This window comes from Mus musculus, chromosome 13, assembly GCF_000001635.26.
Source record: "Mus musculus strain C57BL/6J chromosome 13, GRCm38.p6 C57BL/6J".
Classification (NCBI taxonomy): Eukaryota; Metazoa; Chordata; class Mammalia; order Rodentia; family Muridae; genus Mus; species Mus musculus.
The window spans coordinates 67688455-67795967 of record NC_000079.6 but is presented as its reverse complement, the minus strand read 5'-3'; the positions used below and the strand labels follow the sequence as shown (position 1 = coordinate 67795967).

The following is a 107513-nucleotide window of genomic DNA, read 5'->3' as shown; positions in this document are numbered from 1 at the left end:
GTGCCCAGATAACAGCTTTGAGACTAGAAAAAAAATCACTCCATTAAGAAGACAACACACATTTCTGATGGCAAATTCCTTGCTTAAGTTTTTTTTTCCCAATTTTTTATTAGATATTTTCTTCATTTCCATTTCAAATGCTATCCCCTTTCCTAGTTTCTTCTCCAAAAATACCCTATACCCTCCCACCTTCCCCTGCTCCCCAACCTACCCACTCCCACTTCCTGGTTCTGGCATTCCCCTATACTGGGGCCTAGAGTTTTATCATGTCTAAATTACACACCAGACACCCAGTGGTATCCCTGGTAGACTTTTTTCTCTGACATTGATCTGGAAGGAACAAAATGAATGATTCTCACCTTAGTGGTAAGATATATAATGTCCCATTCCATTAGTGTGGATTGGGGTGGCTGAGAAAAAACTACAAATATTTATACATCATTAATCAGAGAAATAGTAAAGGGGGTTATACATTTAATAGAATGAAAGAGTTTTCTTTTTTCTGAGTTGTTCCAAGTTTTTTAATGATAAGGATCTTTTGAAGTTTCCTTCTGACACTATCTTTCCATGTCTGTGGTGTCGATGGTGATCTTAAGCCTCTATACTAGTCCAAACCTGTCAGCCCAGCTCCAAAGAAACACTTCTAACACAAAATCAGACCTACCCCAGCAACTGGAACCTCACTCAATGTCTGTTCTGGAAACAAACAAACAAAAACAAAACAAAACAAAAACAAAAACAAAAACAAACCCCTGCCCAGGCGTGGAAACCCTGAATTCATCCCTTAAGATAAAATGTTCAATCTGGCCCATCTCACCTGTCAGTCACATCTCCTGCCTTTCCACTGACAACCACAGCAGATTGAAATGTTTCACTCTCTAGAAAACCTGCTAGTGCCTTTTTGTATCTGTTCATAGTATCTGGATCTGCCAGGATGGTCCTTGGTCACACTTTCCATCAGATAGCGTCTCTCCATAAATAAGATCCTGTGCTCACAACTTGCTCCAGGGCTGTTTCTGACCTTCCACAATCTGTGCACTCACACAATGCGATTGTTTAATCAATTAAGATAGTTTCTTGGTATAGCCCATAGAATAAACATTTATATCTTTTTGAATGTTATCAGGCTATCCATTGGATGACGTTCTGAGCCTTATTCACATCCATTATGTATTCATTTTTCTCAGGAAATGTAGCAAATCATAATTTGTTGAATAAATCCATGAGGTTTTCACAATTTCCAGAGTATGCCTCAAAGTCAGACTTTAAGTTTTTTTTTTTTTTTTTTTTTTTTTTTACAAAATGAGAAATAAAAAGTGAATTATATGAAAAAGAGTTCAAGGTCTGAGTGAGTACTCAGGATGGCCTTGAAGTCACAGAGATCCACTTGCCTCTGCCTCCCAAGTGTTAGGATTAAAAGTGTGTGCCACCACCACCCCAGTTGAGTTTTTAGCAACTTTTAATGGAACATTTGTTTTGCTTCTGCAACGATCCAGCCAATTTCTAAAGGCTTCCCATTTCTCTACTTGAATACTCTCCACAAAATCATTAAATATTACAATGTACCTTACCAAATTGTGAGGAGAAATATGGACAAAAATGGGAAAGACAGTTATTCTGTTGAGAAGAAAATGATGAGATGTAACATGGAATGAATATGTACCTTAATGTGTTCACTTTGACATATTTTAAAAAGCAATTTCGGAAAAACACTAAATAATATTAGCCAGTGAAATAAGCCCTACTTTAAAAATGATGTAAAGCACATAATATATTAAATGATACATAACAGTTATATGAGACAGAATTAGCATCAATAGACTGAAGAAAAAACACCAGTTACTGGATAAATAACCTCAGCAAATAGATGTACGTCTTCACGAGTGTGTGTGTGTGTGTGTGTGTGTGTTTGCATGGGTATGTGTATGCATATACATGCTAGCCCAGAGAGGTGCTGTTTTTAAAAATTATGGCAAATTTCCACATAAAGTAATTCAAGACTCAAACAGTTAGGGTACAACTTTAGTTCTATAAAACTCATGACTGCAAAGTATCACAAGACAATGCATAAATATGTGAAAGAAAATATAACAAACTACAAATTACTTGGAGAATATTTTATAACATTTTTATTGGATTTTTAAAATTTACATTTCAAATGTTATCTCCTTTCCTGGTTTCCAATCTGAAACCCCCCTGTTCCATTCCCCTTCCTCACTCCAATCCACCCATCAATCCACCCACTCCTGCTTCCCTGCTTTGGCATTCCCCTACACTGGGGCATTATCACAGGACCAAGGGCCTCTCCTCCCATTGATGACCGACTAGGCCGTCCTCTGCTACATACGCAGCTGGAGCCATGGATCCCACCATGTGTACTCGTTGGTTGGTGGTTTAATCCCTGGGATACTGGTTGGTTCATATAGTTGTTATTACTTGGAGGATATTAACAATAGGAACAGACTAACTTCATTTCACCTACAAGGGTGTATAGTTAAAATATGTTACCTACAACACTTATGTTCTAGTGTGTCTCTTTGCTTCTTTGATAAACACCATGACCAAAAGCAACTTGGGGTGGAAAGGGTTTATTCTGTCTTACACATTACAGTACAACATTCAAGGAAGCCAGGGTAGGAATTTAGGACAGGAACCTGGGTCAAAGAGTACTGAAGAGTGCCACTTACTGCCTTGCTCTCAAGCTCTTGTTTAGCTACCTTTTCAAACACCCTATTCTCACCTGTTCTGGGGTGGTATCACCCAGAGTGGACTGGAACCTCCTACATCAAGGAGTAATTAAGAAAGAGCCCCACAGACATCCAGTTCAATGGACGCAATTCTTCCACTGAGGTACCCTCTCTCGCTGGAGTGTCAAAACTAGCAACCAAATCTTACTAACATATAGTATTTCAATGTCTGTGACAGAATGTTATTCCAAACACAATACTGACAATGCATTAAGAACTACTTACTTTTATTTATAAAAATCAGTAAATTTCAAACAATTATATTCCAAGAATGTACTATACGGTCTTCACTGGGAGGGGGGTACCTCTAAAAATCTTGGGACTCAGGCTTGTTCTGATAAAAATCATCCTGAATTTGTGATCTTTCAGTATTCAAAGTTGAGCCAATAAAATAATTTAGGTTTATACCAGACTTGAGATGTCTGCATGATTCCAATGTCTGTAATTAGTTTTTCAGTCATATCAAATAAATTACAAGCAATATTTCCATGCTTTGCTTATATCCCAGTTTATCTTGCTGCTGGGTTAATACATGGACCAAGAACAATTTAGGAAGATAAGGGTTTATTCAGCGAACAGGTGTTGGGAGCCATCCCGAGGCTCACATGGGGGGTGGGGGTGGGGCTACTCCTGGGAGGCAAACTGGGGCTGAAAAGACAGAAACTAGGCGGTCGAGAGAAAAATGGAAGCCAAGACAAGGTTCCTGATCAAGGCTCAAATGTTTAATAAAAATCTGCACTTATAAAGGGGGGAAACCCATGCCCTGCCACGCAGAGTTTCTTGATGTTGTGATGCCAAGTTGTCAACACAGCCTTTTAACAGTAAGTCGCCAAATGCACAGGTTGCAGTTAACTCAGGAAAATTTTGGAGGACCTGTTCAGCCTCTCAGCAGGTGGTAGGCAGTGTCACGTGGTAGGCAGTGTCACGTGGTAGGCAGTGTCACGTGGTAGGCAGTGTCACGTGGTAGGCAGTGTCACGTGGTAGGCAGTGTCACATGAAAGGAAACCAACTTAGTCACAAGAGCTGCACCGCAGGTGGCCCCGCCTCAGTGGCAAAGGTCTGAACCAGCCTGCTTTAGGCTGGAGGAGGTTACAAACAGGTTACAGCCCATCATCAAGAGAAGCCAAAGTAGGAGATCAAGGCAGCAACCTGGGGGTGTGAAATGGAGACACGGAGGAATGTTGCTTACTGCTTTTACCATGGCTTCCTCAGCTTGCTCTCTTATACAGTCCTGGATCACCTGCCCAGGGTTGGTCCAAACCACAGTGGGCTTGGCCTTCCCAAACCAATCATTAATCAAGAAAATGCTCCAAAGACATGCTCGTAGGCCATTTTGATAGAAACAATTCCTCAGTTGAAATTGTCTCTTCTCAGGTGGCTCTAATTTTTGTCCACATGACAAAAACTAACCAGCATCATTGATTCTTTGTCAACTTGTTCATAGTAATGACAAATACATTGCCATTAAACTACTGAAGAATAAAAATTTTTACTGAACTCTTCTTCACCCCAGAGCCCGACCCCTCCCATCTAGAAATTGTTCCCGGAACACTCCTAAACTTTTCACCCCAAAACTCCTCACCCTAAAGTTCGAACCCTCCCAACTAAAAACTGTTCCAAGAACATTTTTGAGATAAAGGCCTCCTGGAACAACCTCAAAATGAACCGGGTACATTGCCAAATGATAGGACATGACTCCTTAGTTACGTAGATTCCTTTGGCAGAACTCCCTAGTGATGTAAACTTGTACTTTCCCTGCCCAGTTCTCCCCCTTTGAGTTTTACTATATAAGCCTGTGAAAAATTTTGGCTGACCGTCGATTCTCCTCTACACCACTAGGTGCCACTAGGTGTATGAGTTTCGACCCCAGAGCTCTGGTCTGTGTGCTTTCATGTTGCTGCTTTATTTCGACCCCAGAGCTCTGGTCTGTGTGCTTTCATGTTGCTACTTTATTAAATCTTACCTTCTACATTTTATGTATGGTCTCAGTGTCTTCTTGGGTACGCGGCTGTCCTGGGACTTGAGTGTCTGAGTGAGGGTCTCCCTTCGGGGGTCTTTCACTACAACCTTTCTTTTCTGGTTTATCCCCAAGATCTCATGTTAACATCACAATATACTATGCCTTAGCATAGTATACATTTAAAATCCTTATAGTCTTTAAACAAATTCAAACATTGTAAGTTCAAGGTCACTTTAAAAATCTGAAGTTTCTCAACTGTGGCTTCTATAGACTCTAAATAAATTATATACTTTGTTGTTCCAAGAGAGAACAACAATTACAATTAAACCAAAGCAAAACCAAAAGCCAACAGTGTAAATAGTTCAGTGTCCAGTGTCAAACTCATGAGCTTCATGGGTTTGAAAGGCTATAGATAGCACTATCTGTCCTGCTATGCCATCCGGAAACACAATTTGTCCTGTAGGCTCAGGCCTAATCCACTCTATATATGCTAGTGTCCTTGATGGTCATCCCATGTGTGGACATCTCTAATTCTGGATTCTCCCAAGTACCTAAGCCAGAACCTTCAGCAATGGACTTTCCTGACCTATTTAGGGACTACAACCATGCTACATGTTGCTAGGCCTCAGTTTTTCTCTATGACACCTTTAATAATGGGGGTTTCACTATAACTACAATAGATGCTACATCTTCACTAATAGCCTCTCCTGACTTCACATAATGCCAAGACTCAGCTGCTCTCCATGACCCCTTCAGTCCTGCAGCTTTCTTGCCACCAAAATCAGTACCGTATGAGAGACTTTTACACATTACCAAGTTTGGATGACAGCCTGAGATGCAGCATTGACCCCTTCTGGCCTACAGCTCCAGAAGCTGTATTGGAGGTTAACTTTGAGGATGTAACTGCAGAAAATTTGAAAGGGATGATGTCTGTCTGTTACTAATCACAGCTGGGTTTTCGGCCCCAGCCAAAGAGCATCAATTGTCTTAGTGACCCAAGATTTTACTTCAGTGGTGCTGGTCCCAAAGTTGATTCTTTAGCCCAGCTGAACAGAAATCACAGGTTCGGCCGGGCGTGGTGGCGCACATCTTTAATCCCAGCACTTGGGAGGCAGAGGCAGGCGAATTTTTGAGTTCAAAGCCATCCTGGTCTACAGAGTGAGTTCCAGGATAGCCAGGACTACACAGAGAAACCCTGTCTTGAAAAAAACAAAAACAAAAAATCACAGGTTCATAAATAAAATATATCACCAAGACGGCCCTGATAAACATTAGAAAAACATAGACCTAACCATGTTTAATTTGAAGACCTAATTGGAGTCCATTCATTCTCTTCGTTTTCCTCTGAAATTTTACAAGCTAGATTTCCACTGTCTACATTTATCTCAACATTCCTATCTTCCAAGCTCCTTTAACATCTCAGTTAGCTCTGAGCATTCAGTGGCCTTCCCAGCTCAAAGCTCAAAATGCTTCCATAATTCTCCCCCACACATGGCCAGGTATATTGAGACAAGCTGACTCATGACAGCAGTCCAGGCGGTACAGTTAGAAAAACCCCAGGCTTGTGAAGGCTTGATGCCCCAGTGTAGAGGAATTTAGGGTAGTGAGGTTGGAGGGGGAGCACCCTCATAGAAGCCGGGGGGGGGGGTGTAGGATAGGGTTTTTTAGAGGGAAAACCAGGAAGGGGGATAATATTTGAAATGTAAATAGATAAAATAACCAATAAGAAATTAAAACAAACAAACAAACAAAAAAAAGGTATCAGTTGTCTAGTCAGAAACTAAATAGTACCCAGCCACCTTGCCTGAAGCAAGGACAGTGGATAGGCAAGTTTCCAGACCTCCCTGGTAACAGGTTCTAGCCCCCATGCCCCGGTAATGGAATGCCCTCAGAGATTGAGTAAGATAGAGTTCACCTACTCCAGAATCCCTAACGTGCTTTAAATCCAGCCTTGCGAGCTCATTTGGCTGTCTCTCCATTTTGGAAGGAGGAATCTCCTCATGCTGTTCTTCTGCAGAATAAAACGCTCCTTGCTTTTGCATGCTATTTGAGTCTTGGATACCATTCTTTGACGAACAATGGACCCTTATAATATCACAGGAGCATCCTACGATCCTGGTACCAATTTCTGTCCCAGTTTGCTTTTTGTTGCTGCAAGAAAACACTGACCAAAATCAATTTTGGGGAAAAGGGGTTTATTTCAGCTCACAAGTTACATCATCAAGGGAAGTCAAGACAAAAACTCAAGTAGGAATCTGGAGTTAGGACCTAAAGCCTGGACCATGAAATAATGCTGCTTGATGGCTTTTCCATAGCTTACTATCAGCTCTCTCCCTCCCCACCAGTCTCTTACTTACTTCCTTTATCATTCTTTGTTTCTTTCTAAATAATTTTTTCAGATTTACTTATTTTATGTATATGAGTGTTTTGCCTGTATGTATTTTGTGTACCATGTGCACTCCTGGTGCCTGTAGTGCTCACAAGAGGATGTTGGATGCCCTAGAAGTGGAGTTATGAATGGTTGGGTGCCACCATGGGGATGCTGGGAAAAGACCTTGGGTCCTCTGCAAGAGCAACCAGTGATGTTAATCAGAGTCATTTCTCTAGTCCCTTAACTTGCTTTCTTATACAATCCAGGACCACCTTCTCAGGGGTAGCACGACCAACAGTGGGACAGGCCTCCCCTCATCAATCATTAATCAAGAAAATATCCCAAGGACATGTTCACAGACCAGTAGGCAATTCTTCAATTGAGGTTCTTTCTTCCTAGGTGTCTTTAGTTTGTTTCAAGTTAACACAAACTAACCAGCACAGCAAATACAATTCATAGGGTTTGTCTCCAATAATATTTTTATATTCCAGTCTTTAACTTGTGGGTTTGACTTGTTTGGGGGTCAAATAACCCTCTCACAGGGGTTGCCTAAGACCATCAGAAAGCACAGATATTCTGATTCATAACTAGCAAGTTTACAGTCACAAAGAAACAATTAAAATAATTTTCTGGTTAGGGGTCACCACCACAGGAGGAACTGTTTTAAGGGTTCATCATTAGGAGGGTTGAGAACCACTACTTTAGATGTAAGTGATTGGTTAAGGATTAAGACACTATTTACACAATGATTTCTACTAGAACAAATTTTCTCTCTTCAGGCTTATGTATTTGAAAATGTTCTTCCTGAGTCATTCGTTACATATGTACAGTTTCTGTATGAATTGACTCATAGTTGATGAAGATCCAGTTTCACTTAAAGGCCTTACCTTTACTGAAGGGGTGTCTCACAATATTTCTGTTGTTTATATTCTGAAGAATAAAGGATTTTCTGTGTTATTTGAAATGATAGGGTTTCTACCATATGTAAAACTTTGATTATGTGTATAAAATAATTATTCAATACTTAAGACCCTCTCTTGGCTTTTACAAGATCTCTCCAGTATGAAACTGGTAGTATTGAAGAAGTGTTGAACTGTTAGTAAATTCCTTGAGATTCTGAGGGTTCTCTTCCTTATCGTATTGAATTATAGTACTGAATTATGGGATAACATTATGGAAGGATTTGCAACAGAGGCTGTACTAATCTGGATTTTCTCTACTATGGATTCTGTTGTGTCAAATAACATCTGAACAATTTTTAAAGGCTTTGCCACATTGCTCACATTTGTATAACTTCTCTCCGATATGGAATCAGCAATGATGTTTAAGATTTGAAGAAGAATTAATGTGGCCTTGCCACATTCTTCACATTTGTAAGGTTTCTCTCCAGCGTGAATTCTTTCATGTTGAGTGAGGCCTGTGGTACAAGTGAAGGCTTTGCCACAGTCTTTGCAATTGTAGGGCTTCTCACCTGTATGGATTCTATGGTGTCGAGGTAGAGTATGACAGTTATTAAAGGCTTTCTCACATTTGTTGCACTTACAGAGTTTTTCTCCCCTATGAATGCACTGGTGCTTCATAAAGGATGAATAAATGCTAAAGGCCTTCCCACACTTATCACACTTATACGGTTTTTCTCCAGTATGAACTCTCCAGTGGTAAATAAGTTTGGTAAAACAGTAAAAGGCCTTGCCACATTCCTTGCATTTGTAGAGTTTCTCACCAATATGGATTCGCAGATGCTTATGCAGGTATGAAGCAAAAGTAAAGGCCTGGCCACATTCATCACATTTGTAGAGTTTCTCTCAAATATGTATTCGTTGGTGTTGGTTACGGCTGGAGGAACAGTTAAAAGCTTTGCCACATTCCTTGCATTTGTAGGGTTTCATGCCAGTATGGATTCGACGATGCTTATACAGATATGATGAACAGCTAAAGGCCTGCCCACAGTCATCACACTTAAAGAGTTTCTCTCCCCTATGAATTTGTTGGTGTTGGTGAAGGCTAGAAGAACAGTTAAAAGCTTTGCCACATTCTTTACATTTGTAGGGTTTTTCCCCAGTATGGGTTCCCCGGTGCTTAGAAAGAATGCAGCGACCAATAAAGGCCATGCCACATTCTTCACATTTGTAAGGTTTCTCTCCAGTGTGAAGTCTCTGGTGTTTAGAAAATGTTGAGTGTACACTAAAAGTCTTTCCACATTCATCACATTTGTAAGGCTTCTCTCCAGTATGAATTCTATGATGTTTAGAGAGCGTTGTGCGAGCACTAAAGGCCTTACCACATTCTTCACATTTGTATGGTTTCACTCCAGTATGAACTTTTCGGTGAACAGTAAGTCCTGAATAGTTAGTAAAAGCTCTGCCACATTCTTCACATCTGTAGGGTTTCTCTCCAGTATGGATTCTTTGATGCTTACCCAGATATGAAGAACAGTTAAAAGCTTTGCCACACACTTCACATTTGTAAGGTTTCTCTCCAGTATGAATTCTTTGGTGCTGTTTAAAACTGAAGGAATATTTAAAAGCTTTGTCACACACTTCACATTTGTAAGGTTTCTCTCCAGTATGAATTCTTTGGTGCTGTTTAAGGGTGGAGGAATAGTTAAAAGCTTTGCCACATTCTTTACATATGTAGGGTTTCTCTCCTGTGTGAATTCTCTGGTGCTGAACAAGCAGTGATTTCCAACCAAAAGCCTTCCCACATTGTTTACACTGATAGGGTTTTGATCCTGTTGAGCAGAGGTTGAGGAATCACTAAAAGCATATCGGCATACTTTAATTCATCAATGATTACCTTTAATATGCACAGTTTTCACTCATGGTTACAAATTTAAATATAATTAAGAATCGCATAAATGGGTACTAGAGAGATGCCTCGTCAGCCAAAGAGCACTGGCTATTCTTCCAAACTGCCTGGGTTCAATTCCCAGCGCCCACATGACAGCTCAAAACTGACTATAACTCCAGTTCCAGGAGATCTGACACCTTCACACAGATATACATTCAGCCAAAACACTAATACACATGGTATAAAAATAAGTAATTTTTTTTTAAGAAAATGAACCACATAGATGGAAAACTACAGACATTCATACATCAGTAATCCTTCAGCATGATTCAAAAGTGTAGTAAATTAAAACTACGTAAACTACCACTGAGGTGTGAATATGAACACATTGTAGAACAAATAATGGAATACTATTAACCTAAATAGCGAAGCCAGTCATACCATCTACATGAGGGCATTATGCTAAATGAAAAGTCCACACTATGAAGTCAATTATGTATTATTGGTCTTACATAGAAACTCAAAGTAGCAAAACTTGTGAGACTGGCAATCAAGTGGTGACTTCAACACACTGGACAGATGAACACACAGGGTGGGTGAGAACACGGAGTGAGTGTACACACCAGGGAGGTGTATACACTAGACAGGTAAACACACTGGGAGGGTGTGCACAGGGGTTAGAGGTGAACACACTAGGTGGGTTAACGAACAGGTGGGGAGTGGACACACTGGGGAGGCCAGTGAGCACACAGGGGTGTGTGTGAACACACTGAGCAGGTGAACACACCAGAAGGATGAACACACTAGGTGGGTGAACACATTGACAGAAACAGAACATTTTTATACATATAGTGTTTCACTTCTCAAAGCTATAAAATTTTATATACAGATAAACTACCTAGAATGTACCTAACAAGATGAAACAACATACTTGAAATTCATCAGTGTTATGCTTTAAATACAATAAAATAAACACCTAAAGGAGATACCAAATCAGGAAAATTCTCTAATTTGCTTTTAAAGGACAGAAGCAGCCGGGCAGTGGTGGCACACGCCTTTAATCCCAGCACTTGGAGGTAGAGGCAGGTGGATTTCTGAGTTCGAGGCCAGCCTGGTCTGCAAAGTGAGTTCCAGGACAGCCAGGGCCATACAGAAACCCAGTCTCGGGGGGGGGGGGGGTGTAGGACAGAAGCTCTGCTAAAGGCAGCATATCTATCAATGAATAGCTAATAAAGTTAGCACCTAGCATTTTGAGAAATACTCACTTAGCAGGATACAACAGACAAAAAAGTCAATTGATAATGAAAGAAGCAGCCCACCTAGATTAGACAATAATTTTCCCAATTATTCTATTCTTATATAATAGTATAGCTCCCTGTGGCTATTTAAAGCCACATGGAATCTGAATCTCCCTGCTCATCCTCCATCTTCCTCCTCTCTTTTCCTGTGTTGCTCCCTGACTCAGCAACTCTTACCTCTGCCTCCCTTTTCCCTGTCCAATCGCAGGCTTCTTGTACTAATTTTTAAATTAATTGGACAGATAAAATTCTACTACAGGAAAACCATGCTTTATCTTGTATTTTTGCACTGATTCAGCCATCCCTACATACCTGGGTATGTGCCTACACTTGCCTGTGTCTTCACATTCCAAGGCTCTGGTCGTCGTTCCAGAAATGTGATCAGGTGTGGCTTGGAGAAAGCAAGACCTGTTTGGAAAGGGGAATAAGATGCTTGGCTCTTTTCTCCTGGAAATTAACATTTGGACTTAGTTCTATGCATATATGGGAAGAGATTATGAACAACTGCAGAAAATTCTATGATTAACACACTTCCTGAAAGATGATATTCTTAGGAGTCATTTACAACCTGCGATTCCTTGAGCCTCATTACAAGGAAAAGTATTAACGCAGAAGGATGAGGCATTTTCTCTAACATGTGTTCCAGCCTCCTGCTACCGAGCTACTAACAAGGCCACTACAATGGAGGGTGCATACCTCCACAAACAGGCTAAGCATACTCTAAAATATTTCTTAGCCCCATCACATTCCATCTTTTTCTCTTTAAAGGCAGGCACATGAGCTACATTGTTGGAAGGCACAAACTCTCCAACATGAGTTACCCTACAAATGGAGGCAGTTCCTTTTGACAGTGAAATAAGAGTTCACAATGGAAGTGATCCTTACCCAGGAACACAAGGTGGCTGTAATTCTCCAACATCACTTCCTTATACAAATTCCACTGAGCAGAGTCCAGACATTCACGCTCCTCTGCAGAGAAATCAATGGCCACATCTCTGAATGACAGCAGTTTCTGAAATTAAATGAAATCAATAGCAAAAATTAATAACATAAATACCGAATAGTCAACATACTTGCAGTCACAATTCTAAATTTTGAAGAAGATGAAATTATAGATAGAAATGGTTCTGACATAGGTGCCTGATATTAAATACCTTGAAATGAAATGATATCTCATGAATTCATCCTCTTTAAAGAAAGAGAATGACATAAGTTCCAAAACTTAAATAAAGGTAATTTTATGAAAATAAATTGTAAAATTTAGGAATTCACAAAAATATGTATTTAGTGTGGAATGCTTGCATAGTACACCACACATTGCATGCATTCTCACAGGAAGAAGCTATGGTGAGGAGTACCACAGTAGAATACTGTAGCCACAGTGGAGTCGGGGCCATACACTGGAGCCCTGATTTCAGTAATGCACAGAGACCCAGAGACAGTACTAGCTAGTTCCAACCACCCCACCTCATTTACTGATCCTCAGTCCTGCAAATGCCTCAATTTCAACTTCTTTTTAAGTATCTTCTCTCTCTAGTTTCACCACAAACAGGACTTGTCCTCTGAAAGTGAGCCAAGATGCCATAGAGTTTGCAAGTGTACCATTGCTTTCCAGTTGTGTAGCTGATGGCTTTGGGCATAGGTTCATGTCCTGACCACACAGGCTTTAGAGATGGAAGGCTAACTCTGATTATCAGTTCTTTTAGGAATATGGGGGTATATGGTGGATTAATAAGTTAAAACTTCATAGGGTCTTCTTGTCTGATTGTTTCTCTTAGCCTGTTTATGAAGCTGTCATTCCACTGACTTAGAGATAAACTCCTGTCATGGTTCATACAAGTCCTTAACTACGGAACTAAAACTACACATTCTTGGCTTGGTCAGGATTGGCAATGGCACCCTGGCAGGAGGTGCACCTAACACTGATAATGCCAGAGATATGATTTGTGGTAAACAGGCAAGGTCGCCATTTGTTACATTCTGTTTGCTTTTTAAAATCTTCATCTAATTGGTCTTTTATGTGCAGTTAACATTACTTTGAATGTACAAATGAAATTACACACTTGGTCTATAAAGTTGTTAAAAATTAATGAGCATTTGACTCATCTTGTTATACATATTAAGAGTATACCATCTATAAATATAATAGATTAATATAGTCTAAAATACTTACCTGCTATTTGAGTGTTGGAATTAAAATGAGGCTGTTTGTTGGGTCAATATGCTTTCTTTATTGATCGTTAATTTTGATCCAACCAGGGGTGTTTGTCAACACACTATATAAGGTTATATTCTGTTCTAAAGAACTGCCTCTTTGGGAATTATCACTTCAATAAAATTTATATAGATATAATTTAGGAATTTTATTGATCCATGTATCAATAGATAGGATGATAATTCAACTAAATGTCTGATCTGCAGAGGCACTTCCATCACAGGCCTTTACGTCTACCTACACCTCACTATCTTGTTACATAGATGAGCTCACTCTAAAGGTTGGGGGTCATTCACCTAGTTTCAGATATTTAGCTTAATCTTTTATATTAAATTTATCTAATTAAATCTATCCAATCAATTTATGGTGTAAGAGACACAGTCTTGTCCTTTGTTCTTTATTTAGTGTCAATTACCATTCTTTTGTGGTGGCAGTTCCACAGCATCATGAGAGCTATGTATAGATCATCTACATCACAAGAACTATTTATAGATCATCTACTTTAAAAGAGGATTGTTGGAAGGTTGATGGACTAACATCACTGTGAAATCCTGAGGGTACAGTTATGCTGGTTGCAATAAGAAAAGCCCACCTATACGTTTGCACATACACCTTCTTGGTTTAATAACTTTTCTATTGTAATAAAACATTACAACCAAGACAACTTTTTTAACGGGGTAGGGTGGGGGTGTTGTTTTGAGACAGGGTTTCTCTGTACAGTCCTGGATATCCTGAACTTGCTCTGTAGATCAAGCTGGACCGGAACTCAAAGATCCATCTGCCTCTGCCTCCTGAGTCCTGGGATTAAAAATGTAAGCCACCACTGCCCAGCACCCAAGGCAACTTATAAAAGATTTTTACTGGGCTTATGGTTTCAGAAGATTACAGTCCAGAATAGTGAAATGCTAGCAGGAATTGCTGAGAGCTCACATCTTGATCCACAAGCAAGAGGCAGAGCTCTGAGAGAGGGTAGGAGTCTTTCTGACATCTCAAAGCCTGTCCCAAGTGACATATTTCCAACAAGGCCACGCCTACGACTCCTTCTCAAGCAGTTCCACCAAATGGAGACAAAGCATTCAAAGAAGAGCCCAGGGGCACCATTCAAACCACACCTTCAGACTGGGCTTTGGGAGTGGAGGTGTCCTGTATCCTGGAGTCTGCTGCATAGTATGGTTGTCTTCTACTGACTACATGTAAATGAAGTAGAATAGAAAGACAGGAGAAGTTAAGATCTGGGAAGAGAGATCCCCTCACTTGAGTTTGAAGCTTTTCAGCAGCTGAAAGTCAAACATTTTGACAGCTAACACTCAATGTGAAGGTTTCCAGCAGAGGCAATATTTGTCTTCCTTAGTAATACTTTCAAATAAAAATGTTACAATAGCCATGAATAGGGCTGGAGAGATACCTGAATGGGTAAATACGGACTGCCAGAAACTCTGTCAGTTAATAACAGAGTTCAATACCCAGAACTCACATGGTGGAAAGGGAGAATGACTCCCAGAAGATATCCTCTGACCTTGTAGGTCCTGCCATGTCAATGTGGCACAAACCAATAATCCTAGTCCTTGGGAGGTAGAGGCAGGAGGATTAGGAGTTCAAGGCTGGCTTCATTAAGGTGCTTACAAGGTGCCAGTCACAGGGCCCTGAGTGATCAGAGCTCCTCAATTCCATCTTTTTGTCTCTCTGACACACTGTAAGTACTTGGGTGAGTTTGTCTAGAACTGTTTGGGGAGGGTTAGGGAACCTAGATGCCACATTCTTCGATAAGAGTTGGTTTAGGTGAGTTTAGACACTGCAGATGATATGCAAAGACAGAACAGCTGGCCATTAAAGAGCGATGAAGACCGACCTCTTAGGATGCAGTATTATTTCCTCCCCCAGAGACATTTCAGCCCCCTCTCACCTGTAACCAACAGCCCTGTACCCACGCCTATTCTCACACCAATTTGTTTCTCCATTTTGAAAAGGAGTCCAAACGCAGTCTCCGAAGGTACTGGCTGATCTATTATTTTCTAGTACTTTTCACTCTACACTACAGAGTGAACTACTTGGTTGACACAAAACTCAAATCTTTCCCTTTAAGGGACTATTCTGCCCTCATTCATATAGGAGTGTTAGTCTTGGGGTTGACGTCACAACAGTGATCGCGAAGGACTTCTATTCAAAATAGTTCATAAATCTAACAGTTCATTACCAAGAAAATGGAACCAACATTCCAAACACCAACCGCCCTCCCAAAACTCCCTTCACTTGCAAATAAACAAGGTTATGAACTTTTGTCAACTCCAAGAGTCCTGGGCCAGCTATAAAGTAAAGAAAGCACCACACACCCAGTTGGTTCTAGATTTCCTGAGAAATCTGACTACAACCATGTGAGCCTGAGTCAGCTAGAGAGCAGAGTTTCCCCAGCCAAGCAGGAGAGTGCGCTCCCAGTCATAGCCTCAGGCTGTCATCAGACACCAGTCAGGGTGAAACCTGCCAGGACTTCCAGCAGTTCTCACTCCTGGGTCCTGAGCCAGCTCTCCTGCGCAGGGTGGACTCCAGCAGTAGCCTCGTGCAAGCAAAACGGTCACTCTCAGAGCCGACCCCATTGCCCTTTCCGCAGCTCTGACCTGGATCCAACGTGGGGTTGGTCCAGCCTAGGTCAGCACAGCACCCCCAAGTCCGCTTCTTCCCACCTCCCATCCACAAACCCTCGCCATCCATTCCGGACCCATCACCACGCGGACCCTCACGCCTGCAGGGCAGCGTTGCACCCTGGACGAACCTCCATGTGAGAGATGCAAACCGAGTACTGAGCAAGACCTTTTTCTTGCTCAACTTTGGGAAAGATGCAACTATGCAGACCGAGAGTAGAAACGTGGTTTCCTGACTGGCTCCTTGTGACGTCATATGGGCAAGACTACATTTCCCACAACTCTATGCGAAAGAAATCCCTTAGAGTGTAAGGGGTTGGGAGGAAGCAGTCAGTTTGTGTCCTGGTACAACCACAGGGAGCCAGTTGGCTTTTAAAATGCTAAATTTAAACCGGGCAGTGGTGGCGGCGCTAGCTTTTAATCCCAGCACTTGGGAGGCAGAGACAGGCTCTGAGTTCGAGGCTAGCCTGGTCTATGGAGTGAGTTCCAGGACAGCCAGGGCTACACAGAGAGGGGGGGGAAATGCTGAATTCAGTACAGGACACGTTTAAATGTAAATTGAGCCTTTGGCAGTAACCTTTAATAGGTTTGCAACTTATTTCTGTTCAATATGTTGCGATTTAAACTCAAAAGTGTACTTATTATGGAATCTTCTACATGTAAAGTTCACACTGATTCAATATTACTATAAAATAACTATATGTGACCTTCCTTGTAGTCGAACTGCTCAGGAACTTAAGACAGGAGGATCCCAAATCCAAGGCTAACCTGGGCCAAATAAAGAGACCTTGTTTCAAAATACAATGTACAAGTAGGGTTAGGGAGCAAGGGGTAAAGCCCTTGACTACAGTGGAGGCTTGGCTTAATACCAAGCATTACATATGCATAACTACTCCTTGTTCACCTGTGTGAGCCATACATGGATAAGACTCCACAACTGGATAACGTTTTCATGTGAACACTGGAAACTTCCATACAGTGAAGGGCATGGATCAGGGACACAGCTGTTTTAAATCATTGGACAAAGTTAAACATCCAGCTCTCTGATGTTAACTTACGAAGAAATCCTGAATTTATCTCAGGATCTTTTTTTGGTCTGTCTGTAAGTAGAGTGCACACATGTTCATCCACTAATTTGTGCTATACAAGAGCTTCATCCTCTTCTACCTGGTTTTTCATGAATGCAGGCAAGTATTGTTGGGGACAAGAAAAGAAACGTATTCTAAGTACTATGACGATTTCACTTTCAGATTTCATTAAATTCTAGAGAGAAACTAAATTCATAGTTCCAGGCCCTAGGGGAGCTGGGGACTTCCGTATAGCTGAATAGCTTCTGTTTTAAACAGTTGTCTGAGTCCAGCCATCTCAAGGGCAACTTCTCCATCTTGCTGGCAGGGTCATACAAGTTCATGTTCCCAGGCCCGTAAAGAACAGCTATCACTCACTTTTCCAAATGTTTTCTTAATTTGTTAACAGCTGTGTGTGTGTGTGTGTGTGTGTGTGTAGAGAGAGAGAGATTGCTATTATTTAAACCATGGTTTTACACACACACATATATACTACATACAGCTGACCCAGTCCTTTGTCTCCTTAGCACTCTAAGCTCCTAACCACTCCAGACCTAATGTCTAGGAGAACGAATTAAGGACCTTGAAGCCAAGTGCCCTGGATACCGCCCAGTCTCCAATGGTACTCCTTTGTTTAACCCATAATGTCAAAATACAATTGGTTAAAAGTGCAGCTCCCCTCCCCTGGTCCCCCCTGTTTTGTGTTCCCATCCTTTAAAAATGTTGTTCAAACTCCCTTTGGGAGGCAGTTCAGATTCCAAAGTGACTGCCTCCTCGAGGCTCTGAAAATAAAGCTTCATTTTTTAAGTTTTCATATCTGAAGTGAGTTTTCTCAGCTTCCACCCCAAACCCAACAGTATTCACTAGCAGGTGTGCTAGGAGCTCATGCTTACTTCCCCTGCTCCTCTCCCAAGTGGAGGGACACAGTTCCAGGGATCATACTGTGTGTGCAATGACTCCTGTTCCATCATCGATTGGAATTCCCCATGCAGAGGCTTGCTTGATCTGCCATCATCAGTTTCCTTTCTTTTCGGATCCTGAAATTATTCCTATATGACAATGGTTAGAAAGTCAAGAGCATATGCCTCAAACTTCCCTCAGTTCCTCCAAATCAGGACAGAGGAACGATTCTTCCCTGGATGCAAGGCTATCAGAAATAGCTTCCTAGGACTATCAAGTGAGTTCATTGGAAAAAGCCAGATTGGCATTACAGAGTATTGAGTCCTCCTAACTCCTAGCAGGAATATTTATTCCTGGGAGCATCATGTCAGAAACCAAAGCACAAAGCACTATCAGAAGGAAGAGTCCGTGCAGCAGAAGACCACATCATTTTGGATATGCCTGTACCATAGGATGACCATCAAGTGGCCTAGTCGGCCATCACTGGAAAGAGAGGCCCATTGGACACGCAAACTTTATATGCCCCAGTACAGGGGAACGCCAGGGCCAAAAAGGGGGAGTGGGTGGGTAGGGGAGTGGGGGTGCGTGGGTATGGGGGACTTTTGGTATAGCATTGGAAATGTAAATGAGCTAAATACCTAATAAAAAATTAAAAAAAAAAAAAGGATGACCATCAAGAACAGCAGTAGGTGTGGAGTAGAGCTAGCTAGCCCAAGTGTGGAAGACAAGCTCTGTGTGCTGCAGAGAATGGAGCCAGAGAAGTGACCCATGCCCCTTGGAGGATCCCAGAAGATAAGTGAATCCCAGATAATTAGATGTTGACATATTTAAAATTTTTGAAGCTTTGTTTTGCTTTAAGATTTTTTTTACCTGTGTCCCAGTTATTCCTCCTTGAAGTAAGAATGTATTTATCTTATTTTTATTTTTTATTTTAAATAGACAGACCCAGAGGAAGGTTACAGTGGGCAACTTAGCTGAACTAGGCATCCCCAGGGATTTAAAAATTCTCTGACCTTGTATGAAGAGCCACTAAGTGGTGACTTCCTGCCCTTGTGTTATAGGTTTCCAAGGACCACACTCTTCCAATTTGCAAATGACCTTCTATAGCCTCTAAAACTAAACTAAATTATAAAAAGAGCCACTGAGGGATTGCTACAAGAGTTACAGACCTTGGGCTACAGAATGTTGGCTTAGCCCAATGTTACATATCAGAGGTTACCCATTTGGCTATCAGCTGACAGGAGGCAAAAGGAGCCTTTTCTAGAGCAGGATTGCTGTAATCCTTCAGATCCCAGCTCCAAAGAATGAGAGACAGGTTCCAGAGTTCCTAGGTGTAGCCATGCATTACTGCCTCTAGATACCAGAGGTTGTGGAAAGAGCAAGGCCACTATACACCAGCACAAAATGGGGCACTGTGTCCCTAACCTAGCCTAAGACTAAAACAAACAACATCCATGGCTTTAAAAACAAATCTTACTTCAGCTGCACGTCTAGAATTTCCAGACATCTCAAACCTTTTCATCTGTTTGTCCACAAAACAAAAAAACATTACAAAAGAGGTTCTATGTGAGAGACCAAACCGTGGGAAACTAGGTCCCGCAATTACTCTCACCCTAAAGATCCGGCTGACCCTTTGAAGGGAATTATGTCACCCCCTCTTTCATTGCCTCCACCTGGCACCTGAGCCTGCCAGCTTCACTCCCTCCTTCACTTGGCGCCTAGAACTGCTTAGATTAAGGCAGCTTCACCTCCTCCACCATGTCTCCGTTTGGTGCCTGGGACTGTTTATGGCACTCCAAGATAGCTACAAGAAGTTTGATGGCTTCCTGGGACTGTGAGGTCAGGGCTGGCACTCCAAGATAAATTGCAGAATGTTTGAAGGCCGCCCAGGACAGTTTTAGGGCCGACATTCCAAGTTAAGTTGCAAGAGTCCTGTAATCAGCATCCGCCCCAGATGTCCATCCCGTTCTCTGTGTTTTATTATACCCCCTCGACCCCTCCCCAATTTTTTCTCATTGTGTGCTTATAACCTGGCTCTTTGCCTTCATTAAACAGACCTTGACAATTTTCTGCTTGGTCTCGCTTCCCTTTCTCCGCTCATTTCTCTTGCAGGCCCCGGGCCTCCTCGACCTACGGAATAACTAAGTTCTGCTGGACGGGACAGTTCTAACCCAAACTTTCAGGTCATGTGAATGCTCTATTACAAACCTGTCCAAATGATTAGACCCTGTAGGACAGTCTCTCTGTTTAAGAGCTGTGGTGGCTATTGCTGGGAAATGTAGTCTCCCTGACTCTGATGACCCAAGGATCTACTCTGGAAACAGCCATTCAGTTTTTGGTAAGCACATGTGAGTCCTTCAGCAGTTCCGACAGGAGTTCCCCCCCCCCCCCCCCCCCCGTGCTCGCTGTCGCATGCAGCTCTGAAACAGAGGTTGGTCAAGGGGGCAGTGTAACCTTAGCAGGCTGAAGAAAGTGTGCAGGGCGTGGTGTAATCCGGGCATGAAGGGAGCAGAGGAGGGGGTTAATGTAAACCTTTTGGAGGTGTTGTGCTGAGCTAGCCTGGGCCCCATCTGCATGCAGGTCAGAGATGGGGGAAAGGCTATGAGGTTAATGCTAGGAACCTCATAAAAGGCATCTTGCTGCCTTAATCCTCCTTGTGCTTTTGGGAGATCAGGCTTGGTGCTTCAGGAATGGAGAAGCTTGGAAGATAAAGGGTTGCCTGGGTGGGTTTCTGATTTATCATTGGCCAGAGGTAGTGTTGGAGCTCAAGTGTCAGCTTTGCTCTGGAAGCCTGTTTTTAGCTGCGGAGCTGTTATTTCTCAATACATTTAGGCAAGGGGAGATCTGGTCCCTTCTGTACTTATGGATGGACAGTATTCTTGTTTTAGTTGACTTCAGTTCAAGTTCCAGGGACAGAGGGAGACCTGTGGGGAAGACTGGTGTATGTGATGTTTATCCCATGTTCTGCACATGTGTAATAGTTGTGTAGCTTGGTCTTCATATGGGACTCCTAAAGTGGGAACAGGGTCTGTCTCTTATTCTTTTCCCTTTGGGACCCTTTCCCTCTCCTGGGCTGCCCGTCTAGCCTCAATAGGAGATGAGCCTAGTCTTACTGCAAGTTGATATGCCAAACCTTGTTGATTTCCATGGGAGGCCTCCCTTTTGCTGATGAGAAAGTGAGGAGGAATGGGTGGAAAGGGGGAGATGGGTGGGAAGGACTGGGAGGAGAGGCAAGAGGGTAAAGCGGTTCAAGTAAACAAATAAATAGTTTAATTAACACATGTGAATTCTTAACATTTTTCATGCTTTAATAAACAGGACAAATAATATTACTCTCATACGTTATTTTGTTACTTTGCTCAATAATGTATGGGAAACAGAAATTGTGAATTACAGAAAACTTTGAAATAAGAAAATCATAGTATTAGCAGTTACAATTCTTAGCTACAGCACTCTGAGGCATAGGTGTCAAATAGTCGTTAGCAATATTGCAAGCACATCAGTATCTGTTTGAGGAAAAAAGTAGAAGATGTAAATGAAAATAAGAGCAGAGTGATACCTAGTGTATTTTAAATATTAAAAAATATTGCTATTGCTATACTTGCTGATTATTAAATTCTTCAGATATATGTTTTCTCTATGAATTCTCTCCTTGTCCTACCCTTCTGCTGCTCCATATCATGTACTTTGTTACACTATCATTTGCATCAATCTGAATGCTGTACAAGTCTAGATCCCCAGAAGAGAGCCACAGGCATTGCATCAAATCTGTTTCCTTCACATTTCACATTCGTGACTGTGTGTATCATGTGTTGATGAGTGCCCTCACCATGATTTTTGTGGTGTATCATACAAGTATATGACACTAAATGTGTGGTCTTAACGTGGATACACTCATGTGTTACCTGTCTTGAAAGGAAAGTTTCCACGTGGGCTTAGAGGATCTTCTGTCTTTGCTTTCCATGAAGATGGGGGCCAGTGTGAGATCATGTGACCACTTCAGGAAGGGCTGAGGATTATTACCAGTGTAAGAAGCATTTCTACACAGAATCTAGATTTGTGTCCATGGGCACATGATGTCTGTGTTAGGGTTTCTATTGCTGTAATAAAGACCATGAGGAAAGGCCACTTGGAGAAGAAAGGGTTCCTTTCAGCTTACAACTTCAGGTAACAGTCTATCACTGAGGGAAATCAGGAGAGGAACCTGGAGGCTGGAACTGGAGCAGAGGCCAGAGAGGAATGCTGTTTACTGGCTTGTGTACCATGACTTGCTCAGCCTGCTTTCCAGTACCATATAGAGCCACTTGCCCAGGGGGTGCACCATCCACAATAGGCTGGGTTGTTTCATATTCACATTAAGAAAATAATATCATATAGAGGTAATTTCTCAATTATGCTTTGTCCTACTCAAATGACCCTAATTTGTTCCAATTGATCATGAGACCTACTTATCAAAATGCCTATTGGTATTCATATTATTATTAATTTTAATTTATTAAACTGTGATATCATTCATTGCTCTTTATTTCAGGAAATGCCATCCTTATGGGATATGGCCATTGATTTCTCTGCAGAGGTGTGGGAATGCCTGGAGCCTGCTCAGTGGGATCTGTACAGGGACGTGATGCTGGAGAATTACAGCCACCTTGTGTTCCTAGGTACACATTGTATCTATAGAGAATTCCTATCTCAGCATCAACGTGCAACTTCCTCACTCTGTACAAGGTCTCATGGGAGTATTTGTTTTTCAACAGTGAGTTTCATATTCTTTACAGAAAAAAAAATTTAGGCAGGTTGCTGTATAGCTTAGAACCACTTCATTGTTCTTTGTGTGTTTAGTCTGTCTGTGTTGGAAGCATACATCCTTCACTTTAGTGGGATTGTTATAAATTCAATGGCATGAGGCACGGAGGACTCATGTTAATGAAAATGTTTCACAGTGCAGTTTTAACTGAGCTTTAAATGAAGCCCAGTATCTGCAGATTATAAATTCTTCCTCAATATTCTAATATTTCTGTCAGAAAACATTTAAGGAATTACGTGTTTTCAATTATTTACTATATCATTTTCTTCCATATAAGCAGTGTCCTGGAAGAGACATGTCAATTCCCAGTAGACGAACATGCAAACAATCGTGCACTCTTTTTCTTCAAACAGGTCTTGCTCTCTCCAAGCCACAGCTGATGACATTGTTGGAGCAAAACCAAGAGCCTTGGAATGTGAAGAAACAAGCATTAGCAACAGCCATGCACCCAGGTGTGTAGGAATGAGGAGATCAGTGGACAGATGAAGGTTCCCAAGATACAAAGTTTAGCCTTTACCATGGACGTTGAGACATTACGTTGTGGTGGAAATTATTTCTAAAGCATAGCCTTTAACGTCTTCTGTCATAGAAGTCATCTCTCAGACATGTACGAAGGTTCAAGAGGCTAAGCTTTGTTCTTCCCCTCCAATGAACTCACTTATATATAAGGAGCTTGCAAAAGAAACTTCCTCATTTGGTTGTGTTCTCCATTGTCATGTGAGACACTCAATGCTGGTCAGACTAAGTCATTGACATGTTGACTGAAGAGCAGGAAAGAGCTCTCTAAGCTTAAATGAAGCATGGCTGGGTTTGTAAAGCCATACACAATTACACTATACCAGAGGCTGGGAGGGGTCAGAAGTTTTCGATGTATCTGGCAATCACAGCAATTTGTTTTATGATATAAAACAGTGGATATCCCAAAGCTCCATTTGCGGCTGTATGCGAACGTTTTTGCACATCAGTATAAGGTTACCAGGGCAGGAAGTGGGTGGCGATCCAGTAGCTGTTCCTATGGCTTTCTTGGAAGTTAATAGATTTAAGTCTTTTAAGGATTCATAAAACTCTATTTATTTTTAGGAAAATACTTAAATTTTCTTAAATATTAATTATAAGAAATCTGAGGGTTTTCTTTATGAATGCAATATTTTAGATACTTCGGAACTACTAAAGTGATTTGTTTCAAGCCCAGTGGTGGTGGTACATGTCTTTAATCCCAGCACTTGGAAGGCAAAGGCAGGTGGATCTACATGAATTTGATGTCTCCCTGGTAGAGAGAGCAAGTTCTAAGATAGCCTGAGCTAGCTACACTGAGAAACAACAACAAAAACAAAAGGGTTTTGTTTCAGAGTCTAGTTATGGTTAGCCATAGGAGTTAGCCCTTTGGGAAAATTGTGGTTAATATTACCATATTCAAAAGGTCTCCTTTTGAGTTCTGCAAACTTCCTCCATGTGAGCATAGGCATGATCATTGGCTCTCAGGTTTATAATGGGAGCAGGGCTGAGGAGCCGGTCCAGGCGTCTCTGGAAGGTGACTCAGAACAACTGTTCTGGGTGAGCTTTCACATTCTACAGCTCCTCCTCCTCAGGCCACGTTGCTTTCTCTCCTTGGCTGTGGTGGGCTCACATGTGTCGCATAAACTTTAGTTGAAGTGAGTACCCACAGTTTAGTCTGCTGTGCTGACTGACACTGTGGCAGAACCTCTGTCGTATATTGTCTCACAGTCTGCTGAGGACTACTTACAGACTCAGACATTGACCTCTCAGTGCAGAAATTAGCTTTGTTATAAGGAGGAGAAATCAAAGCGAGGGACAGGGCACGGCCATTTGAACTTGCATGTAGTTCCCATACCATTTGGGTGGCAGTGTTGGTAGGAGGTTCCTCTGTACACAGTATCCTCAGTTTTCATATAAAGAGACACTGTGTGCAGGGTAATTGCATTGAGTGCTTGCATTTGAGACATCTAGACTGTGGTGCTGAGTCCAAGATCCTCCTCAGCATGAGAGGATCCATGCCCTGCCTTGTGAGACAGGAGGAGTAATCCATCTTCCCTGCAGATTAGGAGTAGGAGTTCCTAGTCTGGCTTACAGGTCAGAGGGAGACAGGAGCAGCAGATGCTGGCAAGTCCTGTTCCCCATGCTTCCTTATCCTGTAATTTCCCCATGCTTCCTTATCCTGTGATGAGGCTAGCGTGCCACTTACTCTGATAGGTCTGTGTCCCATCAGAGGATAAGTGTGCTATTTGAACCTGGCAGTGTCTTGCCGTGCAAATGTAGTGTAGATTTAACCCTTTTTATTCCATCAATTCAATTTCAAAAAATCAATGTTTTAAGTACATCTGATATTGAATATTATTCCATATTAAACAAACTTTAAGTTGACGTTACATTTGTTTGAGAGATCTGCTTTAAGCTTAACTTTGGTTACATGTAGAGAGCACAGTATGACAGAAGGTATAAATCTGTCTCTCCCTCCAACAGTGTCTATGTAAATGAATACATTTATATTTTATTTACATTATTAATATATTGTGATATGTTAATATATAGTTAACATATTATTAATATATTTATAATATATTATAAATGAATACATTTAATAAGACTACAAACACAATTTTGGGTTCACTGAGCATATTTAATCACTACTAAGCTGGCTTATCGTTTTCTGTTATGTATTAATTACCTTTCTTGTAATGGCTTACAATAAATTAGTAATTCTCCTAAGATTGTGATTTTATAAATGAAAGCATATTATCCTTGTTAAAATTTTGAGCCTTAAAAAAATCATAATTTTTATACTGAAGCTCTTTTATACCAAATCAACTTTAAACCAAAATGCTATCTAAGGAGAGACTGGGGATTTTATTTTCCTGACCCCTTTATTGTGTCCCTTTACAAAAACCTAAATCAATCCTACAGACACTCTACATTACTAGCTTGTTTGATCACAGAGAATACATTTCTCTCTGTTTCTAGCACTCAGGAGGCAGAGGTGGGCAGATCAGTGAGTCTGAGCCCAGACTGATCCACAGAGTGAGTCCCAGGATACTCAGAAAGATAAACAGAGAAACCCTGTCCCCAAACAACACAACACAACACAAACAAAAATCCTCCCCCCCCTCCAGAAGAATATATTCAGAGAAGAGAATAGTAAAGGCCTTTATGAGCAGACACATATATGAATGAAAAGGTATACAACTAAATATCACCACAGTTCTTGTCATGGCTCAGTTTTTCCAAATTATTAAAGGTTAAAAAGGTTAGCAAAGACATAAGTGGCTAAACATCTTTAAATCATCTTCTGTTAGCATTGATAGACCCTAGAACATTTACAGTGTTTGACCATTAACTGTATTATCCTTAAGACTCACCTTTTAAATGTCTTGTATCATATTTAGATGTCTTGGGACTTCTTCAAGCCTTTATGGTTTTGACCTCTCCTTTATTTATATAATTTGTTGTATCTAAAACAATATAATCCCCCCTTTTTTTAGAAGCATAACTTTAATTTATGCCTTTTGAAGCATTTAAAAAATGTTTTCTCCGGGTGGTGGTGGCGCATGCCTTTAATCCCAGCACTTGGACAGCCAAGGCAGGCAGACTTCTGAGTTCGTAGCCAGCCTGGTCTACAAAGTGAGTTCCAGGACAGCCAGGGCTACACAGAGAAACCCTGTCTCGAAAAACCAAAAGAAAAAAGAATTGGTTTCACTGATCTCAAGAGAGAAAATTTAGGACGTGAACAACCCTGGATGAGAGAACCGTTTTTGGTAAACAAGAATCCAGAGGCAGAAAGTGTAGAACAGTTCAATTGGTAACTGATTGCAAAGAACCCATTGAGATCACCAGCCATGTGAACCTTACAAGTACCCCTGCCCCTTAATTAGGAATTTCAAATGAGACGTAATGACATTAACAGCTAAATTTACCACTTTTTAAAGAAAATTTCCGAAAGGGGATGTTAGACAATATCTATTCACAAGGGAAGCCTTACCCTGTACATATAAAAGCTTTTCCATGATTGCAGAGGTAGACCCCCCCAATCCAGTTCTAGTTTTTCTTGCCTGTATACCCTAGTATCTCCCCCAAACCTTGAAACCTTATGCAGTTGAATCTCAGTTCCATGCAACTATCTGGGAAGAGTGACCGGATACTCAGGAGAGGATTTGGTGATCATGCTTATATCCTTTTTTTGAAGGATTGTTTTGTTTTGCTTTGTTTTGTTTTGTTTTGTTTTGTTTTGTTTTGTTTTGTTTTGTTTTGTTTTGTGTTTTGAGACAGTGCTTCTCTATATGGCCCTGGCTGTCCTGGAACTCTATCTGTAGACAGGGCTGGTCTCAAACTCAGTGGAGTGGTCTCTCCCTCCCGAGTGTTGGGATTAAAAGTGTGGTCCTCTAAGCCAGGCTGGAATGTGTCTTTTCCTGTGTTCCTCTTCTGCCTGTCACAGGGTCAGGGAGCCAGCTGACGCAGGACCAGGGCTGTGGAAGAAAGTCTGAGACAGTTATGATTGGGTTTGAAATGAGTGGGTTATATACTATCTCTGAAACCAGGTTTTCAGTGAGCTAAAACAGCATATGATAATTTCAAAAACTAGTATCTATATAAGGCATTTGTTTGTCTATAAAAAGCCAGTGATTTACATACTCATAACTGGCATGTGTGTCTCTAGGTATGGTCAGACAACCTGAATAGTTTCATATGTATTTTCCTTTCTATGCAAATTTAAATGTTTAGGATAATATAACAATTCTATGAGACAGGGACATACTGGCTCTTTGTGGGTCAAAACTGTAAGTTTTAAATACATTGGTACCTGTAGCCTAGAGAAATTATAAGCAAAAAACTGTGAAAACTTGACATCTAAGCAACTTCAAAAGTTCTAGAAATGAAAGCAAAGAAATTCAGTGGAGCAGGAATGAAGCCTAACGTTAGTCATAGGGCAAAGGAACCCTAGAAACAGAAAGCATATATCTCCAAAGAAGGAGGTCTGCAGCTCCAGTATGAAATACCCAACATGGCTTTTATCTTCAGTCTTCTATAGAAACAATGGAGCTAAAGGACTCTCCCCACAGAAAACCCTTTGTCTGCAGTGAGGTAGAGTCTTGGACCCACAGCCTGTCTAATTTCTGGGATGCTTGGAGGGCTCTGCTCTTCCCACACTGCCGTCACTGGTCTAGTGACTTCCATAGCCACTTTGTGTTGTATAAAAAGGGTGGGGCCTCTACTGCAACCTTAAAGTTAGTGGACCGGTAGATCTCTCCCAGGCAGAGGAGTTCTTCCTGAGTATGGGACTTGGAGCTGACTAGGTTTGGACTCCTGGGAAGACCACAGGGGAGAGCTCAGAGCAATGGATGAGCATGTTGAAGAGGAACAGACATGGAGTTTCCCAGACCCACTGATACAATCTCAGGAAGGAACACAGGCAGGAGGACAGAAGAACCCCACTACTCCCAGTCCCTTTAATGCAAAGTGAGCTCTGAACAGTGGCCTGACTCTCTGCTCCATAAGGAGGTTCGGGGAAAGGGACAAAATGTAAGTACAAAGCAATAGTTGGGACAGAGAACATTATGTGCATTATTCTAGTACTTACTCAGCATCCGTAGAAATGAAACAAAATGTGATTTAATGGAAACATTTTATTCATTACTTCTTTAATCGACACCTTTCCTCTTAGAAGGAGATCCAGGGAAGGACCAAGATTTATTCCTATTATCAGAATCTGGTCCAGAGAAAAATACCCACACCTACCTCCTTGGAGGACTACAAGGACTAGGTTGGTTTTGGTGTTAGGAAATACAGTGGTCATTCTGAGACTCCCTGGCCCCGGTGAGAGACTTATGGGGTCCAGGAAGATCTCAGGGTGCACTACCACTGTAACAATCAAGCAAGCTGAGAGACCCATGGTGTTCTGAACCTCTTGATTGTCAGAAATTTTGCTGGCACCTCCAAGTGTTGGATCTACAAGAGTCACAGGGCAATGCTACTCAGTAAAGTTTAGATCAAGAGCCTTTCTTGTTTTTGCAGAGTATGCTCATGCCAAGACCATGTAGCTACCCAGCATGAAACGTGTGTGAGTCATAATGCCAAACCCATAATTACATCACACCAGAGGCAGCTATGCCCTGAAATTCCAACATTTCTCTTCCATTTATTCAAAGAATTTGTTTTATGTTGTAAAACAGTAGCTCTTCCAAAGCTGCAGGTAAGGCTGCATGAGAGCATTATTCTCAGCAGGAGTGGTTAGCTGGGAAAGTCTTTGGGTAAAGCTCATGCAAAATGGAGTCACTTTGGGCAGTTCAGTTACCAACAGTTCAGTACTGTTTTCTACACATCTGAAAATTTGCACACGTTTCTGAAGACCTAGGAGGGAAATCATTGTAAGACAGTAACTTCACACATGAGGTTTTGTTCACATCCCTTACTCTCATGTTAATGAAAGGCACGAGCTCTTTGTGAATGAAGAAAATGTCCTCTCATAATGTTTTTTTGTCACATTAAGGATTTACTATCCATGGTCTTTGTAGATATATATTCAAAGATTAAAACTGTCCACATCTAGGACACACACACACACACACACACACACACAGAGAGAGAGAGAGAGAGAGAGAGAGAGAGAGCATCTTTCCACTTAGAAGGAGACCCAGGAAAGGATGAAGATTTATTCCTACTACATCCAGAGGAAAATGCCTACACCTATCTCCTTGAAGAAATAGGTTGGTTTTGATATGTGTATGTGTATGTGTGTATACATGTATGTATGTATGTATATATGTATGTGTGTATGTATGTATGTATATACACACATTGCTAAAACACATCAGGGCAGTACAAGATAAAAAATGTCTATAAATACTGGTTCTTTGAATTTTCACTTCATAAGTAAACAAAAATATCTTGTTTTCATTACTTATTCGTTTTTTCCTCACAGTTCATTGTTCAGTGGTTTTTTAAATCTTATTAATGAATAATTCTTAGAAATAGATAATTTTATCATTGGGCTTGGTGATGCATGCCTTTAATCACAGCATTTGAAGGCAGAGGTTTGAAGACCTCTGAGTTTGAGCCATCTTAGTCATTGGGGCCAGTTGCAAGGCAGCCAGAGCTATGCAGAAAACCCTGTCACTAAAACAAACAAAACAATATTGGTAAATTTATCATCTATTCACTGACAAATATATTGCTTTCATCAACATTTATGTTATTCATAAATGTGCCTGCAAGTTTTTCATAACTTCATATCTTATAGCTACATATTCATTTTGTTGTCATCAAAGTAAAACATAAAATACTATCCTAAATCCTCAAGATATGTTATTTTAATACTGTTATGGACAGCCTAATTGTTATGGAGAATATCAAAAAAAATTTTTTACTTGAGTGAAAATTTTGTATTTTTGTGTGGACCCAATCCTACACAATTACAATTTACTTTCTCTTAGCTACTTTATAAATTACATGGATGTAGGACCATATAGTATCTAATTGTTTAATGGACTTATTTTTGTTAGTAAAATGCCCTTACAACTTACTTAGTTGTTTAGCTTTGAAAAATATGCCGTTATTTCTGTTCTATTTGGCTGTACTCTTATTCCAGTAGAAGTGTAGATTCTTTTTACTACTATATTTTGTGAATTATGCTCACTAATCATCGGTGTTAAAAAACACTGCAATTTCTAATTTATGGTTAAGTAACTCTGAGAAGATCTCTCCATTTTAAAAATGAGTGTTATACGTATAAAGAATATTGCTTAGCTTTTGATCATATCTCAACTTTTCCTCAACAGAAAAAAGACCCAATAACTGTATCAGTTACAGCAAGGCCTTTGATTGTAACTCACTCACTAAACACCAGAGAATTCATACAGGAGAGAAACCCTACAAGTGTGAAGAATGTGGTAAGGCCCTTATTTAGTTCTCCTAAAGCACTCTCTATACATCAGAGACTTCATACTGAAGACAAACCCTACAAATGTAAAGAGTGTCATAAGGCCTATAGTACCAGCCCATCACTTTTTATACACCAGAAAAATCATACTGATAAAAATTCCTACAAGTGTGAAGACTCTGGCAGAACATTTTACTATCCTTCAATGCTGAAGCCACATCAAAGAATTCATTCTGGAGAGAAACCCTACAAGTGTGAAAAATGTGGAAAAGCTTTCTGTGAGTGTTCATTCCTTAAGCAACATCAAAGAATTTCAGATGGAAAGGAATGCTATTAGTATAAAGAATGTTGCAAAGCTTTATCCCTTAACCTACATAAAGAAATACATTCTAGAGAGAAAAGATACAAGTGTGAAGAATGTGGCACATCCTTTTGCTATCCTTCATTGCTTAAGCAACATCACAGAATTCATTCTGGAGAGAAACCCTACAAGGATGGGTATGGTGGGAAAAGGTTTTATAGTTCTCCACACTTTCAAGGACATCAAAACACTCATACTGGAGAGAAGCCATATCACTGTGAAGAATGTCACAAAACTTTTCGTAATCACTCAGCCCTTAGGAGACACACTGCAGTTCATACTGAAGAGAAACCCTACAAGTGTAACCTTTATGGAAAAGGATTTACTAAGCTCTATGTCCTTAATGAACACAAAATAGCTCATACTGGAGAAAAAAACATGCAAGTGTGAAGTGTGTGGCAAATGTTTTTCCTATACTGCAGCCCTTAAAAGACACCAATTCGGGCTGGAGAGATGGCTCAGTGGTTAAGAGCACCGACTGCTCTTCCAAGGGTTGTGAGTTCAAATCCCAGCAACCACATGATGGCTCACAACCATCCAATAATGAGAGACAGCTACAGTGTACTTTACATATAATAAATACATGTTTTTTAAAAAAGACACCAATTCATTCATTCCGAAGACAATCTCTACAAGTGTCGGGAACATGGCAGAGCCTTTTCTACACTTTATTTTTTTTTTTTAAGATTTATTTATTTATTATATGTAAGTACACTGTAGCTGTCTTCAGACACTCCAGAAGAGGGAGTCAGATCTTGTTACGGATGGTTGTGAGCCACCATGTGGTTGCTGGGATTTGAACTCTGGACCTTCGGAAGAGCAGTTGGGTGCTCTAACCCACTGAGCCATCTCACCAGCCCTTCTACACTTTATAACCTCAATTGGCACAAGTTTGTCCATTCTGGAGAGAAACGCCACAAGTGTGAAGAGTTCAGGAAAGCCGGTTTGTTTTTTGTTTTTTGTTTTCATTTTTCCTTGATATTATGCAGCAAAAGTTAAGTCATACAGGAGTGAAATCTTATCAGTGTGAAGAATATGGGAAATTGTTTTATTCTACTTCAAAATTGAAGAAACATAGAAGGCTTAATTGTCAAGAGAAACTGTACAAGTGTGAAATCTGTGGAAAAGCCTTTCCTACTAATTCTTCCTTGATTCAGCACAGAATAGTTCATATTGCAAAGAAACACCACAAATGTGAAGAGTGTGGCAAAATATTTGCCTGTGCACCCAAACTGAAGAGACATAAAAGAATTCACTGTCAAGAGAAACCCTTCAAATGTCAAGAATGTGGCAAGCAAGGGCTTTCATACTCACCCAGAACTTTCTGTACACAAAAGATCTCATACCAATGAGAAAACACACAAATGTGAAGAACGTGGAAAAGACTTCTCTACTCTCTCATACCTAACTCTGCACAGATTACATCATACTGGGGAAAACCTTTTAAATGTGACAAATTTGGCAAAATGTTTTACTCTACTGTAGACCTTTAAAAACACCAAAAAGCCATACAAATGTGAAGAATGTCACAAAGTCTTTAGTACACCTACAACCCTTAAGAGACACAAGACAGTTCACAGTGGAGAGAAACCCTTACAAGTGTGAACTGTGTGGAAAGGAATTTACTAAGCCCTCTCTCTTTAATGAACACAAGACAGCTCATACTGGAGAGAAACTGTACAAGTGTGAAGAGTGTGGCAAAGGCTTTTCTTGTTCTTCATATGTTGAAGTACATGAAGCAATTCATTCTGAAGATAACGCCTTCAAGTGTGGGGACTGTGGAAAAGCCTTTGCCAATCATGATTCCCTTTCTCAACACAGTACAGTTCACCTTAGACAGAAATCCTGTAAAGGTCTGAACAAGTTTATACTTATTCAGCCCTTAAAAGACATCAAATAGCTGGTGAGATGGCTCAGTGGGTAAGAGCACCCGACTGCTTGCTCTTCCGAAGGTCAGGAGTTCAAATCCCAGCAACCACATGGTGGCTCACAACCATCTGTAACAAGATCTGACACCCTCTTCTGGAGTGTCTGAAGACAGCTACAGTGTACTTACATATAATAAATAAATAAATCTTTAAAAAAAATGTTTAAAAAAAGACATCAAATAATCCATTCTGAACAGAAGTACAAGTGTGTGGAATGTGGTAAAGCTTAAGCTGATCACTCAGAACCTACACATCATATGCATGCCCTGAGTAGAGGAGCCATTCATAAGTGAAGAATGGCAAGTGCTTTACCACTCAGTCAACAATCATTACCATCAGAAAAGTTCATTCTGGAGAGTAATTATCCAAGGGAATGAGAGGTTTTAGTTTTTCTTTGTATCTTAAACATCAGAGCTGTAATGTGAAGGCCGTGGTGAGGGTTTCAGTTATCATTCAGTCCTGGTTCAATCTGTTGTAGAAAATATTTAATCTCAATCAGGGGCTTCTACCCTGCCTTTGATTATTCAGTTCCCATATACAAGACACATAACCTGTTTATTTATATTAAGCCTCAATCAGCACTAGAGCTGTACAGATACCTAGCCTCTAAGCTATTAGAATCTATTCTCCTATACCTAACCCCATGTTATAATTTGCTATGTTCCATCTGAGCAGCACTTAATTGGCTAGCCCTCATGGCTTTGTTTTCATAATTCACCTACTTTGTCACTAGTTGTTAATAAACTAAATCGGAGAGAAAACAAAGTAAAAGAGGTTAGATTCAGGGATCTCTTTTTCTCTTTCTTGTTCTTCTATCCTCTTTCTCCAGTATCTAGCATTAGTAGGGGAAGGGGAAGAGAAGTGGTGAAAAGAAAAAAGGGAAGGTATAGGAATGACAGGATAAAAGGTTAGATTATTAAATGTACTTTAGAACCTATGAGTATCAACAAGTCAAATATTTTTACATTTGTATGGAATTTTGTATATTGGATATGAATTTAAGTTTTTTTTAAAAAATACATATATTTTTTCCATGTTTCAACTTTGGTTTAAGGTATTGTAACTATACAACTCATTTAAATAAGAAATGTGAAGTTCTAGTCTTTGAAAGCTGCTATTGCAAACTGTTCATGATAATTAAGAAATGCAAGTTACTAGTCAATAAGACATTGTGGTCATGCTAGGTTATAGTTCAGTTACAGAAATAAGCTTTATTTAGCTTCCTGTAGAAAATTTCAAAGTTAAACAGAGAGTAGATTGCTAGAAGCAAGCAACATTTGCCTATTCAGATGTACTATAGACAGATAGATGGTCTTCAAAAACCTCAGAGGTCTACAGGATATGATATTTAAAGTTTGTTTTTCAATAAAAGGTTTTACATGGTAGGGAAGAATCTGCTCCTGGCAGCAGCCCTAAAATACTTCAAGGAAGATGATGAGCATCAGAGAACTTCCTTATGGAGTTGGCTTCAAATGTTGTAAATCTGCCACTGCACAGCAAACTGCCCTTGCCTGGGATGCTGACAATATCCTGTCCAAACTTGACAGACCAGATGGAAGGAAGTCAACTGCTGAGCTTTGCTGCTAAAACAAAGTAGGCAAGGCCTACAATATTACTGCTTCACAATAAAGCCTGTCAGATATTCTGGGCCAGAAGGCCAAAGATGACGATCTAACAATACTGAGAAACCTTGGAAAACTCTGTAGGTAGTCAGCAGTCTCTTTCATTTCTATAGTTTTGGAAGTGGCTTCCTCTACACTTCCTGCATACTCAGGTAATATTGATCCTTCTCAGGTCTCTGATGGGGTTGAAGATTAGATAGTTATAGTTTCACACTTAAACTTAAATTGTTTAGGATTCCCCATCCAGACTCGGAGGAAGACTATGTATGAAGCTAAAGAGAGGTAATTAGCAATGTGACAACCATATGAGTTTATACATTTTTTTTTTTTTTGGTTTTTCAAGACAGGGTTTCTCTGTATAGTTCTGGCTGTCCTGGAACACACTTTGTAGACCAGGCTGGCCTCAAACTCAGAAATCTGACTGCCTCTGCCTCCCAAGTGTTGGGATTAAAGGTGTGTGCCACCACCGCCTGGCGAGTTTATACATTTTATTAAAGATTTAATTTTATGTGTAAGGTCATGTTGCTTGCATGTATGTCTGTATATTATGTATGTGCATTGTGTGCAGAAGCCACACATGGGCTTTATATCCCCAGGAACTAGATTCACAGATGGTTGTTAGATACCATGTTAATGCTGAGAACAGAAACTCTGTATTCTGGAAGAGCAGTCAGTACTCTTAACCACTGATCCATCTTTAATTTCCTAAATGTGTAGACGAGGCTGTCCTTGACTCCTGATTTTTGTTCTCCCATCTCATTAGCATAATCTAACAGTGAGCACTATTTCAAATGTATATATTTTCTTTGCTCCTCTTAAATATGAACATTTTTTATGCTTTGAGATTATAATGACATTGTTTTTCACTTTGTGTTTCTCCCTGCAAAGCTTCTAGTTACCTGTAAGTTTAATATTCATTTTTCTTTTCATCTGAATAACATTCCATTATGTATATATACCATATTTTCATTAACCATTTATCTACTGAAGGACATTTAGGATGTTAACATTTACTAACTATTATAAATAGAGCTGCAATAGTTGTGGCTGAGCAAGTGTCTGTGAAGCACACTGGAGGTTCTTCTGGACATTTGCTAAGAACTGGTACAGCTGAGTCATATGGTAAGTGCCCTAGTTAGGGTTACTATTGCTGTGATGAAATACCATGACCATAAATCAAGTTGTGGAGGAAAGGGTTTATTTTTCTTAGAGTTGCACATGGTAGTCTGTGGGCTTGTGTACTGTAGTCTTTCCACAGAGGTCACCCTGCCAGGTGGGAGGGTTCAAGCAAAAGGGAGAGAGTGGGAGCAGGAAGGGGGAGTCAGCTCCTCTGTCTCTGCTGCTGCAGCTGGATCCACCTCTGTCTTCACCATTTCAGTCTCACTTGCTCCATGTTGCCCTGTGCTAAGTCGGCCGACTAACCAGTGATGAGTGTGGGGGAGCTTCAGGTGGTGTTTTGGGAGAGCAGACCTCTTCCCAAGCAGTTGTGTTACAGCTCTTATGATAGAAGATCTCAGATAACAGAGTAGTTCTCACATACCTTTATTCCTTCTGGATAAGATTCTTATATACAGTTTTGGGGTGGGTCAGGGTCTGACAGCAGGTACCTCTCATTGGTTTGGTCTGAGAGCTTGGGGAAAGTTTATTTGCATGTGGGAGGGCTTGGTGTTGCTCCTTAGTGGCTGATGGGCACAGACCCCTCTATGGGGGTTTGTGGGAGGCTGTAGCTACATGACAGGGGCCTGCAGGGCATGGCCAAACTCCTGCAGTTCCTTGCAGGCAACTGTCACCTGCTGAGTCACTGGGGTTTTAAGCCTGAGCTTGACCAGGGATCAGTCTGCCTATCACAGCTCACCACCTCCACAGTAGTTCATCATTCAAAGAAACCAGGACAATAATTCAAACAGGGCAAGAAACCTGGAGTCAGACGCTGATGCAGAGCACCTGAGGGAAGGTGGTGCTACTCATTGATCTACTCATAATTGCTTGCTTAGAGTACTTTCTCATAGTACCTAGGACCACTATCCCAGGGGTAGACCTGGGCTTGTGTCAAGTTGGCATAAGACTGGTCAGGACAGCCAGGTGTTGGTGGCGCACACCTTTAATCCCAGCACTTGGGAGGCAGAGGCAGGCAGATATCTGAGTTCGAGGCCAGCCTGGTCCACAGAGTGAGTTCCAGGACAGCCAGGGCTACTCAGAGAAACCCTGTCTCAAAAAAAAAAAAGACTGGTCAGGACAACTGTCCTGTTTCCTTTTTCATTCATTCCCAAGATCACACAGTAACATCAACATTACAATATAAAACATTTCATAAACTTAAAAGTCCTATAGTTGGGGACGAAGAGATGGCTCAATGATTAAGAGCAGTGGCTGCTCTTCCTGAAGGCATGGGATCAATTCACAGTACCCACATTACAACTCACAATGGTAATTCCAGTTCCAGGGGATGAAACATTCTCACGCAGAAATAACAGAACACTGATGCACATAAAAATAATAATTAAAAGTGTCCAGAGTCTTTACAAAGTCAGACACTTTAACATTCAGAGTCTTTAAAACCCTAAAATCTTTAAATATTTATTCTCTCAACTATGAGCTCCTATAAAATAAAAAAGTAAGTTAAATATGTTTCTTCCTTCAAGAGGGAAGAACCAGGGGCACAGTCACAGTCCTAACAAAGCAAAACCAAACTCCAAAAGTGTAAATAAGTTAATGTCTGATTATCTGGTATTCATTTACAATCTGCAAAAGCTTTATGACACTTCTCAGGCTCCTCCTTTTGCAGCACACACAATTTGTTTCCTAGGCTCAGACAGCTCCACTCCACACCTGCAGCCGTCCTTGGCAGTCGTCCCATAGTATTGGCACTTTGAAACTTCTGGTGCTGTCTGCTGCAACTGAGCTGCACTTTCACCAATAGTATCTCCTTGCCTGTCTTCATGATGTCAAGCCTCAACTTCTCTTCATGACCCCTTCAATCTGAGACTTCAACAGCTACTAAGACTGCACGTTCTCCAATGGCTCTCCTGGCTTCTCACAGTGCCAAGCCTCAGCTGTTCTGCATGGCCTCTTCATGGCTGTAAGACCAGTACCACTTGGGTGACTCTTAAATTACCAAGTGAGGCTGCCAAGCTGTGGTCACAATTTCTGTGTGCTGACTTTCTGGAAGCACTAGATTTCACCTCCATGATGCTGGTCTCTTCTTAATCACTGCTAATTTCTCAGCTCCAGCTAACCAACATTAATTGTCTCAGAAAAACAAAGGTTTTATTTTATCGGTTCTGGTCTCTTGTTAATCACAGGTGATTCTTCAGCTCCAATGGACCTGACGCCACAGGTTCTTAGTGGCCTGGTAGAGTCTTTGTTTCCCTCTGGAATTTCACAAGCCATTATTCTGTAAACTATACTGCTTCCAACATTCTTATCTTCAAATCTCAGAACAGCTCACTGAGCTCTGAATACTCAAGGGCTCTTCTAGGACAAGGTTTCAAAGTCCTTACACACTCCCCCCAACCCCCAGCAATATGGCCGTATCTGTCACAGCAGTACTCTACAGTCCTGGTAGCAACTTCTGTCCTAGGGTTAAAGTTTCTGCGGTGAAGCACTATGTCCAAAAGCAAGTTGGGGAAGAAAGGGTTTATTTGGCTAAAAATTCCATATCACTGTTCATGATCAAAGGAGTCAGGATAGGAACCTCAAGGTTGGAGTAGATGCAGAAGCCATGGAGGAGTGCTCCTGACTGGCTTGCTCAGCATGGCTTACTCAGCCTGTTTTCATATAGAACATGGGACCACTAGCCCAGGGATGACAGCATCTATAAGGATACACCCTCAGAGTTAATCACTAAAACAATGCTCTGCAGCTGGATCTTATGGAGACATTTTCTCAAGGTCCCTTCCTTTTGAGTTAACGTAAGACTAGCCAGCACAGGAGACACCAGACTGTTTGGACTGCTGGGTCTCCCTCCTCCTTAGCTGAAATTCTGTGTTTTTAAGCAAGGCTCCTCTGTTTAGTTATCCAGTCAATGACTCAGAGGCTGAATAAAATCCTAAGAAAGATTCCTAGACTCTCTCTGTTCTGGGCCCTGTGGGGGAGGAGTAGATTCCCCTGTCTTATAGTCCCCACATTGAACCATTCCAGGACCATCAGTGTCTGAAGGGATCCAGCATCTACAGTCCCAAGAATCACTTGGACCTACCTCATCTTCACATAGGAGCGGGATGGATTCTGTCCTGCTTTAACCGAGTCCCACCCCAGTCATCTCCCCTCTTGTGAAAGGATTGTTCGACCCTGAAGGGGGACATAACCCACAGGTTAAAACTCATTGTTTTATAGGATTTGAGAAGACGGTGTGGTCCAGATGAAAGGTGTATCTTCCCAGCTCAAGGTTGGGATCAAAGTCATGTGCCTCCCTATCTCAAAAGACTGGACTAGAAGCGAAACCACTGACTTCAAACCAAGCAGAAAAATCCCTCACAGGGTATCCTCCATTTCCGGAATCCAGTTAATTCCAGAAAGTAGTCAAGTGTCAAGAATAGCAATCACGGGGACAAGAGGGTTTATTTGGTTTACATATCCTGGACTACTGTCCATTGGAGAAAGCCAAGACAGAACCTCAAACAGGGCAGGAATCTGGAAGCAGGAGCAGATGCAAGGCCATGGAGAGGTGTTGCTTACTCAGCCTGATTCTTAGAGAACCCAGGACCCCAGCCCAAGGTTGGCACCACCCACAACATCCTAGGCCCTCCTACATCTATTACTTATTGTGAAGATGAAATGCCCTACAGGCTTGCCCACAGCCCAACCATATAGAGGCTTTTTCTCACTGAGGCTTCCTCCTCTGATGACTTTAGCTTGTGTCAAATTGATATAAAACCCAGCACAATTTCTTTCTGGTGATGAAACAAAAAAAGAACAATCTGATCTTCCCACTCTCTCATCCAAGAAGTAATCTCATTGTGAATCAGTGACCATGGCACGAAAACAAACTCTTTCCTCTCGTGGGGTTTATCGTTGGGTCTCAGATGTTACCAGTACAGGAATACATACACACGAGATAGGGAGTCCCATCACTCCGTGGTGTCAGTCCAGCCCCTTTCTTGCAATGAGTTCATTCTGTATGATCAGGAACATATTTCTGATACCTTTGTATTAAAGGAAGATTCATTCCTGTGTTATGAGATGAGGGAATAGAGTGAACTTCAAGCAAAAAACAAAACAAAACAAAAGAACCTTTAAGTACTTCCACATGAATGGGAGTAATGTAAGGAGTCCAGAAAGAGACTGGAAGTTGAATAGGGCAGATCCGAAGTAATACAGAGAGAAATCTTATGATGAGTGTTGGATAGTGGGTCAGGAGTCAGTTCACACACCATACTGATTCCAAGACCAGTTTTCCTCTAACTGGGAGAGGAGCCAGGAAGAACATTTGGTGGTGAATAGTTGTATGAGATTGTGAAAGAGAATCTGGTGAAGCTCTCTCAAATGTTAAATTGTTTACACGGATATCGGAGGAACGTGTGGACAAGGGGACTAAGGACAGATGAAAATCTCAAAGGGTTTCTGGGACTTATAGGTAAGAGACATCTGTGTTCCCTAGTCCACGCCCCAAACCGTGGATTTCAGTGTACACATCAAATCTGTTCGGTTATTTTTTTTTCCTCTTTGATTTAGTGTCATAATGGGTATTAAACCAAGGCCTCCTTCACTCCAGGCAAGTGCTTCACCAGTGAGTAGCCCCCATCTCTTTTGGTACTGTGTAATTTGGGACATAGACTTGTGATTCTTCTGTCTCAAACCCCAGAGTAGCTGAGATTTCAGAATATTTCCAGGAAACTTGGTTTCAAAAACTATCCTAAAGAGTTTGTGGTGTGCCCTAAAGTAGCTTCTTGCTCCGTTATTTTAAAGTAAAATTGACTCAATGTGATTTTTTTTCTGCCCCCCATAAGATTCTAGGAACCCCTGAGCTTTTTAAGTCACAGCATTGATCAGAGTAAGAAGTAAATCTAATACATATTACCGTTAAAGGCTGGACTCATATTCTCAAAATGCCCTTTGTAAATTTGGGATTTTTAAAAGCAGCCTAATTCCAGTTACATACAATCCATGCGCTTTAAATTCTTTGCCTTCTTTGGTTCCGGGTAGTCCTTCGCGTAGACTTCTGGGAAATGTAGTCTCTCTCTCTCTTTCTGTATGACCCCGCTAGACAGGACTCTGCTCTCTGTGCTTCCGGGTTCTTTTTACGTTTGTGATTCTCCAAACTCTGCGGTGTTCTCAAAGTTGGGACAGTGTGGCTTGTTCTTCGCGCTTAACATGAAGGTTGGTCCCGGGTGCAGCCTAGACTTGCAAATCCAGGAACTCTGCGGGTAGGCGGGTCCGGCGTGCAGGGAGCGGGGGAGGGCTGGGCAGGAGGCGGAGAGAAGCCCATTTGGATGTGCAGTGCAGATCTAGGCTTAGGGGTGGCTTGGCTGACCATGCCAGAGACAGGCTGTGATGAAAGCTCACACAGCACCTTGGCTGGGGAAGCTTGCTGTTACTAGCTTTCACATTGCTGTTGTCAGATCCCTCAGGAAATCTAGAGCAAGTGGGTTTTTCTGAGCCCTCCCATATTCTATGACAGGCCCAGGACTCTTGTTTTGAGTTCGTGTGGCTCATAGTTTCCAGGACAGTGAGTTCTGGCGGGGGAGTTTGGTGTATGGGATGTTCGTCCCGTTTTCTTTGTGATAAATTGTTTTCAGGGCGGCTCACTTTGGATAGGAATCACTCCTTTACCCACTGTGACAGAACCCTCACATTCACACACCTGTATGAGGCAAAAAAAAAAAAAAAAAAAAATTCTCATCGAGGGGGCACTCTGAGCTTTGTACCTTCCCAGCTATCACTGATCCTACAACACTGCAGAGTGGAAAATACTAGAGAATATTACCACATACAATTGCACCAGAGACTGCGATGTCAGAAATTTGGACTCCTTTTGTGAAAGGAGAGATAAGTTGCCCAGGTATTTGTATTGTGTGGAAAGATTGAGAGATGGGGTTGAAGAAATGTGGCTCACTAAAGGTCTTGTGATTGTATACAACAGTCTGCTCCCCATGGCATTTGTATACAGCCAGCTGCTCACCCCGTGCTTTGTATACAGCCTTTGCTCACTCTGTCCTTTGTGCTGTTTTTGCCACACTTCAGTCAAATTGATTTGTGTGCTGGAGACTGACTTACAGCATTCAAATCTATACCTAAGAAGCATGGGCTTTAAACTACATTATCATAATACCAGTATTTTCTATGTATTATCTAACTATAATTACAATAATATGGACACTTTCTAGTCAATGCCATTAATGTTCAGGAAACTAAGAACATGTCATTTTACATTTTATGGTGTGAAAAGTACATTTTCTTGTACCTTAGATCCCGTTTCTTAGAAGGTAGAGGTGATACAGCAAAATGCTTATATCACAGGTCACACATGCATGCATTTAATATATACATATACACATTTATATTTAATATATTTATCAAACAGACCTATTTAAAAGAAAATGTCAAATTTAAGGTTACGTGTGCTACCTAAGATTATCAAAAATAATTTATTTTTTAAATAGAGGCACTTGTTTCTCTAGCAAAGGAACATTGTTCAGCCCCCACCAGGCACACAGTGGTTCATAATTGTCTATAACTGCAGTTCCAGGGAACCAATAACATCTTCTGGTCTCCAGGGTAACCATGTGGTGCACCATCATACAAGATGGCAACAACATATGCACAAAAATAAAAATAAATGACTTAAAAAGTTAAACATCACGAGGCCTAGAGAGTTAGCTCTGGGGTTGAGAGCTCTTGTGGTTTTTGTCTAAGTTTGCATATAATATATAGTGTATAAGTTTCAGTAAGTATAAAATAATATGATTTCATGAGGTTTGGTATTCGTTTTCCTTATCTCGCCCTTCCTCTCCATCTGTATGGACCTCCTTTCTTCTTGCCAATTGAAACCCCCTCCAGGTTTATTCTACCCTTTCTCCATCTGTGTTGACCTCCCACCATTTTCCCAGTTGACCCCCCTTCCCCGTAGGTTTTCCCTTTCCCACTTCAGATCACCTGTGTCCTGCTACGCATTTCTCATGCCCCTCCCCACATGCTCCCTTTATACTTCCCTGATTTCCATGGTTACTTCATGCTATATTACTCACATCTGAAAATTTGGAGCTAGAAAGAACTGCTGCAGACTGCTCAGGGAACACCCGTGACTTTGCATTGTGCCGTCATCATCAGGAAATCTTTTGACAGGCTGCAGAAGGTCTTGCAAAGCAAGGAAAGTAGAGGCGCTACATTGGTTCACATGTATATGCACTTATGTGCAGCGTAGTCCAGTTGAGCCTCAGAACAGGGGGGATTGTCTGTGACAATATGAATGGGATTATTACTTCAGACCTGGAAAGGCAAGTAAAAGATGATCTTAGCCATAGAGAGACTCCAAAGAAATAAATCTCACAGAATTTGGAAATAACACAGGTGTCTCCAATGGGCCAGTGATCTGAGGGAGAGAGGCACAGGAAGTATTGGCCAGCGTGTGCACAATGGAGTCAGGTAGGAGTATGACACTTAGGGTACTATTGCACAGAATCGTGACTGTGTGTGACAGTCCTGTAGTGTGTATTTCAGAAGCCTGGAAGACAGGCTTTTAAGCAATTTAAATGTAAAATTATTTGTTTCAATAAGAATGTAACCAACATTACATACCAATTTAGAACCATTTCTAGCTCTCCCCTCACCTTGCACAAAAGGTGACTTTATGCTTGCTGACTTTGGTATTAACATCATTAATTGTTCTATTTGTGTAATTTATACTATTCATTTATTTCTATTTCAGGACCTTCTGTCATTCACAGATGTGGCCATTGATTTCTCTGCAGATGAGTGTGAATGTCTGGACTCTGCTCAGTGGAATTTGTATAAGGAAGTGATGTTGGAGAATTACAGCAACCTTGTGTTCCTGGGTGAGGATCACTTCCATTGTGAACTCTTTTTCACTGTCAGCATGGGACTGCTTGCCTGTCTTTGAAGAATAGTTCATGGGAGCTTGTGCTTTTAACTAGCTCCTCCCTCCCTCCCTCCCTCCCTCCCTTCCTTCCTTCCTTCTTTCTCCCTACTACTTTTGGTTTTTCAAGTCAGGGTATCTCTGTGTGCTACTGGCTTTCCTGGACTTGCTCTGTAGACCAGGCTGGCCTCAAACTCAGAAAGCTGCCTGTCCTCTGCTTCCTAAATGCTGGGATTAAAGGCACGCACCACCATTGCCTAGCTTGTTGATTGTTCCGTGTGGCCATTTTGAAAGCAAACTCTTGTTCACATAGCCAAGAAACTCATTTCTTTTTGTGTTTTTAACAGATTTATGTGCAAAGTATTCACCCGCAGAGGCAATGTTAGAAGCTGCCATGAAGCACAGGACACACGTATTAAAGAAAATGTCTGACCTGTTAGCTTTAATACTTTTTCTTATCATGAGGGTCAGGATCTGTAGGTTGTAAGTTACTCCTATGCATCCTGACTTTCCAGAAATAATTACACATAAAATTTCCCACAGTCCTTTATCATCTCTACATTTTTCTTCTATGCAGAGAACTTGATTCAAATGTTAATTTCCTGGAAAAGAGACAAGCCTCTTGTTCCTTTTCCAAACAGGTCTTGCTTTCTCTAAGCCATACCTGGTCACATTTCTGGAGCAGAGTTCAGATCCGTGGAGCATGAAGAGGAAAGAATCAGCGGCCATCCATCTAGGTGTGTAGGAATGAGTGAGCAGAGCTCACAAGTGACAAGTCAATTTGTAAAACATGTATTGAGAAGTTGTGTTTTGGTGGAAATCTCTTACTATCAAGGGGCTTTTCCTTCATGATGTTAACCCCGACAATCCTCTTCCTTCCCTCTGAGAAGCTTTGTATGTGTTTACAGTGGCTGACAAAGTCCGTTATTTACTTAACTTGTTTTCTTGTATCTGTGTGTGTGTCTTCTCATCTGTATACACATTTGCATGTGTGTGTGTGTTTGCCAGTGTGTGTACATACACATTCACATGTACACATGTGCCTGAGGAGGACCACAGTCGATGTCGAGACTCTTCTTTGACAGCACTTGTATGTTGTTCAGTGAGACAGGGTCTCTCAGTCAAACTTAGAGTTAGTCCTCGTCACGCCTGGAATGACAAGCTGACCACCATACCCACCCTACATTTACAAAGGTTCTGGTGTACAAACTCCAGTCTTCATGCTTGTGAGGCAGGCATGTTGACTGTGGAACCATCTCCATGGTCCCTGTCCTTTTATTTTTCCTGGGAGGGTCTAGATTATAACAGACCTTACTTTCTCTGACTCAGAAAATGTGTACACCATTCTAACAGCCTTAGTAACACATTAACACCTCAGATGAGCATCTCTAACTCCATTTACATGCTCCTTAGCCAAATGAGCATCATCAGAGATTTCCTGTGTGTGCAGGTGTGCATGTGTGTGCACATGGCACTGCTCTTTGTGACATCAGATGATAAAATACAAGGGTTGACTTCATCCTTCCAGCCTGTGGGTTGTAGGGATGGAGGAGAGATGTTCAGACTTGCAGTCAGTGCTCCTGACCTTCTGGACCATCTTGCTTAGGGTTTGATATTTCTATGAGCACTGGGCTTACTTTTATTTATTGCCGCTTAGTCAATGATAGTATTTTAAATGCTGTGCTTTTATAAGTGTGTAGTCACAGCTGAAAACTACACAGCTAGATAAATTTTGATTTTCACAGCTTTGATAGTCTTTCAAAAATTTCTGGCTCCCGAATTTATTCTCTTTTTCTGATTTTGACACTCTCTTTTCTATGTTTCAGATTTTAAGTCGAGACTCCTTCACATTATATGATAATATGATTAGCTCTATCCAATATATTTTTCCTACATGACAGTATTAATTATTGTATTCTTTTTGAACAATGTAACACATTAAGGTACCTATATTATAGATCTATTGCCAATATTGTTATCATTTGCTTATAAAAATATTATTCCTGATTTCAAGCCATATATATTTTCTCTCTTCATTGGTTAATAGTTGTTATAACCTTCTAAATGAGCACTCCTAGAAATTGCATAACATTTGTATTTACTGACAGACATGTTCTGTTAGCAAAGCCTTATGCTGCTTCTGGATTAACTAAAAGTTTTTCATTATTTGATTTTTAAGGTGATTATATTATATTTGTAAAACATAACACTGTGGGGCTGGTGAGATGGCTCAGCGGGTAAGAGCACTGAGTGCTCTTCCAAAGGTCCTGAGTTCAAATCCCAGCAACCACATGGTGGCTCACAACCATCCATAATAAGATATGACACCCTTAGCCAGGCGGTGGTGGCACACGCCTTTAATCCCAGCACTTGGGAGGCAGAGACATGCGGATTTCTGAGTTCAAGGCCAGCCTGGTTTACAAAGTGAGTTCCAGGACAGCCAGGGCTATACAGAGAAACCCTGTCTCAAAAAAACAAAAACAAAAATAAAAAAAAAAAAACCAAAAACCATAACACTGTATTCCTATTAAGAATGAGCAGTATAAATATAAAGTATATTTTAATGTATAGTATAAAGTATATAATGGTATGCTTTTATTAATACTTCAATACTTTTTTAACAGGATCAAAACCCCATAAATGTAAAGAGTGTGGGAAGGCCTTTGATAGGAACTCAGTCCTTATTCAGCATCAAAGAATACATACTGGAGAGAGATCCTATAAATGTGAAGAATGTGGCAAATCATTTAATTATTCTTCCAGCTTTAAACAGCACCAAAGAATTCATACTGGCGAGAAACCCTACAAATGTGAAGTGTGTGGCAAAGCTTTTAACTGTTCTTCATATCTGGGTAAGCATCAAAGAATCCACACTGGAGAGAAACGCTACAAATGTGAAGAATGTGGTAAACCTTTTACTAATTGTTCAGGACTTATTGTTCACCGAAGAGTACATACTGGAGAGAAACCCTACAAATGTGAAGAATGTGGCAAGGCCTTTAGTGTTGGCACAACACTCTCTAACCATCAGAGAATTCACACTGGAGAGAAACCTTACAAATGTGAAGAATGTGGTATGGCCTTTAATGTTCGCTTTCTTCTTTCTAAGCACCAGCAAACTCATACTGGGGAGAAACCCTACAAATGTAAAGAATGTGGCAAAGCTTTTAACTGTTCTTCCAGCCTTCACCAACACCAACAGATTCATAGGGGAGAGAAACTCTATAAGTGTGATGACTGTGGGCAGGCCTTTAGCTGTTCATCATATCTGTATAAGCATCGTCGAATCCATACTGGCATGAAACCCAGCAAATGCAAGGAATGTGGCAAGACTTTTTACTGTTCTGTAAATCTTATTTACCACCAGAGAATTCATACTGGAGAGAAACCATATAAATGTAATGAGTGTGGAAAAGCTTTTAGCATTTACTCAAGATTTATGAAACACCAGCGAATACATAGTGGAGAAAAACCCTATAAATGCAAAGAATGTGAGAAGGCCTTTAATAATTGTTATAATCTAATTCAACACCAAAGAATTCATACTGGAGAGAAACCCTACAAATGTAAAGACTGTGGCAAAGCCTTTCATTATACTTCAAGCCTTGCTCAACATGAAAGAATTCACACTGGAGAGAAACCCTACAAATGTGAAGAATGTGGCAAGGCCTTTAACTCTTCTTCGAATCTTAAAAATCATTGGAGACTCCATACTGGTGAGAAGCCTTACAAATGTGAACAATGTGGGAAAGCCTTTAAAGACTGTTCTAGCTTTACTCGACACTATAGAATTCATACTAGAGAAAACCCAGACTAGCTCAACCATGTCGCAAAGTCTTCCATAATCATTTACTGATAATTCTACACTAAAAAAATTCATATGAGAAGGAAAGGAACAAGGGAAGACCGTTAATAATAGCTCAGCCCTTATTTACCCTCTTCCATTAAATGCAGGAAAGATCTTATAATGTGAAGAAGATGGCCGTGATGAGCAATCTATACTTATGCAGCATCAAAATTTTCATTTTACAGAAACTCTGCAAATGCAAGTATTGTGGGAAATGCACACTCAGTACCAGTGAATTATAATAACTGTATACATGCATAATGACTCAGGAAGGAACACTGTCAAGTACATAAAACTGAGACAACCGAACTCTTACAGTGAGAAGCACTGTGTACACTGTGTTGCAAGAGCACATGGATCTTAAGAGATATAAGAGACAAATTCCAGGAGTTGTAGAGAATTTAGCCAAGGAATAAATACTGCTTATAATCGGCAGGAAAATGTTTGGTGTAATATAAAAACTCATTACACACTTTAGATCATGCAGATAAGTCTGTGAGGACATCAGTATGTTATAAATCCAAATTATAACCTCAGTTTTGTCAAGTGAAAAGAACACAAGGACTAGTGATTTTATCAGAAGAACAAGACTGAGTCCTGAGGTTTCCGAGTCCTTTTTTTTCCCCAAAGACCATATATACATTATTGGAATATGAAGTTTAGTAACTTTTGTAAATAAAAAGAAGCTGTTTTTAATGTATTGTCAGTATTGTGATTAATATTGCATTGTCTTTTTACTGCTTTTTTTCTTACTAAGTTTTACATAGTTTTTTTTTTTTTACTAAGACAGAAAAACTACCTTAATGAGGTGTGAAGGCTAATATTGGCTGTCCACCTGAGACCTAGGAAGAAGGAACCTCAGCTGAAGAATCGTCTCTATCAGTGTGTCCTGTGAGTGTGACTGTTACAGCCTCTTGAGTGCAATTGATGTAGAAGGGTCCAGTCCACTGTGGGCGATACCGTCCCTAGGCTGTGGACCTGGGCTCTATAAGAAAGGTACCTGAAAATGAGACTAGGAATGAGCCAGCAAATAGCATTCCTCCATGATCTTTGCTCAGGATTCTGCCTTAAGTACCTGCCTTGGATTCCTTCAAGGATGGACTGAAATGTGTAAGATGAAATATACCTTTCTTCCCCAAGCAGTTTTTGGGTCATGGGGTTTATCAAAGCAAAGAAACAAATGAGAACATAAAGGACCTAAGTAACATTTTAATTACTTATTACTGGGGAATTTTGGGATATTTAGTTGGCTCCTATTGTTGATGTTCTTCATGTAATTTGTAGCATATTATCCTTTGTGTTATATCATTATTTATCCACTTATCATAATTACTTTTATATCATATGTTTTATAGAAATAAGGTTAGGCCCTTTTTGACCCTGGTATTTTATGTCAAATTCTCACAGGAATTTACTATAGAACCTCTTCAGCCTTACAGTGCACACATTTTTGGTAGTCATTCACATTAGCTGAAATATACAATTATAACGTGATGAACTTTAGCTCTGAGAGAACTCTTGAACATGTTTTCAGAAGGAACTTGAGAACTGCTAAAGCAGAAATTAACTTTGAAATAATTGACTTCTCATTATTAAATGGTTAACTATACATTCTGAAACACGCACATCTGATCTTCATAGAGCTTTGATAAATGATTGCTTTTCATTTTGATGCTAATTCTAATATTACTGTTTTCATGCATCACATAATATATTCTTTATGAAAGTACATTAAGTTATATTTTACCATTTATGTGCTCTGGTACTGTTTAATATTATTTAATAGTTTTCTGAAATAGTAAACTTTGTAAGACACATTCGTTTATTATTTCATCCCATTAAAAAATTATTCCTCCTTTTCATTTGGTAACATACATCATAGTATGGGATGTTTACAAGATACTATGTAGAGGTGAACACTTGAAAAGCTTCATATATATTATTGTTGTTAGAAACAACAGAAACAAGATAATCATGCATAGCAAGTAGAAAAACTCAGAATGAGATTCTTGCTTACTTGAAAATGTATGTGATGAAAAACTGGTGTAAGCGCTGCGTATGGTGTGAAGATGACTGTGCTGCCATTCCAAAGAAAACACCAAGCTTAGGAAGAGACCTTTCATTTCCTACTCAGCTTCATATTTTTATTACTCTCTAGCTACATGTGTGACACAGCCATTGTCCTTTAGAACCAGTGTAATGGCTCTCATTTCCTCTCCCCACTCAACTTCATCTTATCAAAAATTGGAATTCCTGACATGTACTTTCAATTTCCTTAATACTTGGGTAGTTTTATTTAGGCATTCACGGGATTCTTCATTTTAAGTGCTTATTCCTAATTGACCCAGAGTAACTAGTTGTATATTTGTAGTGGTGAGTTTTCATTATACCGCTTTGGGTTTCAGGGGGGACCACACGCGTCCACCTGCCCAGGAGCTATTTTTCGATTCTAGAATGAAACACACACACACATTATTTTTAAAATGCCTTGGCTACCTCAAAGGCTGGGCACTCCTAAACCTTCCCCTGCTATCCCAGGCCCAATCTCCAACATATATGCTGTAGGATATGGTTTCAGTACACTTGTCAATTATATAATAAGTGTAGCAAATCTAGCTCCTCAAACAATTATGACTTTCATGCTAAGAACATTTAGAATTCATTAGGCTACTGTGTTATATATTCCAAATTATTATTAGGTGTCAGTATCCTGTAGTGATAGTAAGTGCTCTGTGTGTGTGTGTGTGTGTGTCTGTGTGTGTGTGTGTGTGTGTGTGTGTGTGTCTGTGTGTGTGTGTGTGTGTGTGTGTGTGTGTGTTGTGGAGGCTTCTGGGCATCCCACATGGGGTTCAATATCCATCCATATAGTGTAAGGCTGATGCATGGGGCAGTCCCTCATTTATATGACTCTACCTGGCCTCCTTGCCCTGCTCCATTCTGCTTCCAACCCTCTGCCCCAATTAGCAGCAGAATGGCCCTGTCCATAACTTAATGTTACTTTCTGGATAGATTAAAGTCAATGAGAACTCCATGACCTCCCTGGGGCAACTTGTTCATTAACATGATAATCTCAGAGAATACTCCTTTTGGGCAGGAAGTGACAAATATTTACATGTACAAGGCAGGTTTTGTGGGTGATAGTAATAACAGTACCATATATCCTGCCAGTGCTGGATGCTGCCAGTGCAATATGAACAATTGAGAATGCAAGGGCATAGCTTCATTCATAGCCAGTAGATATGATATCTGTGGGGGATAGGTCGCCTCCCAAATCCAGGCATGTTGGGGCAGAAACAAAGGCAGACCACAGGCATAAGGCAAAGGAATCTCAGAGACAGAGGGAGTGCTATCTCAGAGGAAGCAGGCTTTGAGTTCTAGCAGAGACAACAGGCATTAGGAACCAGTAAAGCTTCTGTTCACTTGAGAACCAAACAGGTAAGGCACCCTCTGGCACAGAAATCATGCCCCCACACCCCCTGGACCTAGTGAGGTTGAGTCCTGGCCTCCATGGCTGGTTAGCTTTCCTGATGGCTGAGGTCTCAGAAAGACAAAGAAGTGCAGACCGGAAGCCCCACTCCTGCCAAGGCTGCAGCTTTGCTCAGGAGGCTCCTGCAGTCACCACAGGTGGACAAGTCCTGCCTCCCTTACCTCAGGATGTGAGCACAAGAAAGCAGCAACAGTAGTCCAGTCTGCTCACCTTGCACGGGGTTCCTTTAAGGTAACTGCACACTTAGCAAACACCCAAGGATCTCATGAGTGCGAGTGAGTGAGGAGAGAAAATACTGGCAATATTTTCAACCATAGGAGCTGTGGTCGGGATATGACCGTGAAGAATAATAAGATTCAAAACAGCGTAAAGTGTGCCTGAGTTGAAAGGCTAGTAGATATGGGGCTGGGCAAATGTTTTGTAAGATAGTGAGAATTTTGGTGCCATCACAAACAGGAGATTCTCAGTGAGCATGAGAACCAAAGAGGCATCAAGAGCCGCTGGGAGTTAAAAGAAATCAATAAATCTTTAAGATGATTTTCTTTTCCATATCAGTGTGTTGCTTCCTTATTTAAAAACACAACAGAGTCAGAGTGGTTTTTTTTTTTTTTAAAGAGATTAAAACTACAACATATGGCCCAGAAATGACTTGTACTCTTAAGATTTCTGTCACAGATTCAACTCACATTCACGATATCTCCTGTTGTGGATCCGGGGGGCGTGAGGGGGGGCGACTAGCCCGACTCCCCAAGAATGTACTGTAGACTCTGCTTCTTTCCTTCTACTCTCTACCTTGGGTTGCCAGGGACAAATTCAGTACCCAGAGACAGTGTTCTACCTGGGTTCCAGGAATTCCTTTGCATGGACTTCGGGGAAATGTCGTCTGGGTACTGTGACGTCACAGGGAGCTAACGAGTAAACCTCTACCAGGCTTTTGCTTAACACAGGGATCTTCCCCCAGGGTTTTGCGAGAGTCCTGTGCAGCTGTGACATTCCTGTTGTCTGTGATGTGGACATTGGTCCAGGAAACAGCACAGCCTGGGGCTCTGTCTCAGAGGGAGCGAACCTGGGCTGGGTGGGAGGGCAGAAGAAGCTGCTTGGACCTGCCATTCTGAACTGACTGGGACCCTTGAGTTTGCAACTCAGGGCCAATGGGATTGTGCCCTAGGTGATGGTTTCCTTTTGGACACTGCGTGCTTTCTGAGTTCACCCTGTACTTCTGGTACACTGAAGCAGCCTGCTAGGAGTAGATTAATAGTGCAAGGGCCAGGACTTCAAGCTAATGATGGTCAGCCGTCTCTGGGGTTGTTCAGGAGTTCATGGGACAACTTTGCCAGGAAACATGCTTTACTAGCTGCTCCATTCTCATGTGGATGCAGTCAGATTCTGTTGCAGGGAAACATTTAAAAAAAAAAAAAAAAAAAAAAAAAAAGACCCTGCACTTGTGCCTCTGCCCCGGCAGCCTGGCCGGCCATGCAACTAGCAGGCAATGGCTGACCTGTTTGTATCTCATGGAGACTCTGACTCAGAACTAAAAAATCTCTCCACCCAGCTCACTAAATTACCACTGGCGGTTCATTTCCAAAACAGCCCTATGCTTCAAACCCCCCATGACGTTTGTGGTGCACCTCGGGCAAAACCATGCTTTCCCTCTGAACCTTTCTCTCTTAAACACAGACCAGCTGCTTCTTGAAGGAAAACACAACACAAACGTAGTTCAGAAACAACGGTAACTCAATCTAAAATCCTAACTTGTAAATACTATTAACTCTGATTCCTCCAGTGGCAAATCCTGCAGATCCGGAGACACTTGTAATAACATCTTGTCCTCTGAACCAGGAAGTCCTGCCCACTCACCCAGTGATTGGCTTCTTTATTCATTAGGGGATTGGTTCACAAAAAGTCACCTGAGCATGACTCACTCCTTGTCCACAACCTCTCCCAGGAGAGCAGAATGAGCATCAAACAGCACCAGGCATATCCACAACAAGATTCCTCAGTATCTTTAGAGAAAATGGGGTCTTGTCACTCCTGTACTCTGTAGTTGGCTTCTTCTAACAGTCTTCAGGTCTGATTGTGTTCATTTTCTGCGTCATTGAAAGAACTAAGAAAGGGAAAATCCGAGGTGCAATAGGTAACAGGTGGGAAATTCTTGAATATAGGAGACTAATGAGCCAGAATGAGGTGCTATAGAAAAGTTTTGGGCAGGGATGAGAGCATCACACATGCAGCAGAGAAGTCCTCTTGTGGACTGGGGTTTCTTAAACCTTAAAAAGGGCCTCCATACCTAATTTAGGGTTGAGTAATTGTAAAAAAGAATGTGTGCTTGGCCCACAATGGTTATGTCAGCCTGTCGTTTTGTTTTGCTTTTTGTTTGTTTGTTTTTCTTTTGTTTCCAAGATAGAATTTCTCTTGGCTGTCATGGAACTTACTTTGTAGACCAGGCTGAACTAGAACTCACAGGGATCTCCCTGCCTCTGACTCCCTAGTCTTGGGATTGAAGCTATTCACCATGACACTCAGAGTGTCAGCATGTTCTCATCTCACACTGAAATTATTGAGCTATTTTTAAACTAAAGATACAGAATTTTAACTTATAGAAGAAGGAGGTCAAACAATTTTTTACCATGGAGTACTGATGTCAGAAAGCCAAGGCTCTGGGCCTTCTTGAGCAATGGACACTCTGGAACAGTGAGAGAGAGAGAAGCTTGCAGTCTTGTTGCCCTGAATGCTGGATGTGTGTAAGGATTATGTGGGGTACATCTTAGAATCCGAGAAGACACTGTTTGAGATGAGCACAACAATACTTAGAAAAAGGATCAAAGCTTATCTATACAACTATTTTAAAGGACCCCATTAATACATAAACTGCTGATATTTTCATGTATTAATAAAAAGAAAAAAATAATATATGACTATTCTCGTCGGTCATTCTGGGTCATTACTCAACAAGACATGAAAAATATATATCCTGAAATTAGAAAATTTTGAAATAATAAAACAGCATAGCAAACATGTTGCTCAACTACAGCACACTGATTCATGGTGTCATGTGTGTAAAACACACTTTAGGAATGCCACAAACATCAACCAATACCCATCAGAGAAAAGACAGAAAGGGAAAATGACTAAAGAACAGCAGATTCTGTTCTATGTTAAATTTTCAGTGTGCTTTTAGTTCTTTGCATGCTGATTTCCCCATATGTTCAGAACCTTGAATGATATTAGTCTGTGAGTTCTTCCTTTACTGTTCTACTCCTTGCCTCCTCCATCTCCTGTCCCTTGTCACTGTGCTTTGCGTCGCTGCTGAACTCTGGACAAATCCAGAAACCCAGATGACAGCCAGAGCCACCTCATCAGAGCAGTATCCTCATTTCATTTCACATTCATGGCTGTGCATGCTTAATATTGACAAGAACATTCTCCTTCACCAGAACTTTCAGTTGTCAACATGTGTATGTGTAAGCTCTTTTATACAAAAAATTTTTTTAATCGTAAGTATAGTCCCTGGAGTGTGGTGATTCTGAAAGAAAGATGAAATTTCAAGACCTGTAAGTCATATAAAGTACTCAGAAATTTCTGGTTGTCTGTGAGCCTAGAGGCTGTCTGTGGCTGAGAATGAAGAAAAACAAACCCGGGCATGCCCTGTAAAAACATTCCTGGGAACAGCTTGACCATAAAGATAAAGAGGAATGTGAGGACATAACAGGGCTATCTGAACTGAGTCAAATTGACCAGATACTCTGCTAGCATTGGTAAACATCCAACTCACAGAACTATGACACCCTGATCTGCACGTACATGTAATTTTTCTGCTGATGTTTGAATAAGCCAATAGTGTGTTGCTATGCTGAATTCCCCACCCCTAGGCCCTTTATCCCATAAAAACCCCTAGCTTTTGAGCCTTGGAGTCGAATCCACTGTCTCCTGCATGAGATATGTTTCGACCTGGAGCTCCACCATTAAACTGCCTCATGTGTTTGCAACAAGAAGGATTCTCGTGTTCCTTTGGGTGCACTCTCTCTCTCCCGAGACTAGAGTGGGGGTCCCCGAAAGGGGGTCTTACAATTCCCCTCAGGCTTCATAGCAGACAGGGAACAACAATCCACAAAGAGACAAGAATGCAGCAGAGCTCAGCCTGATTTCACGATAACCAGCTCTGGATAGGGACCCAGATCTCTATCCCCTGGCCCCCCTCCATACATACACACCCTGTCTACCCCTCACACAATCTCCTCCTTTCTTCTCCCTCCCTTCTCCCTTCCCTTCTCCTCTGCGAGTGTGGATGCTCACCCTGAGTGTTCCCCTTCCCTGGAATATCAAGTCTCTGCAGGTCTGGTGCATCCTGTTTCACTGAGGCCAGACAAGGCAGCCTAGTTAAGGGAATGGGATCCATAGATAGGCAACAGCTTTAGAGACAGCCCCCCTCCAGTTGTTGGAGGACACACATGAACACAGAGTTGCACATCTGCTCTATATGTGCCAGGGGATTTGGTCCAGCCCTTACTCTTTGAGTAGTTCAGTCTCTGAAAGCCCCCAAGGGTCTGGGCTCACTTATTCTGTTGGTCTTCCTGTGAAATTCCAACCCCCTCCAGAGCCATCAGTCCTTACCCCAACTCTTCCATAAGACTCCCTGACTTCCACCCAATGTTTGACTGTGGACCTCTGTATCTGTATCTTCTTGCTGGAGCCTCTCAGATCACAGTTATGCTAGGCTCCTGTCTGCAAGCATAACCAGAGTATCACTAAGTGTCAGGGATTGGTTCTTGCCCATGGGTTGTGTCACAAGTTAACCCAGTCATTGATTAGCCATTCCCTCAGTCTCTCCTCCTGAATTTCTTGTAGACAGGACAAATTTTGGGTCAAAAGTTTTGTGGGTGGGTTAGTTTTCTTATCACTCCACTGGGGGTACTGCCTGGTCACTTCAGGTTCCATTATCTATATCTCTTTAGCTGAGACTCCTAGCAGTATGGATATGTGTTGCAGGAAATATTAAAAAATGTCCCGCCAACTCTCCAGCTACGCTGGACCATAGGGCTCCTGCCAGGCCATAACTCAGCAGGGGCCTCCCGAGTTCTTCTCACTACCATGCATATCCCACGCACCCCCAGTCAGCCATCACATCACAATACCCAATACCTGGGTAGAATCAAGACTCTTAAAGATTAATTAACCAATCAAATTTATGTATCAATAATATCACAATTTATATAAGATGCCAATACAATAATTTCAGATCCCATTGATAATGATAAAATCTTTATCCCAATATTCTAACCTTCATGATATCATACCAACCTGTGGCCAATCATAGCTATGCTGATATACATCTGCTGCCATCTTCCTCTCTCCTCTGAGAGGCTCTTTGTCTTTGACACTCTTAGCCCTGCCTCGCTTTTCCCTGTCTAATCACAGGCCTCCTCTGCACTAATGTAATTGGACAGGGAAAATCCTAGGACAGCTACAGACCCTGAAGTGACTCCATTTCTTTAATTGCCCAAAGTTTAACAAAATTACCAAAGATATAAGTGACTAGATAGACATCTTTAAGTTCATTTTGTTAACATGAATATACCCTTCAGAACTTTAGGGACTTTAATGAATATTGATCCTTAAGTATACTATCTTTAAGTCTCATCCTCCATAAGGCCTGTGCAACACAGTTGGAACTCTTATCACTTGGCTTCAAGCTGTTAAGGTTTTGTGTGCCTCTTTAATAATAGAATTTACCTAACTTAAATAAATTGATAGTTTTACTAGAGGGCTGGAGAGATGACTCAGCAGTTAAGAGCACTGACTGCTCTTCCAAAAGTCCTGAGTTCAAATCTCAGCAACCACATGATGGTTCACGACCATCTGTACAGCTACAGTGTAATCATATACATAAAATAAATAAATAAATCTTTTTAAAAAATAATTTTACTAGAGTTATAGCTTCAAATCATTTCTGTGTAACCTTTTAAAATGGTTTTTTTGATTCTGTGTTAGAAAATTTACATGTCAGTCAGAGGTTTAGGAATGTTAGTAGTACTGGGTAACAGAGCAACTTTTGTAAACAACCAAGAGGAGGAAGTATAGAACAGGAGTTCAGTCTGTATCTGACAGAAGAATCAATTGAGATTCCTCATTTGCTTTGGACCAGGCATCTGACCCTTTACCTATATCTCCCTTCCTTAAGCAATTTCAAATGGAGAGATGCTAATGTAACAAGTAAATTTACCATTTATTCTAAGAAAACTTCATGAAGAGATGTGTGTTACAAAAAAATATCTATTTTTTTCTGGGGCCCCCTTACTTATAACAAGTTTTCTCATGACTGCAGAGGTTGATCCCACAACCCAGTTTTAGTTTTTCTGGCTGTGGCCTGTATAACCTCTTGCCTCCAGAAAGCATTGAAAGTCCATCCAGTTAATGCTTCACTCCATACAACCAGTTGAGAGGAGTGACTGGATACCCAGTTGAGACTTCAGTGACCTTACCTATATCCCCCTTTTAAAAAGGACAGTTAACATCTTACATGCCCAGGCATGATCATTTTTAGCAAGCACAGCTAGAGTTATGAAGATGGTAATTGTTCGGCTTAGAAGATACTGGGTAATATCAATTAAATTAGAAGAAGGATAAATTCGAACTACATACATAGGGTAATGTGATTGTCTTAGTCAGGGTTTCTATTCCTGCACAAACATCATGACCAAGAAGCAAGTTGTGGAGGAAAGGGTTTATTCAGCTTACACTTTCATACTGCTGTTCATCACCAAAGGAAGTCAGGACTGGAACTCAAGCAGCTCAGAAAGCAGGAGCTGATGTAGAAGCCATGGAGGGATGTTCTTTACTGGCTTGCTTCCCCTGGCTTGCTCAGCCTGCTCTCTTATAGAACCAAGACTACCAGCCCAGAGATGGCACCACCCACAAGGGGATCTCCCCACTTTATCACTAATTGAGAAAGTGCCTTAGAGTTGGATCTTGTGGAGGCATTTCCCCAACTGAAGCTCTTTTCTCTGTGATAACTCCAGCCTGTGTCAAGTTGACACAAAACTAGTCAGTACAGTGATGAATTAATATTACCTGTGCACATACTATTAAATCATTATGCTTTGAATAATAGGAATTTTCCCCCTTACCTCAGTCTGGACCAAACAAACTATCCCTACCTACCTCCTTGGAGGACCAGAAGTACTAGGTTGGGTTTTGCTGTCAGGAAATACGTTGGCAATTTTAGGACTCTCTGGCCTTGATATGTTTGGGGAATTCCTTTCATGGGTCTCCTTTAAGAGTAAATATGTTGACTGAAGAAGTAATGGATAAAACTTCTCAGTTAAATTGCCTTATGTTATTTCTGTGGATGAGTGATCAGTGTGGGGAAATGATGAGTAGCCTTTGTTAATCTTTATAGCTTTACTCAACACAAAACAGTCCATACTGGAGTCAGGTCTTAAGGAGTTCTTAAAAAGTATGTATTTCTTCAGACCTTAAAAGACATCAATTGATTCATTCCGAATACAAATTGCGTAAGTGTGTGGAATGTGGTAAGAACTTGACCAATCCTTCAGATATATCCAAAGCAAATCGCTCTATAGTACAGACAATTAAGTTAATTATTTTGGAATGTCAACACAAACATCTAATGTCTAGCATCACCAATTCGAAAAATGTCACCAGAGAACAGTAGAGACTTCTCTTTGCTGTAACCTCCCCACCAATGTCCTTAATCTTGAATCTTGCATGGATGGATGAGTTTCTTTCTTAACTATTAATAGGAAATGAAGCTGTTGCCATATTGTAACTTGGCCTTTTAGGTGCCCAGATTATGAGATCTGGGCTGTGATATGATGACCGTCATTACTTCCTAGTCACCCAATCTCTTGTCATAACATTTCTCCTAGCTGTGAAGGAAGCTCTGTAAACTCATATCTCACACCAAGTTGGTAGTTGGTGAAATGTTCTATATTGGTTCTAACCTGGGCTGAATTGGCATTAGTGTTTTTCTCCCCAAGAAAGGCTAACAGAACATATTGAAGTTATGTTTGGTTCCAGAATAAAGCATCTCTTATTTCCTTTAGTTTCAGAATGGTATTTCTCATATGAATCTTTCATATTATACCAACTTGGCAGCATATTGAAATAAGGAACCAAGCCTCATGCACTCAGACAACAGAAGGGATGTGTTTGTTTAGTGGATATGTGATTGTCAACCCTGAAATATTTTAACTGCAGTGCTGACTTTTACTATTGATACAGATTCTAAAACACCATTTAAAACTAAAACACCATTTAAAACTTGTGTTTTCTAATTTAATGTAAATTGTTAAAAGAATAGCAATTAAAATCTAAAAGTTAAGAGTCATTAATTTTAAATAGTTAAAAATATCTTGTGTGTGTCCAAAATTGTGTTGTTAGTCATGCTATGTTCAAATGAAATTTATTTACAGAAACAAGATGGTGAAAAGACCAATTATATCTCTCACTGTTTAGTCTTCTGGTACATCCTAAAACAACCTACCTCAAAGAACTTTAAAATAAACCTTTTTTAAAAAGACGTATTTATTTCATTCATATGAGTACACTGTAGCTGTTTTCAGACACACCAGAAGAGGGCATCAGATCCCATTATAGATGGTTGTGAGGCACCATGTGATTGCTGGGAATTGAACTCAGGACCTCTTGAAGAGCAAGTAACCTGTGCTCTTAAATGCTGAGCCATCTCTTCAGCCCTAAAGTAAACTTTTTAAAATATAACATAGAATTAAAAGTCAAGTGTAATTATGTTGTTTTTAAGCCAAATCCCAAACATTTGGTTTACCAAATGAATATGCTGTGGTGAAAGTTTGTTAGCTCAGAGAGGCAGAGAAAGCATAAATCTGACGTTCCTACCTTCCACCAACATCCCTGAAGGGAAACCCTCTTCCACGATTTCTTAAATGCCTTCAACTCAAAGACCCTCCTTTCTCTTTCCTGGGTTTTATGTTTAGTTCCTGCCAACGGTTGGTTGATTGCTCTGCTCTTGACTTGGTGTTGGCTTTACTTAGCTCTCATTTACAGAAGGCTCCTGTGATAAAGGTGTGCGCTAGTGCCGAGCCACATCACAACTACTTGTTTACAGTAAACTGAAAGCTCTTGGAGTGAAGCTCTGTGCTAGGGCTAAATCAACACACACAAACCACACACACACACACACACACACACACACACACACACACCAGGCTTTTCCAGTTCAAAATCTCAGATTCATAATGTGATCAAATATTCTGCAACTTAATTATATATTTTTTTTAAAAACTGGTTTGGGAAATAGAGTGCTAATGCTAAATGTCTTATATGTATTTCCTTACATGGCAGGACATCCCTAGGCTCAAGTAGCACCATTTTCCTTGGTGTGTCACAGACCCTATCAGAGTAAATTGTATATTAGCCACATTACAGGATAAAGATGCAAGGGAAAATAAGACATGCTGGACATCTGTTGTTCCTCTTTCATTCAGGTTCTAGGCCTTATCAGGAAAAACTCCTCCATATATACATATATATATATATATATATATATATATATATATATATATATATATATGCATATGCACACACATACATACATATGAAGAAATGATAGAGTCTCTGTTGAGATATGAAAGATATATATATACATATATATATATATATATGTATATATATATACACATATATATGGAAGATGAATTATCCTTTGTGTCTCCCACAACCATGAGATGGATTCACTTCTCCAGTGGAGGAGTCTGTACCAACATCCTAAATTTCTCAAGCCCCAGAAAGGCAAATACCAATTATGCTTATTTCAGGATCTCCCTTAGTGAGATATTTGCATCAAATGTTCATTCCTTTTGGATAGCAGGTTGTGTTACATTCTGCTATGACCTGATGATGCTTTCTTCTGATCTTCACTGAATTTTTTCAATTTGATCCTTTCATATCTCAGTAGAGACTCCATCATTTCTTCATCTCCTTTCTGCAGTTCTTGACTGATGCAGGGTTCTGAGGTTTACACTCCTGTATCTTTTCTGAAGCTGCATCTGGCATGTGTAACCTCCCCCACACATCCCAAAATCAGGCTGATCAGGTTTGACTGTTATCACCAGGAGATCATGGGGGTGGAGCCTGCCACCCTATCGGTCTGCCACTCCCACTGCTGCTACCTGCCGCCTAGCCAGAGTATACACGTGGTCACCTGCAGCTGGACTCCGAAGATGATTTGGCGGGAATGTGCCCCTCCCCCTTCTTTATAAGCCAGTGTTTCTGAATATTAAAATTGAGCTTTGATCAGAATCTTGTCTTAGCTCCATCCTTTCTCTCGCCGCCTAGATTCCCTCTTTTCTCCAGATTCCAAGATGCCTTCCAGGCTCGAACCCGGACATGTGAGCTGCTGGCAGGCCTCAACAAATTGGCGCCCAAAGTGGGGCCTGGGAAATGACAGAGGACATGGGAAGGAACACTGCTGGTTTGGAGCTCCATGGAAGAAGAAAATAATTAAAGAAAATTTGTACCAGAGAAGGTTGGTACGGGATAAGCTGGAGCAACGCTAAACCCATGCGCTGGATTCACTTAGGTTCAGCAGTGAGATAATCAGGATCTAGGAATGTAACAGGCAGTTAGCCGCAACTTCCAGACACTGCTTTCTTAGGCGTGAGAAAAGAAAGGGTTTAATATAAGGGATTTAATAATTAGGCAGATTGGCTACAGTCAGAAACTGTATTAGGCAGGCGGAAAATGTCCCAGAAGCAGAGAGAAATTTTAGGGATGCCCTGCTTTGTTCTCTCTGGGCCCTACAGCAGAAGTTCTCTGATGACATTTCTTTCTCCCCAGTCTGTATGATATGTCAGTGACCATGAGAAGAAATTAGAAAGAATTGAACAGGAGTCAAACACATAAGCAAGGAACCCAGATTCTCATTACATTGTCATTTTATGTTACACAGTTATCTGTCATAGTGTCCTCCATAGTCATTATCTTACATAGAAATGTTGATGTGAAAGGTGTCTGGTCCCATGCCAATTCTAAGTCTGTTTTCCCTTGTTCTCCTCTTTCCAGAATCTATGTAAAAATAAGCCAGATGGATCAGGGTGCAGGTCCTCACGCTTTACTGAGTACACTCCATGTACTGGTGCTGAAAGATCCTGACAGAATGTAAAAGGTCATAGAAGCCCTGAAATTGGCAAAACAGATTTTATTGTTAGTAGATGTAGCTTCACTGATCTAGAAAAATAGAGGTGCACAATGCTCTGGTGGCTCCTTGAACCCATGTGTATGCCAATGTTCTGGCCATTCCTTGAACTCAGGTGTGTGCCCTCTGCTGCACCTCACTGCCAGGTGTTTGTGATATTGGTTGCTGGGATAGAGTCGGAAAATCTCCCCAGCAACCACAGCTGAGGCCAATCCGGAGTTACTACACCTGCATTAGACTCTTTCCTTGTTTCCCTCCCATTCCCATTTCTTGAGAAACATTGTTTAGATCTGGAAATCCCCTACTTCCCCCTTTTTCTTCCCCCCCTGAGGGCCTATAAAAACTGGGACCCCTTTCCCCTTAGGATCGACTCCTCTACCCCTGTGTGGAATACGAGTCATCCCCAGAGCTCTGGCTTTCCCTGAATAAAGCCTCCTGTGGTTTGCATCAAGCTTGGTCTCTCGTGAGTTCTTGGGGGTCCGCTATTATACCAAGACTTGAGTGAGGGTCTCCCTTCGGAGGTCTTTCAGTGCTTTAAGACACAGAAAGATGTATGGACTCTTTAAAATGAACAGATTCGTGTAATCATCAAATGTACAGAGCAAAGCATGTGACGTTTATGTTCAAACTAAAATTATAATTACATCATGTTTCCAAAGTCATTCTATATGTGTTCTAACATGTTTTTTCATGCTGTATTCCACTTTCTCAGTCGTAATGTTACGGAACTTTTGGGAAGAGTTAATTATTCAGAGACTGTGGCCCATCAACTTTTAAAGCTTTATAAAAGCAAAGTAACATTTAAAGTAACTCATGAAGTGACTTTCAAAGAAATTTAGGGGAAATTAATTGGATTTTTCCTTTTCTTAAATTAACCACTGAGGAGCTTAAGTCTTATTTGACATACTTAAAGGTGACTCTAACCCCCAACCTTCTCACTTCTGAACTGAGGAAGCAAAAATGCATTAATAATTATGGAACAGGCTATTAATAAATGTAGCCGCCTATGGCCATGTGAACTGGGCTCCCCGGAAAGGCGGGCTGGGGCTGAAAGAGATCAGACAGCGAAAAGAGCAAGGCCAAGACAAACCTTTCTGTTCAAAGCCTCTGAAGTTTACTGAGAGTCCGTGCTTATAAATAGTGTAGGCCCATCCCCCGCCAGCCCATTCTTGGTGCCTGGAGCCAGCCCTTAGGAGATCTCCGGAATATCTCAAGGACCTTTCAGCAGGAAGCAGAGCCTTGTAAAAAAGCAAATAGAGCCATCAAGGTCAGAAGGCTCTACCCTAGGTAATCTCCTTCTTAGTGGCAACAAGGTCAAAGTATGGATCAGCCTGCTTCAAGGCTGAGGGAGGCTACAAATAAACAACAACTACAGAGGATAAAACTTGATGATGTGAGCCGGGCGTGGTGCTGCACGCCTTTAATCCCAGCACTCAGGAGGCAGAGGAAGGCAGATGTCTGAGTTCGAGGCCAGCCTGGTCTACAGAGTGAGTTCCAGGACAGCCAAGGCTACACAGAGAAACCCTGTCTCAAAAAACCAAAAACCCAACCAACCAACCAAACAAACAAACAATCCCAAAACTTGATGATGCATGGGGCTTTATAGTACTGACTACTGTTCATACCCCTACAGGAGGGTTATGGCAAGATGGTCCTTTGGAGTCTATCCATCAACCTGTCACTCCTAGATTACTCTGGTGACTCACATGATTTCCAAAGGGTTCAGGTGCAGTAAGGAAGTAATGGGTATAACAATGAACAACTGACTGAAGTTCTTTTACATTCAGAAGATTGGCAGATTGTGTGAATTAGCTTTACAGGCCAGAGTTTACACCATTTGTCCAGTCATCCTTTGTTATGATTTTTGAAAACTCTATGGATTACCTTTCCATTTTAGTATTCTGTTGATCACTTGCCCAGTGCAGCTTTAGCTTTTACTGACGGATCTGCAAAAGGCAAGCCTGTAGCTATCACTGAAAGAACCTAGTGGGGAAACCCACACTCTGTTCATGATTCGGCGTGGAACCAAAAATCACGAAAATGACCGTCTTGATGTAAACACACGAAGTAGTTTAATGACGGAGCTCAGGACTGACATGCATCTCACACAGGAGGTAACAGATATTGGCCACTAGGCTCGAAAGCTAGAGGTTTTTGTAGAAAAAGGGTCTGGAACTGGGGGAGGAATCGGCGCAGTTACACACAAATGGGCAATTTAAACATCAGAGACCAGTATGTGATAGTAACTCTAAAGGGAAGGTGTTTATCTTGGTCGGCAGGACATCTGGCTAAAACCCAAACCATATCAGCAGGTGGTCCATTACTATCTTTAGCTTGTCCAGAGATTGTCCTTTCGTGCCTTTCTTATCTCAATGGATAGTTGGTTCCTGGGATGACTTTACAGCCTTTGTTCTTTGCTCTAAGCCCAAAAAAGCCCTCCTAACTAGCAAGCCACATGAGACATGGACCTTGAATAAACTTTCTGGCTAGGGCTTTAAACTCTTGAATTTAGTTTTCTTTCTTTCATCATTAGTGGAACCCCCTGAAACTCCTGCACTAATCGCTGTGATTTTTGCCTTTACTAAGTTGCAAAGCTGTCCTTTTAATCTCTACTTTGATTCACAATATGTAGTTAATCTTTTCCCAGCTATTGAAACCGCTACTCTGGTTCTAAACAAAGCTACCATATCTTCACTTTTATTTAAGTTACAACTTTTATTTCAAAACAGAACCTCCCTGTGTTTTTTATAAGTCATTTATGGACACGCATTTATCTGGGCCCTTGACAGAAGGCAATTGGCTAGCTGATCTTGCTATACAACCTTATATTTGTACAGCTTAGAGCAAGCAGAAGCATTATGCTATCAAGTAGTTTAACAAGACAGGCTGTCAGGCAAGAGCCATTTGTCCAGAAACCCATCATTCTTTGCCTACGGGAGTTAATCTCAGAGGACTCAGACCTAAGGATCTCTGGCAAATGGACATTATGAATGTTCCTTCTTTTAGCATACGTTCTTTTGTCCACGTTTGTGCAGGAACCTTCTCTCATGCCATAGTCACCTGGGCAAGGACAGTATTATTAGAAAACAAACTCATGCTCTGTAAGAATATTACCTACTCTCAACTACATAACAATCTCCTTCGCTTACTGTAAGTGAACATAGATTTTAGAGGAATTTGGTCAAATCTCACAGCTAATCCAGAATGTTTGTATGGGTGAAACTAAAATAATCAAGTTTTTATAAAATGATAGTATGTCTGATAAAGTTGAAACTGCCAACATGGTCTAAGGAAACATATAAGGCCTGAGAATCAGACTGTGGTAAACTCTCCCTAAGTATGCCTGGGCCCCTAATATCATGCTAAATGGGGCTTCCTGTATGTTCAGTTAGGTTCTGCATGTTCGTTTTGTTCCTATACCATATTAGTTCCTCCTCTTCCTCTTGAATTAACCAATCCCACTAGGAGGAAATGGAAACTGCAGAACAGTTGAGGGTGAATGCTGCATCCTCACAGATCAGCACCTCCCAGAGGAGTCAGTGCCCTCTCAGGTAGGTTTACATGTAACAGACACAAACATACATGCACACACACGCACATGCACATGTACACTGGAATCCTAGACATGTCCAGAAATGCTAAGGCCTTATGGTTGATGACAGTGCCCTTCACTGCAGCATTCAGGAGGAGTACAGACTAGTCATGACCTCATTCTAAACAGACATGCCAATCAAGTGTTCAGGTGAATGTACTGCTTGACTCTAGTTTCTCTAAGTGGAGCTGTATCCCTGGGTTAACACACTGCCTGGAATACAAGAATTGATAGGAACTTCACATAGTCTCTGTTCTGAATCAGTTTCCCTGTGAATCAGAATGCATCACAGAAACATGAAATCTTCCTTGTGATGGATGGGGTTCATACCTTTGTCTCAAGCATGAACTGCACAGGAATAAACTTTCCTAAAGAAGTGAGGGAAGTTCAAGACAGATACCAAATATTAAATAGTCTGAAACATGAATGATGGCATGATCAGGAGAGAGAGGAAATTCTATAAGGAACATCAAAGGGAACAAGGGAAATCCTATAGTGCACAGTGTACCAAAAGTCAGTAGACTCACCAGTGTGATCCCAGGAGCTCTGCGCCTCCTGCTGGGAGATGGGGAGGAGGAAAGCCTGTGCTCAGAGAACACCCGGTGGTGACTAGTTTTGATTTCCTGTTCTTCTGTCTTAAGCACCTGAGATGCTGCATGTCAGGCGGGATCACCAAGCGTGGTTTCATTAAAGAAATGCTCAGTCCTACATTACCTTCCTGCTTCCTTATTTTTAAGTAAAGCAGACCATGAAAGCATGATTTCCCATGTGTTAGTATGATTTCATAAGTAGATTTGAGCTTTAAAATCACGTTTTAGCAGAAATAACTAGCATGTATAATTAACATTACTGAGAAAGGCTCGACTCACAGGCTAACATCCCTTGCTGAGACCACAGCACTTCAAAAGAGCCCGAATGCCCTGTGGCTGCCCATGTGCCTGTTTCTTTCCAATTTCACTTGCTCACACTTAGGCAGGTACCCAGGCAGTGCACCGAACTCCTTTGGTGTGTTCCTGGAAGTCCTTTACACTGATTTGTGGGAGATGTAGTCCCAACAATTATGACGACTCCAGAAGGGGCCGTTGGTACCAAACTTCCGGATTCGTTCTTAAACCTTGCTTCTCCCCAAAGTTAATCGAGTGTCTTGGGTTTGGATCCCTGACATGGAGGTTGGTGCAGGGAGCAGTGCGGTCGTACAGATCTGAGGGACTGTGCAGGATGGCGGGTCAGGCGCGGAGGGAGCTGGCTCAGGCTGGTTGGGAGACGGGGGGGGGGGGGGGGCGGGGGGCGAGGGGGCCGCCGACCTGGAGGTACTGTGTTGACCTAGGATGGGCCACTGCCCCTAGGAGCAGGATTGGCCGGGAAGAATGTTAGAGACAAGGGGATGGCAAGGGCAGGCTGGGTCTGCTGACTGCCTGTGCGGAGATGCTGAAGGGAGCATTCTACTTTGCTCTGCCTAGCTGACCCTTACTCATGTGATTGTAGTCTGAGTCCCAGCACTTACAGAACTTCCGGAAGTTCCAGGGACAGAGAGTCTTGTGAGGGCGACTGTTGTGTGGGATGTTAGTTTCTTTTCTTTTGGAATGAATTGTTAGATTTATGGATGCCTCGGGTTGAGTAGGAATTCCTAATGTACACCTCTGTGACCTGAGTCGTCACAATACAAGGCTATGTAGCTACAGAATAATCTTGGAATTGTTTTGAACTTATGTTGGCACAATCCAAATAATTATGGATTTTACACTTAAGCTTAAAATCACTAGACAGCAGTGCCCCAATAATACTATCTGAGTATATTTATTTTTTCAAAATTTGGACTGCATTTCTGATAGGATAGTACACTTGTGTGATGAGAGAAAGATCGCAGGGAGGGGCTGGAATGCCTGAAAGGGAAGGGAGAAAATATCTCTGCTAATAGGCCAGGCTCTGAACATTGTTCTCTTACCACATGATTTACTTCTGTCTGTTCACATTATCAGCAGTGACTAATCTCTTCTAAAAGTACTCTGTCCCTCAATGTGGCTTTCTGGTTTACTGATGCTTCCTGGATAGTTCTAGAAAGGATTCCCCAAGTTTTTGTACTGTCTTTGAGAGACTGTAAGATAAATTTCAAAAGCTGTAGCACACTTGGGGGTCTTAAGGTTTACACATAGTAGGTTCCTGTTCATGCAAAATGCACAGTTCTCCTCTTGAAGGGTTAAGAGAATAGTTTAGCCCAGAGCCATTTAATTGGCCATGATCTGAGAAGACAGATTTAGTTTAGTGAAAATTCCATACTCCAACTTGGAAGCAGTTTCATGGTTTTACAGAACAAATAATGTCATTAGCCAAGTAAATTTTAAAATACATTGATGTGAGTCTGATAGAGGTATGTACTGTGAGACATGGGAGATGTTCTATTCACCAAAGATACCATTTGATGAGATTTTAGCTTTTGGACTGATAGAAGCTCATGTTCTGCCTAGTCAGTGGATTCTGGGAGTTTCTTTTAAACTATTGTCACAAGCTGTGTGGTCCACTACAGAGTAAGGTAATGACTGCCCTTGAAGAGAAAACCAGCCCAAGGTAAGGCAGCCAACCCTGAACCTGCAGAATTCCAGGCTCTGCCCCTCCGTGAACTTCCACATGGGCCACCAGTCTCTGCACACACAGACCCCTTACAAGAGTTTTGCATTCACAGTCAGACACTCATTTTTTTTTTTTGTTTTTGTGTTTGCTTTTTCAGGGTTTCTCCTCCACAGCCCCTCCCCCTATCTCAGGTGATCTTGCTTATATTGTCACTCTTCAGTCAAATCAAGAATTAGTGAGCCTGGCTCATGGCATTGAAGCTGACTCTAAGGAAGTATGGGCTTCAGACAACTCCGTCCTATCTACTGGGATTTTCAATGAGTTTGCAACCCTATCTAGATTAATAGACATTTCCTAGTTAATGTTGCTAATCTTTAGGAAAAATATAGGAGTATGTGAAGTCAGAATCCTGCCTTGTACATCAAAACACATTCCTTACAATGTATTGATGGTACAGCAACATGGGCCTTTATATATATATATATATATATATATATATATATATATATATATAATTATCAAATTGAGAATTGTTCTTTAAAGATCTGTAAAGAATTACGTGGGAATTTTGGTGAGAAGTGCATTGAATTTGTAGGTTGATTTTGCTAAGACGGCCATTTTCATTGTTAAGCGTACTTACCCTTGTGCATAGGGAACCTTTCTATCTTATGATATCTTGTAGTATACTAAGGGCAAATGCCAGCATGATCTTTTATATTGTTGTTGTTGTTGTTTTTTTTTTTAATGAAATCTAGTCATATGGTTTTTAGGAAAAAAATACAGGCATGACCACCAGTCAGCCACATGCTGCAAAAGTGATTGTTGTTTTATTAGTTTTGTGTGTCTGACTTAAAACAGCTTCCTTTATTTTTTTCCATTATGAAACAGCTCTATATTCCTTAACCCAAATACATTATTTTTCTTTATATTCTTCTTTTTGGTAATTTTGAGGTCATCTTAATGTGGTTACAAGTGCATGTCTTTAGTTTGAATGAGTTTTTAGTGACATCATAAAAGTAAAAGACTTAGGGAATTGCGGTACAGTTTCTCTCTGTTTTGCTCCTCAATTCACTGCTTAATTTGTGATATTATTCAGTGATGTTACAGCACGCAATATGGTCATTAGTGAAAACATGGATGATGTTAGATTTGTGAGCACAGAACAAAGAGAGGAAAGGCAGGAAAGAGGCTGATAACAACAGATGAGGATGCTTGTTAGTACACACAGAGACGGGCAGCGACTCTCCTGGGAACATAGTGGAGAAACCTGGCTTGAACCTTTTAGAGACACAGGTGAGAGGCTTGGGAATGAGGAAGTGGGTGCTACTCTAGGAGTCCATGCAGAGATGAATCACACACGGATGGTAATGAGAGCACAGGGTACCTCAGAAACAGCTGCCTTAGGGCAGATATCCCCAGTTGCAGGAGAAGTGTTGGATCCCCCTATAACTGCAACATTGACTCCTTCATGGCACTGTATCCTGTGTCAGATTTGCCTGGCGAAGTCCACTCCTGGCTGAAGACAGAAAACTAAAGTTCCCATTGTCCTTTTGTGGAGCCTCTGAGACAGTCTTGGGTCTGTGTAGATTCCCACAGTGACTCCACTTATTGCTAAATTTCCTATTCATACCTTGTTAATATACTGTGATTATATTGTCTACGAGCTCTTCATATATCTACCCATTGGCTGCTCAAACTCAGACCCTTGGTACGCTGTCATTTGCATCTCTATGTACATGCTCAGGATGCTGACCTCAGCCCAGAGGTTCTCATCAGATCTGCATTTTCAATGGATTTGTCATTGTGATAGTGCATATTGGTTTGAGAAGTACCTTCTCCGTCACAATGGCTCTCTACTGTGAGAAATATGCATAATGTGTGCTGTAGTATAATACTAGCAGGGGACACTAAAGTATATATTTTTTCAGAAGATTACAATTTATTTTTTATTGTTCTGGCTAGATTATTGTACACTTGAAACAAACTTTACTTATGAGAGTATGGAAATATCAATTTAGGAAATACCTCTCTAAGATCAGACTGTGTATTAGCCTATATAACATTTTCCTAGTGACTGATGGAACATGGCACAGCCTGACATGCGAGGTGCTATATCTGGGCTGGTGGCCAAAATCGCCAGATGCTTGATTTAGGAATGAATCCCTACAGAGTGAAGAATGTGCCAAGTCCTCACATATTCCATCATTAAGTTCTGAAGAGAACAGAATTCATACAGGAGAAAAACCTTACAAATGTGAAGTTTGTGGCAAGGCCTTCTGCATTCCATTATTACTTTCTAAACACAAGATAATTCATAAAGGAGAGAATCTCTACAAGTGTGATATATGTGGCAAGGCCTTCCAACATCCATCAAGACTTTCCAGACATAAAAAGATTCATTGAGAAGAGAAACCATACAAGTGTGAAGTATGTGGAAAGGCCTTCCACTTTCCATCAATACTTTTGGAACACAAGCGAATTCATACAGGAGAGAAACCATACAAGTGTGAAGAATGTGGTAAGGCCTTCCACATTTCATCAGTTATTTTAAAAATTGATGGTATGTTGCCTGGTGTATTCCAGGAGGAACTATCTCAGTGTTCTGTTTAGGAGAAGTGAGGGAAGTGCAAGGCAGCTACCAGTAATGTTCAAGTATTATCAAATGTGAATGATGACAGGATCAGTGGAGACAGGAAAATCAATAAGGAACATCAAACCAAACACAGAGGGAAATCGAAGAGCCAGTACACACACCATTGTGATCCTAGGAGCTGTGCCCCTCCTCTTGCGAGAGATTCACAGGAGGAAAGCAAGTGCTCAGAAAACACTTGGTGGTGACTCACTTTGATTTCTAATTCAGTCTTATACACCTGGGATGGTTTCGATGGCATCTTAAAGAGATAATGCCCACTCTTACATTATTACATTATCTTCCTTTTTCATATTTTAAGAAAACCATGAAATCATGAATTTTCCACTCCTTAGTAAGATTCTAATAAGTAGAGATGTGCTTTTAAAAAACCAAATACAAACAAACAAAGAAACAAAAAAGATCCGAGGTTTAAACTCACAATGTTTTAGCAGAGATAACAAGGAAATGTGATAAACATTACTGTGAAAAGCTCAGCTCACAGGCTAACATCGCGTGCTGTGACCAAAGACTTTTTTAAAAGCCCAATTTCCCTGTGGCTGCCCACATGCTGCAGCCTGGTTCTTTCCAACTTCAGCTGCCCAGAGCTGGGCTGCATGGCCAGCTGCACAAGACCTCTTCTGTGGGTCCCTGTAAGTCCTTCCAACTGACTTGTGGGAAGTGTAGTCCCGTCCCCAGTGACGTCATCAGAAAGGGCCCTCGGACTCGTGCTTCCTTATTCTTTCTTCAAACTTCACTCCTCAAATGTATGCAGTTGTCCTACTCAAAGCTGCATCTAGATTTCTGAGATGGAGGTTAGTGCAGGGAGCAGCGCCACTTTTCAGGTATAAGGGGCTGTGCAGGGTGGCAGGTAGGGCACGGAGGGAGCTGGCTCATGCTTTTTGTGAGGCAAGAAGCTGCTGACCTGGAGGTGCTATGCTGACCGAGGCGGACCGCTGTGTCTGGGCACGGGTTTGAAGGGGATACGGTTGAAAACAACAGGATGGCAAGGGCAGGCTGGGTCTGCTGACTGCCTCTGCCTGAGATGCTAACGGGAGCGCGCTCATCATTACCTAGCTGGCCCGTTCTCACGTGACCGTAGTCAGATTCTCAGGGCATACAGAGCACTTGGACATCCAGCACCCTCTGTAGGTTATGTCCTGGAGACTACTCCTAGTTTGAGCTCAAAAAGCTTCCTAAAGTTCCTAGTGTCCAAGGAGCAAGAATCCTGTGAGGGAGGGCAAACTGTTGTGTGGGATGTTAGTTCCTGTTCCTTTGGAATGAATTGTTCGACTCGTGGATGCCCTGATTCAAATAAGATTTTCTAATAGACACCTTTGTGACCTGAATGCGACAATACCTGACTATAAAAGCACAAAATAATCTTGTAGTTGGTATAAACCAGTGTTTGCACAATCCAAATAAATAGGATTTTACACTAAAGATTAAAAATCACTAGACAATAATACCTCAACAGTTCTGAGTATGTGTTGTGTCCAAAATTTGGACTCCTTTTCAGATGTGAGAGATGACTTGGTGTGATGAGAAATGGCAGGGTGGGGCTGGAAAGTCTGAAAGGGAAGGGGGAAATGGCTCTGTTCATCTGTAATCTGCCAGGCTCTGTACATTGCTCTCTACTCTGTCACGATCTGTACATTGCTCTCTAATCTGCCAGACTCTGTACATTGTTGTCTCTTCACGTGCTTTTCTTCTTTGTGTTCACGTTATCAGCATTGTCTGAACTCTCTTAAATTTTCCTTTGTCCCTCAATATGACATTCAGGTTTACTGACACACCGTTAATAGTTTTAGAAAGAATTCTCCAAGTTTTTCAACTGTATTTGAAAAGCTGTAAGATTGGACTGGAGAGATGGCTCAGTGGTTAAGAGCACTGGCTGTTCTTCCAGAGGTCATGAGTTTAATTCCCAGCAACCACTTCGTGGCTCCTGACCATCTCTAATTGAATCTGATGTTCTCTTCTGGTATGTCAGCAAAAGAATGCTTATATACATAAATACATAAGTAAATAAATAAATAAATACTTGGGGTCTTATGATTTACACATAGTAGGTTTATGTTCATGCAAAAATGCACAGTTCTCCTCTTGAAGGGTTAAGAGAATAGATTAGTCCAGAGCTATTTGAGTAGCCATGATCTGAGAACATAGATTTAATTTAAACCAAATTTCATATTCCAACATTGAATCAGTTTCATGATTGTACAGAACAAATAATGTCATTGACCAAGGAAAGTTTAAAATACATTGGTTTGAGTCTGAAATAGGCATGCACTCTGAGACATTGGAGATATTTTCAATGTCTAAGATACCATCTGATGAGATTTTAGCTTTTGGATTGATAGAAGCTCATGTTCTGCCTAGTCAGTGGATTCTGGGAGGTTTTTATCTATTGTCACAAGCTGTGTGGCCCACTACAGAGTGAGGCAAGGACTGACTATCCATGAAGGTAAAACCAGCCCAAGGTAAGACAGCTAACCCTGAACCTGCAGAATTCCAGGCTCTGCCCCTCGGTGAACTTCCACGTGGGCCATCAGACTCTGCACACACAGACTCCTTACAAGAGTTTTGCATTCACAGAATACACATAGGTATTTGTGTGTGTGTGGGGGGGGGAGGTTCAGGATTTCTCCTCCACAGCCCCTCCCCCTATCTCAGGGGATCTTGCTTATATTATCACTCTTCAGTCAAACCAAGTGTTTGTGAGCCAGAGCTGGAGCCTGACTTACAGCATTCAAGTCTACAGTCAGGAAGCATAGGCTTCAGACCACCTTGACCTAGCTACTGGAATTTTCAATGAGTTTGCAACCATATCTAGAATAAATAAACATTTCCTAGTTAATATGCTAATCGGTAGGAAAAATATAACAGTATATGAAGTCAGGAATCACATGCTACCTTGTACACCAAAACACATTCCTTACAACATAGAGAGGGTACAGCAGGGTGCTCATATATAACCTTACAGGCTCCAAATAGTCGTATATTTTGTATTAATCAGCCCCATGATAGAAAAGTGAGCTAAAGCCTATTGTGTGATTCATCTCTGTGTTTTGGGGAGGAGTCAGGAATCCTAGAGTTCAAAGTCATCCTCTCCTTCATAGCCAATTCAAGTTAGCCTAAGCTACATGAGACAACTTGTTTTTAAAAGACTTTTAAAACATACTGTATTGGGTGTAGTAATTACTTCTATTGCTCTCAGTTCTGAGCACCAGTGACCTGACAGGAATCCATCCACTCGATATCTTCCTAATCCCAAAACCTTACCAATCTAATAGTTCACTAGCATCTTTTTGTTAATGACTTGTGTTGAAGATCAGGATCTTGCTTACATTTACTGTGCAAGCGGTTAGGGTGGGGCATTCTCTCTGCCTTGCTTGACTAGCAGAGAATGTTAGCTTTCTTTGTGTTCTGACTGTTCTCTGTTATTTTCTGTCCTGACCCCATGGGGCTGTCTGACTTTACCTGAAAGTTTTCAGAACATCTGACTCTGCCAATGGAAAATGACAACTGCATCTACTACTGTCTGTCACATGTGGTATCTCCGCCATCCAGGCAGTAATCTGTCAAGGTGGGTTTCCTTCCTCTTCCTCAGGGAGGAGTCCAGTCTCCTATGCTTGCAGTCCTGCCCTTTTCCTCCAGGCTCTTTTCATTTCATCCTAATGTTACTGTGAGTGATGGTATAAATGATCGACTCACTGATTTTAACAGACTCAGGCAGGAACCCTGTCATGTTAGACAGGTCATTCTGGGAAACTCTGAAGGGTCCTGTGTTGGGTGATGTCATTCAGTTCCTGGTCTCGGCTGTGTGCATGTCAAGAGGCCATGAAAAAAAAAATGCAGAAACCTCATTTGTACTGATTTTGATGGTCATCAAAAGAAGAAAGGAATACACCCGAGAAGCACAGGCTTTTTTGTCATTTTCTACCTTTAAAATATATATGTCAGTGAGTACAAGGACACTTTTCTTTCTGCTTTCCTTTTTTTTTTTAATATTTTTTCTTAGGTATTTTCCTCATTTACATTTCCAATGCTATCCCAAAAGTCCCCCATACCCTCCCACCCACTCCCATACCCACCCACTCCCAATTTTTGGCCCTGGCATTCTCCTGTACTGGGGCATATAAAGTGCGCAAGTCCAATGGTCCTCTCTTTCCAGTGATAGCCGACTAGGCCATCTTTTGATATGTATGCAGCTAGAGTCAAGAGCTCCAGGGTACTGGTTAGTTCATAATGTTGTTCCACCTATAGGGTTGCAGAGCCCTTTACCTCCTTGGGTACTTTCTCTAGTTCCTCCATTGGGGGCCCTGTGATCCATCCAATAGCTGACTGTGAGCATCCACTTCTGTGTTTGCTAGGCCCTGGCATAGTCTCACAAGAGACAGCTATATCTGTGTCCTTTCATCAAAATCTTGCTAGTGTATGCAATGGTGTCAGCGTTTGGAAGCTGATTATGGGATGAATCCCTGGATATGGCAGTCTCTAGATGGTCCATCCTTTCGTCACAGCTTCAAACTTTGCCTCTGTAACTCCTTCGATGGGTGTTTTGTTCCCAATTCTAAGAAGGGGCACAGTGTCCACACTTTGGTCTTTGTTCTTGAGTTTCATGCGTTTAGCAAATTGTATCTTATATCTTGGGTATCCTAAGTTTCTGGGATAATATCCACTTATCAGTGAGTACATATTGTGTGAGTTCCTTTGTGATTGTGTTACCTCACTCAGGATGATGCCCTCCAGGTCCATCCATTTGCCTAGGAATTTTTTAAATTCATTCTTTTTAATAGCTATCCCAAAATTGTGTAAATGTACCACATTTTTTTTTTTATCCATTCCTCTGTTGAGGGGCATCTGTGTTCTTTCAGTCTTCTGGCTATTATAAATAAGGCTGCTATGAACATAGTGGAGTATGTGTCCTTCTTACCAGTTAGAACATCTTCTGTATATATGCCCAGAAGAGGTATTGCTGTATCCTCAGGTAGTACTATGTCCATTTTTCTGAGGAACCGCCAGACTGATTTCCAGAGTGGTTGTACAAGCTTGCAATCCCACCAACAATGGAGGAGTGTTCCTCTTTCTCCACATCCTTGCCAGCATCTGCTGTCACCTGAAGTTTTGATCTTAGCCATTCTGACTGGTGTGAGATGGAATCTCAGGGTTGTTTTGATTTGCATTTCCCTGATGATTAAGGATGTTGAACATTTTTTCAGGTGCTTCTCTGCCATTCAGTATTCCTCAGGTGAGAATTCTTTGTGCAGTTCTGAGCCCCATTTTTTAATGGGGTTATTTGATTTTCTGAAGTCCACCTTCTTGAGTTATTTATATATATTGGATATTAGTCCCCTATCTGATTTAGGATAGGTAAAGATCCTTTCCCAATCTGTTGGTGGTCTTTTTGTCTTACTGACAGTGTCTTTTGCTTTGCAGAAGCTTTGCAACTTTATGAGGTCCCATCTGTCAATTCTCGATCTTACAGCACAAGCCATTGCTGTTCTATTCAGGAATTTTTCCCCTGTACCCATATCTTCGAGGTTTTTCCCTACTTTCTCCTCTATAAGTTTTAGTGTCTCTGGTTATATGTGGAGTTCCTTGATCCACTTAGATTTGACCTTAGTATGAGGAGATAAGAATGGATCAATTCGCATTCTTCTACATGATAACCTCCAGTTATGCAGCACCATTTGTTGAAAATGCTGTCTTTTTTCTACTGGATGGTTTTAGCTCCCTTGTCAAAGATAAAAGTGGCCATAGGTTTGTGGGTTCATCTCAGGGTCTTCAATTCTGTTCCATTGGTCTACTTGTCTGTCGCTATACCAGTATCATGCAGTTTTTATCACAATTGCTCTGTAGTACAGCTTTAGGTCAGGAATGGTGATTCCACCAGAGGTTCTTTTATCCTTGAGAAGAGTTTTTGCTATCCTAGGTTTTTTTTATTCCAGATGAATTTGCAGATTGCCCTTTCTAATTCGTTGAAGAATTGAGTTGGAATTTTGATGGGGATTGCATTGAATCTGTAGATTGCTTTTGGCAAGATAGCCATTTTGACTATATTGATCCTGCCAATCCATGAGCATGGGAGATCTTTCCATCTTCTGAGATCTTCTTTAATTTCTTTCTTCAGAGACTTGAAGTTCTTATCATACAGATCTTTCACTTCCTTAGTTAGAGTCACGCCAAGATATTTTATATTATTTGTGACTATTGAGAAGGGTGTTGTTTCCCTAATTTCTTTTTTTCTTTTTTTTTCTTTGAAGGTCTTATAGAACTCTGCACTAAACCCGTCTCGTCCTGGGCTTTTTTTGGCTGGGAGACTATTAATAACTGCTTCTATTTCTTTAGGGAATATGGGACTGTTTAGATCGTTAACTTGATCCTGATTTAACTTTGGTACCTGGGTATCTGTCTAGAAATTTGTCCATTTCATCCAGGTTTTCCAGTTTTGTTGAGTATAGCCTTTTGTAGAAGGATCTGATGGTGTTTTGGATTTCTTCAGGATCTGTTGTTATGTCTCCCTTTTCATTTCTGATTTTGTTAATTAGAATGCTTTCCCTGTGCACTCTAGTGAGTCTGGCTAAGGGTTTATCTATCTTGTTGATTTTCTCAAAGAACCAACTCCTCAATTGGTTGATTCTTTGAATAGTTCTTCTTGTTTCCACTTGGTTGATTTCGCCCCTGAGTTTGATTATTTCCTGCTGTCTACTCCTCTTGGGTGAATTTTCTTCCTTTTTTTCTAGAGCTTTTAGATGTGTTGTCAATCTGCTAGTGTGTGCTCTCTCCAGTTTCTTTTTAGAGGCACTCAGAGCTATGAGTTTCCCTCTTAGAAATGCTTTCATTGTGTCCCATAAGTTTGGGTATGTTGTGGCTTCATTTTCATTAAACTCCAAAAAGTCCTTAATTTCTTTCTTTATTCCTTCCTTAACCAAGGTATCATTGAGAAGAGTGTTGTTCAGTTTCCACGTGAATGTTGGCTTTCTATTATTTATTTTGTTATTGAAGATCAGCCTTAGTCCATGGTGATCTGATAGGATGCATGGGACAATTTCAATATTTTTGTATATGTTGAGGCTTGTTTTGTGACCAATTATGTGGTCAATTTTGGAGAAGGTATCATGAGGTGCTGAGAAGAAGGTATATTTTGTTTTAGGATAAAATGTTCCGTAGATATCTGTCAGATCCATTTGTTTCATAACTTCTGTTAGTTTCACTGTGTCCTGTTTAGTTTCTGTTTCCATGATCTGTCCATTGGTGAAAGTGGTGTGTTGAAGTCTCCCACTATTATTGTGTGAGGTGCAATGTGCGCTTTGAGCGTTACTAAAGTTTCTTTAATGAGTGTGGCTGCACTTGTATTTGGAGCATAGATATTCAGAATTGATAGTTCCTCTTGGAGGATTTTACCTTTGATAAGTATGAAGTGCCCTTCTTTGTCTTTTTTGATGACTTTGGGTTGGAAGTCAATTTTATTAGATATTAGAATGGCTACTCCTGCTTGCTACCATTTGCTTGGAAAATTGTTTTCCAGCCTTTCATTCTGAGGTAGTGTCTATCTTTTTCTCTGAGATGAGTTTCCTGTAAGCAGCAAAATGTTGGGTTCTGTTTGTGTAGCCAGTCTGGTAGTCTATGTCTTTTTGTTAGGGAGTTGAGTCCATTGATATTAAGAGATATTAAGGAAAAGTAATTGTTGCTTCCTATTATTTTTGTTGTTAAAGTTGGCATTCTGTTCTTGAGGCTGTCTTCTTTTCGGTTTGTTGAGGGATTACCTTCTTGCTTTTTCTACGACATGGTTTCCGTCCTTGTATTGATTTTTTTTTTTTGTTATTATCCTTTGAAGAGCTGGATTTGTGGAAAGTGGAAAGATAATGTGTGAATTTGGTTTTGTTGTGGAATACTTTGGTTTCTCCATCTATGGTAATTGAGAGTTTGGCTGGGTATAGTAGCCTGGGCTGGAATTTGTGTTCTCTTAGTGTCTGTATAACATCTGTCCAGGCCCTTCTGGCTTTCATAGTCTCTGGTGAAAAATCTGGTGTAATTCTCATAGGCTTGCCTTTATATGTTACTTGACCTTTTTCACTTACTGCTTTTAGTATTCTATCTTTATTTAGTGCATTTGTTGTTCTGATTATTATGTGTCGGGAGGAATTTCTTTTCTGGTACAGTCTATTTGGAGTTCTGTAGGCTTCTTGTATGTTCATGGGAATCTCTTTCTTCAGGTTTGGGAAGTTTTCTTCTATAATATTGTTGAAGATATTTGCCAGTCCTTTGAGTTGAAAATCTTCATTCTCATCTACTCCTATTATCCATAGGTTTGTTCTTCTCATTGTGTCTTGGATTTCCTGGATGTTTTGAGTTAGGATCTTTTTGGATTTTGTATTTTCTTTGATTGTTGTGCCAATGTTCTTTATGGAATCTTCTGCACCTGAGATTCTTTCTTCCATTTCTTGTATTCTGTTGCTGATGCTCGCATCTATGGTTCCAGATTTCTTTCCTAGGGTTTCTATCTCCAGCGTTGCCTCACTTTGGGTTTTCTTTATTGTGTCTACTTCCCTTTTTAGGTCTTTGATGGTTTTATTCAATTCCATCACCTGTTTGGTTGTGTTTTCCTGCAATTCTTTAAGGGATTTTTGTGCTTCCTCTTTAAAGTCTTCTACCTGTTTAGCAGTATTCGCCTGTATTTCTTTAAGTGAGTTATTAAAGTCCTTCTTGATGTCCTCTACCATCATCATGAGATATGCTTTTAAATCCAGGTCTAGTTTTTCGGGTGTGTTGGGGTGCCCTGGACTGGGCGAAGTAGGATTGCTGGGTTCTGATGATGGTGAGTGGTCTTGGTTTCTGTTAGTAAGATTCTTACGTTTACCTTTTGCTATCTGGTAATCTCTGGAGTTAGTTTTTATAGTTGTCTCTGTTTAGAGATTGTTCCTCTGGTGATTCTGTTACCGTGTATCAACAGACCTGGGTGATTAGATCTCTCCTCTGAGTTTCAGTGGTCAGAGCACTCTCTGTAGGCTAGCTCTCCTCTTACAGGGAATGTGCACAGATATCTGGCCTTTGGACCTCCTCCTGGCTGAAAATGAAGGCCCAAAACAGGACCTTTCCCAGAAGCTGTGTTGCTTTGGCCTGTCACAGAAGCTGTCAGCTTCTGTGGTGCACACTCTCACCTGTGCAGACTACGTTAGGCGGAGTCCTGGAACCAAGATGGCTCCTGCCGATCGTGAGGCAAAAGCCTCGCAGGCCGGGCTGACACCTGTCCTCTCACCGAGAAGGTGGCCAGATGTCTGGAGCCCGAAAAGGGCGCTGCCTCAGAAGCTCTGTGGCTCCTGCCTGTCCCAGAAGCTGTCAGCTTCTGTGGTGCACACTCTCACCTGTGCAGACTACTTTGGGCGGAGTCCCAGAACCCTCTTTCTGCTTTCTTGTGCATTCATTTCTGTATTTAGCTACTTTTCATCCCAATCACAGCCCGCCCCCCATCTTCTCCCAGGACCCTCTCACATTTCCCCTCTCCCCATTCACCACTTCCTTCCTCCCCGACCAACCCCCACATGAAGTCACTGGAGGAGTAGACACATACCTTTCCAATGAAGCTAGATGAGGCAGCCCAGATGGCGATCCATATGAAGGCCAAGGGGCCTTTGTGCTACATATGTGTGGAGGTGAGCTGGTGGGTCTAGCCCATGTGTGCTATGTGATTGGTGGTTGTCTCTCTGGAAACCCACAAGGGTCCAGGTTAGTAGTTGACTCCGTTGGTCTTTTGTGGAGTCCCTACCCTCTCCCAATCCTACAATCCTTTCCCCAACTCTTCTACAATATTCCCTCAGCTCTTGCTAATGATGTTTGACTGTAGGTCTCTGCAGAGAGTCGCTGGATGGGTCCTCTCAGACGACAGTTAAACCAGGCTTGTCTGCAAGCCTAACAGAGTATCAGTGAAACTTCTTATCCGTGGAAAGGGTCTCACATTGGGCCCATCATTAGTTGGCTATTTCTTCAGTCTCTGTTCTATCTTTGTCCATGCACTTTTTGTAGGCAGGACACATTTTGAGTTGAAGTTTTTATAGTTTGATTGGCATCCTCATCTCTCCACTGGGAGTCCTGCCTGGCTACAAGAGGTAACCATTTTAGGTTCCATCTTCCCTAATGTTAGGAATCTCAACTAGTGTCACCCCTATATGTTCCCAGGAACCTCTCCCATCCCAGATCTCCAGCATATCACATAAATGATCCCCTTCCTCAACCTGGCCCACCACCAAATTTTATTCACTCTTTTGGCCCTCTCTCCCAGGCTTTCCCTACACCTGACCCTTCATCCCCATATCCTTCCCAATTCCCTTCCCCTCCCACCTTCACCCCTCCATCCACTTCTGATGACTAATTCCATTCTGAGTGAGAATCAAGCCTCCTCCATTGGGCCCTCCTTTTCATTTAGTGTCTCTAATTCTGTGGATTGTCTCATGGGTATCTTTGTAGATAATATCCTCTTATAAGTGAGTATATATCATGCTTATCCTTTTGGTTCTGGGCTAAGTCACTCAGGAAGATGAAGTGCAAGTTTCTAGTTTCTTTAAATTCAGTTGTGTCACGTAATGTTTTGCTGGAAGCTGTCTCGTCAGAGGGCATGTGATGTTTTGCTGAGAGCAGATGCTTGAGAACGTGGGTGATATTTAGAAAGAAGATAAATAGAACCCCACACACAGTGAGAGGATGCTTCTGCATTGATAGGACCTGCAAAGCTCTGCTGGTCTTCACTACATAGAGAGAAATGCACCAAAGAACTTCTGTTGGATTTTGGCTGCTTCTACTGATTCATATGAATTCAATGGTTTCTTGTGCTTTCTGTTGGATCTTGCCACCTGTCCTGATTCATGCTTGATGTTTTGTAATTGGACTAGACTGCTGGTATCCTGAGAACAAAGAGTGGAACTACCCCAAGGAACTATGTCTAAATAGGGCCATAACCCCTATTTTCTATTAATCTTTTTTGTCCCCTACCACTTGTATGTGGGCTAGAAGGAAGGTTGAAACATTTGAGAACTCTACTTAAGGTAAGTTTTGAAAAATCTAAGTTTTTTAGTTCTGTCAATTTGTCTGTAAACTTCATATCCTTGTTTTTAATGGCTGAATAATATTCTCCTGTGTAAATGAACAACAATTTCTTTATCCATGTGTCCCTTAGGGATATCTGTGTTGTTTCCAGTTTCTGGCTGTTATGAATGAAGCTGCTACAAATGTAGTTGAGCAAGTGTCCTTGTGGTATGGTAGAACATCTTTTGGGTATATGCCCAAGAGTGATCTCTCTGAGACTTGAGGTAGAATTATCCCCATTATTCTGAGAAACCACCACATTGATTTCCATAGTGATTATATAACTTAGCATTCCCACCAGCAACCAAGGAGTGTTTCCATTGCCCTACCTATATCCTTGCCTGCATGTGCTGTGGCTGTAAGGTAGAATCTCAGAGTCACTTTGATTTGCATTTCCCTGATGACCAAAGAAACTTGTTAAAGTGTTTCCCTCTGTTGAGAATTCTCTGCTTAGCTCTGTACCCATTTTTTAACTGGGTTATTGGGTTTGCTGCTGTCCAACTTCTTGAGTTTTTTTATATAATTGGATGTCAGCCCACTGTGGGATTTTACAGTTGCTGAAAATATTTTCCCATTCTGGAGGCTGTCAATATGACAGTGTCCTTTGCTTTACAGAAGGATTCCAGTTACATGAGATCCCATTCATTAATTGTTTATTTTAGTGCCTTAGTTATTGGTGTTCTGTTCAGAAAGTTGTTTCTAGACCAATGCATTCAAGGCTACTCCCCACTTCCTCTTCTATTAGATTTAGAGTATCTGTTTGTCTGTTTTTTTAAAGATTTATTTTTTATTTATATGAGTGCACTGCAGCTCTCTTCAGACACACACTAGAAAAATGCATCAGATCCCATTACAGATCGTTGTGAGCCACTATGTGGTTGCTGGGAATTGAACTCAGGACGTCTGGAAGACCAGTCAGTGCACTTAACTGCTGAGCCATCTCTCCAGGCTGTGTATTTGGTTTTATGTTGAGGTTTTTTGATCCACTAGGACTTGAGTTTTGTGCAGAGTGATGAATATGAATCTATTTGTGTTCTTCTACATGCAGACATCCAGTTAGATTTGTACCATTTTTTTATGAAGATCCTTTCTCTTTTCCATTGTATGGTTTTGGCTTCTTTGTCAAAATGTAAGTGTCCAGAGGTGTGTAGGTTATTTCAGGGTCTTCTGTTCGATTTCCTCAGTCAACCTATGTATTTCTGTACCAATACCATACAGTTTCTTTAATTACTCTTTCTCTGTAGTTCAGCTTTAAAGTGGGGATTATGATACTTCTGGGAGTTCTTTTGTTGTACAGAACTGTTTTATCTATCCAGGGTGGTTTTTTGTTTTTTGTTCTTTTTAAATATGAAGTTGAGAATTGTTTTTTCAAAGTCTGTAAAGAATTGTATGGGAATTTTGATGAGAAGTGCATTGAATCTGTAGATTGCTTTTGATGAGATGGCCATTATTCACTGTATTAATCCTACTCACCCATGTACATGAGAAATCTTTCTATCTTATGATATCAACTTCACATTCGTTCTTCAGAGACTTGAAGGTCTTGTCATAGAAGTCTTTCACTTGACTTATTAGAGTTACACCAATATATTTTATATTATTTGCAGATATTGTGAAGGGTATTATTTCCCTGATTTCCTTTTAGCCTGTTTATGGTTTGTATAAAGGAGGCCTACTGATTTTTTTTTTTTTTCCGAGACAAGGTTTCTCTGTGTTCCCCTGGCTGTCTTGGAACTCACTCTGTAGACCAGGCTGGTCTGGAACTCAGAAATTCGCCTGTCTCTGCCACCCAAGTGCTGGGATTAAAGTCATATGCCACAACACCCTGCAAGTTTTTTGTTTTTTGTTTTTTGTTTTTTAATTGATTTTATATCCAGCCACTTTGCTGAAGGTATTTATCAGCTCTAGAAGTTCTCTGGTAGAGTATTTTTTGGGGGCTGGGGAGGGTCACTGATATACTATCATATTATCTGTAAATAGCTGTACTTTGACTTTTTCTTTTCCAGATTGTATCCTCTTGATCTCTTTTCATTTTCTTATTGCTCTGGCTAGAACTTCAAGTAGTATATTATAGAGACATGAAGAGAGTGGACAGCCTTGTCTTGTTCCTGACTTTAGTGTAAATGCTTTAAGTTTCTCTCCATTTAATTTGATGTTAACTTCAGATTGGCTTGCTGTATATTACTTTTATTATGTTTAGGTATGCACCTCATATCCCTGATCTCTCCAAGACTTTTAACATGAAGGGGTTTTTGAATTTTCTCAAAGGGTTTTTCAGCATCAGAGATTGTCATATAAGTTTTGGTTGTCTCATTTTGTTTATATAATGGAGTAAATTATCAGATTTTCATATATTGAACCACCCCTGTATTCCTGGGATGAAGACTACTTGATCATGGTGGATTATGTTTTTGGTGTATTCTTGGATTTGGTTTGAGGTCATTTTATTCAGTATTTTTGCATCAATATTCATAAGGAAAAGTGGTTGAAATACTCTTTCTTTGTTGAGTCTTTGTGTGGTTTAGGTATCAGGGTGACCACTGTTGGGTTTACCGAGAGGGATTGCAGGCTGGTAGGGAGCTGGGGTTGAAAGTCCAAGGTTACTTTCAAACTCCTATTTAGGTTCTTCCACTTCCCTAATTATTGCCCCACAATTCTTCCCAATTTCCCCATGAGCTCATATGTACCCTCCATTCTCTTTCTTATGCTCGCAAACAGCATCCCTGCACCAGAATACCAAGGCAGGGGAGGCAGGAAGGCCAGTTTTATTTAACCAACAGTTTTAAGTTTGAGAGCAAGGTTAATAAAATAAATGCAGGTGTCATTTAGAATTTGCTTGTCTTGTGGCAGCCAGATCTTGTAGTATAGATTTAGCATTTGAACACATAGCAGCACCAGACCAACCCCCAATAGTATCTGTTATTTTCTCTCTCTTTTTCTCAGGAAATGCTGTCATTCAGGGATGTGGCCATTGATTTCTCTGAAGAGGAGTGGGAATGCCTAGGTCCTGCTCAGTGGAATTTGTACAGGGATGTGATGCTGGAGAATTACAGCCACCTTGTGTTCCTGGGTAAGGAGAGCTTCCATTAATTGTCAGCATGAAACTTCCTCCTTATGTACAATATCTGATGGGAGCTTGTGCTTCCAACAATATCGTTTATAGGACTACTTTTAAGGAAATTTAGAATTATTTATATACCTTACAACTATTTCTTCTGGTGTTGGTTCCTCCCTGCATCCCCATAAAAGTCTCACTGTTGTTAGAACGTAAGTGGTACACCTTACAGAGACTGTCACACACTTCAGTTTTAAAAGATATCCTTATAAATAAGGACATGAAATAAGAGATATGAAGCTCAGGACACAGAAGTCCTAAGTTTCTCCTAAGGACTCTGGTGTGCCCATCAGAAAACATGTGAAAAATGAATCCTCTATATTCCTCTATTGTATGTTCTCATTGATTATATACACAGTTTGGAAAGAACCATTATATTTTCCAAGAGAATACCCTAACAGTGTGTTTCCTTTTCCCACAAACAGGTCTTGCTTTGTCTAAGCCATATCTGGTCACATGTCTGGAGAAAATACAAGAGACTTCAGGTGTGAAAAGAGGAGGAGCTCCATTTATGCTCCCAGGTATGTCAGGAGGAGGAGATCAGAGACCAGAGTGGGAAATTCTAAGATCTAATATAAAGCCGTTAAGATATAATATTGTTGTATAAATCATCTTTTAAAGCTATACTTTTCTGTCTTTTTCTTTGAAAGGAAATTATCTAATGTTAAGGATGCTTTGAATCTCATAAGCTTTGTTTTCTTCCACTATGAGATTAACTTGTGTTCCCCAGGACAGCCAAAGCTGTTATTTCTAAGTAGTCTTTAACTTGGACATTTTTTTTAATATAAGATATAAAAAGTGCATTTAAAAATGTGTGCATATATTTTTGAAAGTGAAGATTTTTCTCTGTCCCTGGCTAGCTCCAAAATGAAAGGGACTGAAACTATAAGATTTATTTGATAAAATTCACAAGACAATTATGGGCAATTAATGATCAGTTCTAATCTAAGTTAATCTGGCTACCTCCCATGCAAAATTCTCAGGATACTTGCATTTTTGTATTAGTCTGGCTCTCTGGGCTTGTGTGTCTTTACATTATGTCTCTCCAGACCCCATCCTCCTAGTGAATCCTTTCCTTCCCTCCTGTCCCTCTCCTTCTTCTTCTCCTCCCCCAGCCACAGCCTTTTCATCCCTGGGCTTGCAGATGTCCAACTCTTTCCTCTCTACAGTTGGTCTTTTGGCTTGTCAGTTTTCTTGACAAGTTAGAGAATAAAATGGGATCTATATTTACACAAACTTCATAAGGGAAATTCTTAGAATACACATTACCTTACTCTGTGTGGATGGCAAGTAGATATGAGGCAGAAAAATCAGCGTTTGAATAATACCAAGATAATGTTCACATACTGCGCAAACCCACCATGCCTAAAGATTTGCATAAACTTCTTTCTTGAACCCTTGAAATTTATTATTGATAACTTCATAAACTAAACTCTATACTAATATATTTATATCTATATCATATATATTTAATATATTATATACATATAATATAGAATATAGAAATGTTGTTTGCTCTGGTGTATTCAAAGGTAGACCATTCTATATTTTGTTTTTATCTAGTCATGAATTTTCTGTATTTCGGTAAGAAGCTGATTTGTATTTACATAATTGGTTTTAATAGTTGATATATGTTTGATTACATTTTAATATTCTTTTGATTAATATTTTTGGTTCCATGTTCTATATACTAATGCTCTTCTTTCACTGGAAGGTGACATGATTTTCACTTATTCTGTGATTTAACTTAGGCTTCATTGGTTACAGGTTTAGAAATTTGAATATAGCTTATCATTTATAAAAAAACAAATGCAAATATGAGTAAATGTTTGTTATTAAATAGAAGCATTATAAATTTACGGAATTTTGCTCTGCCTTCACTAATTTCTCAATCTTTCCTCACCAGGAGGAAAATGCTATACGTGCACAGAGTGTGGCAAAATCTTTGAGTGGAAAAAAGTGTTTCAAAATCACCAGATGCTTGATTTACGAATGAATCCCTACAAGTGTGAAGAATGTGCCAAGTCTTTCCATAGTCCATCATTAAGTTCTAAAGAGAGCAGAATTCATACAGGAGGGAAACCTTACAAATGTGAAGTTTGTGGCAAGGCCTTCTGCATTCCATTATTACTTTCTAAACACAAGATAATTCATACAGTAGAGAAACCCTACAAGTGTGATATATGTGGCAAGGCCTTCCAATATCCATCAAAACTTTCCAGACATAAACAGATTCATTCAGAAGAGAAACCATACAAGTGTGAAGTATGTGGAATGGCCTTCCACTTTCCATCATTACTTTTGGTACACAAGCGAATTCATACAGGAGAGAAGCCATACAAGTGTGAAGAATGTGGCAAGGCCTTCCGCAATTCATCATTTCTTTCTAAACACAAAATAATTCATAGAGGAGAAAAACCCTACAAGTGTGAGGTATGTGGCAAGGACTTCCATTATCCATCAAGACTTTACAACCATAAGAAAATCCATTCAGGAGAGAAACCATACAAGTGTGAATTATGTGGGAAGGCCTTCTGTTTTCCTTCATCACTATCTAAACACAAGAGAATTCACACAGGAGAGAAACCATACAAATGTAAAGAGTGTGAAAAGCCCTTCTGCTATCTGTCCTCACTTTCTAAACACAAGATCATTCATACAGGAGAGAAACCCTACAAGTGTGACTTATGTGGCAAGGCCTTCCGTTATCCATCATTACTTTCTGAACACAAGGTAATTCATACAGGAAATAAACCCTACAAGTGTGAAGTATGTGGCAAAGCCTTCCATTTTTCCTCACAACTTAAAAAGCATAAGAAAATTCATGGGGCTGGAGACATGGCTCAGTAGTTAAATCAACTGTCTGCACTTTCAATTGTGCTGTCCTGAGTTCAATTCCTGGCAACTACATGCTGGCTCACAACCATGTATGATGGAATCTGTTTCCCTATTCTGGTATGTAGGGATACATGCAGGTAGAGAACTCATACACATAAAATAAATATGTTATTTTAAAAATTGATGGTATGTTACCTGGTGCCTAAAAAAGAATACCAGAGAACAACCAACGCTACTAATGGAATAATGTGGCAAGGACTTCCAATGACCAGCACTATTTTCTAACCCCAAGAGAAATCATATGGGAAAGAAACCCTCCAATTAGGAAGTATGTAGCCTGATCCTCTATTGTCCATAATTACTTTCTGAACACAGGAGAATACACACAGGTTAGAAACCCTACATTTATTAAGTGCAAGTCAACTCCTTTAGAATTTGCCAGTTTTTTCTACTCGTTTTATGTGGAAAAGCCTTTTCTACAAATATACACCAGTGTTTACACAAATTAACTCATAGTGTGGTGATATTTACAAATACAAAGAATATGTCCAAGTGTTCAAAAAAAAACTTTAGGGATCATCAAAAATTCATTTTTGAGGAAAGCAGAAAACCCGGTCTGACCAGGGTCACAAGTCCCTTCCAGTCGGCCCAAGCACCGGGTCACCTTGGGCTCGAAGTCCGCAGGCACCCCCAAGGTCCCTAGGGACACAATGAAACTAACAAAAGTTATGAACATGGATTTAACAGATATCTACAGAACATTTTATCCTAAAGCAAAAGGATATACCTTCTTCTCATCACCTCATGGTACCTTCTCCAAAATTGACCATATAATTGGTCACAAAATAGGCCTCAACAGATACAAAAATATGGAAATCAGTCTGGCAGTTCCTCAGAAAATTGGACATAGTACTACCAGAGGGTTGTCCAATACCTCTCCTGGGCATCTATCCAGAAGATGTTCCAACTGGTAAGAAAGACACATGCTCCACTATGTTCATAGCAGCCTTATTTATAATAGCCAGAAGCTGGAAAAAACCTAGATGTCCCTCAACAGAGGAATGGATACAGAAAATGTGGTACATTTACATAATGGAGTACTTCTCAGCTATTAAAAAGAATGAATTTTTGAAATTTCTAGGCAAATGGATGGACCTGGAGGGCATCATCCTGAGTGAGGTAACCCAATCACAAAAGAACTCACATGATATGTACTCACTGATAAGTGGATATTATCCCAGAAATTTAGAATATCCAAGATACAAGATACAATTTGCAAAACACATGAAACTCAAGAAGAACAAAGAGCAAAGTGTGGAGACTTTGCCCATTCTTAAAATTGGGAACAAAACACCCATGGAAAGAGTTACAGAGACAAAGTTTGGAGCTGAGATGAAAGGATGGACCATCTAGAGACTGCCATACCCAGGGATCCATCCTATAATCAGCCACCAAACGCTGACACCATTTCATACACTAGAAAGATTTTGCTGAAAGGATCCAGATATAGCTGTCTCTTATGAGGCTATGCCAGGGCCCAGCAAATAGAGAAGTGGATGCTCACAGTCAGCTACTGGATGGATCACAGGGTTCCCAATGGTGGAGCTAGAGAAAGTACCCAAGGAGCTAAAGAGGTCTGCACCCCTATAGGTGGAACAACAATATGAACTAACCAGTACCCCCCAGAGCTCGTGTCTTTACCTGCATATGTATCAGGAGATGGCCTAGTCGACCATCATTGGAAAGAGAGGCCCATTGGTCTTGCAAACTTTATATGCTTCAGTAAAAGGGAACGCCAGGGCTAAGAAGTGGGAGTGGGTGGGTAGAGGATTGGGAGCAATGGTATAGGGGACTTTTGGGATAGTATTGGAAATGTAAATGAAGAAAATACCCAATGAAAAAATTTTTTTAAAAATTAAGAGAACTGTAAATAAATAAATAAATAAATGTCATCAACCCATGAAGAAAAAAAATTTCATTTTGCAGAGAAAACATATAAATCTAAAGAATGTGGCAAATATCAGAAGTTACAAAGCATGATCTGAATACCGGATAATTCCTACTGGAGAGAAACATTACAATTGTGGAGAATGTGGCAAAACCTATTACCAGTCTTGTGGTCTTAAACAACATTCAAAAATTCACCTATGAGAGAAACCACACGAGTGTGGAGAATGTTCCAAGGTCTTTTGTACTTACTAAGAACTTGTGAAACACCTCATAATTCATACAAAACTGAAATACCACATGTGGAAAATGTTGCAAACCTTTATTAAACTTTCTTATATTTCTCAAAGTAATTCAAACTGGAGTGAAATAATAGAAATGTTAAATATTCATAATATGTTAACACTTCTTCAGACACTAAAAGCTCCTTCCTGAATAAAAACCATATAAGATTGAGGAATGGGGCAAGTAAAGACTTTGGAATCATTCACACAATCATGCCAAAAGTAGAGCTGTCAGATTATGTGTTTGTTCTCCGCATTTAGGGCTGATCTTTCCTGGGTGTCTTTTGTTTCTTCTGTTTTAGAATCAGAACACATATTCTATACCAGTGAGTAGTAAAAATAGTGTCTTGTTCTTATGTTGTAAGAGCTCACACATAAGAGATTGCCTTGAGTGTCATGTGACACATGGACCGTGAGTTTTCATAGTGTTGTAATTATTAAATCTTTTATGGACCTTTCAAGTTGTTATTTTATTTATGAGATGAAAGTAAGGTTGGGGAAAAGGGAAGAAATGTTAAGATTAAAGCTTTGTGGCTAAAGCTAGCATGATGACTTTGGGAACAAACTTAATTGCCAACAAGACCTGTACCCATGTTAGTAATCCCAGTACCAACGAAATACAAAGGGGGTAATTACATCTGAATGTTGTCCTCTGATCTTCATGCATGGGCTGCCACACATACATACATACATACATACATACATACATACATACATACATACATACATACATACATACAAACATACATATGTCCAGACAAAATAAGCCTTATTATGTTTTGAATTATGTTTGTATTTTATGTAGACAGGTGTCAAGAAGTAATGCTTGTATCTCAGTTGTTAACTGGATGAGTTCTAGCATCATTTGAGGAGCAAGCCTCTGGCTATTGATTTGCAATATCTTGATTAGTTTAATTGACATCAGATGATCTGGTGATTGTGGTTAGAGTGACCCACAAATTTTGCATGATCTGTGTTGGGGAAGCTCAATGAGGAAAGATCCCAATAAGACTTCATCTCAGGATTGCTTCCTGCAGCTGACAAGCCTGTCCTTTCATTATTAAATTAATATAATAATCCTGAACAACTACCCCACCCTACTGAGCAGATTTTCTACAGCTCAACAAAAGGCAAACTTTCACAAATTATTTATTTTGAAACAATAATTTTACAAAATTTCTGATTTGATTCAAAAAATCATTGGAAGAAAGGTGTTTTTGTTTGGTTGGTTTGGTTTTGGGTTTTTTGGAGACAGGGTTTTTCTGTGTAGCCCCTGGCTGTCCTGGAACTCACTCAGTAGACCAGGCTGGCCTCGAACTCCGAAATCCGTCTGCCTCTGCCTCCCAAGTGCTGGGATTAAAGGCGTGCGCCACCACGCCCGGCCGGAAGAATGTTTTAAATGACAGTTTTAGTTATTTTGCTAGAAAGATGTAATAAAGTTAGACTCAAGAATAGAATGTACCTAATCCTCATAATAGTAAGTAAATGCTGCATAATTAGGAATAAGATGAGCTTTCATGGTTGCACTAAAAAGAGAAAATGGCTTGTGAAATTTTTTGTTCAAGAAAAAATATTCAAGTCCAAGAATAAAGCCACAGGTGTCCTGTTGCACGTAATAATTAAAAAATCCACCCACGCTATCGCTGCTATGCTCTGGCTGTGGTGGTCTCCCCGCCCCCATGTCTATCCCCACAAGCCTGCCTCCAAACCTGCTCACATTCCCAGTCATCTGCCCCCTGTGGCTAGCTGTCTCAATTCCCTTAACCCAGTAAAATCAAAACTCTACACGCATGTAAAGTATCAGTCAGATTTATAACAGTAAAGTTTCAACCCACAAAATGTCTACACAATCAACTCAGAGCCAATTGATATGGATACAAGCTGCCCACCTAGATTGGACACATTGCCCTATTTTATCCTATGCTCTTTTATGATATTCATAGCTACCTGTGGCTATTTCAAGCCACATGGATCTGGTTGGTCCTCTTCCTTCATCTTCTCTGTCCTTCTTCTGTCTGTCCCCTGTCCTCTCTCTCTGAAACTCTTAGCCCCTCCTTCCTATTTCATTGCCCATTCACAGACTCTAGCCTTATCAACAGCAATCCATAGCGTGCTCTATCAAAAAGCAAGACCATATGAAATTGTTGCTTTCAAATTATAATGAGCATATAGAATGAAACACTGCTTTAAACTTGTCATTGACGGTGTTCTGTAACTCCCATTTTGTGTAACATTTAGTCTACAATGCAATTTTCTAAATAATTTTTGTCTAAAAAGGTATTAAAGGGCAAAAAAAAAAGCAAAAGTTAGTAGCATGAGGGTAGGAGCTCTGCCTATTCCATCCATCTAATCGTCGTGATGTAGCCATTTTCCACTTCATCTGGTGTGTATGTTTTCTGTGGGAGTGACTCTTTTTTCTCTGATTCACGAAGAAGTAAACTAATCTGTCTTTTAATAGAGTTCTTGGACCCCATTTTTTAATTGAGTCATTTGTTGTTTTGGAGGTTATCTCCTTGAGTTCTCTATATATTTTGGGTATTGGATGTAAGTTAGTGAAGATTTCTTCCCTATCTATAGGTTGCTGATTTCTCCTACTGACACTGTCCTTTGCCTTACAGAAGCTTTTCAGTTTCCTGAGGTCCCATCTGTCAACTGTTGATCTTAGAGCCTGAACCATTGGTGTTCCGTTCAAGAAATTTCCCCTGTACCAATGAGTTCTAGGCTCTTTCCTACTTTCTCTTCTATGAGATTCAGTATATCTGGTTTTATGTTGAGGTCCTTGATCCACTTGGACTTGAACTTTGTACAAGGTGATGAATAGGGATCTATTTTCATTCTTCTACATGCAGACAGCCAGTTAGCCCATCACCATTTATTGAAGAAGCTTTCATTTATTGTATGGTTTTGGCTTCTTTGTCAAAAATCAAGTCTCTATATGTGTGTAGGTTTATTTTGATTTTTCGCTTCTATAGTACTCATCGACTTGGCTGTCTTTGTACTGTATATTCTTTAATCACAATTCCTCTGTAGTACAGCTTGAGATCAGGGATGGTGATTTCTTCTGAAATTATTTTATTGGTCAGAATTGTTTTGGCTATTCTTGCTTTTTGTTTTTCCATATGGAATTGAAAATTGCTCTTTCAAGGTATATAAATAATTGGAATTTTGATGGATATTGCTTTGAATCTGTAAATTGCTTTTGGTAAGATGGCCATTTTCACCTTGTTAATCCTTGTTATCCATGAGCATGGAAGATCTTTACATCTTCTGATATGATTCCTTGTATTGTTCTCTTTGTTCTGATTGACTGATTTAGGCCTTGAGTTTACCTCTTTCCTGCCATCAACTCCTCTTGGGTGTGTTTGCTTCTTTTTGTTCTAGATTTTTCAGGTGTGCTGTTATGTTGCTAATATCTTCCCAATTTCTTTATGAAGGGACTTAGTGCTATGAATTCTGCTAAATATTTTTCATATTAATACTGCTTTTCCAAATTAACACTGTGTCCCATGAGAATAGGTATACTGTGTCTTCATTTTCATTGAATTCTACAAAGTCTTCAAATTTTTAGTGTATTTCTTCTCTGACTAAGTTATCATTGAGTAAAGAGTTGGTCAGTTTCCTTGAGTATGTGTCATTTCTGTTGTTTCTGTTGTTGTTGAAGTCCAACCTTGTTCTGTGGTAGTTTGATAGAATGCATGGTTTGTTTCAATATTCTTGTATCTGTTGCAGCTTGTTCTGTGTCCAGATATATGGTCAGTTTTGGAGAAGGTTCTATGAGGTGCTGAGAGGAAGGTATATTTTGTTTTGGGGTGAAATGTTCTGTAGTTATCTGATAAATACATTTGGTTCCTAACTTTTGTTAGTTTAATTGTATCTATGTTTAGTTTCTGTTTTGATGAACTGTCTATTGATGTGAGGTGAAGTGTTGAAGTCTCCCATGATTATTGTGTGGGACTCAGTGTTTGTTTTGAGCTTTAGTAAGGTTTTATGAATGTGGTACCCTTGCATTTGTGGCATCAATGTTCAGAATTGAAACTTCCTTTTGGTAGATTTTTCTTTTGATGAGTATGAAGTGTCCTTCCCCATCTCTTTTGATTCCTTTTGTTTGAAAGTCGATTTTATTGCCACTCTAGCTTGGTTCAGGGACTGTTTGCTAGGAAAACTTTTCCCCAGCCCTATACTTTGAGGTAGTGTCTATCCTTGTTGCTAAAGTGTGTTTCTTATAGGCAGGAGAGGGATGGATCCTGTTTACATATCCTTCTGTTAGCCTATTTCATTTTATTGAGAAATTGAATTTTTTGGTGTTAAGAGATATTATTGACCAATGGTTTTTAGTTCTTGGAAGTGGTTCTGTGTGTGTGTGTGTGTGTGTGTGTGTGTGTGTGTGTATGTGTGTGTGTGTGTGTGTGTGTGTGCTTCTTTTTTTTGAGTTTGTTCTGAGATTGTGTGTCTTCTTGTGTGTAGCTGCCCTTCTGATGTTGGAGTTTTCCTTATATTATCCGCTATAAAAATGGAATAGTAGAAAGATATAATTAAGTTTTGTTTTTTCATGAGTATCTTGGTTTCTCCATCTGTGGGGATTGAAAATTTACTGGGTATATTTGTCTGGTCTGGCTTTTGTGGTCTTTTTGGACCTGTAAGACATCTGTCCCAGATCTTCTGGATTTTAGAGTATCTGTTGAAAAGTCATGTGTCATTCTGATAGGTCTGATAATTTACCCTAGTCCCTTAAAAATTTTAATATGCTTTGTTTGTTTTGTACATTTGATGTTTTTGATTTTTGTGTGGGGAGAAGATTTTATTTTCTGGTCCAATCTATTTGGTGTTCTGTAGGCTTCCTTTATGTTTATGATCATCTCTTTCTTTAGATTAGGAACGTTTTCTTCTATAATTTTATTGAAGATATTTTCTGGCTCTTTGAACTGGGAATGTTCTTCCTCTTCTATTTCTATTATTATTAGGTTTGTTTTTTTCATTGTGCCCTAAATTTTCTGGATGTTTTGAGTTAGGAACTTTTTCCATTTGTCAGTTTCTTTGACTGGTGTATCAATATCTCCTATGGTATCGTCTACACTGGAGATTCGTTCTTCCATCTCTTGGAATTTGCTGGTGGTGCTTGTGTCTGTAGTTCCTGTTGTCTTTCTTAGGTTTTCCATCTCCAGGGTTGCCTCCATGTGTGATTTTTTTTCACTTTTTAAAAAAGATTTCTTTATTTTATGTATATGAGTACACTGTACATGTACAGATGGTTGTGAGCCATCATGTGGTTGCTGGGAATTGGACTTAGGACCTCTGCTCACTCTGGCCCTACTTGCTCCAATCTGGCTTGCTCTGGCCCCACCCCCTTTTTCTCTCGATTTAACTTTTCTATTTCCATTTTTATGTCTTGGACTGTTTTGTTCATTTCCTTCACCTATTTGATTGTATTTTCCTGTATTTCTTTAAGATATATATTTCTTTCCTCTTTAAGGACTTCTACCTGTTTGACTGTATTTTCCTTTCTTTCCTTTTTCTTTTTTTTTTATGCAGGGGGTGCAGTGAACTTTATTGATAGTATTCAAGATGGTAGGGCTCCCTAAGCCTTTCCTGTTATTATGGGGGTCTGGGATGGAAACAGGGATGGAGATGCTCAGTGTTGGAGACCATGTAGGACAGGGACTCCTAGCAACTGAGAGCCTCTCTCTTGCTTTCAGTGTCCTTGCTTGGGTGAATAGTTTCTTACTATTTCTTATTCCTAGGAGGCCATGTAGCCCTTGAGGTCCTCTACCCTGTTGCTGTAGCCATATTCATTGTCATTCTAGGAACCGAGTTTTACAAATTTGTCATTGAGAGCAATGGCAGCTCCAGAATCAAAGTTGGAGGAGTGGGAGTTACTGTTGAAGTCACAGGAGACAAGTTGGTCCTTAGTGTAGCCCAGGATGCCCTTCAGTGGGCCATCAAATGCCTGCGTCACCACCTTCTATATGTCATCATACATGGCAGGTTTCTCCAGGTGGCATGTCAGATCCACACTGGATATGTTAGGAATAGTAACACAAATGGCCATACCAGCTCTGGGATGACCTTGCCCACAGCCTTGTCAGCACCAGTGTATGCAGGGATGAAGTTCTGGGCAGCCCCATAGCCATCACACCACCGCTTTCCAGACGGGCCATCCATAGTCTTCTGAATAGCAGTGATGGCATAGACCATGGTCATGAGCCCTTCCACTATGCCAAAGTTGTCATGGATGATCTGTCCAGGGGGTCTAAGTAGTTGGTAGTACAGGATGGGTTGCTGACAATCTTGAGGGAGTTGTCATATTTCTTGTAGTTCATAGCCATCACAAACAGGGGGCATCAGCAGAACGGGTGAAGATGATGACCCTTTTGATCCCACCCTTAAAGTGAGCTCTGGCCTTCTCGATGGTGTTGAAGACACCCGTAGACTCCACAACATAGTCAGCACCAGCACCACCCATTTGCTATTAGTGGGATCTCACTCCTGGAAGATGATGTTGGCCTTCCCATTGATGACAAGCTTGCCATTCTCAGCCTTGACTGTGTCATTGAACTTGCCATGGGTCATACTGTAATATGTAGACAATTTAGTTGAGGTCAATGAAGGTGTCACTGATGGCAACAGTCTCCACTTTGTAGCTGCAGAACAGAAGGCAGCCCTGGTAACCAGGTGCCCCATATGGCCAAATCCATTAACACAGAATGTCATCATCACGTCTACAGAATCAAGCTGGCCCTTCATGGGAAGATGCAGCTGTCTCTGGAACAGGGAGGAGCAGAGAACCTTCTTTTATTTTTTTTAAGGGAATTACTTATATCCTCTTTAAGGGCCTCCCTCTATCATCTTCATGAGATGGAATTTAAGGTCTGAACCTTGCACTTCAGGTGTGTTAGGGTATCCAGGGATTGCTGTAATAGGAGAGCTGAGTCCTGATGGTGCCAAATTGCAATGCCTCCTGTGAGTTATGTTATTCTGCTTTTCATTTGCCATCTGGTTGTTTTGTGTTAACTGGCCTGGGTGTCCAGGATTGGAGCAGGCCTCACTGGAACCAGGGTGAACTGTGTGTCCCAGGTTAGAGCAGGCCTCCTGTGAGGCAGGCAGCTCTGTCTCTGGTTACACCAGGCCTACTGTCCTACCTCTGGGACCAAAACTTCTAGGCCAGCAGAACTTTGGGGTGTGGGAACAGGAAGTAAAAACGTTGCTAGTGGGTCACTAGGCATGATAGTAAGTGGACCTGTTCCCTTTCTACCCCTTGATTCCTGGACCCATGATTCCCAGCTATTGGAGATACTGTACCATCTATGGGATACTGATTCAAAGCATATACTGCTTTCTGAAGAACCCTGTTCTAGCCATCCATGCTCCTGCCACCTATTTGGTGCTATTACTGTGTCTTCAAAAGGACATTCCATCTCTCTGTCAGGTCATCTTACTTCAGGATGGTGGTGTGCAAGGTAAGACCAGAGGATTCTATGATCATGGGGACCTGCTGTGGCACTTTTTTGGCTGTGAAATGAGTTTCTTGGTCAGAAGACATACTGTGTAGAATACCATGACAATGGATAAGTCACTTTATAAGGTCAAAAATTGTAGTTTGGCCAGAAGGATCATGTATAGGAAAGGCAAATGCATAACCAGAATAAGTATCTACTCCAATAAGAACAAAATGTCTTTTTTTCCCATGGAAGAAGCTCTCCAATGTATTGCTGGCTGGTCACCTCAGTGAATGGTGCTACATCTGGGGCTCAGTTTTGGTCTCTGGTGATGGCAAATGTGGCATCTTGCAGCAGCTGTAGCCAGGTTAGCCTTGGTGAGTGAATTACCATGTTTTTGAACCCAAGCATAAACACATCTTGCCAAGATGGCCAGTTTGTTCATGTGCACATCAAGCAATGGCAGGGATGGCTGGGAATTGATTTACTAAACAATATTGCCTGCTAAAGTTGGTTTCTAACAACTTTGGGCTACCCCTTTTCAGTTTCATTACGTGGTGGCATGGTAGGCTCTTATCTAAATTCTTCTGTCCCTGACTGAATATTTTTTTATTCTTATTTCTATGTCTTTCTAAGTTTCGTGTAAATTCTAGTCTGTGTCTGAGTATTTTGTAAGTCTTTTTAACGCTTGCTTAAATTCCTTTGTCTGAGTCTGAGTATTTTCATCATTTTCATTTATAAGACTCTCCATTTTCGGCTAGAGAAAGCACCCAAAGAGCTGAAGGGGTCTGCAACCCTAGGTGGAACAAAAATATGAACTAACCTATATCCCCAGAGCTCGTGTCTCTATCTGCATACGTAGCAGAAGATGGCCTAGTCGGCCATCACTGGGAAGAGAGGCCCCTTTATATGCCCCAGGACAGGGGAATGCCAGGGCCAAGAAGTGGGAATGGGAGGGTAGGGGAATAGGGCAGGGGGGAGGGTATAGGGAACTTTCAGGATATCATTTGAAATGTATATAAAGAAAATATTCAATAATAAAAAATTAAAAAATAAAAGACTCTCCATTTTCCTCCTAAGGCTTTTATCCTATCAATACATAGTTCGTATCCTTTTTCTACATCTCTATAGGATTATTTCTGAACAGGTATAGTGCAACAGAGTGGGCCTAGTCCCCCCGCCCCCCAATCCGTGGGAATCCGGGGTTCTGGCAGATGGGCATAGAGTTGGTGGGAATGGGATGACAGACACAAGGGAGTGTGGATCTGAATGTAATTTGTCTCAAAGCAAGCATCAGTTTTATTATACAGAAAGCAAAGGAGCCTGTGGTTTCAGTTTTGTTTGGGCTAGGGGCTGAGCACTCTTCCTTGGAGCCAGAGCAGCAGGAGGAGGAGTTAAGTGGCTTGGAAGGGCAAGCCCTTAGTGCCCTCTCACAGCCAGGCCAGAAAGGTCAGTAGTCTAGTCAGGGTCCTCACTGCTGCCTCCACTGTTGTCAGCAATGCTGTGGCGCCACACCCGTGCATATGGGAGTAGCGGGGGTGGGGTGGGGGGTGGCTCTGAGACACACGGGGAATCTATAGTTTGATTTTTGGCGGTGAATTCTAGACAAGGTAAGGCTGTTGATCCAAATGGGACCCAGGTCCGCTCTGAAAAACAATGGCTTTAACTTGAAAGATATGAGTCAAATCAAAAGTCTCCTCTAGTGGCCATTTTACATTAAAAGCCACTTGGAAGCGCAAAAAGTCTGCCAAGGTCCCTTCTTAATTTCTACTGAAAGATTATGGGCCCTTGATCTAACTTCAGTCCAGTGGTCTAAGGTCAAACTTAGGGGGGATCATTACAGTCTGTCCTATCGTCCAATATCATGGAAAACAGGAGACAGACACATACACACACCCACACACTGACAAATGCCCGAAAACAGACAAAAACAACAACAACCAAAAAAACCCAAACACACACTGACAAATGCCCATATTCTAAAGGACAAAGAAAACCAACTCAGAAATGCAAAAAAGTCGGGGAAGTGCATAACCTAGAAAGACTCCCAACTCTTCACTTCCCTTCCCAGAAGGACTCCTGCAGTCCTTCCCCTCGCTCAGGGCGTCCCCTAGAGTGAGCAATTCAGTTATACTACATATTTAGATGGTCTTCAAAAGCATCAGAGATCCATAGAATATGTCATTTAATATTATTTCATTTGACTATGAAACAGGTGTGCTCCTGACAGTGTTCCCATTCCACTTCCAGGAAGATATTGAGCAGCATTACCTCCGGGCTGAGCTGCTTCACTCATGACAAAGTAGCCACTTTACAAAAATTGCTCTAATCCATATGCAGACAAAAATACTGTCCAAAAAGGACAAACAGATGTGGGATGGTTGACTAATGAGCTTTGCCAATACACTGTAAGCTAGTCCTTCATAATTCCTGCTTCACTTAAGGGCTGTTAGATGGTTCTGGGCCAGAAGTCTGAAGACAGATGCTCCAATGTTATAAGAAATTAAGGGACTGTCCAGGCAGTCAGCTGACTCCACAAAGTATAGCTTTATAAGCTATGTCTTTGTGCTTCCTACAGATTCAGGTAGTATATAATTTATTCTCAGATCTCTGATGGAATTGAAGACTAGTCATAATCTCATAATCAAACTTAAGTTGTTTAGCATTAAGGAAGATGATCTAGATTTATAAGGATGGATGTCAGATGGGAATACAAGTTAAATAAAACATAATTCAGGCACAGAATTGTAAACTTTTTAAGGGAGGATAGATGGTAGATTACTTTATCTACATTGACAAATATCATGGAATGGACGGTAAGTGTGTATCATAGTTTATAATTTGCATAATTGTTATGGTAGTGTTCAATGTATATCTGAGGGAGAGCCTTTCTTATTGGACAAAAAGGGGGAAGTGTTGTGGGTTGCCTGGATTCTGTTTGTATTCTGGTGCTAATTCTGCTTCCTCAAGAGATACTACCCTTTGACAAGCAGTTGATCACATACTCAGGTGATATCATGTGAATCATTTGCCCATTCTTAACTGGTCAAATAAAGGCTAGAGCCTATGACTGGGCAGTGGAAGGAAAAGGAGGGACAAGAGGACTTGAAGATCTGGGGAAGGAAGGAGGAGAAAAGAAGAAGAGAGGACAGAGGAGTAAGAAGAGTAGGAGGGGGAGGAAAAGGAGGAAGAGAAATGGAGCAGAACCATGTATAACAAGGAGAAACTGCAAGTAGCAAGGGTCTTATAGCTGGGGAAAAAGTTAGCATAGTGATAGAGCTGTTCAATCTAGACTTACAGTTTATGAATATAATAGCTGGATTTTGTGCTTTTACACCCGTTTATGGGGTTAATAATTCTTGTAACATAGAGTACTAGCAAATTCTAGTCATAAGCTTCACCTAGATTCATGTATGTGTTTTCATGTTTGAGTCTGAAGCAGGCAACTAGGAACAAAATTTATGTACCTCAGATGTACTTATCATATTGTGGTCTTCAAATGATTCAGGGAATTGCTGAATATGACATTTACATGTTTAAGTTTTCTACAGTAAACTTTGACGATTCCTAACACTAACCTGTTAGGTCTCCAAGAAGATAATCGGGCCCTGCAAGGCAGAATCCAGCTGGACTGTGGTAACACTAACCATTGAGAAACTACTTTTGAAGATTCTGATTCCAAGTTCTGCACAAACTATGGACATCTTTGGGTTGAATACTGTGTTCTACCTAGGCATGATTGCTACAAAGCTGACAAACACCTCCCAAAAATCAGCTTTGGACTATGAACTGCTCAGGACAATCAAATTGCTGGTTCCATATGAGACTTAAATACACATTTTTCAGAATTTTGAATTCAAAAATACTTAATCTTAAGGTGTCCAAATACAACCAAACTCAGCATGTTGGAAAACTTAGCAGAAATAGCTTTATTATGTATTGTTTTACTGTGTTTGCATTAAAACCATGCCCTTTTTATTTAGACAAAAAAATGGAGAAATGTTGCAAGGAATCTGATCACACTGTTAAGCTCCAATTTTGTTATTTACAAGAAAATCCCATTTCTAGATGTGCTGTGGCTCAGTCCTAGCACATGCCTTTAATCCAAGAGCTATCTCTTTGAATAATGTAAGCACAGTGAAATAAAGTCAACCATAGGCCAAGAGGCAGAGGATGCAACAAATTGACAGGAACCAAACATAAGATTACTAAGGAAAGAGCAGAGAGAGTAAGAGAGACAGGAGGACAGACTGATTGATAAACACATAGGAAATAGGAGGAGGGACATTCATTTTGGAGGAGGTTGTTTAAAAAGGCATGGGAGAAAGAGGATTCCTTCTGAGATAAATCAGCTGAGAAAGAATGTCAGCAAGGTGCTTTCTCTGCCTCGCTGAGATATCAGGCTTTCGCCCTGGCATCTGACTCCCAAGTGTTCATTGGTAAAATCAAACAATTGAGATTTTGTTAAAACAACAATTAGCTAAGGCCCACAATTGGATTGGATGTAAGAGTTGGGGATTTATGTCAAATTTTACAAGGTGATGCAAACTTAAATACTCCAAGAAATTATCTGCTGAATCTAAAAAATAATTGACTCTGGTAGAAAAGAGATATAGGATGACTGCTTGGATCCTAAACTAAATTGTGTTATTTTTGGCTTCTTTCATTCTCCCTCAGGAATTCTTATGTACAGAAAAGATAATATCTTACAATAGATATTTCAAACACATAAACAGAGCAAAAAAGTACACAAACATATACAGAAAAATTTTTAATTTGATTATGAGAGGGAGAATAACACTTCATCAATCACCAAGAATAACCCCATCAGAGTTTGCAGTGCCTAACACTATTGCTGAAATTATCACATTATAGGTAATCAATAAGGATTGGCAAGGAGCTTGCAATAATTTTGGGGGGGAAGAAATTAACAAAAAATACCAAAAAAGCAAAAACAACAACAAACCACACAACAACAACAACAAAAAACTAATTGGATTCTTCTTCAGTTATTGAGATGAACACTAATTTCGAAAGCTCCTACCTTTTACACAGATGGCAATAAATCAGGAGAAGCAGGTTATAAATCAGAAAACATAAGTAACATATTCAGAGTCAGTAATCAAGTCAGAATTCTCATGTTTATATCAGATTTTCCTAAACCTCTTAATATAGTTGCTCTCAATATGCAGAGAAATTTCTTTTGCATATAAAAACTTATTTCAGATGATTCAGAATAAAGACTGTTATTTATACAACAGTAACTAATTGTCTTAGTCAGGGTTTCTATTCCTGCACAAACATCTTGACCAAGAAACAAGTTGGGGAGGAAAGGATTTATTCAGTTAACACTTCCACACTGCTGTTCATCACCAAAGGAATTCAGGACTGGAACTCAAGCAAGTCAGGAAGCAGGAGCAGATGCAGAGGCCATGGAGAGATGTTTTTCTTATTGGCTTGCCTCCACTGGCTTGCTCAGCTTTCTTTCTTATAGAACCCAAGACTACCAGCCCAGGGTAGTCTTGGGCCTTCCCCTGTTGGTCACTAATTGAGAAAATGCCCCACATCTGGATCTCATGGAGGCATTTCCTCAACTAAAGCTCCTTTCTTTGTGATAACTCCAGCTTGTGTCAAGTTGACACAAAACAAGGCAGTACACTAATCACCTGAAACAGAGGTCTTCCAATATAGGTAAATCATATTTAATCTCATGCAGGTTTGCCAGGACTATTGACATTAAGAAATGAGAAGATAGACCAATGATTAATGGCAAATGTATTAGAAACTTCAAATTTTTATAAAAGTTAACCTGAAAAATGTAAAAAAAAATTAATATGTGTTTTAGTTTGTTTGTTTGTGTGTTTGTTTTGTAATCAAGCTCTATTTCCAGCCACAGAAAACCCCTAGAGGTAACCAAAGAAATGAAATTAGGCAGATGGATGTGTTTGGAAAAATTAAAATATGTACATCAATTTCAAGAGAAAACAGCCTCATTTCCAAGAGTCTGGGTGGGTGATTTTTGGTTGTTCCATGGGTAATGGAAGTTTATCATCCTTTAAGGGGGATTGGTCAATAGATGTTAATGGTTTTAGTCAGAGAGGAAGCAAAGAAAAAGCGATTAGATTCAGGGATCTCTTTCTTTTTCTTTCTTCTGTTCTTCTTTCTCTTCTATCTTGTGCTAGGGCCAAAATGGTGGAGGGGGAATGAAAATGAAAAGGGGATACATAAATAATAGGATGAAAGGGTAGATAGTTTAATTTGTTTACACTAAAGAGCATCAACAGGCCAAATAAATTACATTGGTATAGATTAATATATTCAAACAAATTTAAAGTTATTTATATTACAATACATTATTTTATATTTCAACCATGTTTTATGTATCAGACATAAGCTGTTCACTTAAAAATGTAATCTAAAGTTCCAGGCCTTGAAAGTTACTCTTTCAAACTGTTTAGGATAATTATGAAATGCAAGTTAGTAGTCATTCAATCAAACCTGTAATTGTGTTAGGTACTTGTTTAGTTAATTACAAAAATAAGCTTTGTTTACCCACCTGTAGCCATTTTCAAATGTAAACAAATAAATAGCAGCAAACAAGCAATGTCTGCCTACTCAGAACCTCCATCTACAGTCTTCTTTAAATATGGCAAAGCTAAATCACTGGTCAAAAAACTCTGATTGCATAGATGACTCACAGCATGTCGTCCAATGTTTGGCCAAATAGAACATTGGAAAGTTGATTTTGCAGTAACAAAGTATGAATATTCTTCTATATCCCTGCTTTTCAAGAATCCTGTTAGGTACTCCAGGCTTCTGGGATGAAGATGGATGCCCTAATGTTGCAGACAAATGTTAGGTGACTGTCCAGGCAGCTAGCAGCCTCTGCCTTTTTGTTTGTTTGATTGTTTGTTTGTTTGTCTTTTTCGAGACAGGGTTTCTCTGTGTAGCCCTGGCTGTCCTGGAACTCACTTTGTAGACCAGGCTGACCTCGAACTCAGAAATCTGCCTGCCTCTGCCTCCTGAGTGCAGGGATTAAAGGTGTGCGCCACCACTGCCCGGCTAGTCTCTGCCATTTCTATATTATTGGATGTTCCTTGTTCTGTACTTCCTGTTTTCTCAGCTGCTATTTATCAGTGTCAGATCTCTGATTAGGATGAACTCTAGATAGTTATAATATCAACTATAACTAAATTATTTAGCATTGAAGAAAGTGCTTTAAGATTTAAAAGGATATATTTTAGGTTGGCAATTCGAGTTATGGTGGAAAGTAATTCAGGTATAGAACTTTGACTCGTCAAGTGGTGGAGTACTTTCTTCAAGGTTGCGAAACACAAATGGACTAGATATTGTGAATGTAATTCTTACCTAATTGTAGTCTCCCCTCCCCTAGCCTGAAACCTGCTTGCTCGGGGTGGAGCTTCCTGCTCATTCGTTCTGCCACGCCCACTGCTGGAACCTGCGGAGCCACACACGTGCACCTTTCTACTGGACCAGAGATTATTCGGCGGGAATCGGGTCCCCTCCCATTTCCTTCATAACTAGTGTTGCAACAATAAAATTTGAGCCTTGATCAGAGTAACTGTCTTGGCTACATTCTTTTCTCTCGCCACCTAGCCCCTCTTCTCTTCCAGGTTTCCAAAATGCCTTTCCAGGCTAGAACCCAGGTTGTAGTCTGCTGGCCAGACACAACACCTAATAGTATGTAAAATTTATCTTCTTATATATAATTTATTGATGTCAGAGAAAAAGCCATCCATTGGACTAAATGGGAGAGATATTGGGATAGAATTTTGTACACTATATAAAGGTTTTCTTTGTATTATTCATGAATTGATTTCTCTACCAGCATAGAACTGGGTGATGTATGGACTTTGGTGTTGTTATTTTAATGGCTCATTACCTGCATCAGTGTTTTGCAAACCTATCTCTCTTGCCTTGGGATTGTCTCAATAAAGAAATGGTGGCCAATAGCTGAGGCTGGAGAGGAATGATGTCACTTTGGGGGCAGAGAGAGGCTCTGTGAGAGGAATCAGTTTCCAGGTTGATTCTCCAGCACCATATTGAGGTGAAAGGAACAGGTGCCAGGACTGAGTGAAAAGTAAGAGGTCATGTGGCAGATGTGGCCTAGAATACTCAGGTTAATTTTGATGTGCTCACTGTGAGGTAGCCAGCTAAGGCCTAAGATAAAATAATATTAGCAAGTTTCTGTGTCATTATTCCAAAGTTTGAGGGACCTAGAGAGTATGACAATACCACTTTCTGGTATATTCTTCAACCTATTTTTTTCAAAGATATGGCATTTTTGTCAAACAAGTCTTAAATTTTCCTGGAAGAATTTACACATGATATTTTATATTATTTGTGGCTAGTGTAAAAGGTGTTGTTCCCCTGATTATGTTTTCTCAATCCATTTGTAGTTTATATCCCTCTGCAAATGATACTTTGACTTCTGCCTTTTTTTATCTGGATCCCCTTGTTCTGTTCAGTGTTATAATTACTCTAGCTACAACTTCAAATATGTATTGAATACATATGGAGGGAGTGAAGAACCTTGCCTTATTCCTGACTTTACGGAAATTGCTTTGAGATTGTCTACATTCAGTTTGATGTTGACTGTACTGGCTGGTTTTGTGTGTCAACATGACATAAGCTGGAGTTATTACAGAAAAAGGAGGCTCCCTTGAGGAAAGGCTCTATGAGATCTATCTGTAAGGCATTTTCTGAATTAGTGATCAAGGGTAGGAGGGCCCATTGTGGGTGGTGCCATCGCTGGGCTGGTATTTGTGGGTTCTATAAGAAAGCAAGCTGAGCAAGGCAAAGCAGCACCTTCCATCAAACTGAGCTCTGCATCAGCTCCTGCCTCCAGGTTTCTGCCCTGTGTGAGTTCCTGTCCTGACTTCCTTTGGTGATGAACAGCAATGTGGAAGTGTAAGCTGAATAATCCCTTTCCTCCCCAACTTGCTTCTTGGTCATGATATTTTGTGCAAGAATATAAACCCTGACTAAGACATTGACTAAAGGCTTGATGTAAATCACCTGTATTATATTTAGCTATGTCCATTGTATGTCTTCTCTTTCTAAGACTTTTATCCTTAAGTTGTGTTGAATCTTGTCAAAGGTTTTTTTTTTTTTGGTGTGAAATGAGATGATTATGTGGTTTCAAGTTTGTTTATATGGTACATTACACTAACTGATTTTTTTTTTTTAAATATGGAACCTTCCCTTCATGTCTGGGAGGAATCCTACTTGGTCATCTTGTATAACATCTTTGATGTGTTCCTAGATTGGATTTGAAAGAACTATATTGAGCATTTTTTTAAATCTATGTTTATATTGGTAATTTGCAATTCCATTTCTTCATTGACTCTCTGTGTGGTTTGGGTATCAGGGCTGCTGTAGCTTCTTAAAATGAGTTTGGAAAAGTTATCTCTATTTCTATTGTTGTGGAATAATTAAGGATTATTGGCCTTAGCTGTTCTTTGATAGTCTATTTTCATTCAGGAGAGAGTTGTTTAGCTTCCCTTTATTCTTAAGAGTTTCTTTTGAGCCGGGCGTTGTGGCACACACCTTTGATCCCAGCACTGGGAGGCAGAGGTAGGTGAACCTCTTAGTTCGAGGTCAGCCTTGTCTACAGAATTCCAGGACAGCAAGGGCTACACAGAGAAACCCTGTCTCATAAAACAAACAAACAAACAAACAAAATAAGAAGGAGATGAAGAAAAGGGTTTCTTTTGTTCTTGAAATTCAGGTCTAATCCATGGTGATATGAACAGAATTAGTGGGTTATTTCAATTTCTTTGTGCCTGGAAAGAGTTGCTTTGTGACCAAGTATGTACTCAATTTGAGAGGAAGTTCCATGGGAGCTGAAAAGAAGGT

At 40.5% G+C, this 107513-nt stretch overlaps 3 protein-coding genes, 1 long non-coding RNA gene and 1 pseudogene across 11 annotated transcripts; 3 read left to right on the top strand and 2 right to left on the bottom strand.

Moving 5' to 3' along the window:
• Positions 1 to 6885: 6885 nt before the first annotated feature.
• Zfp493 (zinc finger protein 493) lies at positions 6886 to 16275 on the bottom strand. The gene is made up of 4 exons (NM_028402.2): positions 16149 to 16275; positions 12052 to 12178; positions 11479 to 11574; positions 6886 to 9809 (listed from the first exon to the last, which is right to left on the bottom strand). Exons 1-4 carry the CDS (start codon positions 16152 to 16154, stop codon positions 8884 to 8886), a joined length of 1155 nt encoding a protein of 384 aa, NP_082678.2. The 5' UTR covers positions 16155 to 16275; the 3' UTR covers positions 6886 to 8883.
• Positions 30903 to 31721, top strand: Gm9894 (predicted gene 9894; annotated as a pseudogene).
• Positions 39130 to 66706, bottom strand: Zfp85os (zinc finger protein 85, opposite strand). The gene is made up of 3 exons (NR_027969.1): positions 66266 to 66706; positions 42774 to 42980; positions 39130 to 41389 (listed from the first exon to the last, which is right to left on the bottom strand). It is a non-coding gene; the product is annotated as a zinc finger protein 85, opposite strand (long non-coding RNA).
• Zfp85 (zinc finger protein 85) lies at positions 40766 to 51504 on the top strand. Of its 2 annotated transcripts, none has more exons than XM_030247245.1 (4): positions 40766 to 40952; positions 43454 to 43580; positions 44263 to 44358; positions 46246 to 51504. In XM_030247245.1, the coding sequence occupies exons 2-4, from the start codon at positions 43547 to 43549 to the stop codon at positions 47436 to 47438; spliced, it is 1323 nt and encodes a 440-aa protein (XP_030103105.1). In that variant the 5' UTR covers positions 40766 to 40952; positions 43454 to 43546; the 3' UTR covers positions 47439 to 51504. The 2 variants fall into 2 exon arrangements, with proteins under 2 accessions (XP_030103105.1, NP_001001130.1); NM_001001130.3 differs by having other exon boundaries at positions 40766 to 40905; positions 46246 to 48168.
• Positions 66707 to 66789: 83 nt separating the features above from the next.
• Positions 66790 to 90662, top strand: Zfp65 (zinc finger protein 65). 7 transcript variants are annotated; one of them, XM_030247251.1, is made up of 5 exons: positions 66790 to 66907; positions 74423 to 74521; positions 84961 to 85087; positions 85558 to 85653; positions 87039 to 90659. In XM_030247251.1, exons 3-5 carry the CDS (start codon positions 84964 to 84966, stop codon positions 87980 to 87982), a joined length of 1164 nt encoding a protein of 387 aa, XP_030103111.1. In that variant the 5' UTR covers positions 66790 to 66907; positions 74423 to 74521; positions 84961 to 84963; the 3' UTR covers positions 87983 to 90659. The 7 variants fall into 7 exon arrangements, with proteins under 7 accessions (XP_030103111.1, NP_663597.1, XP_030103108.1 ...); XM_030247250.1 differs by lacking the exon at positions 66790 to 66907 and adding an exon at positions 71683 to 71750; XM_030247249.1 differs by lacking the exon at positions 66790 to 66907 and adding an exon at positions 71684 to 71780.
• Positions 90663 to 107513: the final 16851 nt, after the last annotated feature.

Coding starts and splice junctions, on each gene's coding strand:
- Zfp493 (NM_028402.2), bottom strand. Junction 11,575..12,051: donor CAGCCACCTTGTGTTCCTGG/GTAAGGATCACT, acceptor CTTTCCAAACAG/GTCTTGCTTTCTCCAAGCCA. Junction 9,810..11,478: donor AAGTGTAGGCACATACCCAG/GTATGTAGGGAT, acceptor TCTGCTCAACAG/GATCAAAACCCTATCAGTGT.
- Zfp85 (NM_001001130.3), top strand. Junction 43,581..44,262: donor CAGCAACCTTGTGTTCCTGG/GTGAGGATCACT, acceptor TTTTCCAAACAG/GTCTTGCTTTCTCTAAGCCA. Junction 44,359..46,245: donor ATCAGCGGCCATCCATCTAG/GTGTGTAGGAAT, acceptor CTTTTTTAACAG/GATCAAAACCCCATAAATGT.
- Zfp65 (XM_030247247.1), top strand. CDS start 71,745: ATGGAGGTTAGTGCAGGGAGCAGCGCCACTTTTCAG. Junction 85,088..85,557: donor CAGCCACCTTGTGTTCCTGG/GTAAGGAGAGCT, acceptor TCCCACAAACAG/GTCTTGCTTTGTCTAAGCCA. Junction 85,654..87,038: donor AGCTCCATTTATGCTCCCAG/GTATGTCAGGAG, acceptor TTTCCTCACCAG/GAGGAAAATGCTATACGTGC.